This window comes from Onthophagus taurus, chromosome 3 (assembly GCF_036711975.1).
Source record: "Onthophagus taurus isolate NC chromosome 3, IU_Otau_3.0, whole genome shotgun sequence".
In the NCBI taxonomy this organism is placed as follows: domain Eukaryota; kingdom Metazoa; phylum Arthropoda; class Insecta; order Coleoptera; family Scarabaeidae; genus Onthophagus; species Onthophagus taurus.
In genome coordinates, this window is record NC_091968.1 from 17,183,507 (window position 1) to 17,327,685 (window position 144,179).

General features: G+C 34.0%; 3 protein-coding genes, 1 long non-coding RNA gene, 1 other non-coding gene and 1 pseudogene across 6 annotated transcripts; 2 read left to right on the forward strand and 4 right to left on the reverse strand.

Moving 5' to 3' along the window:
* Positions 1–5,953: 5,953 nt before the first annotated feature.
* Positions 5,954–7,841, reverse strand: LOC111416506 (facilitated trehalose transporter Tret1-like). The gene is made up of 4 exons (XM_023048546.2): positions 7,503–7,841; positions 7,342–7,445; positions 6,513–7,269; positions 5,954–6,462 (listed from the first exon to the last, which is right to left on the reverse strand). The coding sequence occupies exons 1-4, from the start codon at positions 7,564–7,566 to the stop codon at positions 5,972–5,974; spliced, it is 1,416 nt and encodes a 471-aa protein (XP_022904314.2). The 5' UTR covers positions 7,567–7,841; the 3' UTR covers positions 5,954–5,971.
* An 8,549-nt stretch (positions 7,842–16,390) lies between these two features.
* Positions 16,391–60,277, reverse strand: LOC111428130 (Ran-binding protein 16). Of its 2 annotated transcripts, none has more exons than XM_071194947.1 (12): positions 60,165–60,277; positions 59,539–59,946; positions 38,387–39,443; positions 38,016–38,331; positions 37,666–37,958; positions 37,449–37,608; positions 32,979–33,169; positions 32,695–32,906; positions 32,503–32,641; positions 17,117–17,194; positions 16,644–16,962; positions 16,391–16,587 (listed from the first exon to the last, which is right to left on the reverse strand). In XM_071194947.1, exons 1-12 carry the CDS (start codon positions 60,177–60,179, stop codon positions 16,488–16,490), a joined length of 3,288 nt encoding a protein of 1,095 aa, XP_071051048.1. In that variant the 5' UTR covers positions 60,180–60,277; the 3' UTR covers positions 16,391–16,487. The 2 variants fall into 2 exon arrangements, with proteins under 2 accessions (XP_071051048.1, XP_071051047.1); XM_071194946.1 differs by having other exon boundaries at positions 32,479–32,641.
* Positions 60,278–69,731: 9,454 nt separating this feature from the next.
* On the forward strand, positions 69,732–69,813 carry TRNAS-AGA (transfer RNA serine (anticodon AGA)). Its single transcript has one exon. It is a non-coding gene; the product is annotated as a tRNA-Ser (tRNA).
* A 35,546-nt stretch (positions 69,814–105,359) lies between these two features.
* On the reverse strand, positions 105,360–106,704 carry LOC111422268 (uncharacterized). Its single transcript, XR_002707309.2, has 2 exons — positions 106,513–106,704; positions 105,360–105,667 (listed from the first exon to the last, which is right to left on the reverse strand). It is a non-coding gene; the product is annotated as an uncharacterized lncRNA (long non-coding RNA).
* A 26,571-nt stretch (positions 106,705–133,275) lies between these two features.
* Positions 133,276–135,265, reverse strand: LOC111423389 (putative nuclease HARBI1). The gene is made up of 2 exons (XM_071195167.1): positions 134,848–135,265; positions 133,276–134,123 (listed from the first exon to the last, which is right to left on the reverse strand). Exons 1-2 carry the CDS (start codon positions 135,226–135,228, stop codon positions 133,782–133,784), a joined length of 723 nt encoding a protein of 240 aa, XP_071051268.1. The 5' UTR covers positions 135,229–135,265; the 3' UTR covers positions 133,276–133,781.
* Positions 135,266–136,266: 1,001 nt separating this feature from the next.
* LOC111419599 (glyoxylate reductase/hydroxypyruvate reductase pseudogene) lies at positions 136,267–137,340 on the forward strand (annotated as a pseudogene).
* The last annotated feature ends 6,839 nt before the right edge of the window (positions 137,341–144,179 follow it).

Sequence of the window (144,179 nt, forward strand, 5' to 3'; positions counted from 1 at the left end):
TTACAAACTACTCTTATAATGGCTGCGTACATACTGATTGTCTTTGTTTTTCTCGTTCTGTCTATCGCCCTCTATGCTTAACCCTCTACAACTATATCCGTTGCCTAGTGACTTAACGCATCTAACATCTCTCTTCCTTAATAATGCTAGACTAAGTAATGTAACTAAAACTAAATTAATCATATTGTACATCCATATTGCGAGGACTATAATTAAGAAATAGATGAAGGTAATAGAAACTTCTTTCTCGCTAAATAATTTTAATTTCATTTACTCAAAAAACCGGTTTTCGGCCATATTCAGGCCATCATCAGTTTGAATCTACAAAAACAGTATAAAAATGTAAATACATAATCGAATTAAATTACATTTTAAATTCTTTTCTTTACAACATTAAATAAAAATAATAAAATAAAACTTACAGTCAAAATTTTAAAAAAGATCGCCGAAACATGACAATTGCACCACGTAAAAAATTATTATTTTTGAGCACATCAACACAAGCCAAAAAAGATGAAACAACGATAGGCCTAACGATATAATAAAATGTAATTTAAAATGTAATTTAATTCGATTATGTTGGGTACAATCCTTACCCAACTCTTCTATATTTGAATCAATATTTGGCCACCAACAAATCCCTCGTGCCAATCCCTTCATTTTCACAACTCCGAAATGACCCTCCTGTAATTCTTTTAATATTTTCACTCTTAATTTGTTGGGAATAACTACCCTATGTCCCCTCATCAATATACCTTGTTGTAAATTAAATTCATGTTGATTTATATGAAATCTATCATTTTCTGGAATCTCCTGACCACTTTGTAATTTTTGATAATTTTTGTAATTGGCTATCTTTCTTAGTTTCATAAACAAGTTGTTCTAATGTGACTGGTAACGTTTCTATTGTCTGAATTTGGAAAACATCTATGACATCACAGACCATTGAATTTTGTTTAACCGGCAAACGTGATAAATAGTCTATATTAGCATGATCTTTAGTATTTCTATATTTAATATTGTAATTAAAACCTATATTTACAAGATTAGCGATATTCACCTCCAGGTTCTAGGGCGGATGTGATGATCGATGAATTGGCTGACTGACTGATGGAATTGACTGGTCAGCCAATTCATCGATCATCACATCCGCCTATAATTACGCAATTATTAAGTTTTTGATTTCCTTACTGTTTTTTAATCACGAACAAATGTTCAATAATAATACCATGGTTTTAGTTCAAATTGTGACGTGTTCCTGAAGATGATTCTAAGTTGAGTCGAAACCGGTAGAACGAAAATATAATAAACTATCCATTACAAAAAGTGCAATTCTTTATTTTATTTTAATACTATTCGTATTAATGGAAACAAATAATAATTACACCAAAATTATTTAATAAGGTTTGTAAGTCAGTTTGTACATATTACTTTATTTACATTACTAAACTGTAGTAAATTAAGTTGACGAATCCAATCTCTTCCCAACAAAGGTTCTTTATTATCCTCCGTAAGATACACATTCAAATTATACGAGTTATTATTGTAATTTATCTTAATTGTTGCATACCCTGCCACTTTTTAGCTTGTATTACAAAATGAAACCAATTTTATTGAAGTTTGTTTTATTTCGTATCCGGGTAGCTTTATTTAAAAAGTTGCTCACCCATTAATGTAACCGCTGTCAATCTCGAAATTCACCAATTTCTTTCCGATAGGTATCCGAATATGGTATTCATCTCTGTAATGTACATCTTCCGTCTTAATTTGACATACTTCTTCGACCATCTTCACCTTCGCTATGCAGACCTTGCGCAGGTGGCCCTTTTTACCACATTTTGAACACTGTATATTTAAGTTAAGTGAACATTTTGTTGCTAAATGTGCACCACCATACCTGTAACATGCGATATTGGATTTATTAATATTATTTTCCTTACAATATTTATTTTTATTTTGAAATTTGAACTTATTATAAGATTTTGTAATTTGTTTGTGTTCCTTAACCCCTTTGACTTCCGTCAGGATTATAGTTTGGCCATGTAGTTGGGTAACGTCCTTTTCGGTAGTTTCCATACTCGTTGAAATTTCTAATACTTTTTCCAGGGATAAATCCTTGGTTTCGAAAAGCCGGGCTTGAATTCTCTTTGAAAGAAGACCAAAAATCAACTGATTTCGTACTGCTTTTTCCAAGTAGTCACTGAACTTGCAATTTATACTGTTTTTGTAGAGCGTGACAAAATTCTTGTATCGTTTCTCCCTCTCTTTGTTTCCGGGATTGAAATCGGAAAATTTCCGCAACTTCTGGTGGTGCCGGTGAGTAGAAACTTTGTAGCATTTAGCTTTTTAACTCCAATCCTCGTCGCCACTTTGTTATGTATCATTGTATTACAAACTACTCTTATAATGGCTGCGTACATAATAATAATAATAATAATTTCTCGTTCTGTCGATCGCCCTCTATGCTTAACCCTCTACAACTATATCCGTTGCCTAGTGACTTAACGTATCTAACACATTACTTGCTTAATTTCCTCTATCAGTTCATCATATTTGTGCCTGCATCATCTTAATCATTTTCTCTCCAGCATCCGCTCTTTCTTTACATTCCTTGACAAGTGCGAACTATGTCAATTTACTCCTAAACCAACACTCATCTCGTTCTTTTTTCCTTTGTGTTGATCTTCCATATCAGTCTCGCTACCTAACATTTTTCGAAAGATGTCCTCTCTATCTTTGCTTTCCTTTCCTGGCGTGCGCTTTGTTAATTTACTCTCATTCCCTTTTCCTCCTACATTTTTCCTCCTATTTGATTTTAAGATATATTTACATAAGTGTTTTTTTCGAGACAAGGTTGATGGGACGATAGCTACAACCACCCTCCACAATTAAAGAGATCAGTGATCTAATCCATATTCCAGCAAGTAGAAAGAAATACAGAAGGGCTACAAACCGTCTACACGCTGAGGAATTTTCAATATGGTTCTTTGTAAGATATCTACTTAGCACCCGATATTGCCTTCGTATACTGTCTCACATGCAAATCTTAGTAGGGTTGTATTCTAATATCGTCGGTGTTGTTTGATTTTTAACGTGTTTTATTGTTGCAACCAAACCTTCTGGAATATTTCGGTTATTTCCTCTACTTTCTGTATAGTTTCTATCCTTTCAAATCAATGGTAAAGACTTTGTGTAAAAGAATTGTAAATCTTTTGACTGCTGACGCGTCTTTAATATTGGTTAGATATTTGTTTGCTCTAAAGGTCTACACAGTCGAACAAATATGTCACAGATACTTCAACATTTGCGAAAGGGATCCAAAGACATTTTTTCTCAACAATTATCTAAAATTGCAAATTTGAAAAACATTACACGGTTGTTTACAGTCTGATTTGATCTGAGTCCGGTATTGAAAGTACATTTTAATTTGAGATATTTATTGCTTTCAAAATTTTTACAAAAAATTGTTAAGTTACTATTCCGTTAATATTTGGAAATCTTGCGTGGAATACTTGTTCCCATCATTCCACCAAACTCTCAAACCTGCGTACTCGGCATGCGGTGGAAACACTTTACCGATTTTCCATTGACCTTGATGGAATACTTTGCCAATATAAAGGGTGTGTCCCACTTCAAATCCTCCAACGACGCATTTTTCCAAGAATTTCGCATCTAGTTGATTCGTGTTTACGTACTCCCATTTTAAACCACTAGGTTGTGGGGAACATAATATCTAAAAAATTAATAGTGATGTTGTTATCACAAAAATGGGATAAATTGTTCAAAAAAATTTTAAAATAGGTTTTTACTTTAATATTCTTTAGAAATTCAACTTTTCCGCTTGGTGCTTCAGTCACAGCAACTTTCCTATCCGGATATAAAGTTCCTGGAACAATTCCACCATTTGAAATAATTACTTGTGCAATGTAAATTCTATGATCGGTAGGAACCGAGTCGCTAGTTATAATTTAAGTTATTTATAATATTTATGATTTTGTGTTAAACCAGATTATTTTTTAACTTACTTCCACAAAAAACAAAAATTCCTTGCACACATATCACAACGAAAATTAGTAAGTAATGCGTTAACTGCGACATATTCAAATACTTCAAATATTGAATTGTTAATATAAAAGGTAATCCATTATTTCCAAGTTTCAAGATTTTGATAAAACAAGTAATTCGGCTAAGTAATAGTAGTTCGGTAATAATGCGGCTAAGAAGTAACAAAAATCCAAAAAAATATTTATCAAGATAATTCATTGTTAAGAAATGAGATAATAAAAACTTCTACGTCAAAACCAGTTTAAATGTAAATAAAAGTATTTACGGTTTTTTTTAACAGAAATAATTAAATTTTCTTAGAATACGGTAACAAAACATCTTCTTATCAAAAGTGTATGACATTATTAACCGTAACATTTATTTTTTCCTACAATTCTTAGGTTTCAAGTTTTAACAACAAACTGGAATGCATAATGCCAATTTAGAGATTTGTAGATTTTATGACTTTTAACTAAAACTGCGAAATAATTGGAAAGAAGTTATTTATGGATTATGTCTTTGTGATGTATCATGAACAATTTTTATTATAACAATCGCAACCGCAGTTTTTAATTTTTAACACAAAAGCCGTTCTATTTCTGAAAGTGTAAAATCTTAAATGCTCTGGTCTTTCAGTATGCTGGTTTATTAATAAATATAGTTAAGTTATACAGTATGTCCACGAAAAAGGTGTTGAATAGGAAAAACCTTTTTATTTTTAATTTTATCGAAAAAAGTTAATCTTGATAAAAAATTTGGCTAGTTCTTAGAGTAAGATTGGGATAAAAACATTTAACATATTTTATACGCTGTGTTATAATGCACCGCGTATAAATAATGCACGCTAAACGAATTATATACCCCAACCTCACTTTTACCACGTGTATTATCAGAATTTAGCCTTCCTTGCGCCGAAATTTATGCACAGAGTGGTGGGGTTACTGTCTGCACACGCGCTTATTGTAGTGGCATCATTGTAAAACCACTAAACGGCTAGAGAAGTATTTTTATATTATTGGTCTTGCGGTGAAACCACTAGTCAACAAAGGGTTAAAAAGCTTGTCACTATTACCGCCTACTAGTACAAAAATGAGCACATATAAATAAAAGTACATATATTTTTTCGAAAATTGGTATTAGAGACTACCTTTTACTTTTGAACAACTATTCCTAGTAACTTATTTTCTTACCTTCTGAAATAAAAGCACTTTGCTGTTGTACCATTTGAAGTTTTTCAATTTTCTGAACTTATCCCAATGTTGCTCTAAGAACTAGCAACATTTTTTACCAAAATTAACTTTTTTCGATAAAATTAAAAATAAAAAAGGTTTTCCTATGCAACACCTTTTCCGTGGACATACTGTATATGCTTACGCATAATATTATGATAGTCCATTAGAAATTATTTTCATCCATAACCTTCTTTCCCAGCATTTTTGGTTTTCTAGATATCAGTTGGAAAGAAATTGTTCATGGATTATGAGTTATCATCTAAATATTGTTTTTAATCTTGAAACAGGAGAGGACAACAGAAGGATGACAGCGGAAATGGAAGAGAAAAAAGCAATTGGTGGTGACGGATCAAAAGAAATTCTAAAGAAAACTACAAACAATAGTTTCGTTTACGTCGGGACTGCTGACATCATTCTATTTCCCTTGTGTTATGTTATTTTACATCTCTCCGAATAGGTAGCTTTAGAGATTTCTTTATTCACTTTTTTAGCTGTGTAGCGATTTCCAGGTATTTTTAGGTCGTTTTGGAATAGTAAATAAGCAGCTATTTGGTGTCTGATCCCTGGCTATCATATCGTGTAGCTTTGGCTTGATTTAACGCAGCACTATTTTTAATCTAACTGATTTTATGTGAATAAGGGAAGCATCAGGAGAAAAAGGACAAACAATAAAGAAATAACACAAAAACACTACTTTATTTTTTCCGTAACCAATTCAAATCTCTTTTACAAACATTATTTTGAATTTCCTGGAAATCTTTTCCTTTAGTTTCGGGTAAAAACCAATAAACAAAACAAGCACCAAAAAAGCAAATTCCCGAAAAAAGATACAAAACAGTATGAATTCCAAGTAAATTACTTACAGGTTTAAATAATTTTGCAGTTAAAAAGCCAATACATGCTCCGTAAGTGCACAAAAAAGCAATGGCGATTTCTTTAATGTTAACAGGAAATAATTCACCGATTAAAACATAAGGTAGCGGAAGTATTCCGATTGGGTAAAAAACCCAAAAAAGTGATAAACCAATAGTAGGAACCCAAAAAAATGAATTTTCGATATTATTTATGTTATCTATATGAAGGAAATAAGATGCTGTGATGAACAAAGCGAAGAAACAGCCGAATGCTGAAGTGATTAAAAGAGGTTTTCTCCCCAATTTATCAACGAGAACGCTAGAAATAAATACTAAAACGAAAATTGATTATATTAAGTAAATATATTAAATATTTCGTTACCTGTTGGAAGTTGAATACACCCAATAATAATACTAACAATTTCTGATTTAATCCCACTTTTAGATAAATCAATAATTTTTTGTAAATAACTTTCTAAGGCTACAGAACCAGATAATTGTTGCAAACTTTTAATTCCCATCATCAAAAATATTGGATATCGATACTTTTCATTTCTAATTAACTCTTTTATCGACCCTTTATTTTCCATATCTTTTCGAACGATTTCTTGAATACTACATAATTTTTCCTCGATATCTTCACAAGAAACATTTTCTCCTGAAAGTTGTTTCAAACATTTTTTAGCTTCTTCAACTTTGTGGGTTTTAACAAGAAAAAACGGCGTTTCTGGGATGAAACAAAACATTAAAACTGTTATCATCGGAATACAACCCGAGAAAATTCCCAAAAATCGATACGAAACGTTCGGTCCAATTACGAGTCCCATCAAACTTCCAGAAACTTTCAACAACATTAAATAAGTGGATAATTTTCCTCTTATATCGTTTTCGGCTATTTCACCGATGTAAATTGTCGATGCCAATCCAGCTATTGACATACTTAATCCTCCGATTAATCGGGATAATAAAAGTAGCCAAAAAGAATTTCCAAAAGAAATAGCGAAAAAGTGAAGGGATGTTATTGTGGATGTCATTAAAATGTTGGGTTTTCGCCCGAGTTTATCGATGGTGTAGCCTCCTAAAATACATCCGGGAATGCTGGATAATAAGGTTATTGAAACTAACCAAGATCCTTCTTCCTAAAAATAACAAAGTTTGGATTTATACATTTTAATTTCTACAATTATGGATTAAAATAATTTAAATTTTACGTCTGTTATTGGATATCCAATTGGAGAATTTTCAGATTGTAGTTTTGGTAAAGTGGGTGAAGGCCAAGTAAATGATAAACCAACGCTAATATAGGTTGAAGTAGCTAAATAAATAAAATATTGTATGTGAAGATAATATATTAATTTAAAAATGTACAAACCTGCGATTGCTGCTATATATTGCATGTATCTTGAGTTTTTAATCGAATTTCTTATCAGATCCATAGATTGTTGTGTTTGATTAAAAAACAATATAAATAATAAGAAAGTTAAAAAAATAACGAACTTTCACTAATTTCTTAACACAGTTTCTTTACTGTTGTAAATAAAATAATAAATAAATATAATGATGTACACAATCAAAAATGGACTACAGATTGATATGTGTACTTTGAAAATGGGAACAATTTGAGAGTGATTGTATTATTTATCATTGATAACTTACTCAATTGGACACCAATTCATTTAATCAATGAACAAGATGTTTTAATTTTAACCGAATTTAACCCGACAATGCCACATCTTTTATTTATAATAATAATAAATAAAAAAAAACTTACGTTTTCTTATTAAGCGTCAACTATATGAAGGAATGTTAATGAGTAAAATTGATAAAGAATAGCGAAATAGCGATATCAAAAAGAACTGTTTTTACCAATTTTATAGAAACAGCTAAAAATAAAGTAAGCAATCTGACACAACTACAAAAGTAATGATGAACTGTTGAATGCAATAAATATTTATTTTGCCAATATAGCGGTTGGTAAAATGATTAATCTACAAGTACACAACACTATTAAAACAAATATCGACTTAAAGAGATCATTTGCGTTTTATCTGACTGATCCGGGTGAAGTAAAATCAGTCATAATGTCTTTAAATAATACGTCTGCTGGTTACGACGAAGTTCCGATCTCTGTTCTAAAAGCTTACGTCGATTATCTTGCTGAACCTTTAAGTAGTACTATAAACCTGTCATTTGGTTCTGCAACTTATCCACACCACCTGAAAAGAACCTTAGTAAGGCCATTGTATAAAAAAGGTGACAAATCAGACTTTTCGAATTATAGGCCAATCGCTTTAATATCTAATGTTGCGAAGGTTTTTGAAAAGATAGTACTGATGAGACTTAAAAGCTACATTTATAAAAATCAAATACTGAATGAGTCACAATATGGCTATATTGAGGGTAGATCTACAACCAGAGCAATTTTTCAGTTGATTGAAAAAAATTTAACTGGAATAAACAATAACGAACTTACCGGTTGCATAATGATGGATCTAACCAAAGCGTTTGATAGTGTTCATCACGACACCCTTTTAATGAAGATGGAAGCAATTGGAATTCGAGGTATTGCGCTAGAGTGGTTCAGATCTTACCTCTCAGACAGGGAACAGTGTGTTATCGCTTATGATCAAAAGGGAAATGAACTAGCATCAAAATGGGTGCGGGTTCTACAAGGAGTGCCATGGATCGATATTGGGACCGTTTCTATTTCTTTTATACATCAATGATCTTCCTGGAGTAATTGATGATTTATTAATATTATTCGTGGATGACTCTACTACAGTATCAACTGCGAAAACGGAACAACAATTGTCAGCACAATTGGCAGCAGGTTTTCTAACAACAACCTTCAACTTAATATTGAAAAAACGAACATTATGATGATTGGGAGTGCTGCAGCGACCAACTGTGACATCAATTTGCAATTCAATGGCAAACAACTTACCCGTACAGAAGAGGTGATGTTCTTGGGTGTTAAAATTGATGTGAATCTTTCATGGAAACTGCATATTAACGATTTAGCATCGGGCGTGCTATGCGTTGAGAACTATTTCGCGGGTAGTTTCAGTGCAAGCGGGTACAAGTGCGTATTACGCATGTGTTGAGTGCGGTATGGGGTCATTTTCTGGGGTCAGTCGGTTGATTTAAATCGTATCTTCATAGCGCAGAAGAAATGTTTGAAAGCAGTTTTCGGACTTTAAATGAGGGAATCGTGTAAATCCTTTTTTAAATATTATAAAATTCTGACAATGCCGTCGTTAGTGATTCTTGAATCCGCAATGTTTATAAAAAATAACTATACTTTCTTTAAAAAATATGAACAACAACACTGTTATGTTACACGTGGGGTAGAAAATGTCTATTTACTTCCACCAAAAACGCGGTACACTAAGATACAAAAAAGTACTGTTCATTTTTGTGTTAAGGTTTTCAACCATATACCTAATAGTTTGAAAATAAAGCCATCCACGGGATTCAAAAGCTATCTCAAACAACATCTTTTAGAACGAAACTTGTATTCGATAAATTTAATGATTTTTTTTCTGGAAGCATTATTTGACGCTTTCTGTGCATTTTTGTAAAGATGGAAATAAAGCTTATTACCGTATTTTCTCGAATCTAATCCGCACCCTTTTTACAAATTTTATATGCTCTAAAATCAAATGCGGATTACAATCGAGTGCGGATTAGATTCGCAGTCGTATAGTTGCGATTTGGAAAATAGTAAAATAAAATCGCATTATAACAATAACACTGTTAAGGGTTTTAGAACGATATTTACATTTTTATGTATCATTTTCTGCCCATATTACGTCATCTTCGGATCTGCCCAAAGCATTGGTTATACAAAACTTCTTAAATGATGTTATAATATTGTTTTCAGGGATCGTTTTCCATGTGTGTTCCTGGTCTACGACTCCATACTTGTCTTAACCATTCCATCATCAGCTTTTCCATTATTTTTCCTTTTTGTTGTGCCCTAACTAAGACGTCATTCAGGAAGTCTTTCGGATTTCAGAATGGTTTTTTTCTCAATATTAATAATGACAGCAATTTTTCCCTATCACTTGTTACTGCTAGCATACTAATGTTATGCACAATTTTTCGCAACCACTCGTTTCTAAGGAAATTGGGAGGCATATCCAGATATACTGCCATTTCTTCGGCATTTACAGTTTGAGACAAATTGAATTTTTTTTGAAAATCGTTAGGAGCTTTTGGGAAATTGTAGTTTGTCCAACCTTTGCTAGTATTAAAAATTTTTTAGTCTCTCCTTCCGTTTTTCTTGAGAGAACCAGAAAACTGCCTAGTCAATTTCATGAAATCGTCTCTTCTTTGACCTGGTAAATTTTTTACAATAGCTGCCTTATCTTTCCCCAACAGCCACAACGTTACTCTCATTAACGGCAAAAATTGTACCAGCTTTTCGATTTCTTTCTTTTAACGATAACTTAATAACATCTCTTTAAACTTCGCTGTATAGAAGAACCTCTTCGATTTTTGCAACTTTTTTTCCATAATTATGCTGTTAAATGTATAATTAAACACACACCAAGTTCGAGCTACTACGAGGGCGGTATATGAACTGAATTCGTGCTAGGCATTACTATTTATTTTTAAAATTATATTTATTTTCCAATTTTTTCTGGCTTGGTAAATTTAAAGTTTAGTCCAATAAAAACTCGTCGTAAACAAGGTTTCTTTAGGTGGATCAGCGTCAGTCAACGAAAAAATTATATATTTATGGTTAACAACAAGCATCGCATCGTTTTGGTGTTGTCGAATTGCTCAGAGAAAGATGCGGATTACATTCGCAAACTAAATTTTTTACCATTATGCAGTTTTAAAATCGGGGTGCGGATAAGATTCGAGAAAATACGGTATTATTAATATTATTTTTCCAATATATTGATAATGTATCACATTTGATTAATTAAATGATTTCAAACAGTTAATGTACATATGTACATACGTCAACCTTTGGCAGTTGGGCTTTTTGCAGCGAATCTTGTTTTCTATGTAATAAGTCCTCTTTTTTCCTTCCTTGCAATATCTTGTTGCATACTGATGGATAATCTTCCATGTGCTCTTTCATTTTCTCTCTTTGAATTGAATATCGACGACGTTTTCCAAATCGGCGTGTTCCATCGCCGAAGACTTTTAGTAGTACCTTCCAAGCTCTCCGATAAACTGGTTTACTTCCGAGCGTTCATATGCAGTATGAACGAGCAACACAATAGAATGTTGCAGAAGAAGAGAACATCCTTGACATTGTCGAGCGCAATGCATGCATTAGTACGCGACGGATATCCATACATTTAGGGATTCTGCTGCATCCGTATCATCTACAGCGTGTTCAACATCTGAAGCCAGAAGACTTCCCTAGGCGTTTGGCATTTTGTCAGTGGTTAAATAATAATCGGAACTTATACCGCTACATTTTATTTACGGATAAGTCACAATTTACTCGAGATGGCATAAATAACATTCATAATTTACATAAATGGTCGAACATTAACCCTCATGCCACCATAGAAAGTAATTTTCAAAGTAGATTTAGCATTAATCTGTGGTGCGGAATGCTGTACGATCAACTTATAGGACCGTTTATTTTTGAAGATCGTCTTACCGGACAAAAGTACTTGCAATTTTTGGAAAAAAAACTTCCGCGTTTACTGTTGGATGTACCTCTGGCAAGACGATTAAGAATGTATTTGCAACACGATACATTCCTTCTCATTTTTACCGTAGAGTCACCGATCATCTAAATGAACGTTATCCTAACCGCTGGATCGGTCGAGGTGGACCGCACGTTTGGCCAGCCAGATCTTCAGATCTCAATCCTCTGGATTATAACATGTGGGATTGGATGAAAGATTTAGTATATCAAGAAAAAGTAGACACACGTGAGGCTTTAATCCAAAGAATTTTTGACGCTGCAACGCAAATAAAGGAGCCCGTGCAAAGATAAATGTATTGAAGTAAGAGGTGAAATTTTCGAAAATGTTTAAAATTAATAAATTATTTTTTCAAATTATAATAATAAGTAACATTATCACAATTGCTTTATTTTTAAATGCAAGTGTAGCTCAATAAATAAAGTGAATTGTCTTGCTCAATGCTTTTTTTTTGGTCAAACATGACGGTAACCTAAATAAGTACTTTATTTTACTAATGCAGTCATAGTACACTTACCCTTTGAGCCCAGCGCTGGGCCGTAACGCCATAATTTTTAAATATTATATTCAAATTCATATGAACTTTTTTATTACAAATTACCTAAACAACATGCTTCATTAGTGCCGGGAGAACTTCATGAAACACGTTGTAGTTTTTATTGCGTATTCTGATTCTACACACAAAACTAAGTTGACTTTGATAAGACATGTTGATATCTAGTGCTTTTAGTTCGTGAGTTATTTTAATTAGAAGTTTTTTTTAGCAATTAACACTGTGCCCTTCAAATCTGAATTTCTTGGCGACTGATCGAGCTAGAAAGTTAAAATTTGTAACAGTTGCTGCTTGAATATCCTCAAATAGAATGCCACTGGCTACATCGATCTATCTAACACAGGTTGTTCAAAAATGTAACTACTGTCTTACCATATTCAATTGCAAAAAAATCGTTAATTTTAAATGGAACACCCTATATTTGATTAGTTAATCAGATACAGAATTTAATTTTCTACAAATCTTCAGTACATGTCCGTATATCTATCAGTTGTAGTTCTTGAGATATTGTGGAATTAATCAATATCATGCAAAGTATGGCAGATTTGTTCATTTTTTCATTAGTAGGCCATGAAATAAAACGATCGATAATTTTCAACCAAACTTTATTTATAAGTGTTCAAATATCTGCCATCTGTGCTTTATGCATAGATGAAGCCGATTTATGCTTGCACATTATCTAGTGTTTCAGCAGAGATATTTCTAAAGCTTTCCCTTATTCTATTCTTCATATATTCTTTCATCGTTGGAATATTAACGTATCACTTAGGTTTTGACATATCCCCAAAGGAAGAAGTCGCGGGAAGTTAGATCAGGTTATCTTGCTGGCCAAGGTATTGGACCTCCACGACCAATCGAATGTCTTCCATATCCAATACTTAAAAAATTTTGAAAAAAATCCCTGAAATAACGTGCAGGTGCCCCGTGTTGGAATATCATTTTTTGTCTAGTTTCTAAATGTACATCTTCTAGCAACTCTGGAAACTGTTCCTCTAAAAAAGTTTTGCAAATTTGTCCCGCCAGTATGCCTAATTATTTTACGGTTAAATATTCCGCCCCAAACATTTAACGACCATACATTTTGATTGTTCACGCGCCTTAGCCATAGAGGATTTTCGGTTGCATAATATGCATTATTATTATGTCGGTTTACTAACACGTTACTTTTAAAAGTACTACTTAATAGAATTAATGATACGAAAAGAGGGTTTTCATTTATTTCATCTAAAGTTGTCGTACAGAAAGCTACATTGTTAGCAAAATTTGTTGAATTTAGTTTATTAAGATAGTTTATGTTAAAAATAATCTTGGTTACAGTTGTTATATACAACATTATAAACAAAATATACAATAAAATAAAATAACATAAAAAGGTTCTTGCTCTCTGAGCATATATATTAATTTTACAATATTCCAACTGTTTTGCAAATTGTGACGTGTAAAGTGTAAACAACAACGGCCCAAGAACTGACCCCTGCGGGACACCTGTGGTAATCCTCACCATCATCTCCTATCCTACACATCTGTGTCCTATCAGTAAGATAATTATTTAATAAAGAAATCGGACCTTCAGTAAAACCCAAACATTTTAAAGTATTAGATAACTTCACATTATTTATAGTGTCGGAGGCCTTAGAAAAGTCCAAAAAAAACAACTACAGTATACTATACTACGTTCATTATCTGAAGCACGCAATATGTCATCAGTTAAGTTCAGCATCGCTGTTGTACAACTATACCCAGGTCGAAATCCTGATTGTTCCTGTGGTAATAAACTATTTGATTCCACATAATTCATCATTTGCACCTTCATTACCTTCTCCATGACCTACGACAACACAGGTAAAATACTAATAGGACGCAAATCCTTTAATACTTTCGGTTCTTTTTTTTTAGGATAAGGAAATACAACAGCTTGCTTCCATGATCTTGGGAAGACATTTTCCGTGATGCAATACTTAATTATATGCGCCACATAAGGTAGTATAATTGGACAACACATTTTTAACATTTCAACAGTTATTCCGTCTGTTCCACTGGCTGTTGACAATATAGAATTAATAGCAGTTTCAATTGTCTTAAAAGAGAATTGTGACGATACATGACTGCTATGAATTTCATCATTTAAAGGAGTAAAGGAATTAGTAATATCCCTAACACTATCTAAAAAGAAATTATTAATTTCTTCTACATTTTGTAACTCATGCGACAACGAACCACCTTTACTTTTATTGATATTCAACCTTTTCAAGCTATTCCATATGAATTTTTTATTTTGCTGGCTACTGACATACAAAAAATATGCTCTTTTCATTTCTTGTTGCTGTAGTAGTATAATTACGCATTGACTTATAATAATTCCAATTGACTTGTGTATTATCACGTTTAAACTGTGCATTAATGCGGTTGCGTGACCAGGACGCAACCGCATTAATAGTTTTACATTATCAGTTAACCAGGGAACAGCAGGTTTTGTAAATCTGCATCTCTTTAATGGTGCATGAATATCAAATACATTAATGAGATTTCTCTCCAAAAAAAACAACTTTTTCATCAACATTTCTCATAAAAAAATCAAATTAAACGGCACTGTGTTCAAATCATGCAAAAAGCTCTGTTTATCAATATGCTTTAGCATTCTGATCACTCTAAAAACAGGAAAAGACCTAGCCGCATCAACCGTTACATTAGAAGATCATATCATGATCCGAGATTTCACACTCTACCACCCCACTATCAGTCACAATAGAGGTATCAAAAGTAATAACAAAATCAATAAGCGTCAATGAAGTTGCAGTTGTTCTAGTAAGGGTTTCAATAATTTGTTTTCCACCAAGCGTATCAAGAAGGGACGTAAAATATAGAACATCAGGGCCATTTACATTAAGCAAGTTTAAATTAAAATCACCACAACAAATAATTTTATCTGTAACAGCCATACAGGTCGCAACAGAGCGCACATAAAAAGAAACGCCCTCTAAGTACCCCGATCCTGACGTATACACATATAATTCGCAATGTTTATATTGTCATCCATGATGCCGTTGTGCAACCACGTCTCTCTCAGAGCAATTACATCAGCAGTGGTCTCAGCAACAAGGAACATCCTGTATGTATAAAAATATTGTCCGTGTATAGTGTGATAAATTTGCTACAACTTTTGTCTAAGGAAGAACTGCATATCTTGGCTTCTTAATGTAAGATATATTTTATACCTTCAATAACAGCAGAGGCAAAAAATCAATGATAAACTACTTCTTCTTCTTTTTTGCTATGCATTTCTACTTTATGCGGGGTCGGCTTTCTCAATATTTCTGCGCAGCGACATTCTATCCTGGGCTGTTGGTTCAGATAAATTATTTTATCATTTAAGGTCTTGATTGTGCTGATCTACTACGCTGAAGAAAGCTATCCTCTTCTTCTATTGTTCGCCGCGAAGCGTGGCGCTTTACTTACAACATGATGTTCGTCTCTGCGCAAAACGTCACTCAAATCTCCGTAAGTTAACCCAGAAAAACACGTAACAAACGATCTACTAAATCAAACCAAGCGGAGTTCCGTAAAGGGTATAGTACCAAAACCATTTCCATAGAATGAGAATTCTGATGGAAAAATGTATAGAATATAACAAGCCCCTAATTAGTTCCCGTCTTAGTGGACTATGAGAGAAATGAAAAAAGAAGACCATCAAAGAAAAATGAAAACTAACAAAAAAAAGTTCTAATCAATTTATTACAACTTCATCTTTCTTAATTTACAATAGTGTAAACCAAATTACATATACAAGTATAAATATGTATGTATAGTTACACGGATGTGATGGACATAAAAAAAGAAATAATAATAATAATTAATAAAATAACGAAATGGATTTGGGGGCGACCGAAAGGAAGCGAAAAACCGGATTGTTTCATAAACGCGACGAATGATACTTTAAAAACGAAATTAAATGCGGAGTGTGTACCTAATTACAAGTGTTGTTTCTCTTTAGCTTTCATTTCATCATTTTCTCTTTTTTAATCAGTTTTATTTTTTCGGGTTCATCTCATTTATTTATTTCACAAAGTACATTATTACAACGGCTCGATCGTCAGATGGTAAAACCGCCGAGGCTCGAAATTAATAACTATGACGTCATCATATCACTCACAGATGATGTATTTACATTGGGACCTTTTAACGAATCGTTTATGTCTCGTCGGAACATTGATAAATTTTGAGTAAACCTAAAATTAATAAATAAATGTATAAATAAAAAATTTAATTAAAATGTTTATCTTACCTATCTCTATTTTTTGTAAGTAGATTCCTTTCAATTCCATCCATTAAATTTTCAAACCACTGCGCCATCGGCGCCTGTTTATCCGGAGGTTGTGATCTAATAATATTTTCGCGCATCTGATTGAAATAGTCTTCATTGAGAAGAATGAGTCCTAGAAGTGGCCGCGACATTGACCATTGATTTCGACAATCCTCGAACATAATTACGTTGAGAACTGTGCTGAGAATTTGTTGGAGTATTTCCGGGTGGACTTCTAACACTTTAAGGAACATGTCGCTTGACGGTGCCATTGCGGCGTGAGGTTTTTTACCCGGATAAACTATTTTGTTTTTTAAAAATTATAAATACACAATTTAGATTAAATTAGAGTTACCACGGTGGTAAAGTCTTCTTTAGTAATTAAGTTCGTATTAAAAGCGAACACTTCACCACCTTGATTTAATACTAATATAAAGATCTAATTGGTGAGTTACCTTTTTGAGTAAGTTTTTTAAATAAGTAGGTCACTATGTGGTCGAGAGTAGCGCAGCACCCGGTACATACCATCGTGTCTACGACAAATTAATAATGAGCACTGTTACGTTAAGTTTTTTTTCTAGAAAATTACGTATCAAAGACACACACTAATATAAAAACTGTTTCATAATGTGCCAAACAAAACTCATTATAATAAGAAAGAATCTTATGATGGTAAGAACTAGATCTTTCAGATTTGTCAGAAATTCCTTAATTTTAATGAGATATTTGTTTATCACAACACTACTAAAAAATGGTTTAGAAGAAGAGTATATTTATGTGTATTAGTGAAGCTAGACTCGATTTTATTATAAATTTGAAATTAAATTAATCATACTATATTTTATTACAATTTATCTGCACTACTTTGGTTCTCGAGCGAGGTCCTCGTTCTCGTTAGTGACTATCTGCTAGTCCGCGGAGATTACAGTGTGTTAATTAATTATCGTACCCGACGTCATCATTACAAGTATGCAACCAAATAAGCAAATCGTGTATTGCAATACCAATACTGTGATATTGGTTGCATATTTACAATGCTAACGTCGGGTACGATAATCAATTAACACACTGTAGTCTCCGCGGACTAGCAGATAGTCACTAACCCGCTCGGCAAATGTGATATCTTAATCGCCAACTCCTTCCATACATGAAATGTCGGAGTTTAAAATGAAACCACCACAGGCGAGTATAGCGCAAGGCTCAGAATCTCGTAAAGATGCGCCAGTTAGTCTCAGGAATTTTGGGAAAAGAAAAAAATTCAATGATAGAGAAAATAACGACCGACGTAAAGAAGAAAAAAACTTCTGGCTGGTACATATAACAGTTGCACCATGCGATTGGATGAACACCTCGAAGGACTGGAACAAAAGCTGCATTCAAGCCTACGCACCGACAGGCGCCGCTTAAGACGTAGAGCTCGAGCGGTTCTACGAAAAAGTAACAAGCGCGAAGAGGGCCAGGTTTGTGGTCGTGATGGAAGACTTTAACGCAAAGATAGATCGCAGGTAAATGATAGACCCACTCCATATTGGACTATTTGGCCTAGGAAACAGGAAGTACTACTTGAGCTCAGAAGTTCAATTTTGCATGAACCTCAAGAAAACACATCAAAAGAAGTGGGCATGGGAAAGCCTAAACAATAGGGTGAAAATGAGATCGACAATGTCCTCACCAACAGCAAAGAGATTTGCACGGATGTGACGATAAGACGCGCAACATCTTAAATATGGGGAGATACTAGAAATTAATAGTAATGAACTGCAAGATGCTTTAAGAAAGATGAGGAGCAGAAAAGTATCCGCAGAAGATAGTGACAGTCGAAATGCTCAAGATGAGAGAGAAACCATTGGAGACATTGCTCATCCTGTTGAACAGATGGCTACAGGAACAGAGGATTTCAATTACGTGGAGGAATGCAGAAGTTATCGTACTGTTAAAAAAAGGCGATTGTGCGAGTGTGGAAAATTTTTACAAACTGGTAACAAGAATAGTTACAGACCGCTTGAACATCATGCATATGCTAACTGAGAAAACAACAGAATACAACATCCTCCTCCACTTGGCCTTCATAGATTCATCATAGCTCAAAAAGCGTTCAACTCCGTAGAGTTGTAACCTTGTTCAATGCAACACTACAGGTCAAACTGGGTGAGGACATGCTGTCGGAGAAGATCACGATTGAGATAGGTGTTTGTATACAATATCATCTAAACTAGTCATATTGGCGCTGGAGGAAATTTGTAAGAAAGTATCTTTGGAGAAAAACCTATATCACCTTAGATCGTGGACAACATCATATTCAGCGACCCAGAGGAGTTGAAGGATATGCTGGAGCAGGTGCATAAAATATCAGCAGAAGTGGGTATAAGGATGAACCTTCAGAAGGCAAAGATCTCGAGTCCCGACGCTACCCAGTTTTCGGTCGAAAATCGTATTATAGAACACTCGTCTAACTTGGTCATTATATCAAGCTGGACAAAGAAAACTCGACTGAGGTTTCTCGACGTAAAATTTTAAATCTGTTTGGGACTCAAACGGTTAACTTGACCCTGGAAAACATTATAAGGAAGACCAGCCTGCACACAGGATCGACATAGTTAAGCCGTTTAAAATAAATCATAGTAAAGTCCCTAGATTGATTATCAAAGCACCGCGGTTCATGAAGCCTGTGTATTCAAACTATTCGAGCCAAATGGCGGTTTGACAGCTCGTCAGTGTATGTCACCACTTATTTACAAAAATAATGCCGTCTTGTTGCCTTTGGAGTTGCAAAAATAACAGTAAGCTCTTCAGAGTACCACGAGAAAAAAAAAAAAGAAAAGAAAGGAAATTTGGCGTAATTTTATCAACAGAACGACATAGTTTTAAATTTCCCGGTTGACTTTCGATCCAAAATGGCGGCAAACCGCGGTACTTTGATAATCTAGGGACTTTAAATCATAGGGTATGCAGACGACATCTACATACTAGTAAGAAAGTTAATAAATATAGATGAGTCCTTCAGGGAACATGATAGCGCAGCTAAGGGACTAGGCCTGGATATCAATGTGACAACAACTTTGAAGTAGTACCAACATTAGAGTGTATAAAACCATGATCCGTAGAGTACTAACATATGGAGGATACACTAGAGAGGAAAATCTTAGAAAAAAATAATGGCATTAATCAGTGATATGTGGAGAACGCGCAGTAGACTGTTTTAATCTTGCAATTTCGGGAAACATCTTCTGTGTTTCGCTTGGTACACCATCTATTTCTGGTGTTTTGTGAGTTTGTTGTCGGTGTTTGATTAAGTGTAGTATTGACTAGGTCTTGAATACTTTCATCAAGAGCTCTCTTATTGTCCAAATAGATTTCCAAATCGACGGACTTCAATCTATAGAAGAGTATTTTTCTACATTCTCGCTCTGTCCAACACTTTCTAACTGATTATTGCAGCTGATTGTACTTTCTTGTATTTGGTTTATTTTTATTATATTTTCCTGCAGGTTGGTGCTGATAATATTAGCCACCAACCCATCTTGCCAAACGGAATCATATCTTCTAAACAAGTTTCGATGTGGTAGCGAGATTCGCAGGTTGCTATACTTCTTGTGATGAATTGTTAGCCGATTTTAGGATTGTTTGCCTTTTCCATGAAATTTGTAGTCAAGCAGTTTTGGAAAGTATAGAAGATGTTTTTTCTTCGGCTGTTATACACTATCTGATATTTATGTTTTCTCTTTTAATAAAAACTATTTTGCTACTTTATACCAAAAGGCAAACAAATTGCGAAAGACGCCTTATTATTTATTCCTGATGTGCACAGATCAAATACTACGATAAGACTAACGAAAATACTGATGGTTTGGAATGATCGTGAAAGGTTAAAAAATGCTGAGAAGTAAAAACTATCAGTTTCAGGAATAACAGTCTGATTGATCAGCAAGGTGTTTGAGAAAATATATTTGCTGGGGTACATAAAGGCACCGCGTAAAATGTGCGTAAAGTCATAGTGCACTTTTGATCGATCACAGAAAAGCAGCAGAGCAAGATAGAAATGTGAAATCTTCACCAAATAAAAGGAAAACTCTCCAAGTTGTCGTAGTATGATGTGCAAAGGTGTTCCCGCAGAGGTAATGACGCAACACCACGAACTGCGCAGCAGCGGATCAACTCGCGTAAGTTCAGTGTGTTCTGTAGATTGCTAAATTCGAATCCGTGACAACAATGCAACGTGAATATCGTCACGTGTACAAATAAATGTACAAATAGTGTATAAATAAGAAAAATAGAGGCTGTGCAGGAGAGCTACCTAAGGAGTCCTAAAAAATCTGTGCGTGCTTGTGCTCGACAATTACACCTAAGCTAGAGTACAGTTAATAAGGTGTTCAAGAAACGGCTACAATTTTTAGGTTACAAATTCAAGGACTCAAGGAGACATAAATTATGTTTAGAAAAGTTACTATTTTAGATTGTTTTTATAGTACCCTTACTAATAAATACAATTCCGTTAGATACTAAAATATAAATCTTAGATTATCTAAAGTGAAGCAAAAATTCTACATCTCTTGGCAAAGCTTTTGGTTTAAGCGAAGCGACGACAAGAACAATATGAAAAAATCAGAATTCCATTCGACAATCAACAATTTCCAAATCAAAACTCAGATTCAAATTACGTCTTATAGTTGAAATTATATTTCAGAAAAAAAAACTGAAAATCATATGTTATTTTGGATAGAAAGTTTACTGCAGAAAGAATATATAACCAACTGCAGGAATTGGATCCATCAACAAGTCTTCAGGCAACGAAGAATTTGTATTTAATGGAAGTGAGGGATGGCTGATAAGTTTTCTAAAAAAACGCGCAATGTAAAAATAAAATGAAACTAGCAAAAATTATTGAACAGGGCAGACCACACATTGAATGCAGATGAAACGGGATTATTCTGGAAACAATGCCAGAAAGAACATTTATATAGCAAAATCTGAAAAATCAGCTTGTTTTGTAGCAACACACAAAACTGGTGACAAAATGTTAAAGCCTCTGCTAATCAACAATATCTTATGCTACAAGTTTTTAAAGATAAAAATATTAAACAACTTTCATTTCAACTTTCATCTTTTTACAAATTGGTTCAACAAATGCTTTGTTCCTGAAGTCTAGAAATCCACATTTAATTGGCGTTTTTGCAGCACTTAATATGTACTACTTAAAGCAAATGTTTAAATATATTTTAAATTCAATGGAAGAAAGAAATTTGGCTGCTGTGAAAGTATGCTTTTTTAAATGAAGAAATGGATAATGATAAAGTCGAAGGTGAAGTTCTAGCTATTAACGGTTGATATAACGTGGGCTTGAAATTTCCTACAAGTAGGGAACATTTTCTTACTTATGAGCCTGACATGGAGCGTCCAATGAAATTTCGATGTAATCTTAAAATTTGTGTAGTTGGATATCAAGAATTATATAAGCTATTTGAGATACAAAAAAAAAACAGCTGTTAGTATGTAAAAGACTTTATAACAAAAAAAAACAACAGGTCGTTACTAGCGAAAGGAACTATTCATTTGAATCAAATCCAACAGTTATGATAAATATATTTGACATATCTATTGATGACAGCATTTTTGGATCTGTTCGGTTATTATCAAGTAGCGATGAATATTTGCGAAATTGATTTTTATTCCTAATTTCAATGAATCTAGCTTTTGTATTTATTCTGATCGTGCTGTGTTATTACCTTTATACACCAACATTGTATTTTGAATCATAAAACGTCCGCTTTCACAACATTCCAGAGTATACGTTTAATTAAGGTTTGTGCAAACATAGTATTGCAAGTGCGCGGAAGCAACACGTGGCGTTCATAGGACACAAATCTGCAGCACGCAAGTTTAGATATACCAAAGAATGTTCGCGCGCCAGTGCTACCGCGTCATATGTTACTCGAATGCCGCTTAATGTTTGAACGCACCCTTATACGTCCGTATATAATACATATCCGTGCTAAAGGCTCTCAAAGTAAAACACGTTGCCTGTAATCATCTTGTGTTGTTGCATAGTATTTGCAAAATCTTATTGTTTTGAAAATCGGATACCAAGTTCTTTTGGCTCTAGATCAAAGTCACATAGACAAAGGTCAGCAAAGTATGACTAGGCTACAATTCTGTGCATCCACAACACTGCAATTTATACAATTTCTTATATGATCTTGCCTTCTTGTGGAAAATAACTCCGCTCTCTAAGAGATCGGGAAATGCTTTCATATTCACGTCATATTTGAAAAAGCAAGAAGTTCTTATAATAAACATCTGCCATTGTTGTCTGATGTGGGATAAAATGACGATCATAACATCATAAGCGATAAACAGCCTTACACAAAGGAGGAATTCCGTTGGAGCTTCTGCTTTCTTGATGATCCAACAGGTCGCCTAATCGATGTTTGACTTCGACATCGATTAGGATTATTCGCAAGTAATCTGATTTCACATTCATCTCTGTGCTATTATTAATGCTCTCAAAACCATCTGTTGGTGTGCACAAACACATTTTTAGCATGGGCCAAAGACAATTCTATGTATAAAAACAAACCTTACAAATTAAATTATAAATTTATGTATTCGGCTTTTGTATCTGGTGCTCATTCCACATTTTTGTATTACCTTCGTTCATTTATTTGTAGGTTCCACCAGCTATGGCAAAGTTCTGACGACAATGTGAACGTCGTCCGCGTATACGAACAGTTGTCGATTCATTTATTATCCGAGATGTTATTTTGTAGTTTTATACATCTGCCGTCAATCATTGTCATATAAAACATCATACAGTTTGGGTCGTATGATGCTGTCATAAGCGGACTTGAATCGATGAATATATGGAATGTGTCGATGTTGTGCTCAAGGTCCTTCTTCAAGATATGATGTAGAACAATATGATATTTGTGGAGCAAATATGCAAAAACCACTTTTTGACCTAAATATCGATTCTTACAAATTTATAGCCCTTTTTTTATGTACCATATAAAATTGAAGCAAAAACTTAAATTATTCTTTTAAAATAATATACGAAAGTGACTAGTCCAAGCAAATACCGATAAATCCACATTTCGAGCAAAAACCGACAATTTTTCATTAAATCGACCATCTATATAATATAATGTAATGAAGTATACACGTATTGGGATATTGCTGATTTCTGTGTTTGTTGCATTTTTTGTATGTTTATTGTTTAATTTATTGGTCAATATAGAGATGACTATGATGCGTTTGAGTACATAATTGAGCAGCGAAGACGGTAAAGTATATTCTTGTTTTCACCGTTCTTGATTAAAAATTTTGCACTATTTGGTTAAGTTAAGTTTATGTTTTATTAAATACGGAGTAGTGTTTTGCATATAGTAGTGTTTTATTACGACCATTATGGAAGGAGAAACAAGAAGTGTGCGAAAATTAGTGTAGGAAGTAGGAAAAGACAGAAAAATGATACGAAAAAAGAGGAACTGCAAAAGCAAAGGTAAATGGAAACAAAAATAGAGTCAATTTGGTTACATTATCAAGTTTTTTTAGATATCGTGATAGCGATCCTAATAACATTAGAAGAGTTGGTCCTACGTATCGCTGCGAAAGTATTGTTGCAAGTGATGCACGATATTCGAGGTAACATTTTTGAAAACAATATTAAAACGGAACAGGATACCAAATTGTGTGACTATATATCCGTAGTAATAATCCAAAGCACCGTAATTTGTCTGTGCAGTATTTTCTTTGAAAAAGAGACAGCAAGAACAAAATTCAAGTATGCCAAGCATTTTTCTTGCAATGTATAAATATGAAAAAGAAGAGAGTAAACCACATTGCTCAGACATTGTCAGAAGGGAATGTTCCAAAAGAAAATCGAGACGGTGGTCACGTGTCCGCTAAATCTAGTGTGAAAGACAATAAAGTAAGACAGTTTATTGGTAAACTAAAAGGAAGAGAAATTGATTATATCAGAAAAAAATTAAAAGGAATTTATTTGGCCGTTGATTTAAACATAAAAATCTATCTAAAATATACCTGAGTGAATACGATGCTGAAGTGAGTTTTTCCATGTTTAGAAGAATATTCGTGTATGAATTTAATATTGGATTTTCAAGTCAGACTTTTGCGCAAAGTCAACATCGGCAAGAAAGTAAAGTTGGAAAAGAAAACAGAGTTGGGCACCGAGTTAACAGTTCACAAGAAAAGGACTAATGCTTTGCCTAAACATAACTAAACTGCTCACTTTGAGGTTCAGCCATTGCCTAAAACGCTTATTAACAATGCGTTTTATGCACAGTAACTTAGCATGTAGGTTTTTTGTTGCGACGATAATCAGTCCAAATATATAAATTTTTTATATGGACTGAAGATGAGGCAGGTAGGGAATCAATCGAGATAAGATCGGCACATTTGAACTATCTGGATTCCTTGGATTATGAAAATATTGCGACACTTCGCCTTTTCTGCGACGGATACGCCGCACAAAACAAAAACTCGCATATTATAGACTCTTTATACTTCTGGCTCAGCTTCTCATTGTCAGAAAACAAGCTACTATCTTGTCCAGAAAGGAGTATGAAAAAATACACGAAAAAGTAGGAGTGGTGAAAAGAATAGGCATTGATTGGAGACTTTTTGATATAAAACAACTTCAAGTAGGATTGAAAAAAGCTAAAAGACTGTCACAATTAAAAAAACAGTTCTACAAAAATTTAATGATGGAAGATTAATAAAAATATCCACATTCGATAACTTCTACTTTACTACTGATTTAGAAAAATTTTAAAAACTACTTTAACCTAAAGTTTCTGAAATAGAGGTAATCATAATAGAAAAAGATTTGAGACGAGGCATTTCGGAAAAGGAGAAAAAGTCTCTTCAGCATTTACTAAATCAGTAGTTTGGTAGAAGTTGGGATGAGTTATCTGCAGCGGTATAACTACATGGACATACTTTAACTGTATATGAAGAGCATTCCCAAATTAATGAAACAGTTTAAAAGAGGGGGTTTATGTGCGAAAATTTATTTTCGAGATAAATACGATTGAAGTTTGTAGCAACTGCGCGGTAGTTTTTTACACAAATCTATCATGTATTCAATGTTACATTATTCGTTAGCGTAGTAGTTACAAGTTATGAAGTTATTAGATACAGTAATACCTCTATTAACGCATCCCATCTTACACGAACGCGGTTTTGTGATGTGTTCAGAAAACGAATTGAAAGTTGTTAAAGAAATTTATTTCGATAAGAATGATGATTCTATTTCCGAAGGGGATATTGATGTCGACATCGAAGGCGATGACCCAACCCAACCCAATTCTTTAATAAAAATCGTAATGTAAATCTGTGGATGATCTCTGCGATATTATGTAATGAAAAAGCAGTTGCTGCGATCACATTGAAAAAGCTAAGAATCAATGATCTTATTATCAAACATGGTGAGCCACCGAAGATCCAACTCAAGTACTATCATTCGACTTTGCCCAAACAGTGCATTACCCAGTACTTAAAGGCGCTGAGAAAATGTGCTGTATTTGGTATCGTCAACGAAAAAAAAAATCCAGTACAATTATCTCATAGATGAAGAGGATGACATTGGAAAAGGTAGTAACTGTGTCGTTAGTATCTTACATCATTAAGAAAAAATAATACGGTACTGGCATACCTATTGTGGAGAGTGGCTCGTGGAATGGAGAAATCCATTTTATACAATTTCCTTCTCACGGGACATACTAAATTTTCACCAGGTAGGTATTTTGGCATTTTAAATGTAAATACGCTCGAAGTAATATCGATACGTATAGAGATTTGATGAGATGTGTCACCGATTCGTCCCCCAGCGGCCATAAGAAGCCAGTTTCGGCTAAACAAGTAACATCCAGTCGTACTGGATATCATATTTAAAAGAATATTTTATTTGCTTGAAAGGTATAACTAAATATCACCACTTTATAATTTGCGAGAATGGCATAGTGAAGCTGAAACAATATGCAAATAGCGAAGAATTTGAGCAGGTCAGTCTTATGTTCAAGCCAGTGGATGAGCAAAAAATGCCAGAAAAGCTTAAATGGTCGTAAAGTCACTTGAAAGACAGTGGTATTTATTCAAGACCGTTCGGAACTTAGTAACTAATCCCAGCAAACAAAATGAACTGGCACCGGAACCGCTGAAAAAGTTGGAAAAAAAAACAAAAGATAACCGCGATAGGATAAATGAAGATATTTTGAAGGAGCAGAATGCGAAAATAAAACAGAAAAGAAAGAGACAAAAAAGGTGTTAAAGGCACCTTGCATTAAACTTTCGATGCAAATAACTCAGCCGCGAAGATAGTTGCGAAGCTGAGGTTAAGTTCATTGCACTTTACACTATTAGAATGATTCAAAATCTCAAAATCGACCTATTGACACCTAAACCCCCTTTCAGTAGTCCAGGGCACATATATTATATGACCCTAACTAGACCCTCTATTAGACCCATGAATACTACATTCTAGTTTTCAGATTTTTTAAATTCTATTGGAATTATGTTGTACAAGTTTTCTGCTAACATCTCAAAATTGAGTAATATGGATTTATCGGTATTCGCATGTTTGCTCCACAACTGCTAGCTAAGCCTATCAGTGCTGTATACGTTCCTACCAGCTGTGGCAAAGTTATTTCAGATGTTATTTTGTATTTTTATGCAACATTTGACGTCCTTCATTGTCATTCTTACCAACTGTACCATTTTTCTGAAGATTTTAAGGCTATACTATAGCGCATCATACATGATGCCATCATAAGCGGACTTGAGTTGATGAACATATTGTGCTCAAGACCCTTCCCCAAGATAGCGGAACCCACTTTGATACTTTTCCATGTAAGGAAGCAGTCTTCCATAGTTCGTATAGACATTCCCGATCATTAAGGTTTATTTTGAGAATTACTAATAATTTTGTACCTAACAGATTCGGTACTCTGTCTTTGTACCCGCTATGCATGTGACGATGCTGTGTTGAAGACATCCCAATCGTTGAAGAATACTCTTAACGTCGCAGCTATTGGTGCGACAACGGAATGCTTTCTATTTCAGGCAGGGCGTGTAGATTGAATGCACGAATCTCGAGAACGCAACCAATGCTAATAATATATGTATGAATATATGTATGTGTTATAAACACGTAACAATCTGTTAAATTTGAGTATGATTAATATGTTAAAATAATTAAAAATTAATTTTAAAGATTATAAAATCGAGCCTAAACTTGATTATTTTTAAACGATTTTTTTTCTAAATTATTATTTTTTCTTTGTTAAAAAAAACATTATAAATTAGTAGGTACTTAAATTATGTAACGTTCACAAGCTACTACCAGTCATAAAAAAATCATTAAAACTAAAAGAATCCCTCAAGCACACAAAGCATCCCATTGCAAAAGCATGCAACATCATCCTTGTCGACGTCATCAACGATAAATGACAAAGTAATCGCAAAAAGCCGAATAGTGTTAGTATAATTGTAAACAAATTGTACAGTCAGAGACGTCAGCGCAGACCCTAGCGGTAGTCAAATCAAAAAATGATATCACAAAAAAAATAATTAAAAAAAAAACACGAGGAAAAAAAGAGTACATTAAAAACTCATAATTGGGAAAAATAAACGTTTGTTTTTTTTTGTGTCGTTTTGGTTTTTTTGTTTGATTCTCTACAAACTACAAAAATTATTGTCGCCAGGCCAGGTGCAATGTGCAATCAATCGCACCTGGGGTCTGAACATTTTATATTTTATTTATTTTTTAAAACCAAATTGAAACTTCATCATTTATAGTTTTTAAAGTGTGAAAAATTAGTTTTTTTTTTGTTTTGTAAAGATCAAAGAGAAAGAGATTATTTTATGTTATGCATTTCATTTTAGAATGTTTATGCCAGGCAAGAAATTTAACCATTTAACATATAAAAGGATAATTTTAAAGTTTTCTTGATTTTAAATTCTTTAAAATGACAAGAATCATAATGAACGGATAAATCTGGCTATTTAATTTTTTTCCCAAAAGGAACTTAATTCTTTGAATTCTAAATGTTCTAATCTAAGATTACATTAATGACGACGCAATTGCAAAATTTTAATTGATGTGTAACGCTGATAACAAATTAGATGCTGGATAACAAAAATGAACTTTGATACAGAGGAGGCCAAAAATGATAATTTAGGAGATACAAGTTAAGGGGAATAATCAACATATATTAAGTTACGCGGAGAAAACAATCATAAGTAGTCTGCATGAGAAGCGAAAAATGTGATTTTTGAATTATTCTATATTTCTTGAATTCTCCACCGATGCAGAAAGGTCAAAACTGTATTATTTTATTAGCATGAAAAACAGACGAACCTAAGCCCTCCACTTCAACAGCCCATCTTCCGGAATTTGTGAGATTGTTCCTCATGTATTTCAGAAAGCGACGAACTTTTTGGGGCTCCACTAGCTACCAATGTTTGGCAACGAAGTTTGCGTAGTTTTAAAAAATAAAATAAATCTAAGCGAAATCTGGAACAATTTTACAAGCCACCAACTCGTTGTCAAATAAGATCGCAATTAAGCAACATTGCAGCATAGGATCAGAAAATCATAGATAAAAAAATGGAGGTTGTAAAATTGAAGATGTCAAAAGAAAATAATCAAACGAGGATGAATAGCGAATTGGAACATTTCCATCAACATTTTTGCACAGCTGTCATCGATTTACAACAATTACCTATTCCGTTATAAATGTAGTATGGTACAAAAGAAAACTGAAGGAAGGAAACTTGAAATGGTATCAATGCGTTTTCCAAAACTAGCAATAAGCCTATCCAAACGACCATAGTAACTACCAGATATTGACATAGAAACTGTCAAATCCTGCCAGGGAGCCGTATTTTTATGTTTGACTAACACTAAGAAGTCAATGCTTGCCTAATAAATGTAGGAAAAACAAACCTCAGGTTACCATTATAACAATGGTCTAAACTAATGTCGATAATGATATTCCAATATAATCCAATAACAGAATATCGTTTCAAATCGCTCAGGATGTTGCAAAAAATTCTTCGAGAAAATGGTATTGATATTTTTAAAATCTAAAGGCATAAAGAGTCAGCGAGCTAAAGTCACAATATAAAAAATCAGGAAAGAATAGAGATAGTCAAACCGTCGAAATCTGCGGTTGGCTACACGAATGTGTTTACAAACTCTTCCACTTGATCTTCTTTGATGGCAAATAGGATTTCATATAGACTCCTGAAGCAGAAAGGAATTGTCAAGAGAACAAGGATATCCTGAATAAACAATTATTTTATCATTAACCCAAGTTCAGTAAGTCATTTATTCCAGAAAGGAATTTGTATGAAAATTAACATTTGCTTAACCCATTAGTGCATAGTTTTAAGGGACGATTTGCAAATTCATTTTTTCTATAACAGATCATAAAATTAAAGAAAAAAAATTTATTTAAAATTATACGAAAATTTTTATTGGTAGAGGAGACCAAAATGTTCGACATCTGTATCAATGTTTCTGCCAATGTGATGAATATTGTTTTTAAGACAAAAATCATAAAGCCAGTAACCCACTGGCATTATCCAAGTCTGCTACTGGTAACTTATTATAACCTGATGGGTTATTTGGTATACAGAAACTGAGTTTCTAAACTCCTAAATTTCCTGAAACACATATATGCAAACGCTACACTTCAAGTTAAAATTAACAAAGATCTAGCAACCAATAAAATTCAAGTTAAGAGAAGTGTATACCAGTGAGTCACTGTTTCCCCAAACCTCTACACCTAGGCACTCGAAAACACCCTCAAGCCACTCTCATGGGAAACCAAAGGCATGGATGGGTTAACTTGGATGGGACCTATTGAAACCATCTACACTTTGCAGAAGATGTCGTCATAATCACCAACGATGTCCAAGAAATAAGTACAGCGACCAAAGGAGTGGGGCTAAAGATGAACTTTATCAAAACAAAACACGCAGACTATAATTGACGTGACAAATTAAAACACATACCGAGAAACAAAGATATACCAATAAGCCTCAAGCGTAAAATATATGACTCATGTGTACTGCCAGTGGCGACCTGCAAACTGGAAACCATCGCGATTACGAAAAAAGGAGTAAACCAGTTGCAGATTATGCAGAAAAGAGCATAAGATCGAGCTATGCTTGGTATCAATTTGAGATAAAATCAAAAATAAGGATATCTGCCGGAGAACTCGTACATAATCACTGTAGCCAGACAAAAAAAAAGCTAGATAGACTGCGAGGGTGACGTACTAGCGCCCAAGAATAATAAAGCGCACCACATGCAGACCACTAACATACATTTACTGTGATAACTTAAATTCTATTACCAGTTTGTGCCTGTTTAATCTATAAAGGCCATTAGACAAATCTGCCGTATTCTTTGGGATGCTGTAATAAATATGGTATGTTGCTGTTTTTTTTTATTTTTTAGAATTTTAACATCTCACGAGGCATGGCCATGATCGAAAATGATGAAGATTCCAAAGTTGCCCCATTATATGACAAACTCAATACAGGCATGTATTACCTCAACATAGACCAAACTGTTACAATGATTCAAACCATGATTTCGTGTTCAGAAGATTATAAGTAACATAATCTGTGAAAAGCTCATCAGATATAAGTTATGTCTTGGCATGACACGTTTGGGATCATCAATTGGTTTAAACCATATCAAAAGATTCCAACCAAAATCAGTAGAAAATATAGGATGGTTTTCTATATTAAATAGCAGCCTCAGTGGTTCTTGAATATGTTGACTCTGACTACGAAGAAAATTGTTGAACTTTTATTTGTTTTTAAATAATTTTTTCTATTCCGCAGCATTGCTTGAGCACATAACAAAAAATGAGCCCTGTTTCAAGCAAATACGGTAGGGTTCAACGCTCAAACCTAAACTAAGATTGTGCAGGATTGGTATTCAATGCAAAAAGTGAATTTTACTGGTATGCCACAGATTAGAACATAAGGGCACATCCACAGAACATCCAGCAGACCAGAACTATGGGCTAACTGGCATCCAGGACGACGACTGAGATGTTTACTTACCCATTTGGAAGTAAACTTTTCTATAAACCAGGCGTAATTCTTATAATCAGAATTAGTGATATTATAATGAGTTTTTATCTATAACTTTTATATCAATTCTTTTGTCTCCTCCGTTTGAGTAGAAACGAGTCGATATGGAACAACAACAAAGGTGTAAAGATCTTAAAGGACTTTCATCATAACATTTGTTATCTTTATGATTTTAACACCAATAGTTTAAATTCAACAAAAGGCTGCAGCACTATAGATAGATTAGAAAATGTATTACACATACATATCAACAGAGCCAACAACAAAAGTTGTACTCTATGTCTGCTTTCTTATTTCTTTTTACGATTGTAAATTCTGTTTGATGATTGTGTTACCAATTAAATAAAAACAATATGAACAAGAAGGTTGTTGTTATTAAATCCTTTTCAAAATTCCAACTTAATCATGTAGATTTAGCTAATTAAACCTTATTTTTATGAATCTTAAAATTATTATGTTGTTTTTTTGACTAAACCAGTCATACATATTAATTCAATTTAAAGAATTTTTTTGTTTCATATAAGATAAAAACATTGTATATAAAAAATTGAATGTTAAATAGTTAAAATCGAAAAAGAGAAGAATAGAAGATATCAGTCAAGAAAATGATAATAAAGCAAACATCATGATGAAGTTTCGTTTTTTTTTGTTTAATATTTGTGCTGCTTTGTCCCTGAGCCGTACAGACCTGTGTAGTTATTGAGTTGCGCACCTAAAGCCGTGAGGCCCTCCGATATCGACGAGAGAAGGTAGAGAAACACGTGAGGCTCCAACGTCGATAGGAAACTCATGTGATCCTGAGCCAGGCACTCCAACAGCAAATAATATGTTTGTGATAATTTCGGATAATCCTAAAAAATTTAATTTTGATAAAATACCAACAATTTTTTTAAATTTGTCTTACCAATAAATCTGATTGGGGAATCGACAGTAACAATTTGACGAAAATGTTTAAGGCGTTGTCGAGCGCTTCGTCCCCATACAATCTAAACACACCAAAGTTGACGTAATTGCCGCACAATGCCGCTTTAAGCATCGAAAAACATATCGAGATTCCCTTCAGCTTGAGCGGATACGTTTGGTCCTTAGGCACCTCTACATTTAATATTCTACTACCTTTAAAAAAATAGAAACAAAAGGACAAAAATTATCAGTTGCTTTTAAGACCGTTATGTTTCAATAACTTACCGTAACTACAGACTATTTTACTAGCCTCCCTGAAAAGTAAGATACCATTTGGTGACCAAACGTCAAATAATAGCCTTTGGGACCGGTTCTGTACTAGTTCAGCAAATAATTTTAGTATTGGCGTTGTCACCTGTGGATCATGGTACCATAGTTCTATTGCCCTAAGTAATATTGGTGTATAACCAGGATATCTAAATGTATGGTTAAGAAATATTTTCTTCAAAAATAGTTGTGATTAGTTAAACTGATTTTAATATTTGATGGAAATTAACTGTGTCAAGAAATGTCCCAATGTTTCGATTGAATTAGGATCGAATTAAATTAAAGGAAGCTTACTGAACAACATAGTTGCCTTGGCATGTTAATAACAAAATTAAATGCAAACAAAACGTTAAATGTTTATCGTTACACTTCACTTCTTGAGCAAAATGCTTTCCTCAGCATCTAGCCGCGACAAGTATTTGAAGCGTTGTGACCAATAACTTGAAATACTAATTTGGCTAAATTTGTTAGATCACAACAAATGATTGCACTTTGTTTAATCAATTTTAATCCAGGTCAGTTTTAATAACATAACGCTGTAGCAACAAGATTTTCCCAAATACTTAGATGTCACCTTGGACTAAACACTCTTATTTAAAAAACCACGATGCGATGTTCTGTCCTGCTCTAGATTATTTTGTTGCAGAATACTGCGCGCCACTATGGATAAACAGTCCATATACTCAAAAAATCGACACAGAACTGAACTCGACTATGACAACAGTATCAGTAGAGGAACATCTTAAAGCTACTCCTCTTCACTGGTTCCCAACGCTAAGCACTATGGCCCTTCAAACCACCACCAGAAATCTGCTGATTCATGAGAAATCTTGCTAAGGAACTGACTACAAACAACTACAACATTAACTCTAAGCGGGAAAAAGACTGGAACGCCAAAGTATCACCAGAAATAAACCAACAGATCCTCCTCAACCAAAAACCAAAAGGATTTGGAGTTCCCCGCCACTCATGGAAGGTTCTCAAAAAAGTATGTATGAGACATGGTCTGTGGTGGTAGCCTCTACAAGCTGGGAGTGCTGCCATCTTTTGAGCGTAACTGTGGAACACCAAAACAACCTCTCCAGCACATTGTGGAGGACAACATATTGTGATATGCTAACCCACAACTGAATTGGATATAAAATTTTAGATTTTGGTTGTACTTCCTATTAACTATTATGTTTTTACATATTTTATGAATTTCATATAATTTCATACTTTGTGCTTTATATATGCCATACGCTAAAATAAATATTAGACACAGCAAGAACTTCCAGCACGAAGAAACAATGTAACAAGACATATAAAATGAAACCGAGAATCAAAGAACATCCAAATCTTTGAATCAATCAATAGTATTTATCATATTCGGCAATTCTTATGGGCCGCATAAAACCTGTTATTCCAAACACGAATTACGACATTGCCTTTTCAAAAGGACTCCATCACCAACATTGCCATTCGTCAAAAGATTTGTGAATGGTGAGATGATTTCCGAAAAGAGAAGATTATGTCTCCAATTCCATCAACAAAGCTGGCCAACAATGTGATTTCGGAAGTCCATATTACCGACATGAAATATTGTGCCATATTTGCCAAGATTCATCATCGATGTGGTAACAGAGATGGATTCATAAATCAATGACTTTATCTACGTTTTAAAATACAATAATATTTAGTTACTTCAATTATAATGCAGTAGGAGTTTGTTGCGATCCGCTCGGAATATTTCCATTGAACTCCGACTTAGTACGAATGATAGGAAAATAATTCGAAACATTACATCCTTCAAAGTCACCAACGAAAATCATAGCCGTGATTCAAAAGGTGGCGGGTGAGATTTATTATATAAGCCAAGATATCAGCGGATAGAACTGTTCGTGATTTATATTACAAGGAAGAAAGTTAATGAATGATTATAGGTAGATTGTTGGTGGAAGAATTTACTAAAGAGAATATAGATTTATTAACAAACTGTCTAATTGAATGTTATAACAAAGTAAAATATGTACATTCACCAACTAATGAGATTAGTTCTGGAAAATAGTAGGATAAATAATTCAAGTTCAAGTACTTTTTATTCTGAATTATCAACAGGAACAATAAAAAAAACTATCAATGAAAGTGAGTGTATCATTAAGGAGCCCAAAGTAAATAAGAGAAATAATTGAAACACGACATAAAAACGATAGCCAAAAAAGTGCAAAAAGTCCAGTTCCTAAATTACAATCACTATCACGAGAAGAGACTCAAAAAGCAAACTGAAGAACTCAGACGACGTTAAACTATCTTTTGAACGAACCAAAAGACAGCATTTTTACAAAAAAAGAATCGATCGAGTTGATGGAAAGCAGGGATAAGATACACTTGTTTATTTCAAAGCAGGAAAAAAGTTTTTGTGTCTTAAAATATGCGTAAAATATGTACTCTATTGTAACAGTACGCAGTCTACTGACAGGAGACTACGACGACGCACTGAAGATGCCAGGTGAGATCTTGGCGAAACGTCTGCCCCTTTCGAAACAGCAAGAAGGGATGAAATCTCGGATCAATCACAACAACACATACTTCTCCATCTGTGACCGAGATAACCGGATGTGACCAATTGTATATATTGTTAGAGAATAACCGATAGAAGTGAGAGAGATGAGGGATGTTAATTGAAGACCAGTTGGACCGACTGGGAAAAGGACATTATTTTACAGCGTTAGACAAGGCTTCTGACTTCCATCAAATTAAAATTGATGAAGACTCCCTTTACAAGACTGCTTTTGCTACGTCAGATGGGCATTTTGAATATTTGAGAATGCCATTTGCATTCGCTAATGCTCCAGCCGTTTTTCGTAGGGCAATTAATTTAACGTGGGGCACTCTGAAGGATACTGCCTTAGTTTATTTGGATGATATTTTAATACCCAATGAAAGTTATGATGAGGGCTTGCAGTATTTATCTCAAGTATTAGATGCATTAAGATCTGCAGGATTCTCTTTAAATATTTCTAAATGTTGCTTTTTGTAATCCTTTATTGAGTATCTCGGGAGAGAAATATCAACTGCTGGTATTAGACCAGGATCACGGAAAATGCAAACGATAATAAGTTCTCCTTTTCTGAAAATAACATACCAAGCTGCTCTATGGTACAATGAGTTGCCGAAAAATGTTAGAAACTGTGATAATCTGCGCCGGTTTACAATATATATCAAGAACATTATATCTACAGATTAGTCATGTTTCGTAAATTTATGATTTTTAATTATCAGTTAATTAATTGTTTTGTAGCAGAGTGTGTTATGATTTATTTTGGTTGTTGTAGAGTAGTTATACTTATAAGTTTTGTTTTGTTTGTAAGTCACACTTTTCTTGTGCTGAATTATATCCTGTGCTAGATCCTTGTGATCTTTTTGGGATAATTGAAAAAAAAAATATCACCTCTTCCACATTGGACAAGCTGAGGATCAAACTTGTCGACTTTGCAACGACGAGTCAGAAATGGCTGGACATATACTGTGTAATTGCGTCGTCAGAGGCCGTCTAAGACACAACATTTTCGGTAAAGCTCTTTGGACACCTACCGACATAAAGGAACAAGACCTTGGGGCAATACTAAGGTTCATTAAGGACCTACATTTGCCCTAAACTATTGGAGGGCTAAAATTACAATACATCTGATAGGTCGCGGTAACGAGAGGGACCGCTCCTCTCAGTTCGGCTGTAATAATAGTAATAATGGTAATGGAACGAAACCCAGAAAGAAAACGTCCACGTGGAAGACCACCAAAGATCTGGCGAGATAGTTGGAACTTTTTATCTCAAGAAACGTCGCGAATTAATAATGCAAATACAATGCCGCTGAAAACAATAAAATATTGTATCTTTATACAGAGCGTTCAACAATAATTGTAAGGTGGTTGAATTTGGCGCGCTTGACTTTTAGTAACATTTGACAAACAACGTTGATGCCGGCTGGTGTTTTCGACGTATTTTTAACAATCAGTGGAGTGGTATGTTTTAATTGCTTTCAAGTTAACAAGTTTCAACATTTATTATAACAAAATGTGAATAAATATCAATTGATTTCATACACATTTTTAAATTTTGTTAATAAAGTTACACATTGATAAATTTTAAACATAAATTTTTTAATGCCTTCAGAATTTTTCCTATGATACGCCTATACTTCTTAGTTTTCTCATACCAGCCTTAAAAATTAAACGCAAACATTCTTCAATCATCAATTCAATTCAAACACCTTACAATCATTGTTGAACGCTCTGTAGTACTAGCAATTTGTATAATTAAATAAATATTAGCAAAAAGAGTATTGAGTGATACCTAAAAATGTCATTGTTATCATCTAAATTAGATATATTAACCTATTTGGATTAGAATTTGTCTATAAACCAACAAAAATATATAATAAAGGATACATCCAATCAAATAACATCATGTAGGACGTTTTGGTATTAAAAGCGAACGCAAGCCCCCTTAAATCCCTAGCTAAGCCAATTAGCGCTTTTTTCGTTTCATCAGTTGCAAACATTGAACTTTCAGCCGAACTCAACAACGATCCAATATTCTCAAAAGAAGCTTCAAAAAAATAATGATCATTAAAATTAAAAATAAAATTATAAATTATAAGTTTACCTGTTAATGGCAACATAAAACTCATAAAGCGATCCTCATCCTCGCCTAGATCGACCATCAATAATCGACCCAAAGAAGTGTAAAACATCGATCGGCAGCGCATTTCTGAAATGGCCACCGCGTTTCCCAAAAACGGAAAGTGTTCGCTAGTGTGGTTATTTAACATAAACTGGACTTCTTCGAGTTTAACTAATTTCCGAACGCACGTGTAACTAACCGAGAGGTCGTTTAATAATTGTAATGTTTTACTAATTATTTGTTCACTTCTCGACCAATATTTCAAATTTGTTATTCTGCAATTAAAAGAATGCTTTATATTTTTTGAGTTAAGTTTGTTGGTGAAACTTTACATTTTTCTAATAAAAACACTGAGTACAGTGGCCTCGTCGTTTAATCCGAGAACTTCGGAAAGTCTTCGATAAACTTTCGAGTTTTTTTGTACTTGATCGCCAACATAAATTTTACGAAATTGCTCAAAGAAACTGAGCATAGCCAGTTCAAGTTTTTCACAGCCTCCCTGCGCCAATCGGGAATCGGTCAGGTTCATTAATTGGAGGACGCGACAAACTAATTCACCGTCCATCGCGTCGTGCTCATCATTGTTGTTAAACGAAACTCTTCCACCTATTGCAGATCCTATTATGTACACTAACCACGTTAGACGACCTTAACAGAAAAAAATATATTATTACAATAATAATTAATTAATTAATTAATGTACCTTCTTGTATTGTAATTTCTATTTGTTGTGACGGACTTGATATTAATTCTTGATACGCTCTTGCAGCCTGATCAAATAATTGAACAAGTAGAGTGCAAGTTTTTTGGTATTCACACCGCCCGATAACTGAAAGTTGTTCAAGCTGTTGTTGTACCATCCCCAAATCTTCAATCGGATCTTCAAGTCCCTCCCGAACGACCACCGCCACCGATTCCAACCTCGACGTAATATAAGCGTTCGTTACTTCCGGCGTATACGTTTCCAAAAGATGAGGTTCCGTCGCTTTAACATACGGAACAGAAGACACCATTCTCTGCCATAAACTCAGTAAATAATGCACGCTATTCGGCGCAAATTGCCACATTTGTAAACTTTGAACCGTAAACTTGGCAATTAATTGTATCGCCTCTGGATAATTATCAACCATCACCAATTCACCCAATTGATAATTCGATTTTAGCCGTGCCAACAATCGACAGAACTCGTGATAATTAGCTGAATCGCTTAATCCTTGAGGATTTTGTAGGATGTGTTTCACCCCATTCACTAAATGTGTTAAAAACTTGGCTCTTTCCGTATTACTAAACAGCGATCTCCGCACGGAAGCTATTTGAACCAAACAGGAAAGAGCCAAAGAAGATAAAGTATTCGGTAACGAATGATAAAGATCGAAAAATAATTTTAAAGTGGTAAAATCAAGAAACGCCGGTCTCCAACTAGTCGGGATTTGAACGGTACACAAATCATCGGAAGATTCATCCGTGGCCGTCCCAATAAAATCAAACGTTAAACAATTTTGGGCCAATCGTAACAGTTGGGTCATCAGACCGTGTTGACTTTCATCGTTAAAATTTAGGTTTTTACAATTTTCACGAGCCGTACCCAAAAGGGAACATGATAAACGGAATATTTCGAAGAGTTGTGTGTCCCGAAATGATGATGCTATCTTTCTATGTTTGGTTAACGATCGATTTGCTTCCACTTCTGATATTTGATTCATTTCACATGTGAGTTGGGAGAGTAATTGTACGCCAATCATACAGTGTTCCACGGAACCCTAAATAAAAAAATTTAAAACAATATTAATACCTATGTAATAATAATATACACTATTAATAATAATATTATAATTTTAGTTTATTCCTAATAATAATAATAGTTTATTGGCATAAAAGAATACTACAATATAAGTAATACATTAAAATAATTAAGTATAGAGTTTGCCAAAGGGTATTTCCATTAGTAAGCCAATTTATGGCGTCCTGGTCTTCCTGGAAATCCCATCCGTTTATTTATTATTTTATGACTATAACAAAATCGCCATGGGAAAATACATTATGTTGATATAACAACCCATGGTGATATAACATGATGTTTCTATATAAAAATAATAAGAGTGCGTGATGCGCTACAATTATTCCCCCCTTCAATAAAATATTAAAAATTTAAATTAATGACAATGTTTCAGACATAAAAATAAAAAGAACGAAGAAGAAAAGGAAATCCATGGAGGGTGGTAACAATTGTCTTTATTCTGCACAAGAAAGACATTATAATAACATTGAAATAATAAGTATTTGTTAAAATTATAAAAAGGAAAATTTTACTTTTTTAGGATTTTCTTTAACAGTATTAATATCATGCAAGGTTTCATTCAACAAGAATGCTGGTTGTAAATGATCAATATGTATTGAAGTGTGGCGATTATTCTTTAGAATAACAAAGTATTTATGCATTCTCTTAATAACTTTGAAAGGACCTTCAAATCTGGATGATAAAGAATTTTTTATTCCTTGAATTTTTACAAAAACAAAATTTGATTTAAACAATTCTTTGTGTATAAAAGGTTTTAATTTTGAATGAAAGTTAGTCTGAGTTGGTCTCAAGTTTGCAAAAGATTCACGCAGGCTAATAAGAAGTTGATCTGTGTCTATCGAAGAGTTTGACTTAAGAAAGAATTCGCCTGGAAGACGAAGCGGTTGTCCAAACACAAGTTCAGCAGAAGAACATCCCAGATCTTCTTTTAAAGAAGATCTGAGTCCTAGTTTAGAAGGGTAGGTTGAAAGTACAAATACGGTCAAAACGTGCCCTATTATGAGTTAAACATATTCCCCAAATTTCATTTTCCTAGCGTTTATGGTTTTTGAGAAAAAGAAATTAAACCAAAATTTTCCGCCATTTTTGGATGGGTGTACCTCCTTAGGGGAGCCGAAGTCGCCCATGGTTCATATATCAAAGTACCCTTAAAATTCACTAAAGAATTACCCCTTGAAGTTTGTTGCAGTCATTCAGATACACCCTGTATAAAGTTGTTTGGTGATAGAAGGTGCATAATCTAAAAATATTTTTGTTTATACAGCGTGTTGCAAAAACAAAGTACAAGGTACAACTTCGTAAATTTAAATGGAACACCCCATGTTTGATTACATTTTTGAATTACCCTTAAAATTCGACATACTTTTTGTTAAGCATTACCTATACCAAAATTTAACCGTTTTTGAAATATTCAACATTTTGTGAAAAAATCTCCGTCTGCACGTGTCTATAAAAGATAGCATACCCAATTTATTTAAGACCCTACAAAGCAAACCTTTTGTAGGTTATTAATGCATAGTTACAGTAACTTCATGCCCTTATAAAAATCTGGTAACCTTCTACAGGGTGTTCGTAATACTGTACTCATTACCAGAAACTTGAAATAGCTATATCTCATTTTTTTTGAATGGAATGCCCAAGGACAGTAGAATCTAACAGGACTGCTACATCCATTGTATTTTTGTAGTCCACTACGGATTGGTTGCCCGCACTTTACGTCACACTATTTGCCACGCCTGGTAGCTGTATGTGTTTTTAGAGGTTATATGATAGACATTAATACGTCTAAAAACATAAAACTTAAAAAACAATATGAATACGTCTAGGATATAACCTCTAAAAATACACAGCAAACGCATAAACCATAACAGCAGCTGGGCGTGGAAAATGGTGTGACGTAGTTTGCGGGCAGGTTGTCACAACAATAGATGTAGCAGTACTGTTAGATTCTACTGTCCTTGGAAATGCCTCATATTTTTTTATCTTAAATTATTCGCCAAGTAATAAGGTTTCTTTTTTATAAAGCATGTCCTATACCTATTTGCAATAGTTATCAAATTATTTTCGCTTTTTACAAATTTCTACTTTAATACCCATTTGATTTCAAAAATTTTTTGTTGGTTAGCCATGAAAATAATAATTGATAACAACAAAGCAAAAAAATGCAAAAAGAAATTCAATATAAACTTTTCAAGAGATGAATTTCAGAATTTGTGGACTAGTCCAATCGAGTAATGCAAAATTATATATTAAATTTTTATATTACTTTTTATGTACATAATAAAAAGTAATATAAAAATTTTCAAAAGACAACGAAAAATATGGAATTGGCAACATATGGAAATATTTTATTAAAGTCAACAAACGGCAACGTACCATAAAAAAAAACAAAACAAAGTAACACTATACATAATTTTCAATGTGTCTGCCTTGACGTTCTTCGCACAAACGAATTCTTCTAACAAAGGAATTGCTTACTCTCTGCAGCATTTCGCAGCTTACTTCGTTAAAAGCGTTTTTAATTCTTTCCTTCATATCTTCTATGGTAGTAACAGGCACTTGATAAACTCGATTTTTCACAAAACCCCATAAGAAAAAATCAAGTTTTGATAGATCTGGAGATCTGGGTGGCCAAGAAACCAGTCCTCCCCTACCAATCAATTTATTTTGAAAATGTAAATTTAAATACTCCCTCACAGGACGACTAAAATGGGAAGGCGCTCCATCTAACTGTAGCCACAAACGCCTCACCGTTTGAAGTGGTAAATCCTCGAAAGCATTCTCCAAATCAGTCCGTAAGAAATTTTGAAAGTTCTGACCATTTACAGCTTCATTAAAAAAATATGGCCCGAATACCTTTGTTCCCATGATGCCGCCCCATACATTAAGTGACCATCTGTGTTGATGGTCTAATGCTCTCAGATATCTTAGATTTTCATGAGAGTAGTAATGAAAATTGTGACGGTTTACAAATCCATTTTTATGGAAGGTAGCTTCGTCTGTCATCAACGCATAATTAAAAAAGTCAAGTTGTTGTTGATTTTTTTTTAACGCCCAAAGGCAAAAATTCCTCCGATTTACACAATCTTCATTAGATAACTCTTGAACAAGTAGTATATGGTAAGGATGGAATTTATGTTGTTTAATAATTTTGTTGGTAGTGGATCTCTTAATGCGTAACTGTTGCTCAATTTGTCTGCAAAAAATATGCGGATTCTCTACTACGGCTTGCATGACTAACATTTCATTTTCTGTACTTGCTGCTGTTTTCTCCCTTTGTAATTTTGACTCATAATTTACATTGCCGGTTCTTTCGAATCTTTCCTTAAGTCTTTCGAATGCTAAACAATTTGGATGGCGTTCAGCTTCTAGTTCTAATTTTCATCACTTGCAAACAAACAGTAAACCATTTCTATTAATTCATCTCTTTCTTTTGCTTTATTGTCATCAATTATTATTTTCATAGCCAACCAACAAACATTTTTTGAAATCAAATGGATATTAAAGTAGAAATTTCTAAAGAGCGTAAATAACTTGATAACTATTGCAAATAGGTATTTATAAAAAAGAAACTTTATTACTTGGCGAATAATTTAAGATAAAAAATATGAGGCATTCCATTCAAAAAAAAATGAGATATAGCTGTTTCAAGTTTCTGGTATTGAGTATAATATTACGAACACCCTGTAGAAGGTTACCAGATTTTTATAGGGGCATGAACTTACTGTAACTATGCATTAATAATCTACAAAAGATTTGCTTCGTCGGGTCTTAAATAAATTGGGTATGCTTTCTTTTATAGACACGTGCAGACGGAGATTTTTTCACAAAATGTTGAATATTTCAAAAACGGTAAAATTTTGGTATAGGTAATGCTTAACAAAAAGTATGTCGAATTTTAAGGGTAATTCAAAAATGTAATAAAATATGGGGTGTTCCATTTAAATTTACGAAGTTGTACCTTGTACTTTGTTTTTGCAACACCCTGTATAAACAAAAATATTTTTAGATTATGCACCTTCGAGCACCAAACAACTTTATATGTAAACATTTTCTTCTAGCGACACCCTGTAAGGAGATATCGTCCGATATCGCACTAATTGGACACTCTGTATATATACACTAATTCGAGTTGAAGGTAGAACGACGCGCTAGCCATTAAGCAATTTAAGACGCAGAGACTCTTTAAAAGTGCGAAACGATGGTTGAGCAAAAAGCAGACTGTATTTATTCAAAACACATGCCGCGTTATAACTAAAAGACCTCTTGAACAATTGGGTACGGTGACGAGGAATATCAATGAGGTCCTTACGCCGTACATTAATATTATTAATGTCCGTTCTGTAAGTAATTTTGTTGGTGAGGTAAGGTAGCTTACTTGACACAACTTTATAAAGAAAACAACCAAAATGTAACTGACGACGACTTGACATACTCAGCCACTTCAACTCCCCCAGCTTATACGACACTTTCTGACGTCGGCGTATACCAAATATAAAATGGATAAACTCGCAAAGATTCTTTTTAATATCGGCGTTCAAGATTTGCCTATGAGCAAACAGCATTTTCAATTTTGCGTAAGCACGCCTGATCAGCTCACTTGTGTTACGTGTAAACCTTAAGCTGTCGTCAATGTAAAGACCAAGATCCTTGACACAGACCTTCCTCTCCAATTCAATTCCATCTATAAAGATATGGGCCATAATGCTGACAAGCGCTTTGGATTCCCTACCCACGAATACCACATAGACCGATTTATTCCCATTTAACAAAAGACCATGTTTCTTAGTAACATCTAAAAATTTATCGAAATCATTGTTTACATCTGCAACAGACTCTAGCACATTATTTGAGCTAATGCTGTGGTAAAGTTGTGTGTCATCCGCATAGATATGAAAATTTGAGCAAAAGCGGTCAAAGATCAACATTTGAGACGTATAGATAGTGAACAAAAGGGGACCCAATGTAGAGCCTTGCGGCACACCAGACCTCAATACGGCAGGATCCGACACATCATTATCAATAACCACATAGTGACTTCTCCCGCACAGATAATAATTAAAAAAATTTAAGGCTGTATTATTGAACCCAATATTATGAAGAATTGCTAATAGAAGTTGATGATTAATAGTGTCAAACGCTTTAGAGAAGTCAAGTAAAACCAAAACAGTAGCCGCGCCATTGTCCGTTGCAGACATAACATCATCAATAATTGTCGAAAGTGCGGTTGCATAACTATACCCAGGCCTAAATCCTGATTGGATGGAGGGCAGAATATGAAACCGTTCCAAGTGCTCAAGATACTAATTGGCCTCACATCTGAGAAGGAAGAAGCAGTCGATGACTTAGGTAGGTATAGGAACAACTTTGGCAGATTTCCATTTCTCAGGAAAGACACCAAACTCTAAACAAAAGTTAATTACATGCAGGAGGTAGGGAGTTATGTGTGGACAACAGAAACCCAACATCCTAAGGCTTATACCATCAATCCCTGCCACTTGACTCTACATCCTCGTCAAGATAATATTGATCTTAGATTCATTTACTTTTTGGAAAAAGAAATTTTTCACACCAGGTCTGACATTATTAGCATAAAAGTTGTGCACGTCCGGGTCGACCTCCGCAGATCGTCCCGAAATCGAAGAAAAGTACTCATTCAAAGGTTCAACATCTCTCAGACTCGTCGGTAGGCAGGGTTTTTTTTTATTGTAAATATTCAACTTGCGCAGCTCCCTCCACAAATTTTGAGCTCTTTTTTCACACTTAATTGCATTAGTCGTATAATTCCGCAATTGCTTATAATAGTCCAAGTGAGCTACATGATTAGTGCGTTTGAATTTATTTAAAGCTTTGTCACGCAACGACATCATCAATCTTACATTATTTGTAATCCACGGACTAGACTGTCTAGGAATAATTGTACAAACTGGCGCATGTATATCGAAAAGATTGGAGATATTACAGCTTAGGAAATCGACCATATCATCCACACTATCCATGTGAAATATTAAATGCCAATCAATTTTGGCTAAATCCCGAGAAAATAATTCATAGTCGAAGAGTCTATACGAACGAAATGACACTGGCTTCCCAAGTTGCACCTCAGCCTTCAATTTTAATTCACTAATCGCGCTCGAACTTTAAATTTAAATGAAACAAGTTAAAAAATGGACTGCACGAGGTTCTCCTCTTCCTCAAAGTACTTAAGAAATTCATTTTCTCGATAAAAACAGGAATGGCTAACAAGTTTTTTCTTTCAATGAAGCCCAACAATTTACTTGCCTCTTTCGAAAAGGCCAGATCTTTAATTTCAATCTGAAAGGACTGCTGAAGCGAATGATTGCAAGTGATTCGTTTCAGCAGGTTTTATATTCGGTATCGGAGCCTTAAACTTTTGGTTGTTCCGAGTCTGACACCTCTCAAAAGAGAACTGACAATTCAGTAGGAGGCAAAGGTATTGACACATCAGATACATGACGATCGGGGCGTATAGCCGATAAAAGTTTTTCTGCCCAACATAGGTATCAACATTCTTAGTAATCACATAATCAAGAAAAGTACTGATGCTGTTAGTAACGAGAGTAAACTGAGTTCTATTTCATAGAACTAAATTCTTAATTTCTTTGTGGCAACATTACCAAAATCCAAAAAATGTATATTACAGGTCATCTAGAAAGAGTCATTGTTTGTTTTCCTTATCGTAATGTGTCGGATATTAGCAAAAATAAAAAAAAAGTATATCTGGATCCTTTTCTGACAAGTACAAGGCGTTATTCAGCGTGTCGGAAAGTCCTGCAAGACTTTAACATCTCTAAAAGCCTTAAGTTTTCTCGACTAATTGCTGAGCGAAACCGTGACGCGGAAATGATATGGGTTAAATAACATCTTCCAAAAACATGCTTGATTATTGATGTTTTATATAGACCCCCCCAATCAAACGTGGACATATTTGTTCAGGTTCTGGATTCGTGTATATCTTAGTTTTTAAGAATATGTGATGATTTGATGATTGTGGGTGATTTCAATATTAATGTTTTGGATGGAGACGCGCCGTCTTCCAGGCTTTTAGAGGACCTCATGAGTGCGTACGGTTTGCTTCAGATTGTGAACTCACCTACTAGGGTAACTGCCTTTAGTTCTACTCTCATTGATCTTATTTTGGTGACGGAAGGTATTGTGGTGCGGGAGTGCGGTGTTCGGGAATTTTTTAAGTTCTTGGATCACATTTTGACTTTCTGCGCCATTTTGTATGAACACTTCAAGCCCCCTCTACTCTTTAAAACTGTCTGGGATTATGGCTCTGCAGATCGGGTTGCTCTTGAGAGGGACCTGGAGATGCTGCCATGGATGGATATTATTTATACGCATGATGTTAACGATAAATTGAGAACTTTTAATGAGCTCTCTGTGTTTTATGTACACATTCCTAGTAGAGTGGTGAGAGTATCCAGCCCTCGGCCTCCTTGGTTGACGAGCACTATTAGAGAAATGATTAAACTTCGTGACAACTCGTATAAGAGATTCAAGCATACCAGGCTGGATTCTCATAGGGATTATTATAAAAGCTTGAGAAACTATGTTACAACCGCTATCAGAAGGGAAAAAACGACCTACTTTGACTCGCAGCTCTCCCCAAACACTTCCCCCGAGTATATGCGTCGCATTAGGGAAAACGTAAATATTACTAAAGGTAAGGGTATTATCCCGGAGTCGTTGGCCAATGCAAATGAGATTGCGAATCATTTCGGTGACGCTGTTCCTCAAACTGATATCGACTGTGATGTGTATCAATACTACAATAACACACAAGGTTACTGCTTTTCAAACTGAATTCTCCTTCTGGGCTATAACGGAGGGCGATCTATACTCCATGTTGATTAGTATCTCTTCCAATGCCGTTGGAAAATCTAGATATATTTTACATATCGTAAATTTTTGTTTAACAGAAAATGTATACCCTACCATCTGGAAACAGTCTATTGCTGTTGCAATTCCCAAAAAAACCAAATCCTTCCGATTATAGCGATAGAACGGTGAAAGAAATGATGAAAGGCTATTTGTCTTCTACCCGGCCTTTCCTAGGTTGTTGAAAAAATTGTGGATCGTCAGCTGCGAACACACCTAACTGAATATAATCTTCTGCCTGATTTCCAATCGGGTTTTTCGTGCGCTACTTCTCTTTTAAACCTTACGGATGACATTGTGCGTTCCTCTGATTCCAGCCTTCTAACAACCCTGGTGACACTTGACTATTCTAAGGCATTTGACACTATCAGTCATCAAATGTTGCTTGCTGTTCTTAGGTTTATGGGTTTTGGCCATGAATCCGTTGATTTCTTTCGACATTATTTGGAGGGCAGAAGTATGAGGGTGCGTGTTCGTGATTCTACTTCTCGTGAATTTTACACTCCTACAGGTGTGCCGCAGGGTAGTATTTGCTGTCCTATCTTATTTGTCCTATATACTAGTGCCTTCTCGTTATACGTCCGTTACTGTAAATTACAAACTGATGGGGATGATACACAACTATATGTGAGCTTTCCGTTGTCAGAGATTGAAAATGCAAATAGTAGTTGAAATTAAGATATCGAACGCGTGGTGAATATTTCGGAAGGGCACGGTCTATTGATTAATGGTACGAAATCATTAGCTATTATATTCGGTAGAAGTAAAGACGACCCGAACTTTATTTTATTATGAAATGACAAATCTCGAAGGACGAAGAGTTTGCGGTGAGAATTGGAAAAATTTAGATAGTACTGTTTTTGAAGCTTACGTAGAATTGTTGTTACTTGCTGGGGTTTATCGGTCATATATGGGGAATCTACGAAAAGCTTGTGGGATAAAGAAACTGATAGAAATATATTTAGAACAACTATGTGATTGGAAATATTTTGAATGATATCTCGTGTAATTCGGTTTGATGACAGAAATACAAAGCAAGAAAGAAGCCGTACTGATAAGCTTGCCCCTATTCGAGAAATCTGGGAAAAATGGGTGGATGTTTTCCAAAATTGTATAATGTTGGAGTAAATTTTACTATTGACGAACAGTTAGTAGGATTTAGAGGGCGCTGCCCTTTCAAACAGTACATTCCCAGCAAACCGGCAAAATATAGAATTAAAGTTTGGACCCTTTGTGATAGTGAAACTTCTTATGCTTTGAAATTACAAATATATGCAGGAAAAGTACCGGGTGCAGCTCCTGAAAAAATCAAGACATGCGGGTTGTATGCGATCTTAGTAGCGAACTCAGAGGTCACAATCTAGCTTGCAATAATTTCTTTACGACTTACAATCTGGGGCAGTCTTCTGAAAAAAAAATTACGATGTTGGGTACTATAAGAAAAAACAAGTCTGAACTTCCAAAGTCCATGGTAAATAAAGAAGTATATAGTTCTTCCTTTTATTTTACGAATGACACTACCGTAGTCAACTAGATTCCCAAAAGAAACAAGAACGTAGTTCTGATGTCTACCTTACACCACGACAAACAAATTAGTACCAGGGATGACAAAAAACCGCAAATAATATTAGACTATAACGCTACAAAAGGAGCTGTTGATACTCTAAATCAGCTGATAACCACATACACCTGTAAGCGTAAAACAAATCGCTGGCCTATGATAGTATTCTATAATATGCTTGATACCTCAGCTTATAATGTCTTTGTTCTATGGAGGAGTATAGATCCAAATTGGAACGCGAACAAGCTAACTAAAAGAAGAATATTTTTAGAAGAATTAGGAAAATCTCTAATACAAACCCATATAAGAAGCAGAACACATATGCCAAGAATAGAGGAATCGCGAAATATTGTGCAAAGAATTCAAAACAATGGAAGTGCATCTTGTTCCGTTATAAATGTGCCACAAACAACTACTTTAAAAGCCGTTGTAAATTTTGTCCTTCAAGTAAAGACAATAAAACAAATATAGTGTGTAACAATAATCATAAATATCTTTGTAAAACTCACTGTTCATACTTCTGTCCAAATTGTAAAACATAAAAATACCTTTCTATAACAATATTTCATTGTTATTCGTAATTTCTAAGTTTTAAAGAATATTATTTGTTAGTTTTGCGTTAAATAAACAGTTGACAAAAAATCAGTTGTAAATTGACCGACTAAATTGTTTATCGAAGCGCCGTCAAAGCCCACTAGCCTACTAGTAGGTACGCAATCGAAAAACTTATATATTTATGCTTTGTATAAACATATGTCTCAGCGACACAAAAAACTGCTGTTGGTAGAGAAACCGAAAAGCAGCGAGTAACATTTTTAGCATGCACTAATGCTATTGGTACTCATAAAGTAAAACCATTGGTTATTGGCAAAGCTGCAAAGCCAAGGTCATTTACAAGCTTCAATTGTCCTGTCGACTATGATCATTCAAAATCAGCTTGGATGACTGCTGTGATTTTCAAACAATGGTTTCATTATTCGTTTATACCTCAGATAAATTTTAATTTTCGCCTTTCTAAGTCTTAAATAAATTTTGTACTTGAAGGTCAAAAAGTTTCAAAAGGATAGCGGTCTCCCGGTTAAAGCTTTACTTCTACTGGATAATGCGCCGTCTCATCCCAATGATGAATTGAAAAGTGAGGATGGGCAAATTGTTACAATGTATCGCCCCCATAATGTCACACCACTTATACCACCGATAGACCAAAACGTTATTAGATTAACGAAATTACACTACAGAAACAGTCTTGTATCCACTATAATAGCAAACGACACTAATGTTTTCGATGCTTTGAAAAAGTTAATTATCAAAGAAGCAGTAATCAACTTAATGGTAGCTTGGAACCATCTTAATCCTGAAATTATAACAAAATGTTGGAGGAATATTTTAGATGGGGTCGCGTCAAATTTGGATGATGACGAAAATGTGCCACTCGCCATTCTACAACGTCAGTGGGTTAATGAGAACCCAGTGTCCAAATCGCTTGAAGTTCTGCGAACATTGGCACCCAAAGTAAGTCCTTTCTGTCGATTATATCCATATACATTTGTCCTAATTTATGAATGTTTATTTATAGGCTTCATTTGAAGAATCTGATGTATTAGAATGGAGTCAACGTGATAACGACTTTGAAGAATGCCATGGTGATGAGGCCATCGCAAAAGATCTTGAGCCGTTAAACAAAATTTCATTAGATAGTGCTATAAACGCTTTGAATCTAGTAGCTCAGTGGGCGGAGGAGACTGACGTTGACTATACTATACTATACTTTACTATTTTTTAATAAGTGTTACATATTGTTTTATGTATTAGTTTTGTTAATTCTAATTCATTTATAATTATAAGTGTTTATTATACAGTTGTTTCATCAGGAATGGTACATACGTTAATATGTTATAGATTTGTTCATTTTAAGCAGAAAAGTTCCAAAAAACATGTACTCAATTCTGAAAGGTACTGAGATACAGCCAGTTAATGCATAAATTGATATCACGCACGGCTATTCTGAAATAGCCATTTCTCAATGTTTGACATTTTACATTATTTGGTTGACTTGTCGACTAAGTTGTTGATAATGCCACACATATTGACTCAACATGCAGGTGTGCAAACTCTGAATGAAATTGATCAAATTCTTCAGTCGGTAGAATGCAGTCCATCTACCAGTACAAGAAGACTTTCTGTTCGTCTTGGTGTTCCTCATGTAAAAGTATGGAGAACATTGCGTACTCATGGCTTGTATCTATTCCATGTTCAACCAGTACAACACCTTGAACCAACAAACTTTGCCAGGAAATTGGAATTTTGTGGATAACTAACCGCCGGTTGGTTCCTGTGATACTTTTTATTGATGAAGCCACTTTCCCCCGTAATGGAAACAATAACAGTCGAATTGATCACCGTTGGTTTGAGGATAATCCGCATGCTAGTGTTGAAACAAATTTCCAGGTAAAATTCTCTGTGAATGTATGGTATGGAATGATTAGCAATAACTTAATTGGGCCTTTCGTACTACCCGAGCGTCTAACAGCGGACAGATATTTAGAGTTATTGCGCAATGAGCTTCCAATACTGTTGGAAGATATTCCGTTGGCTACCAGAACCAATATGATGTTGGAAGGAATATGATGGAAGAACCAATATTCTTCCAGCATGATGGGGCCCCTGCTCACTACGGCCGTCAAGTGAGACCAAACCTTTGCGGAACGGTGGATTGGTCGTGGGGGTCCTATCAGTTGGCTAGCTCGGTCACCGGACCTTAATCCGTTAAATTACATAATGTGAGGATGGCTGAAAAGCGATGTTTATCAAGTATAAGTAAACACGCGTAATGAGCTAATCGCTCGTATTATGGCCAGTGCTGCACGAATCAAGGCACATCAACATAAATTACGCAGCACAGTGCGTGATATCTGCAAGAGATCAGCCAAGTGCATCGAGTTAGGCGGTGGGATATTCGAACCCTTCCTTTACAGTCAGAATTTCGATATTTTATGTACACATTTAAATAAATCAGTTTATGCATTAACTAGCTGTATTTCAGTTACCTTTGAGAATTGAGCACATGTTTTTAGGAACTTTTCTGTTTAAAATGAAGAAATCTATAACATATTAACGTATGTACCATTCCTCATGATACACCCTGTATATTAGACAATCCGTGTTTTTTTTATTCACACTATCGCGTGTCTTTCGCACTTAAAAAAATAGGGTGCCATTTAAAAAGTAGGTCGTGACCTTCATATGACCTTAAAAATAAGGTCAAGGTCAAAAAATGTTATCGTCATAAGGTTTCCCCTTTCGCACAGAACAACGTTCATTTGAAATAATTAAACGTATATTTATGCTTTTATTGATATTTTAATTGTACACTCTGCCTGACGCGTTTCGGCGATCTACGCCATCTTCGGAGGCTTTCGTCCTGTTTTGTTATGTTATGTAGTACATTTATAAAATATTAGTTTCCTTCTTATATATATGTTGATAACAAGGATCCACACCATGAACTTTCATTTGGTTCATTTTTATGTCAAATGAACCGTTTTCGAGATAATCGCTTGTCTCACGTTAAATGGACCCTGTATTATGTACATAATATTTCCAAGTGTAGATTTTCTTAAATCCTTTTTTAATTTGTTTTAGTTGATTTAGGGCCGGTTGTACAATATACCAATAAATCTGTCTATTAACTATCCGGCCGATAAACTTATCGGGAGGATAAAGATATTCGCTGTTGTCCATTTTTTTTTTTTCGGGAGGATTGCTATCGCCTAAATAAGACTCGGTTGGTAATACTTTTTCCCCATATCTAGTAATTTGTGCCGTAGATTGGTAACGCTAACGTCTTTCTTTGAAATTTGAACTGATTTTGACAATAATAATAATTGTGCAATTAGCATTTTAAAAAATATCGAAAAATGTTTAATTTGTACGATTCTAGTACCAGCAGCGAGTCCGAAAACGAATTTTTAGTTAATGTTTTTAAGTAAAAGAAAAGAATAAGAAATTAAAGAACGACGTAACCACATGGCGCAGTGGGATGAAACGGATTTTTTAGACGGTTTCGGTTAACCAAAAAAAGTTAAGAAAGAAAGAATTAAAAAGAATTAATAGTTAAGATTAAACATGCATTTCTCATAAACAGAGTTAAACACATATATTATAAAATTGGTAAAATAATTAACCTAAACAATCACTGTGAAATTGTGATGGTGTTCCATCGCAGCTTAGTTTTATCAAATTTCTAGTTCTTTCATGTAACGGGTTTAACTTTTCTTCACATGGACCTCCACCAGTACCTATCACATCAGTGCGGTATTTGGCAATGGCTTGACATCTTTTTTTAATGTTTCGTATTTACTGCGAAGCTGTTCCCGTGTACGGTTTGTCGTGCCGGTTGAATTAAAAGTTTGACAAATCTTTTGCTATGCCGCTTTCTAAAATACAAGATATGTGATAAATAATTACCAAGTAGGTTATGCCTTCTGATTCCAAGTGACCGCATCTGTTTTTTTATTTTCTATAATATTAGCTAGATTTTCTGCAGTTTCAATTAATCGCCAACAGTCCTCTTGTGTATAATTAGTAGCACGTTTATTTTTTTTCCTTCCAGAACAACAAACTAAACAAACTTTTTCACGACAGACAACGTTTGTTAATGTTGTTATATAAAAACCTTGGTAACCATACATATCTGGCAGATAACCGCCTTATCGGCACCTTTGTATCTTTTCTAATTGGATAATCAATAAGCTGTATTTCCTGAACCTTACAGTAGTGGAATGGGTAAAGCTGCTGCTGTCGAAGAATACGCCACACAGTCGTTTTTGACGTCCCAAATTGCCTAGCCAAGTACTAGTGGTACTATTTTCATCTACATCTAATTGAGGATTTCGAACTGATCTTGGGTTGCTGTTGTTCACAAAATTATGTTTAAGCGATCCATTTTCTCTTAATCGGGTTAATTCGTGAAAATGTTTTTCTATTAGGGGTTCTACGGTTCGGGAATTTTTGCCGATAACGGTTAGCGGCTGCTACGGAGTTTCCAAGACACTCAACCAATGTTAAAAGCATATCGGTTTGTTCTCCAAACGTGTAAGTTTCCATTTCGAACACTACAAGTTTTTTAGTTTTTGTGGAAACGACTGAGCGTGTTCATAACTGTCAATGAATTCGTTTGTCAATGGGGCCGTTACGCTCAATGAAATAGAAAGACCGTCTTTCAAAAAATCGATAAACTATGTAAAAATAGAAGGATTGGCAACATTTTCGGATCCTAAAATTGTTTAATTTTCGCTATAATTATTAAAATTCAAAATCCTCTTTATAAAAGGTTTGGTGACGTTAATTACTTTACTTTTATCCACAGATTCAGATTTTACAATAAAATATACAAACGGCATTTCAAAAAAGTGCGGCAGTTATTTTATCGACAGAACATAACGATGACAAAATAAGTGGAGAAAAAACTGATTACAAACCAGACATTATCTTATAATAGAATAAAACAAAGGGTGCAGTGTGGACACAACAGATAAATTAGCAAAGGAAAGGGTGGCATCAACGGAAAAAAATCCTTATAAGTAAAGTGGGCAAGAGAAGCAGCTGGAAATTATTTTGAAGTTCCTAATTCGGCCGCTAGGGGGCGTAACTGCCATAGAGAAACATAAAATTCACGCTATCTCAGAACGTTAGACGATGAGCTATAACTTTGACAACATCATTTAGTAGCTTGGATAATACCGCATCGCTTTTGGTTTGCAATATTTCTCATATCTGTCATAATCAGGGAGGGGGAGACCAATGCGTTTTCAAATGTTTACATTTTAGTACCTCCTGGACCATTCAACCGATTTGAATATTTTTGGTCTTGTTTGAAAGAGCATTTCATGCTCTTTTAAAAGATATTTTTAGGGATAGATTTATTTATTTATTTATTCACACCAATTTTTTAGGGATAGTTAAAGATAGTTAAAATAATGTGTGTCATGGAAACAAAGTAGGTAAATTAACTAATGTTTTAGTTTATTAATGTTTTTTAGTGTAAATAACAAAAGAAAAAAATTAAGGAAATTGTTGAAAATATAGAAAATTTTTCTAGCATAATTCTGACTGATAAATTATTGATCGAGTAATGGTGTTTAAGAACGGCCTTATGTCATTACAAGCATTCCTAATCCTATACAAGTCTGTCTCATACAAGTTTTTTTCAAATATCTCCACATAAAAAAAGGCTAAACTATTAAGATCTGCAGATCGTGGGACCATGCGACCATCTTTCAGGAAAATGGTTGTCTAACCAATTTCTTACCACCCTACCATAAAAAGCTGCGCAACCATCAAGTTGAAACCAGGCCTTTCTTCTTAAAGCTAAATCAATGTCATCCCACATATTAGCATGTTCAGCTACCAAAAATTGCAAGAACGCCGCAGCGGTTGGTTGTGGTGGCAAAAAGTATGGCCCGAAAAGATGATTATTGTAAACACCTATCCAGACTTTGACACTAAATTCATGTTGGAAGTTTCGTGGCCGAATTGCATAGGGGTTGGTTTTCATGCACCCAAACATGTAAATTATGAAAGTATACAATCCTACGTCTTGTGAAAGACGATTCATCGTTCCACATTACATTATTTAAAAAATCTTGATTGTTGGCTGATGCTTTAGCAATCCACCGACAAAACGTTACACGCCGTTCTTCATCACCTGGTTGCAATCTTTGCAAGGGTTGTAAATGATAAGCATGTCTTTGACATCTTTTAAAAGGCGATAAACACGCGCCCTAGAAATTTGAAAGGCATTCGAAATTTTTTTAATACTCGTAGTGGGGTCTCCGTCGAACTCACGCAAAATTCTTCTTCTAAAGTTTCTTTGCAGCCTAACATTGTCATTATTACGATCTACCCGTCATTATTTAACCCTTGTTGTTCATCTATTTGTCTATGTATAGGGTGTCCCAATTTCGATGTCCGCATAGGCTATCTCCGAAACTAAAAGAAATAGAAAAAAAGTAGCTTACATGTCATGATCTCGTTTTTCGAGAAAATGTTAATGCCGAAAACTCCGAACAGCTATCGCTGTTGTTTTCGCCCTATCGGCAAAAACTGAAAATTTTGCGAAAACGACAATCGCGAATATGTCACTTATTATCAACGATGGAGTATTATAAATAAAACATTAGATGGGCAACTTTTTACGAAGAATTCAGTGGCGTAGGTAGAATTTTTTTCCCATCTTTTATTTTCGAGATTTTAGACGTAACTTTAAATTTTTAAATGGGAACCACAGTTGGCTATGACCTAAAATAATTTGTTATTTTCTTCTGATAACAAATATATATAGTTTGTGGGGTATATTTGTTATAGTTATTGAATAATTAACAGAAATTCATTTTGTTCTATCTAAAACTAATGTATGTATTTTAAAAGTTAATGTTGCTATGGTGATAACCATACATACATACTATGATGGAACATAACGTATCAATTTTTTTTGTTCTTTCTGAACCTATTGTATGTATTTAAAACTTAATGTTGTTATGGTGATAACCATACCATGATGGAAAACATTGTTTCCAAGTATTGCTAAAGTTTGTAGCAGTATTTAAAAGTTCACTAACAACTCTGGCATTATGTGCTGGTGCTCCGTCATATTGAAAATATATCATTTGGACATTGAGAAATTGTCGACCAAAGGCTCAATGTGCTGCCTGAATATATTGAGGTATTTACCATAGTTTAAGTTTTTATGGTAGATACTTTATGCCAAAATTCTATTATCTAAAAGGGCAGACCATACATTGAACCCTAATCTTCTTTGAACACTCAGAGACTTCATCGGTCCAGATGACATTTTGAACCAACAACAGATTATTTAATTTTTCTAAATATCATCTACAAAATTCTAATCTTACATTAACAGCACGTAAATAATGAGTTAGCCCCGCTTTGTATGGTTTATAACGTTGACACAACACATTGACTTCATCCTCTTGCAGGTCATTTTGATATGTTTTTGCACGTGGTTTGGGGAAGGACCAAAAATCTATTAAATTTTCTGCTAATCGGCTGAAGGTTCTTACGTGCGGTTGTCTTCTTTCCAGATACCTTGTGAAATATAATTCCGCGGCTAACGTCGCATTCTTATCTGATAACATATAGCATTCCATTATGTTACAGTTTTCATAATTTTCGAAATTCATTGTAAAGTTTTATTCAGTTTTGTTATACTTTGACACTTAACATGCTGGTGCTTCGTACCAGCACATAATGCCAGAGTTGTTATCGAATTTTTAAATACAAACTTAAGCAATTATGATACATTATGTGCCATCATAGTATGTATGGTTATCACCATAGCAACATAACTTTTAAATACATACATTAGTTTTAGATAGAACAAAATGAATTTTTGTTAATTATTCAATAACTATAAGAAATATACCCCACAAACTATATATATTCCTTATCAGAAGAAAATAAAAAAATTATTTTAGGTCATAGCCAACTATGGTTTCCATTTAAAAAAATAAAGTTACGTCTAAAATCTCGAAAATAAAAGGTAGGAAAAAAATTCTACCTACGCCACTGAATTCTTCGTAAAAAGTTGCCCATATAATGTTTTATTTATAATACTCCATCTTTGATAATAAGTGAGATATTCGCGAATGTCGTTTTCGCAAAATTTTCAGTTTTTGCCGATAGGGCGAAAACAAAAGACGATAGCTGTTCGGAGTTTTCGGCATTAACATTTTCTCGAAAAACGAGATCATGACATGTAAGCTACTTTTTTTCTATCTCTTTTAGTTTCAGAGATAGCCTATTCGGACATCGAAATTGGGACACCCTGTACTTTCACAAACACAGAAGGATGCGGACGGATGTCTTCTATTTGGATATCTTCTCCTATACTGTAGGCCCTAGAAGTAGTCCTAGAGTCTAGGGCTACTTCTGCTGAATTTCCGTTCGCAAACCGATAAACAAAATGAATATCCGCTAACTCTTGGTTAAGAAAAATACACGGCATTTTATAAAGTTTTAAATGAACAAAAAACAATTTAACACGATTAAGAAAAAGAGTAATGAATTTAGCACGTTAATAAATAAGAAAATTAAATTTAACACGTTAACGAATAAGAAAAATTAATTTAACACTCTGATCAACAACTACTGGTAATTTGACACTTGATACAATAAACTAAAATATAAGTGAACTTACCTACTTCATTTCAATGGTAAACATTATTATACCTATCTTTAACAATCCTCTAAAAAAATTGGTCTATATCGAATAATAAAAAGTGGATTATCTTGAAAACGATCAACTTTAGCGCATTTTGATAAGAGTACCCTTTGTGCTTCAAAAAGTACAGAGAATAAGAATTTTTCTTCAAAAATCCAAAAAGTATACTGTCAGAAAAGTTATTGCTATTTGAATCCGTAAAAAATACGTTACAGAACGCCCTCTACCGGCTATAGTAAAACGGATTCCATAATCGTCTTTCTCATGCCAAAAAACCTTCGTATACCAAATTTGAATAGAATCGGTTGAAATACACGTGTAATATTAAATAAAAATCAATTAAAAAATTTAACTTAAATACCTGAATCTTCTAAACAAAGCGTTTGTCGACCTATGTTTATATGAAGTTTTTGTGTTAATTTTAAAAGATCTATCGACTGTTAAAGTCCTGCTACAAAAACCTGAAACACCTGTATATTGGGACATAATAGAATTTATATACAGGCTGTTTCGGTGACTCGAAAGAAACTTTGACTCGCTATATTTCGTTAAGGAGGCATTTGCGACCCCATGTATACTAAGACTTTTCATCTTAATTTTTGATGTATTACCTGCCCTAGAAGTCTGTCAGCGGTTTTTTGAATCACCCTGTATATAAAAACAGAAAAACAAAAAGTCTAGGGGGTCGATGATCAAGTCGATCTTGATCAAAAATTAGTGGGCACCACTGCTGTCATTTAAAAAATTGGGCGTGACCTTCATACGACCATGACAATAAGGTCAAGGTTAAAAAATGTTATCGTCATATACTTAACCCCTTCGCACAAAACAACTTTCATTTTTCCAGTTTTATGTAAAATGAACCGTTTTCGAGATATAAGCTTGTCTTAAGGTAAATGGACCACCTGTATGTATAATCTTCAAAGAGGTGAGCATGTATCACCTCTTGACAGAGAATTGTGGTTATCAATTAAACCAAATTAATTAATACTACTAAGTACTAATTATTTACAATGATAAATGCGCATCAAGAGTGAGGTTAAATGAAAATGTTACATAAAATCCTTTAAATAAGCTTAAAAATTATCAAAAAATTCCTAATACATAGGAATTTCTGTATGTAATGACTTACATATGAATCACCTTTGTCGAATTCTCAACAATTCATTGAAATCAATTTCAACACTTCAAATCAAATAATAATAATATAAAATTATAAAACCTTAAAAATAAAAAAAAAAATAATTTTAATATTTTAAAGCTTAGATTAACATTAAAATAAGATAAAAAGATTATTTGAAACAAAAAAAATTATATAATACTTTATCAAACACATTTTTATAAACCTACCTGAAGGAACTTGGAGATATCATTAACAACATTTCGAAACACAAACTCTTCTTTATGGGTATCGAACCATCCAAGTTTAGTAATCCGAGCGAAAAGAGTGACCAGCGTTTGAATAACAAAATTGGATAGTTTCGGTCTTGTTGCCAAATAATTGAGGACATAATTTCGAATGTCAACGCGTTGTTGAAGACTTAAACCTTGAGCACTTCGCGATACTAACTTTGTAAGGGTGGTAGCGGCCAACAGCTGAGCGTACCCTGAATCTCCTCGATCCAATAAAACTTGGCATTTTGTAAGGGCATCGGGGCCGTCTTGAAATACAACTAACGTCTTTTCAGCTTCCGCACGAGCCACACTATCCTGGGACTCATATAATTGTTTGCAAAGTAACTCAAGTTGCCGAATTTCCTACAAAAAAAAATTTTAGGGGTTAGATTTTAAGGTGAGCTTGTCAAATACATTTTTTTTATTCAATAATAAACTAGTTTATTGGTTATAACGATTAGGAATTTGTTTATAGGGAAAGTTTAAACGATTAACAATAAAATTAGTTAAAAAAGGGTTCGAAATACCGAGTTTTTGGATCATGTATTGAGGTGTCAAAGAAAGTTAATGCAAGTTAATACCTGTTCGTCTGCCATTGTTGGCGTTTTTCATTTGTTTCGGTTGTGTTTTATTCAAGAATTTTGTTGCTGGTTTTCAGTTGTTCTGCCTCAAAAACAACATAGCGAATCGAATGTAATCAAGAACGGAGCGCCATCTAGTTAACCTAAGTACCCTTAAACGCCGGCGCGGTAAATTCTAATATTTAGGGTTCAAGCACTATGATTAATTAATATTTTAGTTATGCACAAACTCTTTTCAAATTTTCCGTTATGTGTAAAAAAAATAACGAGTATTATCATAAATTAAATGTCAATTTTGACAATTGACTTTAACCTGATAAATATTAAATATAGCGATCTCTAACATTTTTTTAAAGTACTAAATTATGCGAAAGCGATAATTTCAAGTTTATCTTCAAAATTATCTTAATCTATTGTTTTAAAATCGTTGAATTATAAATCTTACACTTTCTATTCAAAATGGTTGTTCTATACACTCGAATAACCGATAAAATTACTTATAAAAAACACCAAAACAATCCAAATTGTTTTATCGTAATAAAAAATTAATAAATTGTTGTTTCTGTAGTACATACTATACGTGTTATTGTTTAATATTAATTTTTATGTTATTGTTAAATAATTAATCTCCTCGGCGTATTTAAAAAAGTTTATAAGAGATGGCGCTAATTATGTGTTTAAACGGGATTATTTTAAATTAAAAATTCATATAATTATTTGTATTCGTTTAATTTCTTGTTAATAAAACAATTTTTAGAATCATTAGAAATTATTTTTTAAACACAAACACTTAAAATTTAAATTAATCCTTTTAGTTTTGCAATTTCATAAGAGATGGCGCCCTAAGAAAAATGGGTTAAATCAAATTTTATTTAATTTTAATATTTAATATAAAAAATATTAAAAGAATCCAAATTGTTTTATCGTAACTAAAAATATGTAAATTATTTAATCTTTATTTTTATTTTATTGTTAAATAATTAATCTCTGTGACGTAATTTTAAAACTTTCTAAGAGATAAAAGGGATGAAATTCTCCATATTTCTCAATAAAATATATAAAAATAGAAAAAGTAAAAACTTTTTGTGAGAAATAATTAAATATTAAAATTTATTATTAAAGAGTAGACATGTTTTTCTAAGAGATGGCGCTAATCTTAATCATATTTAAATATATGATTAAATGGGATTACTTTTAATTAAAAATACATAAAATTGTTTATGTTCGTTTAATTATTTGTTAATAAAACAATTTTTAGAGTAATTAAAAATTAATATTTGAAAACAAAGCCTTAAAATTAAAAATTAATACTTAAATTTTGCAATTACATACGAGATGGCGCTCTAAGGAAAACTCGGAATCAATTTTATTTAATTTTAATTTTTTCAAATTTATTTTTATTACAACATTTTTTTATTCTCTATACTTTTTAAGCAAAAAGGGTACTCTTATCAAAATGCGCTAAAGTTGATCGTTTTCAAGATAATCCGCTTTTTATTATTCGATACAGACCAATGTTTTTAGAGGATACCTAAAGATAGTTAAAATAATGTGTACCATGGAAACAAAGTAGGTAAACTAATTAATGTTTTAGTTTATTAATGTTTTTTAATCTAAATAATAAGAAAAAAATTAAAGAAATTGTTGAAAATGTAAACAATTTTGCTTGCATAATTCTGACCGACGAATTACTTATTGAGTAATGGTATTTAAGAACGGCCTTATGTCATTACAATGATTCCTAATCCTATTAAAAGTTCATCTCTTGTGGGAACAGGTGTATCATACAATTTTCTACACAAAAAAGTCTAAAGTATTAAGTTTCAAAATAAAACCATTAAGGGACGATGAAATAATATATTTTATTGTTTCAGTGTTCTACAATTGTTTCGAACGTAGAACGTTCTTCATCCGGCACGACTAAAAATACATTTTAGAGAAGAAAAAACATTAAAAATAAAATAGCTAAAAACAAATTTAAAATATTTATCGTCAATTATTAAATAACGAAAAGATTATGCATTAAAGTCACACTCAATCAGGCGTTAAACAAGTTTCGATTAAAGGTGGGGGGCACATAGAAACCATATAAATGCGTTAATTATCCAAGTAATTATTATTGGAGTGTTAATGTTAAATAAGTGTATTCCTGCAAACAAAACAGACAAAAATCAGAAAAGAGTGGCGCGCAATCCGACAGAATGGCGACTTAGCAACGTTAAAATACTTTAATAAAATCTCTAGAATAAAAAGGGAAAGTGAAAAATTCCAAAGACCATCCAAAAACACAAAACTATCTCTAAACTCAAAAGGAATTTAGGAGGCACATGACAATTAAATTCAAAATATGAAAGTGAAAGAACATAGAATAAATGGCGTAAAAATACTTACCAAAAACGAGTAACAACCCTCGAGTAAGATAAACTGAAGTGCACTGACGCGAGAAGGCTAAAGTACAGCGCATGAATGGAAAATAAGAAAACAAGTTTTGAATAAGAAAGTGAAAAATAAGTGTGAAAATAACCAAATTGTATAAGAAAAATAGGGATTGAATTAATATTAAATATATGAGAGGAAAAAGCGTTTTTTATTATCGATATTGGTTAAATCATGTAGAAGCTTGTTGTCATTATCAGTATTTAGGGTTATGTGAAGTTCTTCAAAGAGGTCTAATTCGCGTGATTTCCTTAGGTTTTTAATTAATTTTACATTCCGAAACTCTACCTTGTGATTACTACACTTCATATGCTTGTACACTGAAGAATTAGCTTTCGTCATGTGCTCCCTAAACCTCGTATAAAGATTTCTACCCGTCTGGCCTATGTAAATCTTATCACATTCAGGGCATTCAATCCGGTACACACCACTCTGATCTTCACATTTAATCTTAGGTCTATTATTAATCTATGATAAATTTTATTATTTGAGACAAAAGCAACGTTCAAGTTATATTTATACAGATTCTTTTTCATTTTAAACTAAATTAAAGGAGAGTAAGGTAAGGATATATAGTTATTTTTAATTTTGTAATGTTGATATATGAGGTTAGTAATTTTAGAATTATGAACTAAATTATATATGTGTTGAATATCATGAATATTGTATCCGTTATTGATGCCAATTTTAACTATGGTTTTGATTTCCTTAGAAATACATTGTGAATTTAATGGTATACTGTAAAGCCTATTAAATAGAAATCTGAAGTTGGCGTGTTTATATTGCCTACAACTGTATGAACTATTAGGAATAACATTATCTGTAAAGGTTGGCTTTCTGAATATATTGAAGTCTAATGAACTTTTATTTAAATTTTTCTTTATGGTGAGGTCTAAGAAGTTAATACTGTGGTTTTTCTCTATTTCAGTAGTGAACTCTAATTGGCTTAGGTTGTTAATTATATTAAGCAGAGCTTTTAATTTTGCAGGATTACCTTTATAAATTATTAAAATATCATCGACATAACGGGCGTAAAAAATAATATCGCTTACAAAAAGTTTATATTTATCATTAAAGTTCTTTTTCAATGTGATTGATGTATATATTATGTAAGAAAGGATTCCTGATATTGAAGACCCCATGGGTAAACCGTTTTTCATTATGTATTGCTTGTTGTTGAAGCTGAAAAAATTCTGTTTACATACATGATCAAGCACCCTCAGAAAACTGTCGACCTCTAGCAGATCAATATCTAAATCTGTTGAATTTTCTATAAGAAAACTCTTTATCAGATCTATTGTAGGAATTATCGGTATATTAGAGTAGAGGTTTGTAATATCTAGCGAAATAAGTTTATGGCTCTTATCAATTTTAACATTTGAAAGTTTTTTGAACAATTCAACAGAGTTTTTTACAGTATATTGAAAGGTATTACTGAAGGTTTTGTATAGAAATCTTTGGATAATCTTGGCTATTCTGTTGGTCGGAGTATTGATGTTTCCTATAATAGGTCTAACGCTCTTATTTTCTTTGTGTAATTTAATAAGACATTTCATCTGCGGTGTTAACGGGTTCATCTCCACAGTTAAGAGTAGAAGATCTTAAAGTATTAAGATCTGCGGTCCACCACGACCAATCTATTTGTAGGAAAATGGTTGTCTAGCCAATTTCTTACCACCATCATCAAGTTGAAACCAGGCCTTTCTTCTTAAAGCTAAATCAATGTCATCCCACATATTGGCATGTTCAGCTACCAAAAATTGGCCCTAAAACATGATTATTACCAACACTTACCCAGACGTTGACACTAAATTCATGTTGGAAGTTTCGTGGCTGAATTGCATAGGGATACCAAAACATGTAAATTGTGAAACTTTACAATCCCATGTCTTGTGAAACACGATTCATCGTTCCACATTACATTATTTAAAAAATCTCGATTATTGGCTGATGTTTTAGCAATCCACCGACAAAATGTTATACGCCGTTCTTCATCGCCTGGTTGCAATCCTTGCAAGGGTTGTAAATGTAAGCATGTATATGATCATGTTTTAAAAGCCGATAAACACGCGCCCTAGAAATTCGCAAGGCATTCGAAACTCTTCTAACACTCGTAGTGGGGTCTCTGTCGAACTTACGCAAAATTCTTCTTCTAAAGTTTCTTTGCAGTCTAACATTGTCATTATTACGATCTACCTGTTATTATTTAGCCCTTGTTCAACTATTTGTCGATGCACTTTCACAAAAACAGAAGGATGCGGATGTATTCTATTTGGATATCTTCTCCTATACTCTAGGGGTACTTCTACTGAATTTCCGAACAATCCTCTAAAAAAATTGGTTTATATCGAATAATAGAAAGCGGATTATCTTGAAAACGATCAACTTTAGCGCATTTTGATAAAAGTACCGTTTGCTTAAAAAAGTACCGAGAATTTTTATACAAAAAGCCAAAAAGTATACTGTCAGAAAAGTTATTGTTTTTGTGCTAATTTTAAAAGATCTATCGACTGTTAAAATCCTGCTACAAAAACCTGAAACACCCTGTATAGTGGGACATAATAGAATTTATATTCAGGTTTCCCAAAACTCCCGGGACGGAGCTATAAGTTTTGAACGAGTGAAGAACAAAATTTGAAAATTTGGGATAGTTTAGAACTTCCATGCAATGTGGAGTTTTTTTAGGGAATGACCACCCCTACATTTTTAAATAGGAACCCCTGTCGAGTTTTACCTTATTTTAAAGGTAATGAAAAAAAAAAACACAACCCCATAAGCCAAAACCCTATATCTTAATTCTTTCAAGAATTCTGAGGGGTTGACTACCAAATGGGAAAATGGAAATTGAACGAAGGTGACTTCGAAAGAAAGTTGGAATTCTGTGAAATAGTACGTGACAAATGTGATGTTGACAGAAATTTTCTTTTGAATGTTGGTTTCTCTGATGAGGCTACTTTCTACTTGAATGTTAAGGTTAATAGGCACAATTGTCGTTATTGGAGTGACGAAAATGCACGTTTAATAAGAGAAGGTCATACTCAGAAACCGCAGAAAATTAATGTATGGGCTGGTATTATGGGAGAGGATGTAATTGGTCCATTTTTTATTGATGGAAATTTGGACGGAGACAGATATCTGCAACTATTAGAAAATCAAGTGGTTTCAAGTGTACGCGCTGTATGACCTAATAGTATTGACAACAAGATGGTAGTCCTTCACATTTTAGTCGCGCAGTCTGAGACTTTTTAAGCCGTACGTTTCCAAACCGTTGAATTGGTAGTAGAGGTAAAATTGAGTGGACACCACGATCTCCTGATCTAACACCACTCGATGTTTTCTTTTGGGGATTTCGGAAAAGTAAAGTGCATGCAACAAAACCTGAATCAATAAATGATTTGGAAAATCGCATACATGAAGAACCACCAATATCACTAGGGATATGCTCCTGATGGTTCAAAATTCCATTTATGACCGTTTGGGTTATTTCGAGACCGACAATTTGAATATTTGTTATAAAAATCGTAATAAACGTGCAAAAAAACATGAAAACATTTTATTTTCGCATTTGATAGTCAACCCCCCATAATTCTTGAAAGAATTAAGATATCGCGTTTTGGTATATGGGGTTATGTTTTTTTTTTTTCATTACCTTTAAAATAAGGTAAAACTCGACTCGTTGCTATTTAAAAATGTAGGGGTGGTCATCCCCTAAAATAACTCCATATTGCATAGAAGTTCTAAATTATCTGAGAATGTAGCTTTTATGACTCTTTAGTGATTCCCAAATATTCACACTTTGTCTTCACTCGTTCAAAACTTATAGCTCCGTCCCGGGAGTTTTGGGAAACCTAAATATAAATTCTATTATGTCAAAATATACAGGGTGTTTCAGGTTTTTGTAGTAGGACTTTAACAGTCTATAGATCCTTTAAAATTAGCACAAAAACAATAACTTTTCTGACAGTATACTTTTAAGATTAATTTAAGATTAACTTGTTTTAATAAATTTTTCAAATGAATATCATTTAATTAGACAATTAACAACAATTTTGTCTAATGAACAATACAAAGAACAAAATATATATCCTATTCTAATTAAATTAGATAAATGTACATTTTGCCTGACAACTAAATAATGGGACATGGCACGATTTGTATTTCTAATATGGAGTAACATCGCCCTTAGATATTATAACGAATTCGGTTAGGCATGGAATTCACTAAGGTTCTGCACTGTTCAGGAGTAAATCCATCCCAAATTTGTTTTATTTTGGCTTTAACTTCTGGCAATGTGCGTTGTGGGCTGTTCCTCAAAGTTTGTTTCATTTTGTGCCACACTGTTTCAATTACATTCAGATCTGGACTGTTGGAAGGCCAAAACAGAACGTTTTAAACAATCTTTATGAAATGCTTCATGTTTATTGCGAATTACGCGTTTACGGTAATCGCCAAAACATACATCAGATTTCGATTAATCGCTGAATATTACTCTGGACCAATCTTCTACTGACCAAGACAGTTTAGATTTTGCCCATGTGAGCCCGGCTCTCTTTTGTTCTTCTGTTAACAGTGGTTTCTGACCCTGTAGAGATATCACACACCATTTTAATTGATAAATACAGATTTACTCAACAGCAACAATGGTACAAGCTTTGGAGCAAACTGGCAATTTGACATTTCATTTTACGTTATTTCCAGAGTTTACTTATCTTAATTTGTTCCATTTTTATGGAAGTTATTTTACACTGTCCCAATATTAAGTTGTCAGTAAAATGTACATTTTTCTGGTTTAATTAGAAGTAATAGGATATGTATTTTGTTTTTTGTTGTTCATTAGACAAAATTGTTGTTAATTATATAATCAAAAAATGATATTAATCTGAAAAATTATTAAAACAATTTTGAATTTAGACACTTGCGGACATTCTTTTGCATTTCAAAACCGATGTATTTGGTACTATGAAATTGAATAGAAAAGATGTGCCGAAAGATCTGCAAAAGAAAAAGTTGAAAAAACGAGATATAATGACATAATGACATAAAAGAGAGGAAAAGTTTGTGCTATGAAATGGAAAGACAAAAAGGACGTTCGCTTCTTATCAACAATTCACCATACAGAAATAATAGAAGTTGAAAGAAGGCAAGATTAAAAAAAAATTCCAAAATTTATTAATGGTTACAACAATTCTATGGGCGGTGTTGACAAAGTTGATCAACATCTAACAACAAATTATCCTATTATCAAAAAGCGGGGAAAGAAATATTATTATAAAATGTTTCAACATCTTCTTGATCTGACAATTTGGAATTCTTTTGTTATATATACAAAACAGGGAGAACAAAACAGGAACAAATTATTGAAAAATATGGAAAAGTTAAAGAAAAACCCGGACGTCCATCAGCAACACCTTCTCCAATATGTTTAATTGTTAGTCAATTCTTTGAAATGATACCACCTACGGCAAATAAGGATAAGCCAACCAGACAGTGCAAAGTATGTTGTTCACGGAAGGAGACCGGCAAAAAAATTCGAAAAGAGACTAGATAGTACTGATGAAATTTCATCTATATGTCGTATTATTCACTGGCGAGTAGAAAATTCTTTACACGGAAATTAGTAATTATGGCTTGAGGATAAATCCTGATAAGACTCAGGGTATCATATTCTCTAAAAGAGGTGGTGGGTTTGTGGATGGGTCTTCAGTTCATATTGATATTTTGGGGGGAAACTTTTATACTTTGTTCATAAAATAAGATTTAGGACAGACATTCATAACTTGAACTTGAGACATAGATTTGCGATAACAATACCACATCACCGGTCTACTAAATTCTGCCGTTTCTTCTCTTACCGGATTGCGCAACTATGGAACTCCTTGTCTGTCAAGGTTAGATGTGCTTGGTCAACCGCGCATTTTAGGCGGTTGATTAGTCGGAAGAATCTGGAAACTAACTTTTGATTTTTGAATGAGAGTTGAGAATGAAAATTGTAAATTTTGAATTTACTTTTTTTATTATATTCTTTTCTTTTGTTGTTTTTGATGGTTTGTTTGATTTTTTTTAATATACTACTCAGTATACGATTTTGTTTTTTTTTCTATTTTTGTTTCTCTTGGTACAACTTAAAACCAATGGTAGTCTTGCTACCTTTTCTGTTCTTGTACCATTTGAGCCATTCTAATTTGAATACTTTTTTATTTATTTTAGTTATAAGGATTATTTTATTTTGCCTTGTTAATTATATTTAAATGTATACTTTTTTTTGTTTCTGTTCAAATAATTTTCTATCTTGTTCTTGTTATCATTATTTCTGGCTCAATAAACACAAAGCTTGATAATATCAATAAGCACAACTTGATACACAGAGAAAATGGAAGGTGCCTATGCAACAAGAGCTAAGAAACCCTATCTTGATTTTTTTCTCGCATGTATTCCAATTTTTAACTAAGATACCGAATTTTAAAAGTTAAAGAATACTAAATATGGCCATAACAGATTTCTCTACCCTATTTCAACATCATACTTCGGATGTTTTACGGTTTAATTCTAATAATGATAAAAGGCGGGATGATCCGAAAATTTCTTTTTCTACATAGTGGCAACACTGATGATAGGCGATGGTCATAAACAAAATAGTTGCGTGTGGTTGCAATTTAGTTCAGTTCGAACACAAAAATAAGGTGTACCTATTTATTTAGTTGGTTGTTTTGATATAAGCTGTATTGTAATGGATCAAGTTAATTTCGAATTAATAGAAATAAAGATCAGATTAGACGATTACGACATGTTAGCAGATAAAATGTTGAAAGAAGAAGGAGGCTTTATAGTCTACATACAAGAATTGATTGCAATCAAATTAAAACGTAGGCAATTAATGGAGAAGGCAAGGACGTTAATATCGGAATTAACAGAACAACAAAGTTAATGTTAAAAAGTTAAGGTATTTATTGTTGTATATAAAAGATAATATTATTTTAATGGAGATAATAATCTCAACTTATATTTTTCAACAAAAATTGTAAAATACAATTTATGTTAAAGAATCATGATGTAAATGAACTTTTTATTTTAAGCTTGTAATAAAGGAAACAAATATTTTGGCAATTCATTGTTTTATTTGTGCTTTCAATAGCAGTCATGGCCGAGCGGTTAAGGCGTCTGACTAGAAATCAGATTCCCTCTGGGAGCGTAGGTTCGAATCCTACTGACTGCGAAAGATAAAATCATCTTTTTGCACATTTTAATAAGTTAGCACGTTTAATTTTGTATGTTTCAATGTTGTTTTATATGGATAATAAATAATAACAATAAATATTCTTCAACCACATTTCAATAGTTGTAAAATTTGTTATTGATACTCATCGGCAATAATTATATCAATTTAACCACATCATTCTTTTCCATTTATTGTAATAACTATATAAATAAATTATTTATTGTCGACCTATTAATAAGATGAAGATAATTAGAAATTATAACAACTTTTATGCTCACTGAGTGCTTCAGAATCATAAAGATAATAATAATAATAAATGTCTTTATTTGTACCCAATAATTATAACACAAAATAACATTAGAAAGTAACTTAAAGTTATATCCCGAAAAAAGAAAAAAAAAACAAACAGAAAAAAATAAACCAAAAAGGGTTGATTCAGTGACAAACACTGCTTAAACTTTACCAAAAAAAAGAATACATGAAATCAAAGAATAAACACCAACAGTAATAATTATAATAAACTTAAAAGAAAAGGAAACAACAAAAAAAGTGCCTATAACTTTCCGTTTGTATGTACGTAACAAAATTAATACAGGCTCATTACGTTGGGGTCACTTAAAACTAGAAAAACTAGAGGAACTATAGGTATGTAGGTAGGCCACCCATTCATGCACACTATTTATTCTACCAGTAATCAAATTTTGATCGATTCGATAAAGTTGCTCCCCATACAGGGCACAGCGTATGCGTCTTCTAAAGGAGTATGCCGTAAATATTTTGATATTTTCCAGTATGACATTAAATAAATTGACTATTTGATAACTGCACTGATAGAAATAGATTGTACGAATCGTACTACAGAAAAAATATTATACATGCAGCAATTCATTGTATTATATTCATTATATGGGGTTTTGCACTAAAACATACTATACCATTTGACATTATCGATACTAGTCATCTTCGTGCAACAGTACCTATGATAGATTTAGTAATCTGTAGGTGTCTTATTAATAACAAGTCTATTTTAATCATACTAGTCTACATTCCTCCCGATATATCTTCTGATGATATGGCGACATGTACTACTGCTCTTGAGGCTATTATAATTAACCATTTCTTTGTGTTGGTTGGAGATTTCAATCTCCCCGATTTAATTTTACCTGCTAGTCAATATTCAATTAAAACCAGGGCTTTTATTGATTTTTTAAGTGTTCTTAATGCCAAACAATACAATAACGTTAAGAATGAAGATGGCAGAATGTTGGATTTGTTGATCTCTAATGCTGACCTGAATTTTCACATAATAAGATCTGACAATCCAGTTGTACCAGAAGATTCTTATCATCCCAGTCTTGAAGTGGAAGTTTACTACTTCCACTTCAATTTACGATATGACTTCCATCGAGCAAATTACCCTGCATTATATGATCACTTCTTTAAGTAATAATAAGCATTTTATTGTTTTTAATATTTACAATTTTTATCCCCTTAATACATTCTAATATATATATTATTAGTATATTATTTTCACCCTCTACCCTCTTCCTCCATTTCCATACCCTCGGCTCCTCGGCCCAATCATCCCCTCATCCTTCCCTTTGTCTCCTTACCCCCACAACCATTCTCATCCATCGTTTCCCCTCTCCCCCTCTCCTAAGATCTGCCCTCGGTCCAACTCCTCCTCTCTCAACTCACTGCACCCATTCAACATATGTTCCAACGTTTCCCATTCCTCCCTGCATAGCCTACACCACCTCTCCTCATCGGCCATCCAGTATCTGTTAGCTCTCTCCTCGTTTCCACAACGGAACCTAGCCACCAACTTCTTCCCTTCCTCATCTCCTTCCAATAACAAGTATCTAGGCAGCCCCTCCGTTATTATGTCCCTGTACCTTTCGTTATACCTCCCCTCTTTTATTTGTGTCCTTATTTCCTGTCTCTGCACATCTCGGTCCCTATCTCTCAACTCCCTCCACATCTCCCCACTCACCCTTCGTCTACTATTTATCTCAGTTACCGAGTAGCCCGCTCGTCTATAATAGTTGTCTCTGTCTCCTTTCCCATATCTGATCTTTCCCTCTCTAATTTCCCTCCAACACTCCCCCAAGATCCCGCAGTTTGGCCTCCCTTCTATTCTTTCTTCATATTTCACTGCTCTCCTGCCCGCCTCCACTCTGACCTTATCCACCTTTACCTCTTTCTTCACTATATACCCCGGTGTTTCTCTCGCCACCCCAAGCACCCATCTCCAGTATCTAGCTTGCACGTCCTCCAGCATTGCCTGCTCTCTCCATCCCCATACCTCTGCTCCATACATCATCACACTGCTAACCAGGCCTTCAAACATAATCTTCCTCGCTGCCACATTCCTTCCAAAAGCTCTCTTCCCCCAACCCCATACTTGTCCCATCACCTTATTCGCCTTTTTTGCCATAGCTAGCACATGCGACCCCTCCCTGTTGTCCTCCCTGAACACATACCCCAAGTAAGTATACTCCCTAACCTCCTCGATCTCTTTTCCCTCCCATCTCCAGTTTTCTGTTCTTTTTCTCCCACCCTTACAAAACTTCATCATCCTTGTCTTCCCCACATTCACTTCCAGCCCCTTCCCCCTAAAATATCTATCCAATGTCTTTATCATATCTTTCATCTCCGCCGCTTCTCTCGCCATGACCACGATGTCATCCGCGTATGCTAACATATGAAGATATATACTTCTTTAAGTATGACTGGTCTTTTTTTGCTTTCCCATACCGATGTCAATGACGCTTTGGATGCCTTCTATTTACTCCGTAATTAGTACACATGTCCCTATTAAAACCAAATCTAGTAGGTCTTACCCACCGTGGTTTTCGTCGGAAATAAAGAGACATATTAATATCAAAAAATTCTATCACAAAAAATGGATCAAAACAAAAAAAATTGTATTTTATAATGAATTTAAGTGACTAAGGAGGTTGTTAAAAAATGAAATAAACGACAGTTACATTAAGTATCGTAACAACATACAAAACACCATCAAGACGGATCCGTCCCGTATATGGAATTTTCTCCGAGCTAAGAAAAGTACCACAAGAATACCCTGTAATCTGATTGATAGTGAGAGCAATGTTCTTGCTGATCCTCAAGATATTGTAAATGCTTTTGCTAACATGTTTTCTGCTGTTCACACTATATCTACTGACCGAACTTTCACTGAATCTAATTTCAATCCGTTGCCATACTCTTTTCATCCCACTACAGAAGAGGAGCTAATTAAATTAATGGCAACGTTTTCTAATAAGCATACTGCTGGAGATATTTATTTGTAACTCTATATTAATTCATCATATAATAAAATATAAAAAATTAAAATGAAGTATTTGATAGACTGTTTTATGTGTGTCTACCAGTTTATTTATTATTTTATATGACTATATCAAAATCGCCATGGGAAAATACATTATGTTGATATAACAACCCATGGTGATATAACATGATGTTTCTATATAAAAATAATAAGAGTGCGTGATGCGCTACACCAAGTTTTATGGTCACAGATTGCCGTTATATATTTGCTTGCCCTCTTAAATTTATTATTAACTTGTCCATTACGTCCTGTGAATTTCCTGAAAGATGGAAACGATCAAGAATTGTGCCTGTTTATAAAAAGGATGACCGTACGTCCCTCTCAAACTATAAAAACTTCCAATTGATCTACTTGTAAGACACCCAGCAGAGCGACATACCCATCATTGAATAATATTGTGCCCAGATTTGCAGCAATTTTGACAATTGTTGCGCCGCTAAATGATGATTTCGGTGCAAACCTCCAAATATATCATTTAAGCTTTCATTATTGTTCTGATGAAAAGCACCTAAACACCTGATTAAAAGGTCGTCTCTACTCATATTTTCATATATTGGCTGGATGGCTGTTGCAACTTCAGCGGACATGGCAGGCTTATGTTTATAATTAATTAAATTTCCTGCTGTGTTAGCCTTCTGCCACGACTCCGATTGGACAATTATCATGTTCAGGTTTTTCGCCCAAATACTTTTCTTCATATTTTCTACAGAATTTGCATTTCTGCGTGTTGCTAAACCATAATATGTCGTGAGCTCTTTTATAAGGTTTGCAGTTAGTTTACCTTTACCTCCTAAGCACTTTGCAGATTTTTTGCAATTTCATCGGCATATCATTACATCGGGTTCCATTTTACCTGCGGAGCCCGTGTGATTAATGTTACATTCCTTCTTATGGTTTTCCAGCAATATTTGATATTCTGATATATGTGGTTTATTTTTCCACAAAGCATATGCCTTACAGTATCCTGACTTGACGCAAATATCATGCATTTTCTTAGAGTAGTATCCTATGACTGTTACGGTATGTTTAGGATTATTTTTATAATGTAGCGATAGGATATAATACTCTGTATCTTTGTTATTTTTTCGAATTTCTTGCTAAAAATTTAAACAGACAATCTTGAGATGTGTACCTATTAAAATAAATAAAAAAAAATCGATTTTTTTTAGACCGCTATACTGTTCTACCCCCTTAAAATTTTCATTATTGTTATCACACAGTTTGGCAAAAAGACGAGCACTAATATAGTTAGCACATATTTAGCTATCGACGCCCGATCGACCCCCTTTACACCTTCATCGACCCCCAGGGGGTTGGTACCGACCTCGTTGGGAACCCCTGCTATAACGCATCGTACTTGTCCGCCAAGTCGACGTTCTTGTCTTCCAATTCATGCACTCTCTCTTCAAGAGACTGGATTTTATCCGCAAAAACACGGTCAGCCTCTCCAGCAATGGTTTCACATAAGACTTTTAAAAACTCATTATCTTTTATTATGTCTACTATGCACGATTTAATTAGCTCTCGTCGCTCGGATGTAAACCTTGTTTTTTCCGAATTCGGCATTGCGATGAATTAAGACTCGCTATGAAAAATTATTAAATTAAACTCGCGGAGCAGAGTTACACGTGCTTACTCGTTGAACATCTGATACGACCTCCATTCAATTCTTCAAGTCTTTGATGAATACATATGTGTAGGATTAGATTGTCAAATTAAAACACATGTTTTAACAGTAACAAAGTAAAGTATTTATTAATGTAAAGTTACAAACTATTAAAGATTTAGTCTTTAAACATATTTTACACTCTTTCATTTACAACTGTATTAATCATTTATTTTATCAGAAAATAGTTCAATTACTCTTTACGTCTTTACTCGTACCCGCTCTTCTTCATACTGCCCCAGTCTCTCTCTATTGTTCTTCCTCTGAATTGTCCTCTCTCTCAATCCCACATCTCGGCCATTCCGATCTTCATCCGACTCTGATGATGACCAAACATTATCATTATTTTGTGGATATGGCTTCAAATGATCTGCGGATGCTGTAGTACATCTCGGACCTTCTCCTTCAATTTTCTCTAATTGATAACGATCATTAAACATCCTTTTAATTACTTTATAAGGTCCTAAAAACTTTATTCTCAACTTAAGTCCACTTCCAAACTGTGTTCGTTTAACTGCAACCCAATCACCAACTTCATAAACTCTTGCTTTCTCTCTTCTTTTATTGTAATTTCTTTTATTTTCTTCTTGAATTCGTGCTATTTGTTTTCCAGCATCATCTCGTACTTGAGATCGTTCTTCATCTAGTCTTTGTATCAAATCTTTTTCTAGTAATTCTTGTAATTTTAGATCTTCAGAATAACGCATACCGATTCCAGTTAAAACTTTAAATGGGGAGACGGCTGTACTTCTATGGTTAGTTCTGTTAAGAATCTGTTGTAATCTTTCCACATACTTAAATCATTTTTCCGGTTCTTCTACTGATAAAGCACTTAGACATGATATTATGGTTCTGTTTAACCTTTCGATTTGTCCGTTTCCTCTGGGTACTCCGGTAGTGATCAGAATATGATCAATATTCTCTTTTGAACAATAATTTTTGAATTCATCAGATACGAATGCAGAAGGGGTGCATCGGAAATTATTATATACTAAAAGCATTTATTACAGCAAAAGTGTACTTATAGTTCTTGTTGGTAGACTGTAAAGGACCAAGGTGATCAATATGATAAGTATCTAGCGGCGTAGATCCTTTTTCGATTGAATTTAGAAAACCTTCAGGATAATAGATTTCTCTTCACCATAATACACGTTATACAATTTTTAAGACAATTCTCTGTTTTCTTTCTGAGTTTTGATATCCAAAATTCTTGCTTAAGGATGTTCATCATTTTCTTTAAACCTAAGTGTCCACTGTCGTCGTGACATTTCTTGATGATCTCGTACTGTAGGGTTTTTGGTGCCACCAGTAATCGTTGACCATTTTCATACATATACAACACTTTATCTTCAATAGCATAATCCTCGTATGGACCATTTTCAAGTAAACCGAATATTAGTTTCAGCGTATTGTCTGATCTTTGAGCATTTTCGATTCGATCTCTTGTACCTTTGATGGAGGTTAACATCACTGGGTAACGACTGAGAGCATCAAGATGCTTCATACGTTGTCCTGGGCGATGACGAATGATATATTGAAATTCCTCTAATAAAAGTGCCCATCTTGCAACTTTAGTACATAGCTCTTTTTTCTCTAATGTTTTAGTAAATGCTGAACAATCTGTAACAATTTCAAAGTTAATGCCTAATAAATAAACTCTAAACCTTTTGACGCCTTCAATAATAGCTAGTACTTTCAACTCGTAACTGGAATACTTTTGTTGAGCAGGAGTTGTCTTCCGACTCATATAATACACAGGATGTAACTTTTGATCATCTTCGCCTTCTGGCATCAGTATTGCACCAAATCCAAACTTAGAAGCATCACAATGTAATTCAGTTTTAGCATCATTTTGGTAAATTTTAAAGACAGAGCGGTCTGATAAGGTGCTCTTTAATCTTTAAAAGGCTTCTCTCTGAATTCTTCCAAAACAGAACAACTGATTCTCTTTCATCAAATCACTTAACGGTTTAGCCATCAGCGAATAGTTTTTGACGAATTTTCGAAAATAACCAGCAAGGCCCAAAAATGATTGGAGCTGCTTCAGATTTCTAGAATCTGGAAATTTGGTGAAATTAATTATTTCGTAACCCAAATACTCTATTTCTGACTTCAAGAATTGGCATTTTTTCCAATTAATCTCTAATCCGTGATCTTCAGCAACCTTTAATACATTTTTTAATCTTTCCAGAGATTGCATCTCGTTTTCAGCTAAAATGCCATCATAAATGTCATCCATGTATGTCAGAATCATTCCATCCCTTATCAAATCTTTGAAGGTATTGTTAATAAACCTTTGGAATATGGCCGGTGAATTGCAAAGCCCAAATGGTGTTCGAAGAAATTGATATTGACCAGCAGGTGTTACAAAGGATGTAAATTTTCTACTTCCTTCTTCAACGGGGACATGGAAAAAACCAGTCTTCAGATCTAGCGTACTGAATATCTTTGATTTTTGCAATCTGTCTAGTTGATCTTCAATAACAGGCAGTGGATACCTATCTTTCACGATAATCTTATTAATTTTTCGATAATCTACACATATGCGTGTATCTCCATTTTTCTTTTTGACTAAAACAATCGGACTTGAATATTCAGAACAGCTGTGTTCGATGATTCCTTCATCCATCCATGAATCTATCATGGCTGGATCATCCATCCATTATGAATTTGTTCATTCACTTCATCCATTTCTGCCTGCGATAAACATCGAGGTCTATGGGAAATCGGAATGTCTTCCTTTAAAACAATTTTTGTTTGCATTGGAGTTGCAACACGTTCTTCTGGTCGATAGTTGTTGATCAATTCTCTAACCTCTTCCCTTAACTTGGTATCTTTTATCTCAGTTAAATTGTCAATCGTGTCGTCATCATCGTCGTCATCGTATCTTCGTGAAATGGATTCCAGAATGGTTAATCAATACTTCTGCCTGTGAGAGTAAATCATCACCCAAAAGTAACTTGCAACTCATAACGTTTTCAGGTACAATGTGTATTGTAGTGTGATATACATCGCCATCTATAATAATATTACACACAAACTGACCCAAAGTCTTAATGTTGTTCTTTCCAATTCCAGTAAGTGTTATAAACTTTTCTTCAAATCGTGATATGTTCAATCGTAAGTAATCGTTGATGCAAATAAGGTTGACTGCGCTTAAAGTACCAATCAAGGCAGTTATCGGCCTTTCTTCTAATATCACTTCTTTATAATCCTTTCCCGTTCCATTTTCGGTATAATTTGCTTCGAATCTCTTTTCCTTACTACATTCTCTCGCTTTATGCCCATAATTGTTGCATTTAAAGCATTTCGTTCCTCTTTATTTCTTTGGACAGTCATTGGATTTGTGACCAACTTGACCACAATTGTAACATCGAATTATTGGTTTTGTTGTTGATATGCTATCGGTTCTGGTTCCCCATGTTGTTGATGTTTGCTGTGTTTTCCCGCTAAACTTGTTGGAATTATTCTCAAATCATTTCACGGCATCAGTCTTTTTCTTCATATTCTTGTTCATTTTTTCATAGACGTGTAACTTTTCTTTGAATTCTTTAATAGTTCTTGCGCCATAAAGAACAGTTTTATTGTTTACATCGTCGGGAATTCCATCAATAACATATTCAATTAGCGCATCATCGTCTACTTTTCCTCTACTAGCCATTGCCTTCATTTTTAGAAAATACGTGGTGTTACGGCACGATGGAAAATTACGACGGCGCGACGCAAGTCTTATTAACAGTTTTATCACTAAACACTTGATGTTAATCGCGGTTGAGCCCCCAAATTTGTAGGATTAGATTGTCAAATTAAAACACATGTTTTAACAGTAACAAAGTAAAGTATTTATTAATGTAAAGTGATAAACTATTAAAGATTTAGTCTTTAAACATATTTTACACTCTTTCATAATAAAATAGTTCAATTACTCTTTACGTCTTTACTCGTACCCGCTCTTCTTCATACTGCCCATACTGCCCCAGTCTCTCTCTACTGTTCTCCCTCTGAATTGTCCTCTCTCTCAATCCCACATGTGTACAAAATAATGTATAAACAATAACACTGTTCTAAATTAAGTAACTATTTAACAACAACAAGCACCAATTTTACCTACAAAAAAATAATCCTCAAATGAAGCAGGGATTCCCACTAAGTTCATGAAATTTGAGGTTAGATTTCTGTATCATGACATGACCATCGTCTAAACAGTAATAAATAAGAAAAATTAAACTATCAAGCAATATAATACATATTTATAGATTAACAATGCTGATTATAACGATATTTGTAGTTAAATTTATTTATTTTTTCAAAACAGTTTCTAGATATTTAAATCATTGTCATATAGATGGCGCTAACTATTATAACCTCTTACTCATATTACCAATTCAATACTTAAATTTATAAAAATGTATCTTTTAATAACTTTTGAAACACTTTGCGAAGTAAAAGAAGAATGTTAGATTGGTTACATGTGACTATTTATTATTCATGATTTATTAACACTAATTTATACTTAATTCTTAATAAATTTACATCTTGCATACAATAATTAGTCTTATCCCTAAATAACAATCAAAACCAGCAGGCGGCTCTTCTCGAAAATAGTTTTTATCTCCTCATTTAGCTGCCTACATTTCAATTTTAATGCAACTAATTCATCTTTGTACATTTCAACGCCTTCTTTCATCATTTTCTCTGCCAACATCTTGTAGTCTTCGAATTTGTACTGTATTTCCAATAATTCTGGATTATTATAATCCATTACGATACTATTAATATAAAAGATTCGTTAAATCTTTGTTAATGTACAGGTAAAGTTACTGTAACTTTTAGTATTGAAACTGAACTCGTTACAACTAACTTTATTTGTGACTAATTTCATGTCAATTTTAAAAATAATTTATGATTAATTAAATTTAATTTAAAAAAATGTAATTTCTAAAAATGTTTCATCGACAAATTAGGATTTGAAGTACAAAATGTCAAAAATAAATTAATCAAAATTAATTTATGAAATTTGGGTTGTGAAGTTTTCGTTAAGTGGCGCCATCTCTTATGCCATAGCAAAAGCATAATTATTATTAATATTATACTTAAATTGTTGTAAACCTTAGTTTAAATAAACAAATATACAGGGTGTGGCAAAACTCCCTCCCTAATTTGAGGGTTGAATAAAAAATAGATGGTACAAATTAACGAAACTGTTAACAGGAATTCATTAACATGAATGGAATCTACAGAATGGGAAGTTACGTTATTATGTTTTACAGATTTCTGTTTTTGAACAGTATATTGCTCAAGTGTTTTCCTTCGTTATTAATGCATTGCCGAATGCAAGTTCGGAAGTTCGTCATTACTCTAATCAACATTTCTTGAGGAATACGAGTAATCTCTTCTTGAATCTTTTGTCGTAGGACTGGCAGAGTCCTCGGACGATGTTTATAAACCCCCCCAGCCTTAAGAAACCCCCCATACAAAAAAAATTATAGGGGGTAAGGTCTGGAGATCGTGCTAGCCAGTGTATCCGCGCAAAGACATCAAGCGTTCTGGGAACAGCTACCTCAGTTCTTGAAAAGATCTCCTGCTTATGTGAGCAGTGACCCCGTCCTCCTGAAGCCACACATTATGTTGAATCTGTAGAGCATTGAGTCTTGGTGCCATAAAAGTTTGAAGCATTTGAATGTATCGATCCGAGTTAACGGTCACTGTCACTCCTCCTTCTTCAAAAAAGTACGGGCCTATGATCCAGACACTGCCAATCACTCACAACATGTTCACTATGCAGAGGCTTTTCATGGAGTTCCCGAGGGTTTTGTGCACTCTAATAACGATTTTTTATAAACGTTTGTTTTTGGCAATAAAAAAACATTTTCCACAAAGGCCCGGTATGTGAAAGGTTACCCGCCCTGGTTTACAAGGGATACTAGGGAAGGATCCACACTGACAAAATATCTTTCCAATTGTTCAGCAATATCTAGGCCTTTTTTTATACCTTTTACAGTAAAATCTTTTACAATAACAGTAACATCTTGCTCTGTATTGTTTTCATCGTCATCATCAGCAAAATCAGTTGTGTTTGTTTCTGATGCCATTTCCAGCAAACTTACCATATCAATTTCTTCTTGTACCAGTAATTCTTAAATATCTTCGACATTCATGTCGTCAAAACCTTCCCCTCCTACAGACTTAGCAACTTCTACAACTGTATCTAATACTTCGTTATGATCTGGATCAATTAAGTTATCCTTTTCAACTGCCTCTGGCCATAGATTTTTCCAACAACTATTCAATGTTGATGGTTTTAATTTCTTAATGGATGAAGATATGTGATTAATACAGTCCAAAATTGTAAAGCGTTTCCCAGCCTGCATGACATCGATAGAATCATCTTCAACTTTATTCAAAATCCATTGCAAAGATGTTCTTATGTAATAAGATTTAAACGTAGATATAATACCTTGATCTAGTGGTTGAAGTAATGAAGTTGTATTCGGCGGTAGAAATATTACTTCAACATTTGGGTGACTAAAATTTTTCGGGTGACTTGGTGCATTATCCAATATTAGTAGAATTTTAAAATCTATTTTTTTTTGCTTTAAGTACTTCTCCGCGCTTGGAAGAAGACAGTTTAAAAACCATTTCTTAAATAAGTCAATGGTAACCCAAGCTTTCTTATTTGCAGCCCAATATACTGGTAAAGCGTTTTTATTAAGTTTTTGATTGAGGGATTTATAAACTAGCATGGGCTTAACCACGTGCTCACCTGAGGCGTTACTGCACATAAGTAGTGTTAATCTATCTTTTCCTACCTTAAAACCCGGTGCAGTTTTTTCTTTTTTTGAAATAAACGTTCTTTTGGGCATTTTTTTCCACCAAATGCCGGTTTCATCTGCGTTAAAAACCTGATGTGGTGTATATCCACCCTGTTGAATAATTTTTCCCTACTCTTTCGGATACTTTTAGCAGCTTCACTATCAGCAGATGTGCTCTCTCCTTGTATTTTCAGGTCACCAACCTTTACTGGCAACAAAATCGGGATCAGTAGCAGATTCTCCACTTTCTATTAAAAAGTTGTAGATTTTTAAGTCTTTATTTTTAATAATATTTGTGTTTAGTGGCATTCGTTTATTTGAGCAATCGTCAATCCAAACACTAAGAGCTTTTTCCATTTGTTCAAGAATTGGTGCTCTACGACGAGCTGTCATATTTGCGGAGACGGAACAACCTGCAGTAACGGAAGATCTAATTTTTTGTTCATTTTTCTGTATAGTACGTATTGTAGCTTCATTCAAATTTAGGGTTTTAGCAATGTATGATATCTTCTCCCCCTTTTTAAGGCGATCCAAAATCTGAATTTTTTGTTCTAATGAAATGAAATGTCTTTTAAGAGGTGTTTTTTTCTTTATAGTAAACATTGTTCGAAGCTAGAAAAAATAATATTTAACATTTTTCAAAGTTTCAATAACAATACATACGCAATTTTACTTTCTATTACATATATGTAATAAACAAAAATAAAATTATCAAACTTCTAGATGCACAACGCTAACACGACTGACACGCTCGAATGAGAAATATCACATCACGAAATAATAGTGGATTTCCCTATAGTTGAAGTAAAAATACGAAATGAAAATTCTTCCTAATTCTCGAATCGTGTTAGAGTGAAACCGTTTTATAAGGATACCGTGTTATACAGGGGTTATCTGTAGTTGCTCTGTCAGGACCTGTAAGCGTCGATACTTTTCTCGGATGACCTTTAAATTCCAAAACTTAGTAATATATTATAACCATACATTTTGAATAATATTTGTGCTTCCATATCCTCCTTCAATGTAAGCAACTCTTCGTGAATTGTATCATCAATATAAAAATATGTCAATACATTCAAATTTTCAATATCCCTAAATCGAACATTAAAATCATCTTTAAAATTTTGTAAATGGCTTTATAGAATGTTATATCTTCCGCTAAAATGCAATCTTTCTCAATGGTGGACAATAGCTTCTGATTGTCAAAGTATCTAAATTCTTTCCGGTTTAATGTCAATATAAACAAGTCAATCTTAGAACGAAACCCAAAGATCACCGTTCTGGCTTCAATAAGGTTAACGTCTCTTCCTTACAGTTTATTTTGTGTGGCGTTGAATAAATAATAGTCAAATACAAAATGAATTTATTAACATGGAGTAATGACAAAAACTCCACGACGGTATTAAAAATCTCTATAAAACGATGCAAACAGTTTCCCTTAGACAGCCAGCGTACGTCCGTATGAAGAAGCAAATTATTAAAGGGGGTAGAATACTGTTATATACTAAAAAATATAGTTTCTTATGGTTTTTGTAAAGAAAAACAACTTGATATAACAGATATCTGTTATATTACATATGAAGAATGGTTGTCGAAGAGTGCAAAAATAAAAAGAAAACACTTATAATCTTCGATATACAATATACAACACCTCAAAATACCGGTCTTCAAAAAAAAATATTGGCGCATTGGCGCCCTTGGTTGACAGCAAATTGGTCGACTGATTCATGTAAAACCGAAAAGCCAAGAAAGATTTAATGCAAATATAATTACCTATAACTGTACGTAGGGAAATTCAAAAAATTACAAAAATAAAGAAATTATTGACAAATTAAGTATTGTGCAAAATTTTGCAAATTTCGCTATACAAAAAAAAAAGAAATAAGTATAGATCTGTTTGATCAAATGAAAAACGGCTACGTAGAGTTGAAGACAAACGGTTTTTCTACAAAATGAAACTTTGTTCATATCAATTTAATGGTTAGATTTTTTGATTAACAGTCAACGAGGTCGAAAAAAGGTGTTTAAAGAAAAACGTATTTAAAGTTTTACTTTTAAATAACGTATAACTTCACTTATTGCTATTCAGCAATTCCTGGACCATATAGAAGTTCCTCAAGGTCCATAATTATATTTTGATCGTCATAACAGTAAGATGTCGTATGGTGATCGAGTGGTTGAGGGTGGGGAGGAAATTTGCAAACTGTTTGTTGACTATTTTGGTTCTGTCTTTGTTGATGGAACATTAGTTGATGTCCGCGACTGCTCTTCTTCGGGAATCGTACCTTGGTTCTCACGTTGTCATTCACAAGTGACAACCCTAGAGCGGGTGCTGGTCCGGACGGCCTACCAGGCGTGCTTTTTCGTGAGTGTGCATCAGTGCTTACTGAACCACTTTTTTATATTTTCAATACTTCTCTGCGAACGGCTATTTTCCCATCCGAATGGAAAAAAAGCTCTAATACTGCCCATCCATAAGGCTGGCGACCGAAATTTAGTCGTCAACTACAGACCCATTTCTATTCTGTCAATTGCCTCTAAGATCTTTGACCGTCTAGTTTACGATCTGCTTTTCTTTAAGGTCAAATCTTACATAATCCCGGAGCAACACGGCTTTTTTCGTGGCAGGTCAGTGGAGTCTAACCTAATCATATTTTCTAATTTTTTACTGAATGCTCTAGACAAAAATTACCAGTTGGATGCTGTATATACAGACTACAGTAAGGCCTTTGACAGAATAGATCACGGAATTCTTTTTAAGAAACTCTTTAATTATGACATCCCTGTTGGTTTGATTTACTGGTTATCTTCTTACATCTCTAGCAGATCACAAGCTGTTACCATTAATGGCTATCGCTCTTCCTTCAAAGAGATAACTTCCGGTGTGGCGCAAGGCAGTCATTTGGGACCGTTGTTGTTTCTGCTATATATCAATGACATTCATGCGTGTTTTCATTACTCCAAGTTTCTGCTATACGCTGACGATAGCAAAATATTTACCACGATTTGTTCACCTGACGACTGCGAAAAATTGCAGGAGGACTTGGTCCGATTACAGGCTTATTGTGTAAACAACAATCTTTTCATCAATCACGATAAATGCACCAAAATTACATTTACACGCAAACGCTATCCCATTGTTTTCGATTATTCCCTCGGCCCTAATACTCTTATACCATCTGATTGTGTTCGAGATCTTGGGGTTCTCTTTGATTCTAAACTTGCGTTTTCAGCTCATATCGATTTTATTGTTAATAAGCAATAATCGCATGTTCGGATTTATTTGTCGTGTCTCCCGTCCTTTTACTAACTTATCCTGTATTCGTTCTCTTTACTTCGCCTTCGTTTCTTCTATCCTTAACTACGCATCTTCTGTTTGGAACCCTCAATACCATATATACAATGATCGACTAAAACAAGTTCAAAAACGTTTTCTTCGGTACCTATCGCGAAAATTCTACTTACCATACTGTGATTACGCACAGCGATGCTTAATATTTGGAGTCCCTCAACTCTCTTCCAGGCGCATTAGTAACGATTTAATGCTGCTTTATAAAGTGAGTAACGGTACTGTTGACTGCTCCGCGATTCTATCTCAGTTACAGTTTAGGATTCCTGTTCGACAATCCCATGATTTATCGGTATTCTACGTGCCTTGTACTAATACAAATGCGTTTTCTAACTCCATGGTCCCTCGTCTCATGTTTTCTTTTAACAATTTTTGTTGTGTCTTGTTTGCTACTCCCCGGTCTACATTTAGCAAATTAGTTAATGACCTCCCATGTGCATCTCGTGCGCTGTTTGACTTGCGACGTTAATTCTTTTTTTTGATTGTTTTTTTTTTAATGTTTTTGGTTATTAGTTTTGCTTAAGTTTCACTTTTTTGTTAAATTTTATTTGTGTTGCTATTTTTTTGTTAACCTGTTTGATATTTTTTTTGTTACTTATTGCTAAATTCTTGTTTTTAGTTTATAATATTGTATATTTTTAGTGGTTGCTTCGCTGGGGTTGTCCCGTTTGCATCCCAAATAAAAATAAAATAAAATAAATAAATAAATAACGGTCACGTATACGACCTTCACAGGTATTTCGTCGCGTCTATTGTTCGGCTTTCTTCACGCGCTCTTTATCAATATCATGGCAGTAATCATAAACAGTTTGGCCAATCTCAACTCCCAATCGATCTAACTGTAAGACACCCAGCAGAGCAACATACCCATCATTGAATAATATTGTGCCCAGATTTGCAGCAATTTTGACAATTGTTGCGCCGCTAAATGATGATTTCGGTGCAAACCTCCAAATAATATCATTTAAGCTTTCATTATTGTTCTGATGAAAAGCACCTAAACACCTGATTAAAAGGTCGTCTCTACTCATATTTTCATATATTGGCTGGATGGCTGTTGCAACTTCAGCGGACATGGCAGACTTATGTTTATAATTAATTAAATTTCCTGCTGTGTTAGCCTTCTGCCACGACTCCGATTGGACAATTATCATGTTGAGGTTTTTCGCCCAAATACTTTTCTTCATATTTTCTACAGAATTTGTATTTCTGCGTATTGCTAAACCATAATATGTCGTGAGCTCTTTTATAAGGTTTGCAGTTAGTTTACCTTTACCTCCTAAGCACTTTGCAGATTTTTTGCAATTTTATCGGCATATCATTGCATCGGGTTCCATTTTACCTGCGGAGCCCGTGTGATTAATGTCACATTCCTTCTTATGGTCTTCCAACAATAATACTCTGATATATGTGGTTTATTTTTCCACAAAGCATATGCCTTACAGTATCCTGACTTGACGCAAATATCATGCATTTTCTTAGAGTAGTATCCTATGACTGTTACGGTATGTTTAGGATTATTTATATAATGTAGCGATAGGATATAATACTCTGTATCTTTGTTATTTTTTCGAATTTCTTGCTAAAAATTTAAACAGACAATCTTGAGATGTGTACCTATTAAAATAAATAAAAAAAAAATCGATTTTTTTAGACCGCTATACTGTTCTACACCCTTAAAATTTTCATTATTGTTATCACACAGTTTAGCAAAAAGACGAGCACTAATATAGTTAGCACATATTTAGCTATCGACCCCCTTTACACCTTCATCGACCCCCAGGGGGTTGGTACCGACCTCGTTGGGAACCCCTGCTCTAACGCATCGTACTTGTCCGCCAAGTCGAAGTTCTTGTCTTCCAATTCATGCGCTCTCTCTTCAAGAGACTGGATTTTATCCGCAAAAACACGGTCAGCCTCTCCAGCAATGGTTTCACATAAGACTTTTAAAAACTCATTATCTTTTATTATGTCTACTATGCACGATTTAATTAGCTCTCGTCGCTCGGATGCAAACCTCGTTTTTTCCGAATTCGGCATTGCGATGAATTAAGACTCGCTATGAAAAATTATTAAATTAAACTCGTGGAGCAGAGTTACACGTGCTTACTCGTTGAACATCTGATACGAACTCCATTCAATTCTTCAAGTCTTTGATGAATACATGTGTGTATTATTAGATTGTCAAATTAAACCACATGTTTTAATTAAAGTAAAGTATTTATTAATGTAAAGTGACAAACTATTAAAGATTTAGTCTTTAAACATATTTTACACTCTTTCACTTACAACTGTATTAATCATTTATTTTATCAGAAAATAGTTCAATTACTCTTTACGTCTTTACTCGTACCCGCTCTTCTTCATACTGCCCCAGTCTCTCTCTACTGTTCTCCCTCTGAATTGTCCTCTCTCTCAATCCCACATCTCGGCCATTCTGATCTTCATCCGACTCGGATGATGACCAAACATCATTATTTTGTGGATATGGCTTCAAATGATCTGCTGATGCTGTAGTACATCTCGGACCTTCTCCTTCAATTTTCTCTAATTGATAACGATCATTAAACATCCTTTTAATTACTTTATAAGGTCCTAAAAACTTTATTCTCAACTTAAATCCACTTCCAAACTGTGTTCGTTTAACTGCAACCCAATCACCAACTTCATAAACTCTTGCTTTCTCTCTTCTTTTATTGTAATTTCTTTTATTTTCTTCTTGAATTCGTGCTATTTGTTTTCCAGCATCATCTCGTACTTGAGATCGTTCTTCATCTAGTCTTTGTATCAAATCTTTTTCTAGTAATTCTTGTAATTTTAGATCTTCAGAATAACGCATATCGATTCCAGTTAAAACTTTAAATGGGGAGACGGCTGTACTTCTATGGTTAGTTCTGTTAAGAATCTGTTGTAATCTTTCCACATACTTAAACCATTTTTCCGGTTCTTCTACTGATAAAGCACTTAGACATGATATTATGGTTCTGTTTAACCTTTCGATTTGTCCGTTTCCTCTGGGTACTCCGGTAGTGATCAGAATATGATCAATATTCTCTTTTGAATAATTTTTGAATTCATCAGATATGAATGCACCTTCTCTAACGGAAATTATTCTTCTAGGACTGCCAAAAATTTTCTGTTGACTATCTAGTTTTCCTATCACTTCTTTACTGTTCACTGTTTTGGTTGGATATAACCAAGTAAATTTACTAAAAGCATCTATTACAACAAAAATGTACTTATAGTTCTTGTTGGTAGACGGTAAAGGACCAAGGTGATTAATATGTATCTAGCGGCGTAGATCCTTTTTCAATTGAATTTAGAAAACCTTCAGGATTACCTGTCTTTCTCTTCACCATAATACACGTTATACAATTTGTAAGACAATTCTCTGTTTTCTTTCTGAGTTTTGATATCCAAAATTCTTGCTTAAGGATGTCCATCATTTTCTTTAAACCTAAGTGTCCATTGTCGTCGTGACATTTCTTGATGATCTCGCACTGTAAGGTTTTTGGTAGCACCAGTAATCGTTGACCATTTTCATACTTATACAACACTTTATCTTCAATAGCATAGTCCTCGTATGGACCATTTTCAAGTAAACCGAATATTAGTTTCAGCGTATTGTCGGATCTTTGAGCATTTTCGATTCGATCTCTTGTACCTTTGATGGAGGTTAACATCACTGGGTAACGACTGAGAGCATCAACATGCTTCATACGTTTTCCTGGTCGATGACGAACGATATATTGAAATTCCTTTAATAAAAGCGCCCATCTTGCAACTCTAGTACATAGCTCTTTTTTCTGTAATGTTTTAGTAAATGCTGAACAATCTGTAACAATTTCAAAGTTAATGCCTAATAAATAAACTCTAAACCTTTTGACGCCTTCAATAATAGCTAGTACTTCCAACTCGTAACTGGAATACTTTTGTTGAGCAGGAGTTGTCTTCCGACTCATATAATACACAAGATGTAACTTTTGATCATCTTCGCTTTCTTGCATCAGTATTGCACCAAATCCAAACTTAGAAGCATCACAATGTAATTCAGTTTTAGCATCATTTTGGTAAATTTTAAGGACAGGGCGGTCTGATAAGATGCTCTTTAATCTTTCAAAGGCTTCTTTCTGAATTCTTCTAAAACAGAACAACTGATTCTCTTTCATCAAATCACTTAACGGTTTAGCCATCAGCGAATAGTTTTTGACGAATTTTCGAAAATAACCAGCAAGGCCCAAAAATGATTGGAGCTGCTTCAGATTTCTAGAATCTGGAAATTTGGTTACAGCTTCTATTTTTCTCGGAGATGGTCGAATACTTCCATTAATTATTTCATAATCCAAATACTCTATTTCTGACTTCAAGAATTGGCATTTTTTCCAATTAATCTCTAATCCGTGATCTTCAACAACCTTTAATACATTTTTTAATCTTTCCGGAGCCTGCATCTCGTTTTCAGCTAAAATGATAATGTCATCCATGTATGTCAGAATCATTCCATCCCTTATCAAATCTTTGAAGGTATTGTTAATAAACCTTTGGAATATGGCCGGTGAATTGCAAAGCCCAAATGTTGTTCGAAGAAATTGATATTGACCAGCAGGTGTTACAAAGGATGTAAATTTTCTACTTCTTTCTTCAACGGGGACATGGAAAAAACCATTCTTCAGATCTAGCGTACTGAATATCTTTGATTTTTACCATCGATCTAGTTGATCTTCAATAACAGGCAGTGGATATCTATCTTTCACGATAATCTTATTAATTTTTCGATAATCTACACATATGCGTGTATCTCCATTTTTCTTTTTGACTAAAACAATCGGACTTGAATATTCAGAACAGCTGTGTTTGATGATTCCTTCATCCATCCATGAATCTATAATGGCTGGATCATCCATCCATCATGAATTTGTACATTCACTTCATCCATTTCTGCCTGCGATAAACGTCGAGGTCTATGGGAAATCAGAATGTCTTCCTTTAAAACAATTTTTGTTTGCATTGTAGTTGCAACACGTTCTTCTGGTCGATAGTTGTTGATCAATTCTCTAACCTCTTCCCTTAACTTGGTATCTTTTATCTCAGTTAAATTGTCAATCGTGTCGTCATCATCGTCGTCATCGTATCTTCGTGAAATGGATTCCAGAATGGTTAATCAATACTTCTGCCTGTGAGAGTAAATCATCACCCAAAAGTAACTTGCAACTCATAACGTTTTCAGGTACAATGTGTATTGAAGTGTGATATACATTGCCATCTATAATAATATTACACACAAACTGACCCAAAGTCTTAATGTTGTTCTTTCCAATTCCAGTAAGTGTTATAAACTTTTCTTCAAATCGTGATATGTTCAATCGTAAGTAATCGTTGATGCAAATAAGGTTGACTGCGCTTAAAGTATCAATCAAGGCAGTTATCGGCCTTTCTTCTAATATCACTTCTTTATAATTCTTTCCCGTTTCATTTTCGGTATAATTTGCTTCGAATCTCTTTTCCTTACTACATTCTCTCGCTTTATGCCCATATTTGTTGCATTTAAAGCATTTCGTTCCTCTTTATTTCTTTGGACAGTCATTGGATTTGTGACCAACTTGACTACAATTGTAACATCGAATTATTGGTTTTGTTGTTGATATGCTATCGGTTCTGGTTGTCCATGTTGTTGATGTTTGCTGTGTTTTCCCTCTAAACTTGTTGGAATTATTCTCGAATCATTTCACGGCATCAGCCTTTTTCTTCATATTCTTGTTCATTTTTTCATAGACGTGTAACTTTTCTTTGAATTCTTTAATACTTCTTGCGCCATAAAGAACAGTTTTATTGTTTACATCGTCGGGAATTCCATCAATAACATATTCAATTAGCGCATCATCGTCTACTTTTCCTCTACTAGCCATTGCCTTCATTTTTAGAAAATACGTGGTGTTACGGCACGATGGAAAATTACGACGGCGCGACGCAAGTCTTATTAACAGTTTTATCACTAAACACTTGATGTTAATCGCGGTTGAGCCCCCAAATTTGTAGGATTAGATTGTCAAATTAAAACACATGTTTTAACAGTAACAAAGTAAAGTATTTATTAATGTAAAGTGATAAACTATTAAAGATTTAGTCTTTAAACATATTTTACACTCTTTCATAATAAAATAGTTCAATTACTCTTTACGTCTTTACTCGTACCCGCTCTTCTTCATACTGCCCATACTGCCCCAGCCTCTCTCTACTGTTCTCCCTCTGAATTGTCCTCTCTCTCAATCCCACATGTGTACAAAATAATGTATAAACAATAACCCTGTTCTAAATTAAGTAACTATTTAACAACAACAAGCACCAATTTTACCTACAAAAAAATAATCCTCAAATGAAGCAGGGATTCCCACTAAGTTCATGAAATTTGAGGTTAGATTTCTGTATCATGACATGACCATCGTCTAAACTAATAAATAAGAAAAATTAAACTATCAAACAATATAATACATATTTATAGATTAACAATGCTGATTATAACGATATTTGTAGTTAAATTTATTTATTTTTTCAAAACAGTTTCTAGATATTTAAATCATTGTCATATAGATGGCGCTAACTATTATAACCTCTTACTCATATTACCAATTCAATACTTAAATTTATAAAAATGTATCTTTTAATAACTTTTGAAACACTTTGCGAAGTAATAGAAGAATGTTAGATTGGTTACATGTGACTATTTATTATTCATGATTTATTAACACTAATTTATACTTAATTCTTAATAAATTTACATCTTGCATACAATAATTAGTCTTATCCCTAAATAACAATCAAAACCAGCCGGCGGCTCTTCTCGAAAATAGTTTCTATCTCCTCATTTAGCTGCCTACATTTCAATTTTAATGCAACTAATTCATCTTTGTACATTTCAACGCCTTCTTTCATCATTTTCTCTGCCAACATCTTGTAGTCTTCGAATTTGTACTGTATTTCCAACAATTCTGGATTAATATAATCCATTACGATACTATTAATATAAGAGATTCGTTAAATCTTTGTTAATGTACAGGTAAAGTTACTGTAACTTTTCGTATTGAAACTGAACTCGTTACAACTAACTTTATTTGTGACTAATTTCATGTCAATTTTAAAAATAATTTATGATTAATTAAATTTAATTTAAAAAAATGTAATTTCTAAAAATGTTTCATCGACAAATTAGGACTTAAAGTACAAAATATCAAAAATAAATTAATCAAAATTAATTTATGAAATTTGGGTTGTGAAGTTTTCGTTAAGTGGCGCCATCTCTTATGCCATAGCAAAAGCATAATTATTATTAATATTATACTTAAATTGTTGTAAACCTTAGTTTAAATAAGCAAATATACAGGGTGTGGCAAAACTCCCTCCCTAATTTGAGGGTTGAATAAAAAATAGATGGTACAAATTAACGAAACTGTTAACATGAATGGAATCTGCAGAATGGGAAGTCAAGTGTTTTCCTTCGTTATTAATGCATTGCCGAATGCAAGTTCGGAAGTTCGCCATTACTCTAATCAACATTTCTTGAGGAATACGAGTAATCTCTTCTTGAATCGTTTGTCGTAGGACTGGCAGAGTCCTCGGACGATGTTTATAAACCCCCCCAGCCTTAAGAAACCCCCCATAGAAAGAAATCATAGGGGGTAAGGTCTGGAGATCGTGCTAGCCAGTGTATCCGCGCAAAGACATCAAGCGTTCTGGGAACAGATACCTCAGTTCTTGAAAAGATCTCCTGCTTATGTGAGCAGTGACCCCGTCCTCCTGAAGCCACACATTCTGTTGAATCTGTAGAGCATTGAGTCTTGGTGCCATAAAAGTTTGAAGCATTTGAATGTATTGATCCGAGTTAACGGTCAGTGTCACTCCTCCTTCTTCAAAAAAGTACGGGCCTATGATCCTGACACTGCTAATCACTCACAACACGTTCACTATGCCGAGGCTTTTCATGGAGTTCCCGAGGGTTTTGTGCACTCTAATAACGATTTTTTATAAACGTTTGTTTCTGGCAATAAAAAAACATTTTCCACAAAAGTCTCGGTATGTGAAAGGTTACCCGCCCTGGTTTACAAGGGATACTAGGGAAGGATCCTCACTGACAAAATATCTTTCCAATTGTTCAGCAATATCTAGGCCTTTTTTTATACCTTTTACAGTAAAATCTTTTACAATAACAGTAACATCTTGCACTGTATTGTTTTCATCGTCATCATCAGCAAAATCAGTTGTGTTTGTTTCTGATGCCATTTCCAGCAAACTTACCATATCAATTTCTTCTTGTACCAGTAATTCTTGAATATCTTCGACATTCATGTCGTCAAAACCTTCCCCTCCTACAGACTTAGCAACTTCTACAACTGCATCTAATACTTCGTTATGACCTGGATCAATTAAGTTATCCTTTTCAACTGCCTCTGGCCATAGATTTTTCCAACAACTACTATTCAATGTTGATGGTTTTAATTTCTTAATGGATGAAGATATGTGATTAATACAGTCCAAAATTGTAAAGCGTTTCCAAGCCTGCATGACATCGATAGAATCATCTTCAACTTTATTCAAAATCCATTGCAAAGATGTTCTTATGTAATAAGATTTAAACGTAGATATAATACCTTGATCTAGTGGTTGAAGTAATGAAGTTGTATTCGGCTGTAGAAATATTACTTCAACATTTGGGTGACTAAAATTTTTCGAGTGACTTGGTGCATTATCCAATATTAGTAGAATTTTAAAATCTATTTTTTTTTCTTTAAGTACTTCTCCGCGCTTGGAAGAAGACAGTTTAAGAACCATTTCTTAAATAAGTCAATGGTAACCCAAGCTTTCTTATTTGCAGCCCAATATACTGGTAAAGCGTTTTTATTAAGTTTTTGATTGAGGGATTTATAAACTAGCATGGGCTTAACCACGTGATCACCTGAGGCGTTACTGCACATAAGTAGTGTTAGTCTATCTTTTGCTACCTTAACACCCGGTGCAGTTTTTTCTTTTTTTGAAATAAACGTTCTTTTGGGCATTTTTTTTCCACCAAATGCCGGTTTCATCTGCGTTAAAAACCTGATGTGGTGTATATCCACCCTGTTGAATAATTTTTTCCAACTCTTTCGGATACTTTTAGCAGCTTCACTATCAGCAGATGTGCTCTCTCCTTGTATTTTCAGGTTTTGCAATGAAAAACGTTTTTTGGAACGGTCGAACCAACCTTTACTGGCAACAAAATCGGGATCAGTAGCAGATTCTCCACTTTCTATTAAAAAGTTGTAGATTTTTAAGTCTTTATTTTTAATAATATTTGTGTTTAGTGGCATTCGTTTATTTGAGCAATCGTCAATCCAAACACTAAGAGCTTTTTCCATTTGTTCAAGAATTGGTGCTCTACGACGAGCTGTCATATTTGCGGAGACGGAACAACCTGCAGTAACGGAAGATCTAATTTTTTGTTCATTTTTCTGTATAGTTCGTATTGTAACTTCATTCAAATTTAGGGTTTTAGCAACGTATGATATCTTCTCCCCCTTTTTAAGGCAATCCAAAATCTGAATTTTTTGTTCTAATGAAATGAAATGTCTTTTAAGAGGTGTTTTTTTCTTTATAGTAAACATTGTTCGAAGCTAGAAAAAATAATATTTAACATTTTTCAAAGTTTCAATAACAATAAATACGCAATTTTACTTTCTATTACATATATGTAATAAATAAAAATAAAATTATCAAACTTCTAGATGCACAAAGCTAACACGACTGACACGCTCGAATGAGAAATATCACATCACGAAATAATAGTGGATTTCCCTATAGTTGAAGTAAAAATACGAAATGAAAATTCTTCCTAATTCTCGAATCGTGTTAGAGTGAAAGCGTTTTATAAGGATACCGTGTTATACGGGGGTTAGATACCTGTAGTTGCTCTGTCAGGACCTGTAAGCGTCGATACTTTTCTCGGATGACCTTTAACATACATTTTGAATAATATTTGTGCTTCCATATCCTCCTTCAATGTAAGCAACTCTTCTTGAATTGTATTATCAATATCAAGTCGAGATATGTCAATACATTAAAATTTTCAATATCCCTAAATAGAACATTAAATCATCTTTTAAATGTTGTAAATGGTTTTATAGACTGTTATATCTTCCGCTAAAATGCAATATTTCTCAATGGTGGGCAATAGCTTCTGATTGTCAAAGTATCCAAATTCTTTCCAGTTTAATGTCAATATAAACAAGTCAATCTTACAATTAGAATGAAACCCAAAGATCACCGTTCTGGCTTCAATAAGGTTAACGTCTCTTCCCTACAGTTTATTTTGTGTGGCGTTGAATAAATAGTAGCCAAATAGAAAATGAATTTATTAACTTGGAGTAATGACAAAAACTCCACGACGGTATTAGAAATCTCTATGAAACGATGCAAACAGTTTCCCTTAGACAGCCAGCGTACGTCCGTATGAAGAAGCAAATTATTAAAGGGGGTAGAACACTGTTATGGACTAAAAAATATAGTTTCTTATGGTTTTTTTTAAGGAAAAACAACTTGATATAACAGATATCTGTTATATTACATATGAAGAATGATTGTCGAAGAGTGCAAAAATAAAAAGAAAACACTTATAATCTACGATATACAATGTACAACACCTCAAAATGCCGGTCTTCAAAAAAAAATATTGGCGTCCTTGGTTGACAGCAAATTGGTCGACTGATTCATGTAAAACCGAAAAGCCAAGAAAGATTTAATGGCAAGTATAATTACCTATAACTGTACGTAGGGAAATTCTAAAAATTACAAAAATAAAGAAATTATTGACAAATTAAGTATTGTGCAAAATTTTGCAAATTTCGCTATACAAAAAAAAAGAAATAAGTATAGATCTGTTTGATCAAATAAAAAACGGCTACGTAGAGTTGAAGACAAACGGTTTTTCCAGCGTATAGGTACAGCTCTGTTCAGATTTAATGCGAATCGGCCGCTGTTAGCTCCGACATGACGCTGGTACTGGAAGAACACGGAGACATCTTTTGTTTCTATTCAATTCGATTTCTGAGACTAAAGGAAGTTACTCTCTTCTTTAACCCAGGTAAAACCGTCCCAGTTTGAAATGGGCCGAAGAATGGATCACCCTTTTTTTAAATGTGTTAATTTTATTTTCTTTTAAATCTTTTTTGATATTTTTTTATACACGATTTTTTATATGTTCCTCTAATAAATGATTTTAGAGTATTTCTATAAATGAAACATTAGTTAAAAGTTATTCATGACCGGGTAGCTGTAAAAAAACCCTAATTACGAAGCAATTGGCTACAACACGGTTACGACCTTGAGTATAATTGGGAACCAGTCATCTTCACAGACGAAAAAATCTTCTGTGCCTCGGACGACCATAAGAATTACTATGGCGAAGGGATGGAACCGGGTATGATGCTAATCATGTTCAAACCAATACAAGAAGTGGACGCATTTCCTTGGGTTATTGGGGATGGATGAGCATTCATGGACCGGGAGAACTGACCGAAATGAAAGGAAGACTTAATTCGATTGAATACATTCGAGTGGTGGAGGATGTTTTAATACCATCAGTAAGAACCTTGTATCCAGAAGGAATCATCACGATAGTCCAAGACAATTCGTCCGAGCATTCTGCAAGAATTGTTCATGATTGGTTTAACGATCATAATGAGGTTAGGCGAATACCCTGGCCAGCTTGGTCACCGGATCTAAACTCATTCGAAAATCTATGGGCTTTGGTGGAAAAACAGTTTAATAAAAATGCCAACTTTCCTTTTCGCAACGTGGATAATCTGCGCCGTAACATTACAGTTGTGTGGGAATTGATTCGCGGCAAGGATGTATGTGAAAGATTAGTAAATTCGATGTCCACCAGACTGCAATGTTGCATAGAGAACAATGGGTATTATACAAAGTACTGATATTTGATGGTATAATGGACCGTATGAAATTCTCCCCAATTAGATTATTATAATATTTATTATATTTTATATGTATAATAATATATTATATTTTTTGTTATATAGGAGTGTTATATTTTATTATATTGATTTTTGCTTGTTTGATTTTATTACATTAAAATGGTTTGCGATATATTTCAATATATGTATAGTTTATATATAACTTATTATCAATATATCATTTTCATTTCTTTTGAGGTTCGACGTATCCTTCCACTGTATTACCAAAGTAATACAGTAATTATTAGTAATTATTTTCATTTACTACAGGAATTGTGTAAAGTAAATGGATTGCTTATACCTATTTATTTTCTTAATTTTTCTTTGTGATTCAGTCATCTTGGCCATAAATCACACCACCCCGCTTGCCTGTTCGAAACTTTTACAAGATTACAGAGCAGGTAAAACCGAATTGAATGTCTCGTGAACGTAGGTCGTTTCTAGTACAATTTTATGCCTCTACGAGCGGCTCTTTTCGCATTATATCTGAACAGAACTGTACATATAACAAGGAAGGACAAAGACAGAAAATTGCGAACTCAAATCTGATTCGCACGCGCTAGGTTTAGGTTGAGTTCGCTTTATCTCCGCTGGCGGCGCTAGCTTATGTCACTTTTAAATGTTGTCGAGCGTTGTTCGTCAGCCAGTTTATTGTATGGTTTTTGCTATTGTAATAAACGTTAGTGAAGTTAAAATGAGTGAGTGTTGTGTGATAAATTGTTGTCATACGTTTCCGTTGACAAAGGACACACAGGATAAGGAAAGGTATGTATGTTTTTGTTTGCCTCAATGCAAGCAAAAATATAAGGCAAGAATTAAATCCCCTATAGAACAGCTTACAGCATATTAGCTACTTTTTGATGGTTCTACATGGGGTTTCATTTTAGCCATCTAGTTTTGAATCACCTGTATTATGTTCTTTGCTTCTTTGTTTCTGTATTTCTGTAGGGCAAAGCAATGGGGTGAAGTTTGTGGCTTGTTACCTTTAGTCATGAATACGTTACAATTTGGATTCCTCATGAGTAATAGTTCGTATAAAGTGTGCAGTCGTCATTTTCCGGACTCTGCTTATCGTGGAGAAAGTAGGAAAAGACTATGTGACGATGCAGTACCAACGTTAATGTTGAACAAGGAGGATCAAATTACTCGTAAGTTTAATGCATCTATCCATGTATAACAATAATACTATGCTTAACATCAACGCCAGAAATTAAGCATTTGTACTTAATATTTTGTATTTACTTTGTAGGACATCCCTTACAGTCCACCTCTAATGATGAGAACTTACCATCTGAGGAAGTTGTTATGCAACAAACTTATAAAGATGATGAAGTACCTCGTAAGTTTCTTTGCATATTTCTGTTTTTTGTGCAAACATTATAAAAATTATAATAGATTTGCACAAAATAGAAACAGGTCAGCTTATTTTCTGTAACCAATATGTTATTTATTTATTTTTAAGCTTCTCATTCGGTAGGAAACCAGACGCCAATCACCTAATCAGCTCACAGTCCCCGTAAGAAGAAGTTACGGGACAAGATAAAAACTTTGCAGCGACAAGTTAACCGTTTGAAGCTACAATTGCGGGAAAAACGTGAAAAAAAGTCAACTTCTATCGCTGAGCTCTCTAATCACGATTGGGAAAGGTTCCTATATAGCAGTATAAGTTCAATACCAAAAGCAAGGGTGTTAGATAGATATTCAGTACATTTCAAATATTTTTGTTTGAAAATTTATTTTTTAAGTCCTAAAGCATATTCTTTTTTGAAATCTTGCTTTAAGTTCCCCTCAAAGAGAACTCTGTCACGAATGACTCATAGGATTGTGCTAAATCCTGGGCTAAACGATTTGGTATTTCAAACTTTAAAGCTGAAAGTTGTTAGAATATATCATATGCTTCGATGAAATGTCAATAAAAGGTCACCTATTTTACAGCGTAAGTACAGATGAGGTTGTGGGGTTTGAGAATATAGGAAGCAGGAAATCCTTTCTTCCTGCCCTAAATGTGCTCACAATTATGGTTAAAGGCTTAGCAAACAATTCGAAGCAACCTCTAGCATATTTTTTGGTTAATAGCGTTTGCTCTGCCAGTGATTTGAAAGGCAGTTTAGAGGCCACCATAGAGGCACTGAGTGCAATAGGTTTGAATGTGAGGGTGCTTTTAAGCGACATGGGGCCTAGCAATATTAAATTAGCAGGTCTCTTAAATATAACAGAAAGGAAGCCATTTTTTGAAATAGAAAGCAAAAAAATCTATTTTATGTATGGCCCACCCCGTATGATAAAAGCACTACGAAACAATTTGTACGCAAATAATTTTCATTTTGAAAATGTAGTAGCCTTGTGGAAGTACATTGAAGAAATGTATAGTATCGATAAAGGGTTGCAAAGTCGTCTAGCACCCCGTCTTTCCGATATTCATATAAATCCAATAAATCGATATAAAATGAAGGTGTCTTATGCCACACAAATCTTAAGCGCTTCAGTGGCTAATGCAATTGGGGTTTTAGTTAGCTTAGGACACATAACAGCACAAGCAACACATACACAACGTGTATTAGAAATGTTTAATAACGTCTTTGACATATTTAATAGTAACACTTTATACTCGGCAAACATCAATAAAACAGCTTATAAGGGGGAGAAACATCATGTAGACATATTAAAAGAATGTTGGGATTATTTACAAAGAGTGAAAGTTTTGAATAAAGCGAATAAAGATATAACGCATAAAATTAAAGTATTTAAATGTTTCAAAATTTCAATTTGCGTGTTACAATTGTTATGGGAAGATTTAAAATCTGAAGGTTTTTCGTATTTGTTCTGTCGAAGATTAAATCAGGATTCATTAGAGAATCTTTTCGGCACAGTGCGACGGCAAAGTGGTTGCTGCATTAACCCAACACCTATCCAGTTTACTCGTGCGTTCAGAAAATTATTAACATTAAATTTTTTGAATTCTGGCATGGAAAATTGCAGTGATGATTTTGAAAATATACTTTTACACTTTGAGAAATTCAAGGATACAATGGTACAAACTCCACAAGTTTTTAAACAGGATGGCAGTTGTATATTACCTTTAAATTCATCAGACTGTGAATACCAATACCAAAAAGTAGAGGAAAATGTGATCGGATACATAGGTGGATATTTAATGAAAAAAACATTGAATGTTCATAGCTGTGAAATATGCACAACATTTGCCAATAACTACAAAGATTTGGACGAAACATCATTCCTAACCCACTTTAAATGTTATGACAATTCAACTTTGTATACTCCTGATAATAGTTTATTTATTCACCTATGCAAATTAAAGAAAATTTTTAAAGACAATTTTCGAGAAATATGTGTTGCAGAAAAAATATTATTCAAATTTATTAATCTATACAAATCAGCAAAATTTAAACACCCATGCCCCCAATTTCCCTACACTTATTTTATAAATTTATATGGAAGAATGAGATTGTACTACACAATTAAATTTATTAATAAGAATTTAAAAAGTGTGACCGGCTCATGTGAGAAAACTCACCGTAAAATAATTATTTGGCAACACAATTAGAATTAGTTTTGTTATTAATTTTATTTCTATTTTATTTTTATTATATTTCGTTATTACAATATTAGTTACAATACAATACATATTGTAATATTGTACAATAATAAATTTTTAAATATATTTTAATATTTAATTTATAACATCGAAACTTTTATTTTTATTTTGTATTTTCTTTTCTGTATTTTCTGTTTTCTTTGGCTCCGTCTAGTGCCGTTAACGCGAACCCAGCCTCAACCCCTTCCTAAATGTTGAAAAATGCTGGTTTTTCTACAAAATGAAACTTTGTTCATATCAATTTAATGGTTAGATTTTTTGATTAACTGTCTGTTGTTCGGCTTTCTTCACATGCTCTTTATCAATATCATGGTAATAATCATAAACAGTTTGGCCAATCTCAACTTCCAATTGATCTAATTGTAAGACACCCAGCAGAGCGACATACCCATCATTGAATAATATTGTGCCCAGATTTGCAGCAATTTTGACAATTGTTGCGCCGCTAAATGATGGTTTCGGTGCAAATCTCCAAATATATCATTTAAGCTTTCATTATTGTTCTGATGAAAAGCACCTAAACACCTGATTAAAAGGTCGTCTCTACTCATATTTTCATATATTGGCTGGATGGCTGTTGCAACTTCAGCGGACATGGCAGGCTTATGTTTATAATTAATTAAAATTCCTGCTGTGTTAGAATTCTGCCACGACTCCGATTGGACAATTATCATGTTCAGGTTTTTCGCCCAAATACTTTTCTTCATATTTTCTACAGAATTTGTATTTCTGCGTATTGCGAAACCATAATATGTCGTGAGCTCCTTTATATGGTTTGCAGTTAGTTTACCTTTACCTTCTAAGCACTTTGCAGATTTTTTGCAATTTCATAATCTTGTGCTCATACGTTTTTGTACGTGATTTACGCATTCTTTTTTTACAATATCTGGTAAAATCTGCTTTACTATTTGGTCATACGTTTTTGAATCGCCATCACCAATATAAAAATCAAAAAATTTCTATCATTGTATCGGGTTCCATTTTACCTGCGGAGTCCGTGTGATTAATGTCACATTCCTTCTTATGGTCTTCCAGCAATATTTGATACTCTGATATATGTGGTTTATTTTTCCACAAAGCATATGCCTTACAGTATCTTGACTTGACGCAAATATCATGCATTTTCTTAAAGTAGTATCCTATGACTGTTACGGTATGTTTAAGATTATTTTTATAATGTAGCGATAGGATACAATACCCTGTATCTTTGTTATTTTTTCGAACTTCTTGCTAAAAATTTAAACAGACAATCTTGAGATGTGTACCTATTAAAATAAATAAAAAAAATCTATTTTTTAGACCGCTATACTGTTCTACCCCCTTAAAATTTTCATTAGTGTTATTACACAGTTTGACAAAAAGACGAGCACTAATATAGTTAGTACATATTTAGCTATCGACCCCCGATCGACCCCCTTTACACCTTCATCGACCCCCAGGGGGTCGGTACTGACCTCGTTGGGAACCCCTGCTCTAAAGCCGGATTTATATTTATCCGACGTGTCGTGTTGTGACGCGTCAGAACGGTATCGGTTGAATACATTTATTATGGTGAGATTTATATTTTTTGTGTGTCGCAATGTGTTGTGGTGCCTTGTGTTGTGTCGCATCAGCAGCGATCCCGATGTCCGTCAGAGCATCGGAGTGGGAAGTGACGCATAACGACAGATCAGACAAATGTACACCTGCCTTATGACTCGTCAGATTTACGTTTCTTCTTTCTTTCGATATTAAAATTAATTACATTTTACATTATCAGCATCGCTCTCAAGCTCTTTAACCAGGCCGTGAAATTCGCCTTTAGCCTCTCTCTTTCTGTTCACTGGATGAACCCAATATCTTATCTCTTTTTCCTTTTCTTAGAAGAGTTGCCAGTACCATAAAATGAATATTTTCTTCATAATTTGAATCAGAAGATTCATTGGAAAACATTATAGACTCACGTATGAACTCTTTGAGTGCTACGATTGTATTGATTCAAAATATCGCCAGAGTGCGTCAGATTCTGGATTCGCGGGAAGGTAGGCTGAACCGCCCGCAGCACTTTGACCTCAGCAGATCCCTTGTACTTACTTCCCTCATTTGGTCAGCATTAGGGCCCTTCCAGCCATATTACCTTGGAGGCAAAAGCTAGAATTTGTCCCGGTTGTGCTGCCCTGATTCCACTCATGTTAATCTGGATATCTCCAAAAATAGATAACCTTAATGTTTCGAGGGCCACGCAGTCGCATAAAATGTGTTCCGTTGATTCCTCCTCCTCACCGTATTCTCTGCAGATGTAGGTGTCACTTATTACCATGTTCAGTTAGTGATTCTGCAATCAGAATATATTATAATTTTTTTATTACTAATTTTTTTGGAAATTTCCTCAGCCGCCAGAGAAATGGCCACCAGCTCCGCTTGGAGCGCGGTGGGCCAAACTCCCAGCGGTTTAGAAGTTTTTATTGTTGGTTCGACGGAATAAATCGAACCAGAACCAGTTTCCCTACGAGATCCGTCCACCCATACTTGGAAGACAGTTTCGTCAGGCCTGGATTGTTCTCCTACCTTTATTTCATACAGTCGTTCTAAGATAAAACGCGTTGGAATCGTATCTACCCTGCCATTCAGGAGCGGCTGTTTGTTACATGCGTCCCCCCATAGCTGGCTAGTCGATTTTCCACATTTCCCATTTGTCATTAGCCGCTCGAAGCCGGATCATTGTTGCTATCACCATCTCCTCAACGTGATAATTGAGAGGAGGAAGGCACAGTACATTCTCCATTGCTGCTATTGCTGTGGTTATATTGCCTGTAACGTAAAGACAAGCCAGACGTTGCAATTTTTGTAGTTGCAAAACAATCGTTTTATTTCTAACTCTTGGCCACCAGTTTACGGCGCCGTAAGTCATCATTGGACGTATCACTGCAGTGTATATCCACAGGGATATTTTGGGCGTTAAACCCCAGGAAGTCCCAACGGCCCTTCTGCACTGAGCGAACGCAATGCGTGCCTTATTTATCTTACCTTCGATATGCGGTCTCCAAGTCAGCGTTTTATCCAGGGTTAACCCCAGATACTTCATTTCATTGGCAAAGCGCAAGGGAACTTTGCAAAGCCAGGGCGCTCTAAGGGTACCCAGCCTTCTTTTTCTTGTGAAGAAGACCATCTCTGTTTTATTCGGGTTTACCGACAGAGAATTGTCTCGACACCAGCGTTCGATTATTCTCAGTCCAGCCTGCATTCGGTCGCATAGGACGTTTTCGAACTTCCCATGAACCAAAACGGCTAGATCGTCTGCATAGGCGCAGACATTGAATTTTTCAGATGAAAGTTGTCTTACAAGGCTGTCCAGGGTGAGATTCCACAGCAGGGGTGATAAAACCCCACCCTGTGGACAACCTCATTCAACGATAGCTCTTATTTTGTTATCTTTATTATTATTATTATTAGTAGTGTCAATTACACTATGGACGGCCCTTTTTAGAGCATATTTAGAATCCAGTCCGCTAGTGCAGGCTAGACTCCTTTTGTCTCTAAGGGCTTTATTAATTGTATGGAAAGCTGTCCTGACAAAGGTTCTTTCGATATCTATAAATACTCCGAGAGTGGACTCTTTATAGTCCAAAGATCTGTCGATAACTCCTACGATATCTTGTAGGGCAGTTTCTGTTGATCTTCCCAGAGTGTATGCATGCTGGCTTGGGTGCAGGGGAAACCTTTCCAGTGTCGTTTCTCTTATATATCTTTCACATAGCCTTTCAAGCGCCTTTCCGACGAATGAGGAAAGACTGATTGGTCTATATGATTTTGGATCAGTGTAATCTGTCCTCCCAGGTTTAGGGATGAAGACTACCTTTACTTCTCTCCAGGATAAGGGAACATAGCGCAATGCTGAGTGCGTCAGAACACAACATATAAATGTAAACACTAAGCATTACGTCAGAGCGCATCACGACACAACACGTCAGACAAATATAAATCCGGCTTAACGCATCGTACTTGTCCGCCAAGTCAACGTTCTTGTCTTCCAATTCACGCACTCTCTTCAAGAGACTGGATTTTATGCGCAAAAACACGGTCAACCTCTCCAGCTATGGTTTCACGTAAGACTTTTAAAAACTCATTATCTTTTTTTATTGCTTCTTTGCACGATTTAATTAGCTCTCATCGCTCGGATACAAAGCTCGTTTTTTCCAGATTCGGCATTGCGATGAATTAAGACTCGCTATGAAAAATTATTAAATTAAACTCGTGGAGCAGAGTTACACGTGCTTACTCGTTGAACATCTGATACGAACTCCATTCAATTCTTCAAGTCTTTGATGAATGCATGTGTACAAAATAATGTATAAACAATAATCTTATTAACAACAAAACTAAATTAAGTAACTATTTAATAACAAGCACCAATTTTACCTACAAAAAAATAATCCACAAATGAAGCAGGGATTCCCACTAAGTTCATGAAATTTCAGGTTAGATTTCTGTATCATGACATGACCATCGTCTAAACAGTAATATATAAGAAAAATTAAACTATCAAGCAATATATTACATATTTATAGATTAATAATACTGATTATAACGATATTTGTAGTTAAATTTATTTATTTTTGCAAAAAAGTTTTTAGATATTTAAATCATTGTCCTATAGATGGCGCTAACTATTATAACCTCTTACTCATATTACCAATTTAATACTTAAATTTATAAAAATGTATCTTTTAATAACTTTTGAAACACTTTGCGAAGTAAAAGAAGAATGTTAGATTGGTTACATGTGACTATTTATTATTCATGATTTATTAACACTAATTTATACTGAATTCTTAATAAATTTACATCTTGCATACAATAATTAGTCTTATTCCTAAATAACAATCAAAACCAGCCGGCGGCTCTTCTCCAAAATAGTTTTTATCTCCTCATTTAGCTGCCTACATTTCAATTTTATCGCAACTAATTCATCTTTGTACATTTCAACGCCTTCTTTCATCATTTTCTCTGCCAACATCTTGTAGTCTTCGAATTTGTACTGTATTTCCAATAATTCTGGATTATTATAATCCATTACGATACTATTAATATAAAAGATTCGTTAAATCTTTGTTAATGTACAGGTAAAGTTACTGTAACTTTTCGTATTGAAACTGAACTCGTTACAACTAACTTTATTTGTGACTAATTTCATGTCAATTTTAAAAATAATTTATGATTAATTAAATTTAATTTAAAAAAATGTAATTTCTAAAAATGTTTCATCGATAAATTAGGATTTGAAGTACAAAATATCAAAAATAAATTAATCAAAATTAATTTATGAAATTTGGGTTGTGAAGTTTTCGTTAAGTGGCGCCATCTCTTATGACATAGCAAAAGCATAATTGTTATTAATTGTTAAGAAAACTTTGTTTTATTGTTTCAATTAGTTTTTTTGTGTAATAATAATAATAATAATAATAATATATCTCTTTATTATCCAACAGGAAGACCCAATTACAGGATAATGTACAACAAAGTGTAATTTTGGTTGCATACTTGCATATATTTAAATTTATTGTATTTCAAATTTTATACAAGTCAAGTTTTTGTTTGTATTTTTATGGAAAGGTCGTTTTTGTTTTAACAACTAATTCTTTATAATATTACAAATTATTAATAAAGAAAAATATTACAACAAAAGGTGTTTTGGAACCAACGGCCCATCAAATTTTTAATAAGAAATTTATTAAAAACGTAAACATTAATATTATAATTAAATTGTTATAAACCTTAATTTAAATAAACAAATATACAGGGTGCGGCAAAACTCCCTCCCTAATTTGAAGGTTGAATAAAAAGTAGATGGTACAAATTAACGAAACTGTTAACATGAATTTATTAACATGAATGACTTCAGTCCTTGAAAAGATTTCCTGCTTACGTGAGCAGTGATCCCGCCCTCCTGAAGCCACACATTCTGTTGAATCTGTAGAGCATAGAGTCGTGGTGCCATAAAAGTTTGAAGCATTTGAATATATCGATCCGAGTTAACAGTCACTGTCACTCCTTCTTCTTCAAAAAAGTACGGGCCTATGATCCCGACACTGCTAATCACTCACAACACGTTCACTATGCAGAGGCTTTTCATAGAGTTCACGAGGGTTTTGTGCACTCTAATAACGATAACTTCCGAACTCGCATTCTGCAATGTGTTGATAACGAAGGAAAACACTTAAGCGATATACTGCTCAAAATAAGCAACTTGTAAAACATAATAACGTAACTTCCCATTCTGTAGATTCCATTCATGTTAATACTGTTTCGTTAATTTGTTTTTTATTCAACTTTCAAATTAGGGAGGGAGTTTTGTCGCACTTTTTTATATTATACAGGGTGGCCCATTTAACATGAGACAAGCGATTATCTCGAAAATTTTACATAAAAACCCAACCCAACCCAACCCAACCCAACCAAATGAAAGTTAAGTTAAAATAATAGAAAAAGAAAATTCTTTTCTGTTTAAATGATGAAAATATTTATTTTTATTTGTTTTCGGTGCTTAGGGTGCAATACGAGTTATCGTATTTCGAATATTGTTATTCGTCATCAGGCCCGACTACAAAAAATATAGAATTGAAAAGTAAAAGAGTATCAATTAAATATTATAACAAATTAAAATATAGTGATTTCACAGAATAAATTAAAATCAACTAAACATTATTAAAATTATTAAGATTATATTTACCGTCAATTTATCTAGGTACTAAAATAGATGATATACAGGTTTAAAACATTGGTAATTAATAACATTCGAAACCATATTCGATTTCTGACGTACTTTCCATGTGGGCTCATAATTGAACAAGTACAAATCAAATGGACATCAAATGGAAAAGTATTTTAAGATATAAAAATAAACTTAGAATACGACTAAAAATTAATAAACTTTCTCATAAAGTAAAAACCACTATCTATATGAGATTGAATGTGGATCTGAGATTTTTAAGGTATAAACAGGGTTGGAAAAAAGGTGGGGTTTTAAATAAACTGGTATGAAAATTGACCAGATGTAATATAAAATCAAGTGCGCAAATGTATACATATTGCATACATATCATGTATGCATTTACACAACCTTGACCTTATTCTCAAGGTCATATGAAGGTCACGACCAGTTTTTTAAATGGCTCCCTATGTTTTTGATTTCAAAATCTATGGATAAAAGTAAAATAATTATAAAAAAAAAAGAAATTACCGTGTGGTTTTGCCAGAACGATGGCGAAACATCTTTTGTAGACAAAATCTAAATAATTTTTTTATTCAAATAGTTTTAAATATTGTTTATTTATAAAAAAATGATTAAACTATACTATTAATCAACAACAAGTATAAAATTTATAATAAATGTTTAAATATTTCCCCACCCACTTCAATACATTTATTAACCCTTCTACTAAAACTTTCTTTACATCTTAAAAGGTTTTCTTGGCTACTATTGCTGCATGCATTTCTTATCCGCTCTTTCATGTTTTCTCGCGTAGTCGGTACTTCGCGATAAACATTATCCTTAAGGACGCCCCACATAAAAGAATCAAGAGGTATAAAATTTGGTGATCTGGCAGGCCAGGAAATTGGACCTCCCCTTCCAATCCATCGCCCAGCATAATCCCGATCTAAAGCTTCACGTGCAATATGTGAAAAATGTGTTGGACGCCCATCATTTTACAGCCACATATTTTGTGTTTCTTTCCTGCTCAAATCTACAAGTAACGTTGGTAAGACGTCATCTAAAAAATTTCGGTACTTCTCCTCATTCAGCATACCATCAATAAAGTATGGACCGATCAATTTATCGATTAATCGATTTTCAAAATCACTTCCATAAAGCTGTTGATGCAATCAAATGTGGTATGGGTGATACTTGTTGCGCTTTAATATTCTTAAAATGTTGGTCTTCGATATTCCGTCGTCAATTGTAAGTCGTCGAGTGCTAACTTGAGGATTTACCTCAACGCTAGCTAATACCGCAATTTCCTTTTCTTCCGTAGTTAAAGTTGCTCGCCGAGTTCTTTTTCTTGATTCCACATTTCCAGTGTTAGTGAAATCATTCACAACTCTGTAAAAGGTGAAGTACCTTCTCGAAGACGTATTTCGATCAGGAAAACGTTCTCGATACAAAGCTATACTATCAGCAACTTTTCTGCCACTCTCTCCATAAATAAAAATCATTTCGACTTTTTCTGCCACACTTAGAATATCCATGATCTAATGACTAGAGCTCGGATTTTTATGCAGTCAAATTATAGGAAATATGCGCATAAATATGCAAGCTTTTTATTCAAAATATGCAAAAAATATGAAAAAATATGTGGAAATATGCAAACATATACCTTTCTTATAGTTGTTATCAATCTATTTTTGTCACATTTTTGTATATGTTTTGCACTTTTCACATGTTGTTCTATTTCGGATTTCTACTTATAGATACTCTAACAGATTAAAAATTTAATTCTGAGACTATAAAACAGATTCGTATTTTTTATTGTCAATTGTCTAGAAACATATGTAAAAAAATATTCCAAGAAGATGGGACATCAAATTTAATATAGTTTTATTTAGTTTTAATTTAACTCCTAGTGTAAAAGTCTATGAGAAATACAATATCGGAACAAACCATTGGCAAATCCTCTGAAAACTCTAATTTTTAACTTAAATCTTTGGCTAAAACGCTACGACATAATTTTTAAAAAAATACTTACAACTTTGGCACAAGTTTTACAAAATAATTCCTCATTATTTAAATTTAGTTCGGGATAACTTTTTATCCACTGGGACACAATACACGATATCGCTTTAGGCATTGTTGTTATAGATTGGTAGATTAATGTTCACTCACACTGAACACAGCCACAGTAACTATGGTTGGGGATTTCCTTAAACTTAAACTCAACAGCGCTAGGGATTCCCCGCATGTTTCTGTGAATCGTTGTAAACAAGAAACCAACCCGCAATCAAAAATATCCTGTATTGTGCTTTAAACTGAAAGGTATGTTCGCATTTTAAAAATCACCCAGTCATTATATTTATTTTATTAAGCAACAAGAAACAAATCTAGTAAAATGACAAAATATGCGAAAATATGCAATTTTTTTATTGTACCATCTGCCTTATTTTTATGTAATTCGCCCAGAAACAAATTTTGAAAAAAATATTCCAGAAAATAAAGAAGATGCATTTTGCATAAAATCCGAGCCCTATTAATGACTTACCTTAAACACTTTACCCCTGAAAGACTGTACTGGCTCTATGTGACTGTGGTTAGACCTATGATCACATATGGAGCAGCAGCCTGGTATAGGAAAGTCCGACAGACTTCAGTTATCAGTAAACTTTCACGAATTCAACGTGTAGCTGGATTGGCAATCTCTGGTGCGATAGGCACAACGCCAACTCTAGCAATGGAGGTTCTGCTTGGCCTATCTCCTCTGCATTTGCATATAGAGAAAGTGGCTAGAACAACCATTTACAGATTTAAGCAATATGCTCAAAACTGTTCCGACATGTCCTACCAATGGGCTGCGGAAGACATTATAAGCACTGATACTGATACTGATACTTGATACTATCAATGCCGTCAGATTTGGCGGTATCACTATCAGTGATTAATGCTCGATACCAGATTATACTGCCTGAGCGGCAGTCCTGGATCGAAAATGAAAATTCTCTGGTTCGGGCAGACATTTGCTTGTACACAGATGGATCAAAAACGCCTGAAGGGGTAGGAGCAGGAGTATACTGCCAGACACCTCGAATTAAGCAAGCCTACAGCCTGGGTACGTACTGTACTGTATTCCAGGCGGAAGTATTTGCTATTGACATGGGTGCTAAAATCCTTCTTGAAAGAGGGGTGAAGAACATGACAGGACGAATTTCCTCAGACAGTCAAGCCGCTCTCCAGGCGCTGCAAGCCGTGAAAACGGTGTCGGCTCTGGTTAATGATTGTAAGAGAACATTAAACACACTGAGTTGTGATAACAGAGTCTCTCTGATCTGGGTCCCGGGTCACTCTGGGGTTGCTGGCAATGAAGCGGCAGATAAGCTAGCACGAGATGGCAGCGCTGAAGCGTTTGTGGGACCGGAACCAGCAGTTGGTATATCATTTGCGATGGCCAAATATAGGATTGGACTGTGGGCTGAAGAGAGACTTCGCCTACTGTGGACCAGTTCTCCTGGAATGAGACATGCTAAGGTGTTTATTAACATCGCCACTGTCAAACCCGGGAATATTTTAGGACTTGCCCGTAGTAGCATAAAAGTTCTAATGGGTGTTTTTACTGGGCACTGCCGATTAAAAGCACACCTCAACTTGTTGGGTTTAGCCGACGATGTTGAATGCCGACTATGTGCGGAGGAAGCAGAGACGGTTGAGCATGTTTTATGCCACTGCCCTGCCGTTAACCGTATCAGATTCTCGATTTTTGGGTCGCAGTTTATCTCCTCAGAAGATCTGAATGACCTTTCGCCGAGCAAGGTATTAATGTTCGTTAAGAGCATTGGACTGCACGGTGAAATTTGATAACGATATCTATCGGGGTACAATAGATCCTTAGGGTCGCGGTGCAAGGTTGGTTGGTCCGCCTACCCGATATGTATTCTATGTAATGTAATGTAATGTAGTTTAAACACTTTGCCTTAATGTAAAACGATGGAATGAATTCAGAATTTGTTGCCAAACAGTTTTTATGCAAATTTAGTTTTACCTGTTACATTTTAAAACAATTAAGTCTCTGAAAGCGATATTCTGAAAATGCCGACATAAGCTGTTCCACGAACTCTTGTTTTTTAAGCGTTATTCTATTATCAAATTGACAAAGGCGGAGAAATGTCGGAATCTTTTAGACCTCTTTCCAAAGGTATTTCCAACGAGCCAGATTTTTTTTGTTGAGCATTCTTAAATAGTATGCTAAGAATTAAGAACTAAACGGGTAGGGTAGGACGGGTAGGAAAATGTTTAAAAATTCATAACTCTTATTTGTTCTTGCTAGATTATTAACGTTAGTTAATTGTTTCTGAAGAAGTTTCAGTTTCTTCAAAAGATGTTTTGCCGTTATACTGGGAAAACCAAACAGTAAAATTTTTTTATTTGTTTTTTTAATTATTTTACTTTTTTCCATAGAAGATAGGGCAGCTAATAAGGGGGCTGCTAATGCATTTCTGCACGTGTGACACACAACTGTTTTTCGCCTCCCATTAAACCAAGCAAAATTGCAAAAATATAAAATAAAACTAATTTTATAAATCTATTAATTTTATTAGTATGTAACAGAATTTAACAAAAATACTAGGAACAACTCAAGGACAGTAGAATCTAACAGGACTGCTACATCTATTGTATTTTTGTAGTCCACTACGGGTTGGTTGCCCGCACTATACGTCACACTATTTGCCACGCCTGGTAACAGTCTGTGTTTTTAGAGGTTATATGATAAACATTAATACGTCTAAAAACATAAAACTTCAAAAATAATACGAATACGTCTACGATATAACCTCTAAAACCACAGCAAACGCATAGAGCTGGGCGTGGCAAATGGTATGACGTAGTTTGCGGGCAGGTTGTCACAACAATGGATGTAGCAGTCCTGTTAGATTCTACTGTCCTTGGGAACAACTTACTTATTGTAGTAATTATTATTAATATTAATTATTCCTTCCGCACAGTTGTGAATAGTAATACTAGAATTTGGTATCTGGTAAGTGTTTAACGTACTAGTAGTAGCATTATGATTTATTTCTATAGATTCATTTGTTTGCTTTAATATATCAACCAGTTCAATCGTATTAGTAGTCAAGATTTTTTGAGCAATATTAATTTTATTAGATAAGCAGTCATCAATATAACCTTCTGTAACCGCAGAGGAACGCCAACCTCCATGCTTTTTCAGTGTTACCAAATCAGTTCCAGAGTTAGTTAGCAACGTTGCAGAACTTCGACGAAAGCAATGTCCTGTGTATGTACTGGGTTGAGGCAGTTCTAAAAAAGTGGCAATTTTGCTAGAAATTTTGCTAAATGTATTTTTCCCGATCGGTTCTACTGTGTATTTATTATTCTTGTATGAAATAAATAGACGACTATGAGGAGTGTGGGTAGGTCTAAGGGAAACATATTTGTGGTATATTCCAAGTAAATTCAATCCATCAATTATTTTATTTGTGATTGTAAACGTTCTTGTTATATTATTTTTTGTCTCTGGAACGGTAATTATTAATAGATCTCCTCTGTTATCTATTTGATCAAATTTCATATTTAACAACTCGTTTCGACGACAATCTCCGTATATTCCCATTATGAGAGAAACCTACAATGAAATCAATAAAAATCAAAATTAATTTATTTTAATCTATGTACCCACCTTCATCATAAGATAATGTGAATCATCTGCGTCTTTCAAAAACTGAATGCATTGTTGTTGATTTAAAGTATTAGACTTTTTGGGCTGGTAATTTATAGAATTTTGCTTCAAAAATGCTCGAACTTTATGAAAAGTGTCCAAATTAATATTTTCCTTGACTTTGAAACTGCTTTTTAACATAGAGAATTCAGACCATAATGTAGCTGCATTTACCGTCTTTGACCTTTCCAATAAATAAGCAAGTAATACATTTTCCGTTAAGTTTTTGGCTTTTTTAATTTTTCTCCAGGTATTAAATTATTCTTAGCACTTTGTGTAAAGTTCTCTTGATTTTCTAGGTAACAAATCATTGGAAATATTCTTAGCTTGTTCGTGCAACTCCGGTGGAGTATTTGTGAATAATTGTTCGTCTGATTCTTCGTTCATTTCATATTTTGGTTCATTTTGTCGCAGTTTTGATTTCAACTGACGTTTAATGAAAAATTATGAGAAACGTCAAAAATGTTTGCAAATGTCAATGAAGACTAACTAGATTGTGATGAAAAACTGTAAAGTAGGGACGTTCAGAGTTTAGAATCCCAAGGGCCGAAAATCTAGCTTTCAGTTATTTTTTTAGGGCTGATATGATTTACTTTCAGGTATGGGAGGCGAAATAATATATAGGGTGCCATATAAAAAGTTGGTCGTGACCCTCATGTAACCATGAAAATAAGGTCAAGGTCAAAAAATGTTATCGTCATATGGTTTCCCCCTTCACACGGAAAAACTTTCATTTGGTTCATTTTTATGTAAAATGAACTGTTTTCGAGATAATCGCTTGTCTCACGTTAAATGGACCAGCCTGTATACAATATTTAAACTTATACTACTAACATAAATTAGACTAATAAATCTTTAATGTAACGTATCCTCAAATTGACTGGAAAAAAATGACCACAATTGAAACAGCCAAAAAGTACTTATATTTTCCGGTTCAGTTGTGGCATTTATAGAAACATAAAATGAATCCTTATTTAATAATCGTAACGCAGCCACGCCATTGCATTCTCGAATCCCTATCTGAGGGACATAATATGGCAAAACAAGTACATATCAAGAGTAGAAGATGCTACCGCAGAAGGAATGTTAAGAACAGCGGAGATGAAGACGCCGAGGCTATTAACAAGATACGGTGACCAAAATACAGAGCCATATTGCATTTTGGGCAATACAAAGGTCAGAAAGCTGCGGAAGATGTAATCTTCAATGTGCGGTACAAAAGACAATTTACGGTCAAAAATAACTCTCAGATCCTTGATTGTAGATAGTTTCTCTAGACTTTAGAAGAACACTTTTTATATAATAAGCGTAAAGAAGAGGAGGCACCTTGCGTGTTTAACTAACGGCACCGCACTTCTTAGTATTAATCTTTGCTGATAACGGTTAAACCATTCTACTAAGAAGTTCAAGTCCGACTGAAGACCGACGACAGCGCGATCTGAAAAAGTAGGTCGAACTAGTTTCAGATCATCCGCATATGCTAGTACGCTAGATGAGAATTTGTCTAGAAGGTCATTCAAGAAGATAAGTAGGTGTCTAGATTTGAGACTTGAGGAACACCAGACCTTGCCGACATATTTCATCCGACTCGGAAAAGCCAAAAGCACTAAGTTTATATAAGAGGACGTCATGATGAATCATATTGAATACCTTAGAAAAGACAGTGTATACCACATCTACCTGACCACCCCTACATAAAGATTCACAAATCACTTCAGTAACCAACGCAAGATTGATTCAACATGGCGATTGAATGTGCGCTTTGTTTTAAAAACATACAAAGAAATTCTGATTATATCGCTTGTCGCGGAAATTGTGGTCACAATTACCACCTAGAATGTGTACAAGTGAGTGTCGGAAAGTTCAACACCATGAAAGAAGACGGATCTATTAAAACATGGATCTGCTGTAATTGTACTAAAGATATAACCTCAAACTCGGGTGAGTTGGAAGGAGAAACAGCTTTTTCAACAATTTAAGACATATATCGATAACATGAAAAACAATTTAATTGAATCATTCAAACATGAAATCTCTAAACTTAGAGAAAATAATAAAAACTTACATCAGAACTAAAACAAATTAAAAAACAACTTGCAATACAAAACGTTAAGTTAAGTACAGAAGAAACACCAACAGATGTCGATGTTTGTATTAATAACACGCATACATCTGGTGCAATAAAAAAACACACCGAACCCAGTAAACAACAACCTCTTCAAGTCATTGACCTGACTAACTACAATAAAATACAACAACAGAAAAAGGAGATGGAGAATTTCTTTAAAAATCCAAAATATTCTGAAACTTTAAAAAAACCTGTGCAAAAAAATGTTACTGTGCACCAAGAAAATAAAAATGAGATAAATGCGTTACAACAAGAAAATGCATCCTTTACAACAGTAATGCGTAAACCAAGAAGGAAGTCAATGTTAAATATAACTCTCGGCACGGCAACTGATATTGAATTAAAAGGAACGCCACAATATGTTAACTTTCACATATGTGGTTTTGAAACTACAACTACTGAAACTGTTATAACAGAATATCTTAGTAAAAATAATATAAAAAACGCTAAATGTTTAAAAATTACATCAAAGAGGCCTGATGAATATTCCTCATTTAAGCTGTCAGTACCTATAGAATATCAAAATGAAACAAAAAAACCAACGCTATGGCCAGCAGGAGTACGTATAAGTCGTTTTTTAGAAATGATTTACAAAAGAATCCACCCAACATAGAAGAACATGATGTATCTATAACAACTACTCCCTACAACTCCCTACAACTACTTTTACTAATTATATTAATACCATAACTACTACCAACGAATCAAACAATTCAATGATTTTCACAGTGATTCATCAGAATATTCAGAGTATTCGGAATAAAATTGATGAACTGCTTGTTTTCGTAGAATCCTTAGATACCACTGTAAATGTAATAACTTTGACTGAACATTGGTTGAAAGCTGATGAAGTAATACTAGTAGATGGTTATAAAGTGGCTTCAATATTTTCAAGGGTAAATAATCAACATGGAGGCAGCTGTATACTAGTACGTAACGATCTCAAGTACACGGAGCTGATGAATATAAAAGAAAAAAGTAAAGAATTTGTTATTGAATATAGTGCTATAAAATTAAATGTACAAAAAGTAACGATTATCTGTATATACCGATCACCAAAATTGGATATAGAAGACTTTTTTAACATTTTAGAGGACATACTATTAGAATGTTCACCGCAAACATTCCAGCTCCAAGTGAATATTCCAGCTCACTTATTGACAATATTTATGTGAACATAGAAAGTTGTAACAGTGAAGTAATCATTTCAACTCTTTCCGATCATACAGCGCAGAAGATATCTTTTCCAATAACAACTATAGATGGCAACACACAAGTAAAAATGCTAAAAAAAACGGATATTTAGCAATACAATTCTCTCAGAAATACATGCTGAAATACATACAATTGATTTAAATTTTTTAAGTAGCTATAAAGAGACTGACGAGTTATATGACAAGTTCATAGATGTAATACATAATTGCATAATTAAAAAATCAGAGAAAAAGTTAATTAAAATGAATGTTAAATCGGCTACTAATAAATGGTTAACAAAAGAAATAAAAAACAAAACGCGTGTGAAGCGTCAACTATATGAAGGAATGTTAATGGGTAAAATTGATAAAGAATATTACAATATTTACTCCCGACATGTTCGAAACGAAATAGCGATATCAAAAAGAACTGTTTTCACCAATTTTATAGAAACAGCTAAAAATAAAGTAAGGGCTACATGGAATGCCATCAATACGCTCAGACAAAATAAGCAATCTGAAGATCTCGATTTATGTGATTTTCAACACAATTACAAAAGTAATGATGAACTGTTGAATGCAATAAATATTTATTTTGCCAATATAGCGGTTGGTAAAATGATTAATCTACAAGTACACAACACTATAAAAACAAATATCGACTTAAAGAGATCATTTGCGTTTTATCTGACTGATCCGTTTGAAGTAAAATCAGTCATAATGTCTTTAAATAATACGTCTGCAGTTGGTTACGACGAAGTTCCGATCTCTGTTCTAAAAGCTTGCGTCGATTATCTTGCTGAACCTTTAAGTAGTATTATAAACCTGTCACTTGGTTCTGCAACTTATCCACACCACCTGAAAAGAACGTTAGTAAGGCCATTGTATAAAAAAGGTGACAAATCAGACTTTTCGAATTATAGGCTAATCGCTTTAATACCTAATGTACTGATGAGACTTAAAAGCTACATTTACAAAAATCAAATATTGAATGAGTCACAAAATGGCTATATTGAGGGTAGATCTACAACCAACTAACTGGAATAAACAATAACGAACTTACCGGTTGCATAATGATGGATCTAACCAAAGCGTTTGATAGTGTTCATCACGACACCCTTTTAATGAAGATGGAAGCAATGGGAATTCGAGGTATTGCGCTAGAGTGGTTCAGATCTTACCTCTCAGACAGGGAACAGTGCATTATCGCTTATGATCAAAAGGGAAATGAACTAGCATCAAAATGGGTACGGGTTCTACAAGGAGTGCCGCAAGGATCGATATTGGGACCGTTTCTATTTCTCTTATACATCAATGATCTTCCTGGAGTAATTGATGATTTACTAATATTATTCGCGGATGACTCTACTACAGTATCAACTGCGAAAACGGAACAACAATTGTCAGCACAAATACAAAATAACCTCAGTTTACTGTATAACTGGTTTTCTAACAACAACCTTCAACTTAATATTGAAAAAACAAACATTATGATGATTGGGAGTGTTGCAGCGACCAACTGTGACATCAATTTGCAATTCAATGGCAAACAACTTACCCGTGCAGAAGAGGTGATGTTCTTGGGTGTTAAAATTGATGTGAATCTTTCATGGAAACAGCATATTAACAATTTAGCTATCAAGATAAATCTGGCGTACTATGCGTTGACAACTATTTCGCGGGTAGTTTCAGTGCAAGCGGCTACAAGTGCGTATTACGCATGTGTTGAGTCGCGACTGCGGTATGGGGTCATCTTCTAGGGTCATTCGGTTGATTTAAGTCGTATCTTCATAGTGCAGAAGAAATGTTTGAGAGCAGTTTTCGGACTTCAAATGAAGGAATCTTGTAAACCCTTTTTTAAAAATTATAAAATTCTGACGATGTCGTCGTTAGTGATTCTTGAATCCGCAATGTTTATAAAAAATAACTATACTTCCTTTAAAAAATATGTACAACAACACTGTTATGTTACACGTGGAGTAGAAAATGTCTATTTACATCCACCAAAAACGCGGTATACTAAGATACAAAAAAGTACTGTTCATTTTTGTGTTAAGGTTTTCAACCATCTACCTAATAGTTTGAAAATAAAGCCATCCACGGGATTCCAAAGCTATCTCAAACAACATCTTTTAGAACGAAACTTGTATTCGATAAATGATTTTTTTTCTGGAACCATTACAGTAGATTAAATCTGACTGTTTGAATGTTATTTGACGTTTTCTGTGCATTTTTGTAAAGATGGAAATAAAGATTATTATTATTATTAAGATTGGTAATCACTAAACGACGCTTGATAAACTTGCGCATAAATCATCATGTAAATAATTTGTTCAAATACTAATTTATATGTATATATTTATTAAAGTATATCTCATTAAAATTATAAAACATCGATTTTTTTAATATAAAGCATCGTGGGACTAAATGGGTTAATTTGGAAGGTTCAGTGTAAGAACAGGGAGTGTCATTGGCACTCATCTGAAGTGCACCTTGAGGTTCTCCAATAATTAAGTATTTAGTTATTTGATAGGTTGTATTATAATAAAATATGGATTATTTGTATTATTTTATTGGAGAATAAAGGCGATTATTATTATTATTATTTAGGGCATATTGAATCTTCATCAAATTTTCTTTCAAATGATCGTTATTTCATGGTGATACTTCCATTCGTTCTTGAGACACGATTTTTTAAAATTTATATTTATGTTTATTACAATCAGAATTGGATTTAAAAAATCATAACAGCGATCTTTGTGAAAAATAAGAAATAATTTATGGTGCATTAAATCTTCATCAAATTTGCTTTAAACTGTTTTTTATTTAATAACGATATTTCAATTAGTTTTTGAGATACGTAAAGATAAATTACCCTAACATTTAAGTTTAAGTCATAACTAAATTATTCAAAATAATAACATAATTAAACAATATCAACTAAATCTAAATAAAACTCGTAAAGTTTGTCTCTATAAACCGCATCTTTTTCAAACATTTTTTCCATAATATCACTCCGAGATTTAGTCATGAATTCAGTAACGGATTCCGGATTAAATAAAATATCAGATAGCAATTTAGAATCAATCATGGATATATGACCATGAGTACTTGCTTGGCAAATAGCGAATTTTTTATAATATTCAACACTTTCAAAAAAATGTTCCCTTGAAAAAATCGTCTCCACATCTAAATCGTATTTTTTCAACACGCTTCGTAATTGATCCCAATAAAAATTAAAACAATACTTTAAATGTTCTTCCCTGAATTTGCGATTAGTACAAAAGTACAAAAAAGTTATCACATCGGAACTGGGAGGGTTATATCGATACATTTGAAAATCAACCATTTTTAAATCAACAGGAATTTTGTTTTTGTATTTATACATGGTGTTGGCGGACTACAAATCGCCGTGACAAATCACGTTTCGATATTTAAGCGATGGTTTTACATAAATTGGATAATCATCGATGATTTTAATAATTTTTTTCTTAATATCCTCATCGTCGAATTCGTTTATTAAATTTTTACATAAATCAATGTGAGTTCGAACGCCTGTTTTCATTGATTCAATATATTGCTTCGCGATTTCCGTTTCTGTGCAATACAACGATTCTTTTAGGAATTCCGAAAATTCGTTTGAAATCCGATAAGCTTTTCTTTTCGATAACGATTCTTCTAAAATATAAGTGGAAGCGTGAAATTTTGCAAGTTTTTCCAAAGCAATTTGAACTTCTTGGGGACTCAAACATTTTTGGGCATCCAAAACTTGATAATTTTCCAGGGATAAATCCTCTAAAACAAATTTATTTAATCTTTGGATTAAGTAACACTTTGGGACGCAGTCTTGTATTATTTCAATCCCATTTATGAGACATTTCTCTACAAATTTCGAATAAAACCATTCTTCTTTTATAGCTACCCCGTTATCGAGTGTAAATTTTCTTTGGCATTCAGTCAAAGCGAGAGTTTTAACAAAAAATTGTTTCTCCTTTTGTTCACGTTGTTTATCATAAAATTTTATTTTTAATTTAAAATATTCTCCCAATAATCCAAGTTTCGTATCCAAAGGAATCAATTGGAAATTTTCAACGATTTGACCACCGCTATATTTTTTAATGATATTTTCACAATCTTGGAGAGAAATAATGTTTTCCATTGCATTAAGAGTTTAGATTATGACACGAAACTAAATGCTGTTATACTAAATCCTCAAGTAGGTTTAGAACTGTTTTATAAAGCGATTTAAGGCGATGTTTGAGTAGTTAAATTTAGCTATTAAATTGAAAAGATTTCCTGGTGTTATTAACAGAGTAACAAGTTTAGAAGAATAGTATAATAAATAAAACTAATCAAACAACACGACCTTAATATTTCAACTTAATATTCACTGAGGCTTACTATTTTTATAAATATCTTAAATGTTATCTAATTGTTGGTTAAATAGTTTAATCATCAGCGTTTTATTAACACGGTCAATGTTTTTATTATAAAATTATGTTTGAATGTTTATAGTCGTATAAATAATAATAATAATAATACTTTATTGAGCCAAATAAACAACAAAATAAGAATAAATCAAGAAATATACAATTCACAATTCAAGCTCAATGGGTGCAAGAGCAGAAAAGGCAAAAATGCCACTGATTTAACTTGCACCCTATAAGGTCGGCAAATATCGAAAGATCGCAGTAATAACCGTTATAAAAATAACTAAAGTAAATAATATATAAACTGTTATAATGAAAAAAAAATAATAATTAAACAAAATAAAATAAAAAGAAACATTCCAATTAAACAGAACAAAAATAAAATTGCGCATTACAAAAATATATCAAACACCCTCTCGCGTAAAACAATGAGTTTGAACGCACGAGCCGGCACACCTCGTATAACCAGAAATCAAATTCCAAAAACGAGCAACCTGGTACGAAAATGAACACTTGAATTTTGAAGACCTATGCGAAGGAATGTTTAAACAAAATCTGTGCCGGAGATTCAAGTTATGAACATCCGTCCTGAACGTAATTTTACGACTCAGACAAGGCGGCTTGCCGGATGTAATAAGACCATAGATGAAAGACATGTAGTGAACCACAACCCTCTGTCGCATATTCAGCCAGTCACTAGATAACAAAACTTTCGATACATGATCATCTCTTCGAAGATTATACATAAAACGAAGACACGAATTCTGCACAACCTGAACCCTCCTTAACCCTTTCGTGACGGAGTATTTTCGAGATCATTTAGCAAGCCCACATATACAAAAACGTATGCGTACGCTCTTAGTAACGAAAGGGTTAAACTCTCCTGGGATAAACATGAACCAAATACAACATCACAATAATTTAAGTGAGACAATACAAGAGAATCACAAAGGAGTCGTTTCAAACCCTGCGATAAAAACATCTTACTACAGTAGAACCATAAGCACGCCTACATAATAAATTAATATGCTCACCAAACGCAAGTTGATCATCAATAATAAGACCTAAACTCTTAACCGAATATCAAATGCCTTACTAAAGTCAAGCAACACAAGCACAGTAGATCTATCAGCATCAAGAGCTCTATATATATCATCAGTCAAATCAAGAAGCGCTGTGACACAGCTATACTGACTCCTAAAACCAGATTGCTTATCTGGCAGTATATTATAAGTATCTAAAAAGGATCTTAGTTGCTCCGCCATAATTTTCTCTAATACTTTAGGCAAAACCGGAAGGATAGTAATAGGCCTCAAATCTTTAAGCTCTTTAACTGATTTCGTTTTAGGAAGAGGAGTATTAGGACTCCTCTTTCGAGTCCTAATAACTAAATCTATGAATACTTTTTCTAGATTATTTTTCTTACGTATTCTCTTCTTCTTCTTACATCTTCTCTTCTTCTTCTTGCTTACTAAGTTGAATTTCACTAAGTATGAGTACCATCGTACCATCATACCATTAAAAAGAACTCTTCAGGTAGTCCATTATAGGCTGTCCTAGGGCTATGTTCCATATGTTTCACGATTTAATTTTCACCGTATTCGCAAAAGAGTGTCAAGGCATTGCCCCGGTTATGCAGAAAGTAGGAAATCAAAACCATGAGGCTTTTGGGTAATACATGGGATCTTATTGTTCTGCTTTGCTATCTATTCTTGATGCCATGCGTTATTCAGGATGAATTCTTCTTCTGTTGCAGTGGCTATTTTGATTGGTGGCTCTCTGGATCGGGGGCTGGTGTGGATGGCGCCATCAATCTCCTCTTGTATTGGTAGGTTTTTTTACTTCAAGATCTTCTTGTACTCTCTTATGAGGACATTTATACTAGGCAAGATTGAGGATGGTATATGGCTCAGTGCTGGTAGTAGATTTGATAACATCTGCGATCATTTTAATCATGTTATTGAGCTGAGCATCCATTCTATGAACATGAGTACTGTTAAGTAGAGGTGTTAACTGATACTTGTACCTGTTAAACTGGTATTAGATATATTATGTATGTTGGTACAGTTTAAGTATTATTATTATTGCTGCCGGTGTGACACGCGGTCACTTACACACAAGGTTCATCATTGCCAACGTCGTCTCTTACAAAAACCCTATTTCAACATTCATCATCTGTTCGATGAACCTTGGTATTGTAGGTGGGTACTAGGGTTGGCGAGAGGGACTCCAGGGTGGGAATGAGGGAAGGGGTTAAGGTGGATTTAATAAGGGTGGAGGCTGGGTGAACAGCAGAGAGATACGAGGAGAGGATAGAAGGAAGGCCGCATTGCAGATCCTGGGAGAGTGCTGGAGGGAAATCAAGGAGAGGAGGTTGATATATGAGCAGGGAGATAGGAAAGAATATAGGAGAGTGGAATATTCAATAACTGGGATCGGCAATAGAAGAATGGAGAGAGATGAAATGTGGAAAAAACTGAGGGATAGGGATATACAGAGGTAGGAGAGAAGGTCCCGGATACGGGAAGGGAGTTATGATGTAAGGCAGCGGTTCCCAACCTTCTTTAACTACTGTACCCCTTTTGAAGTTAGTTATCTAGTTTGTACCCCCCTTTTCCCCGCCATATAAAGAATTCCTAAAATTTTAATATTTTGTATTATGGGTATAGATTGAAATTAAATGATTTATTATTTTTATTATAGGCGAAGAGAGTATACTTATATTTATGTTCACATCTCATAAAAATGTATGCAAATACAACAAAACTAAACAACAACAATCACAGAAATAATTATTAATTGTTAATTAGTACTTTATTTCACATTCTTCCATATTCAATGTGATCCTTGTCCTTGCTTTGTGGCGCATAATTTTTTTATATCGGGTTCACTGATGCTAAGTACAACCTTAAATCTGAATCAGCAGTTACCTTATTGCGATATTTATTTTTTATGAAAACGTACGAAGAGAAAGCTCTTTCTACAAGCTCCGTGCTGGTAAACGGCAACAAAAACTTAAGTGCTTTATCGGAAATGAGCCCAAATTCATTGTTAATGGCTGCCCAAAAGTTAAGAAGTTCTTCCTTTTTAAACTGGGATTTTAAAGTGGCGTCACTTGACAATTCAATTAATACGTGCCTTTCTTTTATTGACAAATTAGCGACTTCGAAGTATTCATTTTCAAATGGATTTAAAATCCAATTATTCATGTTGTCAGGTTTTGGAAAATACTTCCGAAATTCTGATTTTAAACCTTCCAAATGTTCAACAATTTGTTGATTTATTTTTGGGGAGAGTTGTAGTTTGTTCTCCGATAAGAAATTATACAAATTTTCAAATACTTCAGGCTGACCCTTTTCAATACAAGATTTCCAAAAATCAATTTTTTTCATCATAGATTCAATTCTATAAGAAGCAACGAAGATCCTTGTTGAGTTACTTTGGAGTGTTAAATTTAACTTATTTATTTGTAGAAAAATATCTGATAAGTACCCAAGATCCTGGAGCCATTCTTCATCGCGTAATTTCGATGACATCTGAAAAGGATGATCTTCAAAAAAAATTTGAATTTTGTGCCTAAGTTCAAAAAGGCTAAGGACTTTACAACGCGATAGCCACCTCACTTCTGTATGAAAGAGCAACGTAGAATGAACACTTTCCATCTCGTGACACAGAGCTTTAAAACATCTGGAGTTTGTGGGTCTTGATTTTATGAAATTTACCACTTTTAGAGCTTCGAGCTTCATCAAGTACAACTTTTAAATAACCGGGAAGGTTTTTAGATACTAAATTTTGTCTATGGATGCAGCAGTGACTCCAACTGATATTAGGAGCTACTTTCATGACATGACCTCGAAGACCAGAGTAAATGCCTGACATAGATTTAGCACCGTCGGTACATAATCCACAACATTTAAACCAATCAATACCATTGTTGTTGAAATAACTGTTAATAGCATTAAATATATCCTCACCTCTTGTGCGTTCCGTCAACACGTGACAGAGTAACAAATTTTCCTCTGGTTTATCATCGAACAAGTATCGTGCAATGACTAGCAAAATTGCATAATTGGCGACATCTGTACTTTCGTCAACCTGAATAGCAAAAAATTTACTATTTTTAATTCTGCTAATAATTGTCTGCTCAACATCATCAGACATATCTTGAATTCTTCGAGATATTGTGTTATTCGAAAGAGGAATATTGTTTATTTTCTTTTCTTGTTCTTCTCCGAGCATACAACGAATCTTTTATACAGGGAAGAATGAAATTCTCGGCGATTGTGTGATTTTTGCCACATTTGGCAATACGGTAACTGACGAGATAACTAGCTTCAATGGCGTTTTCGAGATCTTTATTTGATGATAGTATGTATGACGTTAAATTGTGTTTATTCTTACTTTTCTCCTAGCGTTTAAAAAACCTATGGTCCTTATTTTTATAATTAGCATGTTTAGTTTGTAAATGTCTTAACAGTAAGGAAGGTTTCATGCAGTCATTTGGTAATTTATGTCTCCACATATTATACATTGTGGTTTAGGGCAGTTATTATCTCCTACATATGAAAATCCATATTTAATATATTCTTCGCAGTACTTTCTCCTTTTCTCTTTTAATCCTAGTGAAGACTGGTCATCTTTAATTTTTTGCTCTCGATTTTGGGAAGAACTTGCCAATTGAAAGCCTTCTACATTAGGTTGTAACTCTTTTCTTGTTCTGCTTGCCAACCACGTATCCATAGGAAATTAATAAATATGTTATAATCTGTTTATTTTTTAAAGGTATCACCAAATAAGATTATTTTATTAACTATTTGGGTGTAACACAGACTTTTTTTCGAACAAAAAATTAGTGCCAACTTTAATCAGAAAGTTATGTTTTAACAACCAGAAAATAAAGACCAAATGATTGGAGATAAGGCGGGAATTTAATTTTGAGAATTATCAAATTTGACTTATGTCAAATGTCGAATTACTAAAATGACAGTTATAACTAAAATATTTCCAATGTAACATACAGTTTCAAACAACTAATTTTGTAAATCAAAATGCCCACTTGGTAATTTCTTTCAAAAATAAACAGACTATAAATAAATATTGAAAATAATACCGAATGTCGAAACGTCAGAAGATGTAAAGCTCACTATTCTAAATATCGACGACACGGCAACGCTGATTGTGAGACTGACGACAACAATGCCACTGATGCTCACAAGCTAATAAAGACACGGGCGGTGGGGGTACACTCCACGGCCAGGCCTAAGGTTTAGAGAACATAAGGTTACCTCATTCCCTATGCCTCTGTAGTATCGATTATTACCCCGCAGATTGACGTCACTGGTTCGATACAGTCAGAATAAAAGATAGCCTATACGTGTCTATACTGTGGTACAGTCTATATAAAATATTTAAACCTCGCATCGTGTTGTGTTGTTCATAGAACCAGCTACGTCACTGACTCACCTTGCCTCTCAGAGGAGGAGAATCGGTATTGGGTAACCTTATGTTCTATAGACCCAAGGTTTATAGAACATAAGGTTACCTCATTCCCTATGCCTCTGTAGTATCGATTATTACCCCGCAGATTGACGTCACTGGTTCGATACAGTCAGAATAAAAGATAGCCTATACGTGCCTATACTGTGGTACAGTCTATATAAAATATTTAAACCTCGCATCGTGTTGTGTTGTTTTGTTCATAGAACCAGCTACGTCACTGACCCACCTTGCCTCTCAGAGGAGGAGAATCGGTATTGGGTAAGCTTATGTTCTATAGACCTTGGGCCAGGCCGTACACTTCCCGCCGGCCCGTCCACTGGAAGCACTGGAGGGCTCATTTAGAACAATTAGAACTTGTACTAGGTTTTTATTTAGTAATAGTGAGTTTACACATGCATGGATTTAGTGGCGCCAATAAAAACTGGCGCGCCAGTAAAGTTAAATTGCACGTGTAAACATCAACTGGCATGCAAGTTGAAACTATGCATGCATGGATCGGAAAAGTCTGCACCCTTCTGAAATTACTGGCGCCAGTGATGGGTCTAAAACATGTAACCATGGCAACATAGGTGAGTGTCCACAAAAATACAAAATTTTTTAATGTCAAATTTAGGTAATGTTTCATTGCATTCAAATTAAATCTCAATTACGTTAACACATTCAACGATAACGTATAATTATCCACCTTAAACCTAGAATATATCTAATTTCCTTTCGGTTTAGGTTCTAATTTGTGTATATAGTTGTAGTTTATATAATTTATATACGTAGTATGGCTTCGGCAGAACAAACAATAAAATTTCTTGAAAACTATGAATCTTATCCGTGTTTATGGGATGTACAGGTGTCCAAATTTCGATGGGTTTGCAGGGTATCTCAGTTATTATGAAAGATAGAAAGTTGCGGTTTTCGCGAACCTGAGCTAATTTTTTGTGAAACTTACAATGCCGCAAACCAAATTTTCATAGACCTCTTCGTTTTTGATATATAGGGAGTATTTCACAATTTACGATTTTCAGACACCCCCCGTATCTAGGCTATCCGGAAACTTAGTAAAAAAGTAAAAACGGGTTCTAATAGATTTTTTCACGGAGAATCCAACTGTGTACGTAGAATTTTTCTAGACATCACGGTTTTTGAGTTACGGTACATTCACACAGCGGTCCGGTATTAAAGGACCGTTTTTTCTCCGATCCGTCACTACTGGATGTGATGTTCACACACAATACAACGGTTCCGTATTTACAGGATCAGACTACTATTTATATTCACACACTATTGGCAGGTCGATCATTATTCGACCGAAAGTCGCGCAGAATGGATGTTTTTGTGTTATTTTGGTACAACCGTCTTTCACGACACAAAAAAAGACCAGGCGATATTGGCTGCACCCAATTATAAAGCAACGACATCGTGTAGGAGCATTTACATTGCTTATGACTGAGTTGCGGCGGGACGAAACAAAATTTTTTAATTATTTTCGGATGTCGATGTCTACTTTTGATGATCTTCTTAAAAGACTGGAAAAGGATTTAAGGAAAAAAGATACAAATTGGAGGAAAAGTATCAGACCTGAAGAAAAATTGGCTATATGTTTAAGGTAACAAAACATTTATTCTAATTATTCAACAATATAAAAACGTTTATAAATGGAGATTTAAAAATTAGAGAAATCTGTCAACTCTGAATCCTGTCTTTGCACAGATATCAACGTTGGCGACTGTACGGAAGCTGACCAAGTGTACACCGGTCGGTTAGTTCTCTTCTTAATATCTTGTAAAATGCTTAATACACCCGATTGAAACTCTAACGTTTCATCGTCATTAAGTAATGCTAAAGACGGGAGAAGACTTTTGAAGAAGGAGAGGTTTCGATCCTCCTGCACAATTTCTTGTGGTCTTAACTGCTGATCAATGTAGGAAATCATTTTTTGATCCACCTCAGATAATTTCCTTTTTGGCACATTTCTTTTTCCTGGTGGCTTTGCTAAATTATGCGTTTTTTTCTGGGTTTCTGACTGATGACTTTCTTCTGTTGTGTCGTCTCCTTCACTTGTTTCATTAATTAGTTCCATTATTATGTCGCCTTCTTCAGTTGTCTCATAAGTGGTGACGCTTTCGTGCGTTTCACCTGCATCAACAACTTTTTTCAAAAACAACATTTGATTGTGATATTTATAAGGCTTAACAGTTATAACACCAGCACCAGATTTTTTTGTTTTTTTCTTATCATTTAATGTTCTTATCCAAGCATCTCTAGTTTGTGACCACTTTTTAATTACAAGTTTTCCTGCAATTAAAAACAATATATTTTATTCTTTAGGTATATGGCTTCTGGCTGCTCATTCAAAGATCTACATTACACCTATCGTGTCGGTGTATCAACTATCAGCAATATTATAAAAGAAGTTGTTCGGTGTATTTGGAACAATTTGTGTGACGAGTTTATGCAACTTCCTACATCGGCTGAATGGGAAAAGATAGCACATGGATTTATTACAAAAGCAAATTTTCCCCACTGTCTCGGTGCAGTGGACGGCAAACATATAAGAGTTAAAAAGCCAGCAAAAAGTGGTTCAATGTTCATAAACTACAAAGACTTTTTTTCGATTGTATTATTAGCGGTCGTGGATTCTGATTATCGTTTTCTATATGTTAGTGTAGGATCATATGGAAAAGAGTGTGATTCGTCAATATTCAAGAAATCGACATTATGGAAAATGATGCTAAACGGCAGTTTGCAAATACCAGAACCGTGTCCATTAACAATCGACTCAGGGACGAGAGTTCCGTATGTAATCATAGGTGACGAAGGTTTCGGTTTACACGAACATTTATTAAGGCCGTTTGGTGGCACACATTTGGACAAAAATAAACGAATATTTAATTATCGTTTAACTAGAGCCAGAAGATATGTAGAATGTGCATTTGGTATTTTAGCTAATAAATGGAGAATTTTCCATCGGCCTCTGGATGTACATAAAAACACAGCTGTATGGATAGTAAAAGCATCTACCGTTCTACATAACTTTATAAGAGAAAAGGAAGGTTTGGTTAGTGACAACACCATACCTGAAGAATTTGATTTCGATAATTTAGATAACGATCAAAGTATACGAGGTGGCCGTACCGCTAACTCAGTACGAATGGAATTTGTGAACTATTTTGTGTCCGAAATTGGATCAGTCCCTTGGCAGGATGAAGCTATATACAATATTAATAATAAATATTCACTTACCGAACTCTTGTCGTTCTTTTTGTTCTAATATCTGAAAATCCTCCATTAAAACAACACATATTTCACGCCAAGCGGTGGCTTTTGCTATTTTATCTTTATAGACGTCCAGTGTCTTGTCCCAAAGAACAGGCCTATCTTCTACAGAATGTATTAATATTTCTTTATCTATATATTTTTCATAATTTTTTGTATCCATGGTTCGTAGCAAATACGTTTTCTTTCAATAAACTAAACGCATATACTACAGTCACGCGCCAGTCCAACCCAAATCGTGAAAACTAGAGGAGATCGCAGGAAAAACTTTCAATAATCAAGAATAATTGGACACTCGCGCTAGCTACCTGTTAAATCAACTGTCCCTCCTTCGAAAATTTCACCCCTTATATACGATTTTCTCGAAACAAATGAAAATCGGTTCATTCTGATTGGTTGGATTTTTCGGTGGGTCATCCATTTTATAATATTCCTATTGTTTTGAGGTTATAAACTTAATTTTATTAAATTCTACCTTAATCTTTTGAATTTCTCCAAAATAAGGATTATTATTCTTCTCTTTCAGATTTGACCAAAGGATTTGACGAAAATTTCACCCTACGTTATAAATTTTTGATGTTAAAACTTTGTAACTACGAAAGGGATTTTCATCAACAATATGTGTTATTAAGTTCCAAAATAACGTTAAACTAACTAATAAGTATCCTAATACTTAAATATTTAAGTGGTTTGAAGTCTTTTAATAACAAATTTAAAAAATTAAATTAATATTATGTCAAATTTAAAAAGTGAGGTTAGAATCTCAATTCTAAACTTATTTAACTCTCATGCTCTCTATTTAAATGCGTTAACGGATTATAAACAGTTCAAATGGATTTTTAAAATCTATTTCTATATTTATTGTTTCAATTTTTTTTTGAATCTGCCCCTATCTGGCGACGCCCTTGTGTGAAGGCGCCAATATATCGAGTGCCGATTCGTATTTTTACTGTTTCAACGTCCAGTTTTTGTTGACAAAACGGAACGACACATTTTGACGGATCAGTATTTTTTACTGGATCCGGTATACTGTCATGTATTTGAACGCGCCTATTTAAATATATACGTCTTCGCAGAAATAAAATCGGATCCGCAAAAAACGGTCCTGTAAACAGTATGTGTGTGAACGTACCGTTATAAACACAACTTAGGTTTTTTTAAATGGAACCATCTATATTTTATTTTTTTATTGAACTAGAATTTTTTCAAGCTTTTCAATGATATATAATACTCTATACTTATCTTTATAATTAACCTCGAAATTAAAAAAACCACATTATTTTATAAGTAGGCTATGATAAATTAAGTGATCGCGTTGCTAGGATACCAGAATAAACAAAGAATTTTGAAAATACTATAATATTAATTATTGACTTATTAAAAAAATGTATCTATTAAATTTTGTTTGCTAAAAACGAAAAATTATTAAAAATTAAACATTATGCAAATATGGCTTCAAGTTACAAGAATTGCTCAAAGTTGTTACCATTTTGATGCACACATTGTTCACAAAGTTTAGTAATGCGTTTAATTGCATTTAAAATAGTTATGGGATGTTGCTGTAAATGTGAAAAAGCATCAGTTACAGCAATTTTCAATTCCAATTTTGTTCGATTCTGGGTACTATATACCCGATTCTTGATATATCCCCATAAAAAGAAGTCCAAAATAGATAAATCAGGTGATCTTGCTGGCCATCGCGTTGGACCATGTGTGCCTATCCACCTACCAGCAAATTCTGCAGTTAGGTAGCGACTCACTAACTGCGCATTATGAGCGGGAGCTCCGTCCTGCTGAAAATAAATATTATTTAGCCAAATAAGAGGAATATCATCCAAAAGCTCTGGCAAAGCCTCTTGCAAGATGGCCAAATAGCGATTAGCGCAAAGGTTTCCTTCAAATATTTTGTAAACAATTCGTGGCCCAATAATAAAACATGCCACGCTAAAACCAAATTTTCCTTGACGCTCCCGCTCAATTACAATATGTTGGTTTTCTTGATGCCAATGCCTGTTATTATGACGATTATAGATTCCTGTGCTGGTAAAATATGCCTTATCAGACCATATAATAGAGGAACTAAATTCAATATTATTTTGTGCATGGTTCAAATACCAGTTACAGAATTCCAAACGTCGTTCGGCATCTCCCGGGTGTAAGTGGTGAACTATTTGTTCTTTGTAGGGTTTATATTTATACTTTTTTACAATCGCACAGGCTGTCGATTTTTTAATTCCAACTTAACATTCAATTTCCCTACATGATGTTTTAGGCGCGGCTTCCACACATCCTAACACGGTAATTTCATTGTTATTCCGATTTTCTTTATTATATTTTTCTGGCCTGGGCATCAAAAAACTTCCATAATTGATCAAATTACGCTTTATTCGCAAAAAAAATTTTGAATTTGGTTGCGCTCTTTCTGGATATCTGAAGTGAAACAATCTGCTAATAAAATGTTATTGCTGATAAAATAAATGTTGCATTCTACCTATTTATGTATAATTCAGCAGCTTGATTAACATTTTCGTTTGCATGAATGTAACATGCTAGCATGTCATATTTTTCATAATTTTCATAGCGCTCCATTTCAAGAAAAAGATAATTAAGTTAAGTTAATTAAAGGTAATTAAGTAACACACGACTTATTGTTAGCACAAAATTCAAAATTAAGTTTGACAATAATTAACTATATTTACTTTGTTTATTCCGGTATCCTACCAACGCGATCAGTTAATAGACAACCTAAGCCTTGAAGTAACAGAGATGGGCGGAGCTTATATCGACTCCAAACATTTTCATAGCTAAGTGTGTTGCTAACGGTAAATCACCATATGCAATTTTTCAATTAGTGTTAAAATAAAATAAACTAAGTGACTTTTTATGACATTTTTATTACGGGTTATCATTAGCAACTGTAGTTAGCAACGAAATTGTTTGGAGTCGATATAAGCTCCGCCCATCTCTGTGACGTCAGGTTAGGCAGTCTATTTATCATTGCCTACTTATAAAATAATGTATTTCTTTCAATTTCGAGGTTAATTATAAAGGTAAGTATAGAGTATTATATATCATTGAAAAGCTTAAAAAAATTCCAGTTCAATAAAAAAATAAAATATAGGTGGTTCCATTTAAAAAAACCTAAGTTGTGTTTATAACTCAAAAACCGTGATGACTAGAAAAATTCTACGTACACAATTGGATTCTCCGTGAAAAAATCTATTAGAACCCGGTTTTACTTTTTTACTAAGTTTCCGGATAGCCTAGATACGGGGGGTGTCTGAAAATCGTAAATTGTGAAATACTCCCTGTATATCAAAAACGAAGAGGTCTATGAAAATTTGGTTTGCGGCATTATAAGTTTCACAAAAGTAGCTCAGGTTCGCGAAAACCGCAACTTTCTATCTTTCATAATAACTGAGATATCCTGCAAACCCATCGAAATTTGGACACCTGTACATAGCAGTGCTTATAAAAACAAAGACGGTCGAGAAAACGCGTATCAAAAACTTTGCGAATTAATGGATATTGAAGGCTTTGAAATTGCTGAACTGAAAGCAAAAATACGTTCTATTAGAAATGCGTATGCTTTAGAATTAGCGAAAATTAAGAAAAGCCAACATTCCGGAGCAGGTACGGATGAATTACACAAACCAAAATTGCCATGGTTTGCGGTAGCGGACAGAATTTTGAAGCATGTTGTACAAATAAGAGAAACACAGGTATCACAAATTGTAAGTTTATATACAATTTTTTAACAAAAAAAAAATTGTTAAATATTTAATTATTTACATTCTATGGATTATTTATTATTTTCATTTGCCAAGGGACAGCTCCGTCACCTATAAACCAATCAGCTAACTTATTTCTGAGCTCTGCAGCTTTTTTAGAATAATTACGGCTCTCCGCGGCTGATCTTAAATCTGTGAGTCCTTGACTTTGAATTTCGTGTCTCCACAGACCTTCTACTAGTCTACCATCTTCAACGTCTACACTGTTTCTGGTTATATATCCATCAGATGTTTGCGCAACCAGTTGTGTAACGCACAAGTGGTTTTCACAAGAATGTCAGCTTTTTCGGGAGATAACGCAATGGGTTTTTCAAATATACGAAATTGAGAAACAAGCAATCCAAATGCGTTTTCTACGATACGCCGAGCACGCGAAAGCCGGTATTAAAAATTTTTTCTTTTTGTGTTAGGGGACCATGGTGTGAATACGGTTTTAGTAAATATTCTCTAAAAGGGAAAAGCATCGTCACCTACAAACACGGTATTTGGGGGAAGCTTCAGTAAATTATTTTCTATTGCACTCTTCAAACTGCTTTTTGAAAATACCCCTCCATCAGATGCTGTTCCGTTTGCACCCACATCTATATATTCAAAACAGTATTGGTCATCAACTAATGCAAGGAGTATAATACTGAACGTTCCCTTGTAGTTGTAAAATTCTGAGCCTGAATGGAAAGGACTTCGTAATATAATATGCTTTCCATCTAAAGCTCCAGCACAATTTGGAAAATTCCACCGTGTGGAAAATCCTTGAATAATATTCTTCCATTCTTGTTCAGAGCTTGACACCTGAAAATAATAACTTTAAAAATACTTACTAAAGTTTATTTTTAAAGATATCGAGTTTTTATTATGTATTTATTTTTAGGAAATTGAATCAGAATCACAACTGAATAATTTTCTAGAAAATACGCAGTCAGCAACTATCGAGATACTGCCGTCTTCCCCGAATGAGTCATCCGTGGCCAGAAAACCAATCGCACAAAAACTAACTTCGAACTTTGCAGTCCCAAAGAGAGTTCAAAAAAGGACAAGTAGCACCAATCGGGCTATATAAGAGATAATAATTTCCTGTAGAAATTATACTGAAATTAGATGAAAAGCCTAAGAGAGAAGAGGACAATGAGTTTGATTGTTTTGGCAAGTCGGTGGCTTCTTCGTTGAAGAAGCTACCAGAATCAGTTGCTTTGGAATCAATGGAGTACATACAATCGTATCTTGTACGACGACGGTTGTCAAATACCCAGTATTCCGAGCAAATATCACGACCTTCCTCATCTGCCTCATCAAGTAGTTATGAATATACTGCAAACCCATGTTCAAACTGTTCTTACGATGACTTTAATTTACGTTTCAATCTTCAGCAAGAACAGTCAGATCTGCTTTTACAGGCAATAAATACTTCATCGTATGACGACAATAATTAAGAAATTTTTGTATTTGTTAGCATTATTTAACCGAAATTACAAACGTTGGATTTCTATTTTCTGTGTTTTATTATGTATCTGCTTACCTTAATAAAGTCTTTTAACGCATCATAAATGGCTTGGCAAACTTCAGGGATAAAATTTGAAATTGTGCATTTTGGGACACGATACAAATATTGCATTGAAGCGAAAGAATCTCCTGTTGCGAGATATCTTAATGTTACTTCCAATTTTAATTGTGGTGTTAACGCATCTCTCATGTGGGTATCCATTTTTATAATACGTTGCGTCACACAATCCAGAAGAATATCAAAATTTTGCTTCGTCATTCGTAAATGGTTTTTATAGCTTGCAGAATCTTCTGCTGCGAGTTCTGGTAAAAGTTTTGCAGAAGAACCCAAAGTAGGTCGACGACCAATCCATGGTTTAACCCAGGCACGACCTTTTCTTCGTTTCTTTTTCTGCATTTCCTTTATCTTTTTTTCCACTAAAAGTTTGGCTACTATTTTGCATGCTTCGTAAAGCTCATTCAACATATTGCACTCTGTGCAATACACTTTAAAAATGAAACTGGCGTGTCACTTATTTTTTACATGTACCACGCCAGTGACAATATGTTGGAGATGGTGACAAAGGAACTGATAAAGTATCTGTTGATGGAAGGAGACGAGAAAGGGAAGAGATTGGTAGCCAGATTTCGCTATGGCAATGAAGAGAGGGGGAACAGGTACTGGGCGGACGACGTGGAGAGGTGGTGTAGGCTGTGTGTAGAGGATTGGGAGACGCTTTAACATGTGCTGAGAAGGTGTAGTGAGCTGTCGGAGGAGGCGATGAACTGGAAGCAGATTTTGGGAGAGAGGTATGAGGGCAAAAGATGGATGAGGCAGGTGATTGGAGCGAGGAGCCGAGGGTACGGAAATAGAGGAGAAAGGTAGAGGGTGTGTACATGAATTATATTACAGGAGAAAATATTGTGAAAACGTAGTAAACAATAAAATACTTATTATGCCAATCTGAAAATCCCGATCTTATGACGTAGCTTGCTTGGCACATTATGGGGAGGACATCCTACACACACGTTGTAAGCTCTACAGCTCGAATTACAGGTTGCTTGCAACACAATATCTCAAGAAAAAATCGACCATCTACTAGAATCGTTGCTACGAAGAGTGGGGGTCTATGTAATGCATAGAAGTCCAAAAATTCCTTTTTCTGTTTTGTGTTGAAATTCTTCAAATTTTGATAGTGATTGAGTGCTGTTAACAAAAAACATTTACCTTCAACATGTTCCTATTAAAAAGTGTTAAATCGAAGCCATGGTAGCAAACAATTTGTCAAAACGTCAACTTTACAAAACGTCAAAATTTATCTTTTGAAAGGGATTTTGTATAAAACCACCACGAAGTTAATGACTAGAAAAGTGCAATGAATTTCAGTATTACTCCTTTACCTCAAAACGCAGCGGGTACGTAAACATTGAACGTTCTCACAAAATTCAACCATAAATGGCAACGTATCCTTTAAACAAAACCCTCCCAAGATTTTTATACTCAACTCTTCAGTTTTTTCAACCGAATCGAGCGTCAATCAGGCACAATTCCGCCGTAGCAATATGCAAACCGAAAGTCTACGTTACGCGTCCAATTCTTCCAGAAGCCTTAATGATTTTAAGAAAAGAGTGCGATGTAAGCATATGGAAGAAAAAATCCCCGATACCTAAAGAAGAATTAATGGCACAAATATGTGACAAAGACGCGCTATTTTGTTTATTATCAGATAAAATCGATCGTGAAGTACTAAAACGTGCCAGTAAATTAAAAGTAGTTGGTACAATGTCGCCAAGTTTCGAACATTTACCACTTTACGAATTAAAAAGACGGAAAATCCGTATTGCTCACACTCCAGAAGTTTTAACGGAGGCCACCGCTGAATTAACGGTAGGTTTGTTATTGGCGACAAGTCGAAGATTAGTTGAAGGGTATCAAGCGGCTAAATCAGGGGCTTGGACCGCTTGGTCCCCTAATTGGATGGAAGGACCTGGATTGGCAGGCTCCACAGTTGGAATTGTTGGGTTCGGAAGAATTGGTCAAGCAGTCGCTAAAATTTTAAAATCATTTAACACATCAAAAATAATTTACTACAATCGATCGGATCGAAAGAAAGAAGCGAACATCTTGAACACAGAACGAGTCAGTTTAAACGAACTTTTAGCACTTAGCGACTTCGTGATCACTTCGGTTACTTTAAACCCCGATACGGCGTCTATGTTCAATTATAGAACGTTTGAACGGATGAAAAGAACCGCCATTTTTATTAATATAAGTACGGGAGGCATCGTCGATTTGGATGCTTTGTATCAGGCGCTTAAAAGAGGTGTGATTCAAGCTGCTGGAATTGATATTACTACTCCCGATCCGTTACCTGTCGATCATCCATTATTAAAGTTGCCAAATTGCGTCGTTTCACCCCATTTGGGGGGCGCTACTATTCAAGCTAGGAAACGTATGGCGATTTTAATTGCTAAAAATATTGTTGCAGGACTTAGAGGTGATCCTATGCCTACGGAAATTGTATTATAGTTTTAATTTTTATGTATTCGTCTATTAAAATTTATATGAAATATGATTTTTTATCTTAATTATTATTATTGTTGTTAGGTAATAGAAGAAGTAGGATATTTTAAAGGGGTTGAAATATAACACAAATCGGTTATTTTTTAGGGTTAACTTGAATATCCTTTTTCTCAGAAACGAAATTGCTTAATTTTTTTGCAATTATTAATTAAGGATATTTAATTAACAATTATTGTTAATTAAATATCCTTATGGGGAGAATATTAACAAAAAAAATCAAGCATAATAGCTTGCGATTAGATAACGCAAGCTATTATGCAACTTCGCCTTCCTAAGAAGTTGCGGAGATAAAAAAATAACGCCAACCTCAACCCAACCCAACCACTACTACGAGAAAGAATTCACAAGACCTTCAAAGATCTACAACAAATAAGTGAGAGGTTACTACGACTACACCTCGTACTTTCCAATTCTATGGCCAGAGAAGATTGAGATAAAATAGACATAAAGACTATGGAGAAGCGAATGTAGTGCTGAAGTGCAAAAATTGTTCTTTCTCCTGCAGAATGACTAAAAAATATCTTATCCGAAAAGAGTTGGATGAAGAAATTGACAATCTTTCTGAAGGGAAGGTGTGGATCCATTCCCTTGTAGTGATGAGTCGGATTCAGATTTTGAACCTTCCGAAGAAGAAATTCCAGCCCAACGACCAAAAAATAACAGCAATCGTGGTGAAGATGAAGGTTCATCAAATAGTTCTTCAAATTTCTCTTCCGGTTCGGATGAAGGGCCCTAACCAAATAACGAGAATAACGATGGTGTGATACACTGGTATGATATCGACATAATCGCAAATTTTCAACCCAGAAGAGCTATGCCTCAAGTTAAGTAAGCAATTGTATCAGCAACGCTGAATAGGAATAGGAGTTCATCTAAACTTGATTGCTTTTTACAAGTATATCCGAAAAGTTTATGTAGTGTATTAAAGTACAAACATGTTTAAAAAGCCTCCCTTCTACTCACGATCGTCGATCGGTGCTGGGTTGTCATAAGGTTAAGTGGTATTGAATATATTATAGTAAATTATGTACGTAGTTTTTATTCATACACTACAGTGGCGACGAGGATATTAAAGAATGGTTGACAAAGAAGATGAAACACGCGGTAGTATGAGAAATATTGGTATACAGCATGAGTTCGATCCCAAAAATATAGAATGGACGGTGCATCGAGGTCGACTGGAACAATTTTTTATTGCAAATGGTATTGTCGAGGACCGAATTAAGAAAGCAATCCTCATCAACAGTTTGTCCCAGGAACCCTACAAGTCTCATCAGCAAGGGGTGACATCCACGGCGGTGGCGGCGTAGTAAGGTGTTATAGATGCGGTAACGTAAATCACAGGGCAGATAGATGTAAATATAAAAATTATATTTGTATTTCTTGTGGCAAAATAGGACATTTGAGCGCAGTTTGCAATAGTAAAAGAAAAGTTAATTATTTAGATATTTCATTAAATAATATTAAATCAAATGCTGAATTATTCAAACCTATAATGGTTAAAATTACTGTACTTAATAAAGAGTATGAATTGGAATTGGACAGTGGAGCTGGTATATCAGTTATGTCAAAAGATTATTGGTTAAATAACTTTGGTCACTATCATTTGTATGAAACAAATTTACGGTTGGTTAATTATTGTGGATCTGAACTTAGAATGATAGGAAAAATTAAACTTTTAATTACATATAATAAAAATAGAAAATACATTGAATTTTGTGTAGTAGATCATAATGGGGAATTACCATTATTGGGTCGTAATTTTGTTAGCGAATTTAGTTTGGTCTTACAAGAAATTAAAAGTCTGCAATGCAGAAATACAATTAAAGATTATCTTGCGGAGAAATATTCTAAAGTTTTTTCAAAACAATTGGGTACATTTAATAAATTTAAGGTGAATTTAAAATTGAAAGAAAATTGTACTTTTAAATGTCATAAACCTAGACCTGTTCCATATGCTCTAAAAGAAAGAGTTGATCAGAAGTTAGATCGGCTGTTAAGTGAAGAAATAATTTCTCCTGTAGGTTTTAGCAGTGTAGCAGCACCTATCGTCCCTGTACTTAAAAAAAGTAATACTGTCAGAATTTGTGGAGATTATAAAGTCACGATTAATCCCTATTTAAATATTGATAAATACCCATTTCCTAAAATCGATGATTTGTTTTCAAAATTAAAGGGGGGTAAACAGTTTTCGAAAATAGATTTGTCACAGGCTTATTTACTGTTATTGCTCGATGATGAGTCCAAAGAATTAACTACAATTAGTACACATAGAGGTTTGTTTAAGTATAATAGATTACCCTTTGGTGTGGCTTGTGCTCCAGCAAAATTCCAGCGCACGATGGAATTACTGTTTAATAAAATGGATGGCTTATGTTGTTTTATGGACGACATCTTGATCACTGGTCAAAACGATAAAGAGCATTTACATAGATTAGAGCAAGTTTTTGAAACTTTGCAAGATTGCGGATTGACGGTGACGGGAGAAAAATGTTCTTTTCTTGTACCATCAGTTTCATACTTAGGTTATGTAATTGATAAGAACGGACTTCATAAATCGATGAATAAAATAAAAGCAATCACAGAAATCCCGAAACCAAATAATGTCACACAATTAAAATCATTCTTAGAAGCAATTAATTATTATCACCGTTTTATGCCAAATATACCAAATATGTTACACCCATTGTATGAATTAATTAAAAAAGATGTTCCTTGGTGTTGGAGTAACGAATGTGATCAGTCATTTTCAACAATTAAACAAATTTTAGCTTCAGATCAATTTTTAGTTCATTATAATCCAGATTTACCAATTCAATTAACAGTTGATGCTTCAGAATTCGTGTTGGCAGCAGTGCTTTCCCATGTTTATGAGTCAGGAATAGTAAGACCAATCTGTTTTTCGTCCAGAACTCTTTCAAAATCTGAGAAAACGTATTCACAGATAAACAAAGAAGCATTAGCGATTGTATGGGCAATAGAAAGATTTTATCAATATTTATATTGCAAAAAGTTTATTTTGTTAACAGATCACAAACCATTAGTGTCTATATTTGGTCCTAAGACAGGAATACCTACGATGACAGCGAATAAATTGCAAAGATACGCATTGTTTCTATCTGGTTTTGACTTTGAAATTAAATATGTCAAATCTTCTGAAAATGTTGCTGATTTTTTGTCACGCATGCCCTTACCTGAAACAGAAAAAGAAGAAGATCTATGTTACTATATTAATTATTATATTGCAAATAATACGGATATTCCTATAAATATTGAAACTATTCGTTCTGAATTACAAAAGGATTCAATTTTATCACAAATTTATACTTACGTTAAGTCAGGTTGGCCTGCAAATTGCAATGATAATATTAAACCATATTTTAAAAGTACAAATGAAATAAATATTGAAGACGATATACTCGTCTGGGGTTGTAGAGTAATTATTCCTGAAACTTTACGAAAAAATATATTAGATGAATTACATTTAAATCACTTTGGAATTGTTAAAACAAAGAGTCTAGCGAGATCTTACATTTGGTGGTCTTCCCTAAACAACGAAATAGAATTGTTCATCTTGTAAAACTATAAGACAGACCCCACAAAAAGTTTCCCTACAGAATTGGCCCTTGGCCGGGGTATGGGAAAGATTACATATTGATTTTATGGGTCCTATTAACAATAAATTTTATTTAATTGTCGTTGACTCATACTCAAAATGGCTAGAAGTTTATTCCATTTTATCAATAACTTCTTTAAATACGATCAATAGACTTAGGGAATTATTTTCTAGATTTGGATTACCAAAAACAGTTGTATCTGATAACGGACCTCAATTAACATCACAAGAATTTAAAAAATTTTTAAAGTCAAATGGTATTACTCATATAACTTCACCTCCTTATATAATAATATAATATATATTTTATTAAATATGTAGATACATATATATATACAACCAAAAAAAAAGCAAGAAATGGAATAATGGAATAAAGTTAACAATCATAATATTATTCTCTTATTTCTAATGGTTTCTAACAATTTCTTCTTAAATGCTGAAATAGTTGTTTGACTTCTAATTTCGTTGTCTAAATTATTAAACAAAATAAACCCCCTAAAAAATAAACAATCCTGCGAATATGAATGACTAACCCGTCTAATATACAAACTGTTGCGAGATCTTGTGTTATAGGTATGTATGTCGGATACTTTTGTCACTTGCAAATATCGAGGTAACAAATTATTAACCAATTTATATACAAAACACATATTTAACATATACAATCTCTCTTTCACAGAATAAAAACATAATGCGTCTAACATATCATTAATTCTAGTAAACATATTACAACCCAAAATCGCTCGCATGGCCCTATTTTGTATGATGTGTAAATTTTGCATTTCCGATTCCCCAGCATAATAAACAATTGTAGGATAACACTCAAAAATTGGGCTAATTAATGACTTATACACCACAATTCGAACGTTTACAGATAACAACCTACAAATTCTACAAAAGTAATTCACTTTATCTTTAACATTATCAATAACATTTGCGATATGGTATTTAAATTTGAGATCTTTATCAATAAATACTCCTAGGTATTTTATAATATTTACATACTCAATCACATCACTATTTAAAGAAACCTCATTAAAACAATTAATTCCGCACTGACCGAGAACCATAGCTTTAGTTTTACCCGTGTTCACAATTACTTTATTAACTATTAGCCATTTTTCCAAGTTACGCATGATCACATTCATTTTATCTGTAGCTAAATCGATGCTGCTGTCTTCAACTGCTATAAGTGTGTCGTCAGCAAAAAGATTTATTAGGGCCTCACCATTACAGACGGATACGATGTCGTTGATGTATCGATGTATATAATAAATAGTAACGGACCTAGTACCGTTCCTTGTGGAACTCCATAAGTTGTTTCTATTTCTGTAGATAGCACATCCCCAAATTTTACCTGTTGAACTCGATCGTTAAGGTAGCTTCTAAACCACATAATTGTCCTACTTCCAACTCCAATACATCGTAGCTTATGTAGCAAACGTTCTCTATCTACCGTTTCGAAGGCTCGTTTGAAATCTACAAAGACAGCCAATATAATCTTGTTTCGTGTATCCAATACATATTTCCATTTGGATATAATCAGTTGTAATGCAGTCTCACAAGAATGACCGTCCCGGAACCCCGACTGATAGTCAGAGAGCACCTCATTGCGAGAAATAAAATCCTTCAACTGTTTATAGACCACTTTTTCCATAATTTTAGCTGATAACAAAATTGTATTGACAGGTCTTTGATTTTCGCATTTTCTCGAATTTTTAATTTTTGCTACTGGAATTATTGTAGTCTTCTTCCAGATCTTAGGAAAAACACAGTCTCTTATAGAAGAGTTCACGATCAGTAAAAGTTGATTTATTATCAAATCACCACCTATTTGAATAACCTGCTTACTTATGTCATCTTCAGAATTGCCACCCTTTATCTCATTCAATATTCCTTTTAATTCAACTGTATTTATTGGCTTCAGTTCAAAAAAAAAAAAATATCACTCACATTGTTATTTAAAAACACAGGTTCATATACCATCGCATTTGTGGAATAACTTTGCAAGAGATCATCAATGCTAGATTTCACATATTCATTGAATTTATTTGCGATTTTATACGGATCCATCAATATTTCATCTCCAAAAGACATGTTAGTTTGCATTAAATGCGGTTTGTTGTTAATCGCTTCTGTTATATATTGCCAAATTCTTGCCACATTCTTATCATCCAGCGTCTAATGGCAGTGCCGAAAATTCTTTAAAAACTGTAAAGAAATTTTTAATTAAAGTTTTGAAAGATTCAAAGAGAAATCTAGCCAATTTGAATTTGTTGTTAAATAATTTTCTTTTGGATTATCGTAACACAGAACATTGTAGTACTGGTGAATCACCAGCAAGAATATTTTTGAATAGACCCTTAAGAACGAGATTTGATTTAATCAAGCCGAATTCTATTCAAAACAGAGATAATAAAACATCTGCAATTGTTAAATACAATATCATGGCTAGTAATAATCGTAATAAATACAATTTTAAGGGGGGAAGAAAAGTAGTATTTTCAATAGGACAAAAAGTTTTGGTTAAGGAATATAAAGGTAGCAAATTTAGTTGGATTGACGGAAAAATAACAAAAAAATTAGGAAATTTTGTATATATAATTTACTTACCTGATTCAAATACTTACTGTAAAAGACACGTGAATCAAATGATAGAATGTAAACAAAATAATAGTAGTAATGACAGTCATCCTTACCTTGATATGTTAACACATTCACATGTAACTTCGGGTGTTCTAATCAAGGCACAATCAATTAATGAAAATTTAACAGAAACTAATTCGTCACCTTCATCGGAACAACTTGAGGAAGATTTATCTTGTAATGTAAACCGTCCAATGCGTAAAAGGCGTCCTCCCGATCGATTAGAATATAATTAAGAGAAAGTGTTAAGTTTTGTTTTATTAATTAGTGTAAATTTGTAAGGGGAAGGAAATGTAGTGTATTAAAGTACAAACATGTTTAAAAAGCCTCCCCTCTACTCACGATCGTCGATCGGTGCGCAATGCCGATCGCCCCGGACACTGATTAACGGGTTGTCATAAGGTTAAGTGGTATTGAATATATTATAGTAAATTATGTACGTAGTTTTTATTCATACACTACAGTTTATTCTTGTACATTGCTGAAAATACAAATAAACGAATCAACATTGAGAACGCGAAAA

What these genes read in the sequence shown, in the direction of transcription:
- LOC111416506 (XM_023048546.2), bottom strand. Translation starts at nt 7,566, where the DNA reads ATGGATCTGATAAGAAATTCGATTAAAAACTCAAGATACATGCAATAT. An exon ending in ATATATAGCAGCAATCGCAG is followed by an intron (nt 7,446 to 7,502) that starts GTTTGTACATTT and finishes TTATTTATTTAG; the next exon opens with CTACTTCAACCTATATTAGC. An exon ending in TTGGATATCCAATAACAGAC is followed by an intron (nt 7,270 to 7,341) that starts GTAAAATTTAAA and finishes TGTTATTTTTAG; the next exon opens with GAAGAAGGATCTTGGTTAGT.
- LOC111428130 (XM_071194946.1), bottom strand. An exon ending in TAAAATAGTCTGTAGTTACG is followed by an intron (nt 32,907 to 32,978) that starts GTAAGTTATTGA and finishes ATTTTTTTAAAG; the next exon opens with GTAGTAGAATATTAAATGTA. An exon ending in CTTACAAAAAATAGAGATAG is followed by an intron (nt 16,588 to 16,643) that starts GTAAGATAAACA and finishes TATTAATTTTAG; the next exon opens with GTTTACTCAAAATTTATCAA.
- LOC111423389 (XM_071195167.1), bottom strand. Translation starts at nt 135,228, where the DNA reads ATGCAGAAAAAGAAACGAAGAAAAGGTCGTGCCTGGGTTAAACCATGG. An exon ending in CGTTAAAAGACTTTATTAAG is followed by an intron (nt 134,124 to 134,847) that starts GTAAGCAGATAC and finishes TATTATTTTCAG; the next exon opens with GTGTCAAGCTCTGAACAAGA.